At 51.6% G+C, this 119,090-nt stretch overlaps 1 protein-coding gene across 21 annotated transcripts; it reads left to right on the top strand.

The window, feature by feature from the left end:
- Nucleotides 1-25,947: 25,947 nt before the first annotated feature.
- On the top strand, nucleotides 25,948-118,697 carry MYO18A (myosin XVIIIA). Of its 21 annotated transcripts, XM_074319874.1 has the most exons (47): nucleotides 56,848-56,963; nucleotides 61,946-62,087; nucleotides 64,398-64,459; nucleotides 66,817-67,530; nucleotides 69,295-69,372; nucleotides 70,656-70,691; nucleotides 72,754-72,841; nucleotides 73,041-73,147; nucleotides 73,264-73,440; nucleotides 73,796-74,009; nucleotides 74,137-74,279; nucleotides 74,864-74,964; nucleotides 75,766-75,829; nucleotides 76,055-76,199; nucleotides 76,540-76,560; nucleotides 78,615-78,788; nucleotides 78,999-79,089; nucleotides 79,387-79,579; nucleotides 80,388-80,474; nucleotides 82,560-82,701; nucleotides 82,847-83,006; nucleotides 83,764-83,950; nucleotides 84,274-84,517; nucleotides 86,950-87,059; nucleotides 90,126-90,191; nucleotides 93,546-93,674; nucleotides 94,370-94,513; nucleotides 94,894-94,983; nucleotides 95,130-95,249; nucleotides 95,453-95,564; nucleotides 96,015-96,142; nucleotides 96,472-96,626; nucleotides 98,331-98,454; nucleotides 98,543-98,743; nucleotides 99,315-99,425; nucleotides 99,891-99,995; nucleotides 100,303-100,449; nucleotides 100,859-100,972; nucleotides 102,310-102,426; nucleotides 102,619-102,702; nucleotides 103,133-103,270; nucleotides 105,291-105,476; nucleotides 105,840-105,979; nucleotides 106,794-106,838; nucleotides 110,069-110,191; nucleotides 111,512-112,806; nucleotides 117,358-118,697. In XM_074319874.1, exons 2-46 carry the CDS (start codon nucleotides 62,051-62,053, stop codon nucleotides 112,800-112,802), a joined length of 7,245 nt encoding a protein of 2,414 aa, XP_074175975.1. In that variant the 5' UTR covers nucleotides 56,848-56,963; nucleotides 61,946-62,050; the 3' UTR covers nucleotides 112,803-112,806; nucleotides 117,358-118,697. The 21 variants fall into 21 exon arrangements, with proteins under 21 accessions (XP_074175966.1, XP_074175971.1, XP_074175980.1 ...); XM_074319875.1 differs by lacking the exon at nucleotides 76,540-76,560; XM_074319876.1 differs by lacking the exon at nucleotides 69,295-69,372.
- The last annotated feature ends 393 nt before the right edge of the window (nucleotides 118,698-119,090 follow it).

Consider the following 119,090-nt stretch of genomic DNA (forward strand, 5'->3'; position numbering starts at 1 on the left):
TAGTTCTGAGTATTCAGCTACCCCCTGGACATCTCCAGTTAGATGGCTTCCAAAAGATTCCTCAAAGATTCCAACATAGCCAAGCTGTTTAGATTACCTCCACTCTTACCCCTACCTTCGACTTGATTTTCCTCTGATTTTCCCTGTCTCAGAGATGGCACCACCATCCAATCAGTATCCAAGCCAGAAACCTGGGAATCAATCTTGACTCCTCTCTCTTTCTTAACATCATAACCAACCTGTGGTTGAATCTTGCTAATTCTGCCTCCCTAATAGTTCCATATGTGCCCACTTCTCCATCCCCATTGTATCAGTTAGTTTAAGAGTGTCTGACAGTAATAGAAAACCTAAAGCACACTGGCTGAGACAATAAGAAAATGATGTAGTTCACTTAACAGACAATGATGCAGTAAAGTAAGCCTCAGGCTGGCTTGATCCGGTGATGTTTCAATGAGCTGGGTTTTTTCCATTTCTGTTCTACTGACTTCAGTGTTGGCTTCATTCTAAGCCTGGTTGCTTTCATGATTGTTGGATGTTTTCCAGTAGCAATTTGGGCTGTGTGCTTCATTGTTCACATTCATCAGGAGAGAAAGAGAGAGCGTGGCTTCCTGTGGCTTTCTGAAGAGTAAGGAAGAACTTTCCCAGTAGCTCCCAGTATCCAAACTTCATGCCTTGCTGGCCAGAATTAACACGAGCTAACATTTTGTCATATTTGCTTTAGATCTTTTGTTTGTTTGTTTTAAATAAACCTTGCAGATAAAATGGAAGATTTCTTTGTACTTCCCACTAGTCTTATTCCCCTCTCCGGCTCCCCAGAAGACACCAGTATCCTGAAGTTGGTATATATATGCTTCCCATTTGTATTTGTATATATTTACTACATACTTACACAAACATGTGTATCGTGTTTTTGTAAAAAAGGTACATAGTTAATGTGCATGTAAATTGTATACATGTACATGACACGTATATATTGTTACTGCAAATCACTTTCTTACTTCAACATTATGTTTTCGAAATCTGTCCTTGTTGATACATGTAGATCATGTTCATTCGTTTTATGGCCTGTAGAACATAGAATATACTACAATTTACAATCTTTATGTCTTCCATTTATCATGATTTTCTGTGCTTTTCTTCCTTTACTCCTGCCTTCTGACTGAGTTTTTAAATTATATATTTTTTTTAATCCACTGGTTTGAAAAGTACACATTCTATTTTAGTTTTTAAACTTATACTTTTATCTTAAATGTATCCAGTTTCTCTACCTTCCTGAGTAAGATAAAGATCTTAATTCTGAACATTCATTCCCATCTTTTATGTTACTACTTGGTTCTTTATTATTTTATTTTACTTTTTTAGTAATCAATACTTATTTAGATTTACTAGTTCATGCATTTACTACTATTCCTTGCATTTCATGCCTTCCTTCTGGATTTGTCTTCCTTGCTACTAAAATAATCCCTTAATAGTTCTTTCAGCAAATTTCTATAAGTAATAAACTTTCTTACTCTTTGTGTGTCTGAAAACCACTTATTTCACCCTTACTTTTGTATGTAAATATAGCTGGGAATAAACTTCTTGACTGGCAGTTATTTCCCTCAGCACTTTGATAATATTATGTCATCGTCTTCTGGAAACTTCATCAATGATGAGAAATCCATTATCTGTCTGATTATTGTTCCTATATAGGTAATCTGTTCTCTTTAGTAGCCTTTAAGATTTTCTATTTATTTTTGATGCTTTGCAATTCCATAAGATGTGTTAAATATGGACTTTGTGTTTTTTTTAATTCTGTTTGGGACTTGTGCTTCTTTAGTCGGCAAATTCATGTTTTTCTTCAATTCAGGAAACTTCTCTACCATTACCTATTAGTGTACTGTCTCTCTCTTCCCCTATTATTTTTTCCCCTCTGAAGTCCTGTTTGGAGCTTCTCATTCTATACACCATGTCTTTTATTCTCTCTTTCTTGTTTTCTACCTCATTATCAATTTGTACCACATTTTAAATGATTTCCTCATATTTATCTTCCACTTCATTAATTCACTCTATAGCAGGATCTAGTTAACTGTTTAATCACTTTATTAAATTCTGTCTAAAAAATCCAAATGTCTACAAGTTTTTAATTTCCAAAATTTCTATTTGATTCTTTTACAAACCTACCTTTCTTCCCATAATATCTCACTACTCATATGGATTCTATTTCTTCCTTTATGTATTTGAACACTTTAAACATACTTATTGTAAATTAGCTTTCATGTTTCATGAATTTAAACCTTTTTTTTTTTCAGATTGTCATTTTATCTGTAAACCCTGGGGTATAAATTTTCTCATTCATTGCATCTGCCGTTTCTCTATCATGACATTTTCTTCTTTATTTGTTTGTTTGTTTAGGGGACAGAGTCATGATAATTCTCTAGGCTTTGGAGGAATTCCTATGGAGGTTATTTTGTGTTCCTCTATGCTAGTATTCTATGAGTTTCACTCTTTCCAGACCAATTTTTGCTAATTTCTTGGACTGGGGTTCTCAAACACCAAATCTAGCTCTTTGATGGGCATTGTATTAGATTTCTGATTTTTCCACCCACAGACTCCAGGCAGATATCGAACTCTCTTGCTGTGCTCCATGGCCCAATGGTACAGTTTTTCTAGAACCTGTTTTATCTACAAGACAGCCCTTTTGTTCTTGGCTTTGAGTAGGAAACCTGGTTCCAGCTCATGAGCCTGAGGTCACGTCTCCCCTCCCGAGAGAGGCATTCAATTCCTGATTCTGATACCCTACAGGACTCTGGGCTTCAGCGTGTGGTAAGTAAGCTGTGAGTGTATTCTGTGACTGGTCATGAGGGGCCTAGCAAGAGTTTTTCAGGTAAGCTTTTTGTTGAAAAAAAGTGCACAAATCTTAAGTGAACAGTCTTACGAGTGTTTATAAAGTGCACACATCTGTATAACTGCCACACAGATCAAGATATAGAATTACTGGCTGCCCCTGCAGAAGCCATCCCATACCCCCTCTAGGCACAACATTACCCTCTTCTGAAAGGTAACGACTATTCCAATTTCTAACAGCATTAGATGCATTTCAACCATGTAGTGCTTTATACACATGGAATCGTATGGTGTGTATTCTTCAGTGTCTGGCTTCTTTTTCTCATTATGTTAGTGAGATTCTCCCATGTCACTGTGTGTATTTGTCATTTGTTCATTCTCATTGCTGGATGATAGTCTCTTCTGTGAAAATACCACAGTTTTTTAGTTTATTCTAGTGCTGCTAGATACTTGGGTAGTTCCCACTTGGGCGCTATTATAAATAATATTGCTATGAACATACTTATATATGTTTTTGGTTAAGATATGCAAGCATTTCTTTTGGGGACTATAGCCAGGGGTAGAATTGCTGGGTCATAGGTACGCTCAGTTTTAGCAGACATTGTCAAACAAATTTTCTGAAGTTGTAGTAATGTACACTTCCACCAACAGTGTGGAGCACTTTTCATGTCTGTGGACACATATCAGAGGATTCAGAACCAGAACAGATCTTGTCCTTCAACTACACAAAACTGAGAATTATTCTCCTTTTCCATGAGAATAAATGAGGATTTATTCTCCTTTTCAATGAGAATAAATCAAGATTGCTGTCATATCCCCTGGTTTAGATCTTTTATGTTTTATGATTTATAACTAGAAAGCATATCAAAATCACTACAGTTTTGTTGTTTGTTTGTTTTTTTAGCTTTTACCATGTGCCAGGTGCTATACGAAGTGGACATTTCATCCTCATTACAACCCTATGAGGTAGGTATTATTATTGTTTCATGTTTCAGGTGAGGTAGCTGCAACCCAGAAAGATGAACTAGCTGGTCCAGAGCCCCAGAGCCTGCAGAGCAGCCTGACCCTGAAGCCTGGATTCTTCATGCTGCCCCTGCGTTCTCGTTCCAGAGTGTGGGCTCAGCCTTTTTACCAAACCTCTTTTGCAGCCTTCCTCAACATATGTTTGAAATATAGAGACATATGTTGCCAGATGTGACTACCTGGACCAGATGAAATTAGCTCAACTGTAGCTTGAAATTCCTGCCTTTGTATCAGTGGTTTAAAAACAAGATGAGCAAGTCACCTTGAGGAGTTCCGCTCCCAAAGTCTTGTATCTGTGGGCTATGGGTTACATCGGCTCAGTGCTGGCACATAGTGGCAACTCTGTAACATCCACTGAATAGAATTGAAGAAAATTTCGCAATTGTGCTGTTGACCTGGGTGTGTGTGTGTCGGGGGTGCTTTTGGGCTGCAGCTCCTGGCCTCTAATCTCTGACCACCAGGGGGCACACGTCTGTTCCTAGAGCACCCTCATTCCTAGTCTCCCAAAGCCAGTTCCCTGGGGACAGTTTCCTGGATCCCAAGAAAGGGAGGGGCTCTGCCAGAAAATTCTGAATTTAGAAAAATGATACAAGAGAATTGGGTTTTTCAGGGTGTGGTCTGAGGACCACCAAATCACAATCACCTACCATGCCGTAGTTAAAATGCAGGCTCCAGCTTGTTCACCCTAGACGGGTAGAATCAGACTTTCTGGGGGAAGGGCCTGGAATCGTATGCTAACCAAAGTCGCCAGGTGATTTTTTTTTTTCATGCACATGGCTCTGTATTCAGACTACCTGTGTTCAAATATTGATTTTTTTCACATGTTAACTGGGTGACCTTGACAAAGTCAATTAACCTAAGACTCAATAGAATCATAATAGGGGATCATAAAAGCACACCTAACTCTTAGAGTTACCATGAGTAATAAATGAGACAATTCATGTAGAGAGCTTGCTTAGCTGGTGCCTGGCAGTATCTTAGCACTTATAAAGCTTAAGATATTATTATTATTGAATAATCTCAGGAGTAGTGTGATGAAGGGGCAAGAACACGATGGATAAGAACTGGAAGAAGTTTGGGAAATATGATTCCAGTCTACGCTTTGCTACCCTCACCAGCTGTGTGTCCTTGGGAAAGTCACTTAACTGCTCTGAGCCTAGTTTCTACACGTAGAATAATTGGTCTGCGAGATCCCTTCCAGTGCTGATGTTGTATGAAAACTTAACAGGGTTTGAAGATCCTCCTGAACAGACACACACACACACACACACACACACACACACACACACCACCTTTACAGCCCCTGTGTGAGTCCTATGTGGTTCCTGCAGCCCCTGTGTGATTGTATTGCTAATTCTGTTTCCTGCCTCAGAGCCTGACACACTGCCTACCATGTGGTACCTGTGCAATAAATATCATTTATACTGAAGAAAGTAGAAATATAAACGTGACACCAATGTGAGGAATTAGGATACTTTTTATTCCTAGTCGATCTGTGGGATAGAGAAGAGGGTTAGACCAGGAATAGCAGGAGGAGCCTGCAGACCTAAGGTAGACATGTGGGAATATTGGGTGGGTAGAGAACTGGGTGAGAGAATAAGTGTGAGTAAATGAGTGGTCCTAATCCTGGGAGATTTTGATACCGCTTACCACCCTCTATGCACTGTATATTGTGAATATGTCTGTGTATGTATGTGTGTCTGTCCAGACTGGATTCAGCTGTGAGTGACAGATAACTGAAATAACAGGGGTTTAAACAAGCTAGAAGTTTCTGTTTTCTATGCCTTCAAGTCTGGACCACCTAAGTGGTCCTGAGCTGGTATTGTGTTTTTTTAAACAAGGTTGCAAATTTTTGACACTCCTCCCATTAATAAGTGCAGGTCTATGTCCTTTCTCCTTGAATCAGGGTAGGCTTGTGATTGCTCTGACCAATAAAGAAGGCAGAATGACATCAAGTGACTTGTGTGTCTCAGTTGTAAAAGGCCATGGAGTTGGGACACTTGCCTTTGGAGCCCTGAGCTGTGTGTGATGTAACAAGCCCAACTATCCATCATGCTAGAGAGGCCACATGTGGTTGCTCCTGTTTAGGGTCCTAGTTGATCCTTTCAGCTGTCCCTGCCAAGATGCCAGACATCTGAGTGAAGCTGTCTTGGACCCTCCAAGCCAACCCAGGCACCAGCTAAAGGTAACCACTAGGTAACCTCAGTCAGTGGCAGAAGGAGCAAACATATCACCCAGCTGAGCGCTGCCTGGAAGCTGCATGTATATTTCCACGTACATCTATTGACCAGAATGTAGTCACTTGGCCACACCTTGCTGAAAGGAAGCCTGGGAAATGAGGTCTTTATTCTGGGTGGACATTGCCCAGCTATAAGTAAAAACTTCTATCACTATAGAAGAAAAGGAATTGCACATTAAGGGAGGTTAGCAGTCTCTGTCGGTGTGTGTGTGTGTGTGTGTGTGTGTGTGTGTGTGTACACTCATCCAGGGAGCAGCTGGACTTAGAACGTGCAGCTCTGGTCCTGCCTGATGCCTCGCGTCCCAGGGCCAGACTACTGGCACCTGCTTCATCTAGCACCTACTTTCTACCTACATTCACTACTAGTTGGATGAGAGACCCTGGTTTCCCAGCCTCCCCTAGATAAGAGGAAAGACAGGCAGGAGGTGGCTACAGCCTGGAACCCTTGGCAATGCTTCAGTCTGGCCTGGGGATCCCATTGCCACGGGGGCCAAGGACCTACAGTCTGGTCTTTTGGTCCTTTTAACCAACTTCCTGCTCCTGTATTGTGGAACCAGTTCACACCAACATTCCATCACATCCTGTCCTGGGGAGGTGCCTGTCTAACTTGCTCATGAACGATATTTCTCAATGCTAGGGAAAGGGTATCCTGAGTGACACTGGACAGCCACCTAGTGAGTCTTTATGGCGCATCTGGCCAGTGTCGTCAGTGGTTGGTACATGGGTGGATAACCAAATTTGATTTGGTTGGAGTCAGAAAACTGGGCGAGAATCAGGCTTTACACCTACAGTTTGTGTGGCCTTGTACAAGGCTCTTTGAGGGTCGGTTTCCTCATATGTAAAATGGGGACAATAAGAACGGCCTCAGATGATTTTTCTTAGAATTAAATGAAATAACACTTATTATAGTGCCTGGCCCATAAAAAGCACTCAACATTTATTGCTACTACTAATACAACTACCACTACTGCTACTAAGCCCTGCCATGGCTATAACTTCTCTGCCCCCAGGGAAAGGGGAACTGGGAGAAAGAATAATAATAAGTTCGTACATGACTATTGATGCAATTTTTTTGAAATATTACCGATTTGTTTTCCTTGCTGGTATTTTAACACCTCATCCCCACCACTGCCTCCTCGTCAAGGAGCTGGGTTGTCCTGTGCTCATCGCCTCAGGGGATGGTGCCTCAGAAATAAAGTTGCTTTCTGGCTTAGCTCGCCAGACATTCTCCTAAGGGGGAATGGAGAGGCTTCTGGACATAGACTGAGTTTTTTGAAGAAAACATCACAAGTGAAAGCTGGGTGGAGTAACTTTGAGGGGAATGGGGCTCCCTCCAGAAACTATAGAAGATTCCTCCAGGCTGAGGGGAGAAGGAAAAGAGGGGAAGGGATGGCCATGAGTCCCAGCAAGAGGTACCCTGTGGTGTATTGAGGCTGGAGCCTGGGGCAGCAGATAGGGAAAGGTGACATAGGGGTGCTGGCAGATGGGAACGTGGCCCCCAGGAGTCCTGGACCCTCATGCCTGGCATAGGTGTAGTAAGGAAAGTCAGCAGACAAGAAATAAAGGACATCCAGCAGTAATAAAGGACATGGGCAGGTCAATGCCTGGATGTACAGTGAATGGCCCCTCAGGAGCAGATGACATAGAGGGATGCGTGCATGAACCCTTGCCCTGGGACAAACTCCTGGTGCTTACAGAAGGAGAGGGAACCTAAAAGGGACTGGGATTAAGCTGAGTTATATAGTTTAACACAGATATAAAGTTCGTATCTATTTCTTAGACACTGCTATAGAGGCCAGAGTCAGTCCTGCTATGCTTATGTCAAGTATTTTATAATTTACGACAGGAAGTTGTAGAGTTGGAGTCACCAGACCTAGGCTTGAATGCCAGCTGAGTGACCCCAGCTAAGTTACCTAACCTCTCTGCTCCTCAGTTTCCTCTGCTACAATGTAGGGATCCTAACATCAACCTTACAGAGTCAGACAGAGGATAGGAATGAGGCAAAAAATGTAAAGTTCCTATGTGTCTGGCATTGGAAAGCCATCCAGTATTTGTCGGTTCTATTACAGGAATGAAGACCAGAGAGGTGAAGTGAGTGGCCCAAAGTCACACAGGAAGTGATAAAGCCCTGGGCCCCTGATTTCAGGCCCAGTTGCTGAGTGAGGTCAGGAAGGCCAGACCCTCTGGGAAGGAGGCCCTCTTAAACTGCATCCCTAAGCTTCCTGGGGCTCCTCCACCAAGACATGAGAATAGGACTTCACTAGCAGGAACCTCCTCCTTGGGGAGAGAATGGCCACAGCTCCTGATTCGTTCCTGCCAGTGTTGGCAAAGCTGTCCGGGGGACCAAGAGGTTCCAAGCCAGGTCTCCTCTGCCCCTCCACGTGGGTGACTGCGTAGGACCCTCAGGGCGTTCCCCACCTGTGGAGGGAATTTCCCGAATCTGTAGGCCATGGAGAGAGCTAGGTCCTGAGTGCTGGAGGGCTGGGGGATTCTTGTGACTTCCATTGTGCCCAGCGGGCAGGATTCTGAACACAAGGGATGTGCATTGTGTTTCCCAGTTTTTATCCCAGCTTTTTCTGAGTATTCCTCCTGCAGGGCCACCAAGGCTTGGGGATAAATAGCCCCTGTTCAGCACGTTTCCTGGTCTGCGGCAGCCCAGAGCTGGCAGCAGATTTAGTTTGGCCTCCAGCTCTCAGTGACAACTATTCCCTTGCAGGTAAGAGAGTGGTGGGCCTGGCTCTGGGGGTTTCCAGAACCCAGAGCCATAATAAGGGATTTAGAATTGACTGAAGGAATATCCTGTTGATGGGAAGGAGGATAAGGCTCCGAAGAATACTTTGTCTATGGGACTAGCTCAGTGGCTTTTTTTTTTTTAACCCCTGGGATCAGAGAGATAGATGTACAGGCCTTTCTCCTGTGCCCTACCTCCTCTAAACCATGTTTGTGTCTCCTCTGGGAGGCTGCACAATACAAAGAGCACAGGCTTTGGAGGCAGCAGACCTAGCTTGAAATCCTGGCTCTGCCATTCAGTTCTCTCATCTGTAAAATGGGGATAATCATGCCTACCTCAAGGAGCTGAGGATTTCAGTAAGAACACATGTGAGGAGCCTGGCATGGTGCAGGCGGTTCCTGGAAGGAAGGTGGATTCAGAGAGATTACTGTTGGTTGAGGAATTCCTGGCTGCCCATCCTGGGACCATGTGGCACAAGGATTTGGGGAGAAGCAGAAAAGACATTTGCTGCCTTCTAAGCCCAGAAACTTAAGATTAAGAGTGCCAAACATGGGGCTGGCCCTGTGGCTCAGGCGGTTGGAGCTCCGTGCTCCTAACGCCGAAGGCTGCCGGTTCGATTCCCACATGGGCCAGTGGGCTCTCAACCACAAGGTTGCCAGTTCAATTCCTCAAGTCCCGCAAAGGATGGTGGGCTCTGCCCCCTGCAACTAAGATGGAACATGGCACCTTGAGCTGAGCTGCCACTGAGCTCCTGGATGGCTCAGTTGGTTGGAGCGTGGGCTCTCAACCACAAGATTGCCAGTTCAACTCCTGCAAGGGATGGCAGGCTGTGCCCCCTGCAACTAATCACGGCAACTAGACCTGGAGCTGAGCTGTGCGCTCCACAACTAACATTGAAAGGACAACAACTTGACTTGGAAAAAGACCTGGAAGTCCACACTGTTCCCCAATAAAGCCCTGTTTCCCTTCCCCAATAAAATCTTAAAAAAAAAAAAAAGAGTGGCAAACATGATGCCAACAGTCAATGGCATGTTGGTAAATGTTTAAAAACTGGCTCTCTGAAAAGATGTATATAAATGTATAAGTTTATTAGAACTTTTTGTTTGTATAAAGAATTGTAACACACAATTTGAAAGTAGTAACTAAATATACAATATTCTTTATTGTAAATTCCACATAACCAATTTATTTCTATAAAATCCTTTCCTTGATTTTTAAAAAAATTATAGTTGATTTTTATTGATTTTTGGGATCCACTTCTATCAGCAACAAAACCTAGTTTACAAATGAGGAACAAATGTAGTTTTGACATGAATGTTGGTTGATATTTTAGTTTAAGTTAAGGCATAAGATGAAAGTGAAACAACAATTTTTGTATGAACTTCACTCGTTAGTCAATGACTAAGCAACTTCTTTGTTGAATTGCATAGTAGTTCAGGAAGGTAGGTATTGGAAGACCATTTCCTTAAATTTTTGTGCTATTCACAATGTTAGACATGACACACTATTAAGTTTAATCTACATTATTAACGTTTCCTCCATCAATATCTTAAGTCTAGATAATCAACAAAACGAGAAATCAAGCCCTGTTTTGTAGTGTTTGTCAATTTCCGTGGTGTAAATACTCCTACTATGGCCAATTTCCTGCTACCAATGTGACATAACTGAACATGGAGTTGGGAAAAGATGTGCAATAGCATACAAATATATATTATTTCCACGATACAGATACAATAGATGTAAATAACCTCAAGAACATAGACAATAATTAAATGTGGCAAAATAATTAGTTGTTTTGAATATAATCCATTTAGTTGTAAGTTTATATAATTTAATTTTTTATAATGACTGTTCAACAACTGCCTCTGGCAATTTGACAATCAGCTCTTGTCAGCTGGTATAAGTCAACTCCAACATACCACTACACATGAGCATAAGTGGGTCTTATCAGTAGGAGAAGAGGGCTGGGTGTGGCTGAGGGAAATGGGACAGCACCCCCCACCCTAAATAAGAGGCCACTAACCAGGTCCCAACAGCTGTTGTCCATGGGATGTAGGGTTAAATCATTAACAATTGGACTAGATAACCCAAATTTTCAAAATAAGCCACAAATGTGGATTTTCATTTGAGGCTCTTGCCTTAAAAAAATTGGCCACAAATCAAGACATTTTTTAAAACACAGCGCTAGCCAAACCAAACACATTTATGCGCAGAATTCAGCCTGTGGGCTTCTGTTTGTGACCTCTGCCTTCACATGTGCCTCATGGGCTGTTGTGTGGGGCATCCCGTGAGTAGGACCAGGATGAGAGTAAGGTGAGGCACTAGCCTCAGCCACAAAATGTAAGGGATGCCAAACAACTCAATAATCAACATAAAGAATATTTTAATGCAATATTAAAAAATTTAAAACGAATGCAAGAAATCCCCCATGTTGCACAAGATAACAACATTTTCTATAAAGGCAGGATCAGTAACAGTATTTTCACAGGCCTCACTGGAGCCTGAGGCAAAAGGAAAAGTCCATTAATAACACTGATTGGGAACTAGAAGAGCTTAAGGACACTTCAATCAATTCTACTCGCTGGCCCTGTGTTCTAAGGCTTAGGGAGGTGGGGGATCCTCTAAGACTTGGAGCTAGAAATCTTTCCAGATCTTGGCTCTTCTTGCAGGCTTCTAGGACCTGTGTGGCTCCAAGGAAGGCCCAGAGAATTCTGCCCAGCAGCCTCCCCCAGCCACAGAAGGTGTGAGCTCCGAGGATGAGCAGGATCCACCAGACGTGGGCTGATTTGCATGCTAAGGCCTGTAGATGCTGACAGCCTGGTGATTCACTGCTCCTGACGCTGCAAAGTCCTTGCTATGTGGCCTTGCATGGCTGGTTGGAGCATCACAATTTCGTATGATATGGGGCCTGATTGCTAGTCAATCACAGCATCTTATTTTTACTCTTTTTGGATCCTAGAATCTAAAGGTCAGCTCTTTCACCCCCTGCCTCCAAGCAGGAAGACAAAATTGCTTAGCCTGGACCAGTGGTTCCAATGGGGGGCGATTTTGTTCCTCAGGGGACACTAGGCAATTGAGACATTTTTTATTGTTATGATTGGAGGTGGGGGTGCTACTGGAATCTAGTGAATATTGGCCAGAGATGCTGCTAAACCTTCTACAAAGCACAGGACAGTCCCCTGTCATGTAGATTATGCTGCCCAGAATGGCAGTGCGTAAGGCTGAAGCTGGGCTTGAGAAACCCTGGCCAGCACAGAGAGATCTCTGTCCCATTTTCAAAATTCTCCTGAGACACTGTGTTTTCATCCACTGCCTTAAAGCCCTGGCAACCAGAAACATCCAGCCTCATTCACTCGTATTGTTATTTCAGAACTTTTTCCCCCTTTAGCCTTCAAGGGAGATAGAAAATAAGTTTCTTAGTCCCCACATTCTCTTTGGGCTAACTGGCATTTTCCCTTCACTATTTCTAGGCCTCTCTGATTTCTTTCCACCCTTCTGCAGGGCTCAGATCAAGAGGAGGGGCTCAGTTCTGGTTTCTTGGATTTGAGAAGGAGCCCAACCCTCGGCTCTGTGGAGAGGTAGGCTAGGGAGCTGGGAGATGTGTTTTGGAGTTTCTCGGAAGCCAAGGATTGGCAAGGACGAGCAGGAGCCCACCTGATGGTTAATAAATATTTGAAGAATGGGACACAGGTAGTTTCCTCTTGCTATCGACTCCTGCTGTCTTTGCTTGGCCAGAAGAGAAGCAAGTTCCCAGAGGTCTCCCAAATGCCTCCCCCCTGACTGCGGAGGCAGACACAGAATGCCAACTCGGGGCAGCTCCTACTTCCTGGTGGAAGTTTGAAGAGCCAGGTTGAGGGTTTCCAGTATCTTCTTCCATTTATTACTGAGCACCTACTAAGTGCCAGGTACTAGGCAAGGGTTGTTTCATTTTAATCCCCTTTGGTTATCTAAATTTTTGTGTGTGTGAGGTAAAATATATAACATACAGTTTACTCTTTACTGTCAGTTTTAGGTTTACAATTCAGTGATGTTAAGTATATTCACAGTGTTGTGTAGGGATGACCACTATCCATTTCCAGAACTTTCTCTTCACCCACAACAGAAACTATGTACCCGTTAAACAATAACTCCACGTTCCTTCCTTACCCCAGCCCCTGCCTTGTAATCTCTATTTTACTTTCTGTCTCTATTAATTTTGGGCAAGGACTTTTATTATTTTTTTAGTACATTACCTGTAATCATCACTATGTCTCTAAATTCCATATGGAAACCTCTACTTCACAGATGAAAAAACAGCCCCACAAGCTAACTAATGGACCCACAGTCAGACATAACTAACAAGTGACTGTGACAGGATTTGAACCCTGGTTTGTCATCACTCATTCACCCAATAAACATGTATCAGACACCTAATTCATGTTAGGCGTAGGAGTAGTGACAAATAAGATATAGTTCCTGTCATCAACTGATTCACATCTAGTGATGGAGAAAAATTTTATGTCAATAAACGTGAGCATATGTAAATAAGTGGAAATGACAGTCATTATGTACAGCAGACCATGCACCAAGCCAAGACCATCATGAGAGTGGTCAGTCGTTTCTGGGATGGAATTAGGAAAATTTCTTAGAAAAGGTGCTGCTTACGCTGAATGTTGGGAAATAAGATAAGAATTAGCTGGAAGGACAGTGGGGCTGGAGAGGCAGAAGGGGCAGTGTGAGTGTGAGTAACTGCTCAGGAGTATGCAGCTGCCTGCATGTGTGTAGGACTTCCAGGGATTCTGAGAGCTACAGGGTAAGAAGGGCCCAGGTGGGGCTAGAGGTGTAGGCAGAGGCCAGATGGGGGAGGGTCTTATATGCCATCTTGGGGAGCTGGGCTTTGTCCTGGGGGTATGGAGTAGCCATTGGACAGTTTTATACAGGGAAATGAAATAACCAGATATGCATTTTAGCAATGCAGCCACTGAGGAAGGTAGACCAGAGGGACAAAACTAGGGCAGAGCGACTTACTAGGATTGTAGTAATCCTGGGGAGAGAAGATAAAAGACTGGATGGAGGCTATGCCATGGACTAATAAGAAACAATAAATGAGAGAGATATTAGGATGTAGCACTGAAGGGACTCCATTAGCCATTAAAAGTGGAGAGGAAGCGGCCGGCCCAGTGGCTCAGGCAGTTGGAGCTCCGTGTTCCTAATTCTGAAGGCTGCCGGTTCGATTCCCACATGGGCCAGGGGGCTCTCAACCACAAGGGTTGCCGGTTTGACTGCCACAAGGGATGGTGGGCTGTGCCCCCTGCAACTAGCAATGGCAACTGGACCTGGAGCTGAGCTGCGCCCTCTACAACTAAGACTGAAAGAACAACAACTTGACTTGGAAAAAAGTCCTGGAAGTACACACCGTTCCCCAATAAAGTCCTGTTCCCCTTCCCCAATAAAATCTTTAAAAAAAAAAAAATGGAGAGGAAGCAAAAGGGAGGATTTGGGGGTAAGACTCAGGATTTTGACTTAGATGATGGCACTATTCACCAAGACAGGAAGAAGAGTCAGTTTGGGGGAAGGTAATTACACCTAACATGAATGAAGTACTTACTATGTGCCAGATACTTTTCCAAATTCTTTACATACATTAACACATATAACCTGTACAACGCTATGAGGTAATTCCTGTTATTATTGCCATTGCACAGGTGAGAAAATGGAAGCCGAGAGAGGTTAAGCAACTTGCCCAAGGTCACACAGCTCTGGGCATCTAAGTCTAAGCCAGTGCTTGTAGCCCTGCCTTCTCAAGGGAATAGGTTTAACCTGGACATGCTAAGTTGGAGATGCTTGTGTCCATCCTAACAAACTGCATCCTCCGGGATCAGCAAGAAGTTGGAGGTATCTTGAGAAACTCTGATGTTTTACATCATGGACAGAGCAAGAACAGCACATTGGCTAAAATGGAGGCGCCAGCAAGATAAGAATCAAGAGATCTTGGCTTTTTGAAAGTTAAGGGGAGGAAGGAGTTTCCAGTGGCAGCTCCAGGATTCTGTTTAGGGGGCGATTAGGGAAGACAGTCAAGTTGGCAGGGAAAGCTGGGTCATGTCTTGACCCGGACTTTGCACAGTAAGTATACTGCTGCTATATTTAGATTGTATGTGAATTTGAGAGGGTGAAAGAGGGTGCTGGTGGAGATAATGGGTGTAAATGCCCCCCAAACTATGCCTTGGAAATGTTTTCCCAGGATCAGAAGCTATGGAAATGTAAAGTAAGATGCGATTTTTGCAATGTGAGGCCTTAAAGAGCATCCACTGAGCAAGGTCTGGGGCTGTAAGACCTATGTCTGCCAAATCCTGGCATGGTGACCAAAAGTCCTATGTTACGCTGGAACCTGGAGGAAAGACAATCTAAGTTATGAATAGTCTGCTGTGAAATCTTGGGAAAAATATGCCTAGTGCTATGTAGGTCTGCAAAAAACGCCCAGGTCCTTTGGAAGATTCAAACCCATTTAGTTAGGAACATGTCAGCGGAAGCTTAATTGCAGCATAAGTGTGCAGACTGTCTTGGTTAATTTGGTTTTGCGCTGGGGGTCTTTCTGAGAGTTTCTGCTTCCATCCTTTATTCCTCAGTGTCCTTTTCTCTGCCAGATTGTTCTTCTCGTCCTTACCAGGTAGTGAGTGGCATGCCGGCCTGGGTGTCAGGCACAGATGGAGCTCTTGCTGTGGGCCAGAAATAGTATTGCAAATATCTAGCTGCTGGGACTTTTTATATTTTCACCCCCTTCTCTTCCTACCTCCACCCCCACCCCACCTCAATTCCTTCCTTAAAGTGATTTCTGTGTCCACAGATGACTGGTCACTCCTGGGCCAACTCCTGAATGGTCCAGGTACAGAACAATTCCACCGTGGTTGGCAAGGTGTGGCTTACTGTCCTCCTGGTCTTTTGCATTCTGCTGGTCACCTTGGTGGGTGAGCAGTCCAAGTTCACCTGCAATACCTGCAGCTTGGCTGCATAAATGTCTGATATAACCACTTCTCACCAGTCTCCCAATCCCGCTTCTGGGTTTTTCAGATTGTGCTGGTGGCCACGCCCTGTATCTTCTATGTCATCTGTCTTGTACCAGATTGCAAGGGAGGAAAGAGTAGATGTGGAGAGGGAGTACCTGCTGGACACACTGCAAAAGCTGGCATCTGGGGGAGCCCTGCAGAGACCGAGGCTGGGGCTCCTGGGGTCTTCTCACTTCCTAGAGGAACAGCTCCTGGGGGAGAGAGGATTCTCCCCAAATGCCTTCGGGCTGCAGCCAGGAACCCGGGCCTATGGTCACACGAGGTTTTGGCCATCGACGTAGCCCATGTGGTGCTACAGGCCTTTATGGCGCTGGCCTTCCTGGTGGGGCAATACTATCTGTTTGGGTTGAATGTTCCACACCTGTTTCACTGCTACTCCTACCCTCGTCCCACTAGTACTGGCTGCTTTGTGTCCAGAGCCACAAAAAAGATGATTTTCCTGAACTTCACATTTGCTCCCTCCTGAACCTGATGGAGTTGCACTACCTGGGCTGGGTCTTCACCTGCCGGGCCTTCTTTGCAGCCTGCGCCAGCTGCTGCCACTTTTGGGGACGGCCTGCCTGTTCTCCCCTGCTCTACTCTGATGAGGACAGAAGTGGGCTCCAGGTGTCCTCCTGCTAGCAAGTGCCTGGGTAGTGCAGACCCCAGCAGGTGAGCTCAGGCTTCCTGTCTGTTAGTGAGAGGCAGCTGCTCTGGGTAGCAGCAGAGCCCTGAGACCTGACTGGGCAATGCCACCTGGTAAAAAAAATCCGGCCATCACCATCGCTCTCCTGCTTAACCCTTGAGGATGAGGAATGTGGAGTGGGAGTGGGGAACCCTGCTTCCTCCTGAAAGCATTACCTCAACAGAGGTAGGATAGTGAAGTAATGAAGAGGGAGGCCTCTGGAACCAGTCTGCCTAAGTTCAAATCCCAGCTCTGCCAGTTACCAACTGTATAACCTTGGACAAGTTGCTTAACCTCTCTGTGCCTTAGACCCTTTACCTGAAAATGGGAATAATAATAACAGACCCTACCTCACAAGAATGTTGTGAGGATGAGAGGAGGTTTATATATGTAAAGTGCTTGCCTATAGAAGCTGGTCGCAAAAAGCCGTTGTATTAACTTCAGCTGCCTAGAGTGTTGCTTTTGCCTTGCTGCCTGGTCCACCCAGAATCATGGAATCAATTGTCAGCTCCTCCCTCACTTGCTCCTATAGCTGTTGATAGCTCAGTCCCCACACAAACCATCCTTCATATTCTCTCCAACACCTCTCCTCCTCTTCCAATCCCCACATCATCTCCCTTGGCTCAGACTCGCGATCTCACTCCCCTGGACTGCTACTGCTCAAGCTACCAAGTACCTCCCTGCCTGCACTGTCCCTTCCTTCCATTCCAACCTGCACTTGCCTCCTGGTCAGCCCTCCTTGAGGGTCTTCAGCATGGCATACAGCATCTTCCATGAGCCAGCCCTGATCTCTCTTTCCAGCCTGATCGCCCACTCTTTCCCATTCCAGCTTCACTTGGAGCTGTGCCTGGCCTGTCACGGGCTTCCTCCCACCCTTTGCTTGTACACCCTCCCTGACAGGCTTCAGAGCCTGACTAACTGGGTTCAAATCCTGCTCAGCCACACACGGCTGTGTGACCTTGGGTTGGGCAAGCTGCCTGCTGCTTTGTGGCTCAGTTTCCTTCTGTATTTCAAAGCACTAATATAATAATACCCACTTCACAGAATTGTTGTGAGGATTAAATGAGATCATGTAAATAAAGTGCCAGTTGCGCAGTGCTCCTTAGCAAGCAGTAGGTGTGGTTATTATCATATAAATTCTACTACTACGGACTCCTATCTGACACTTTTTCTCTGAAGCCTTTCCTCACCCCTCCTCCAGTCTTTCTCTCCTCTGAGCCTCCATGATGATTCCACTTGGTACTTAGTCATCCACTGTTTTGTGACTTCCCTTTTACTGTGGCCTTGATTGGTCATTTAAATCCAACCTACTGTGTAACTTTGTACGTGTCTGACTGGTCTTTGCACCTCCGTTGCAGACAGGGTGATGACGTTGTGCTTTGCAGGAAGACACAGAGTCCTGCTCTCAGCTTAGTGCTTTGCATGGAACAGGGGCTCCACTCAGATATGCCAACTTAGTTTAGTTTTGATATCTTCATGCCAGAATTAGGAGTAGGTCCAGACAGGAGTACACCTGAGGCATATCATAAAACCAGGAGAGATGGATATTCTTCCACCTCCTTCTACAACTTGGACCGATTTTAACAATCCTTTAACAGCCAAGAAAGTTCTTTCCAAAATCTAATTGGAGTCCCACCTGCTGCAGTGGAAGCTGTTTTCTATGGGCCTCAGGCTATAGATATCTAGGGTCTGAGAAGCAAGGGGGCCGGTTGCCTTTTGGGTTGGTTATGCTAAGAAGCTTGGATTCTATTTCCTAAGCCAGGGTTCTGCGAAGTATAGTTCTCGGGCCAAATCTAGCCCCCTACCTGTTTTTCTACATAAATTTTTATTGGAACACAACCATGCCCATTTGTGTATATATTATCTATGGTTACTTTTATGCTACAGTCATAGAATTGACTAGTTCAGACAGAGGCCAGGGAGCCTGGAAAGCCTAACATATTTACTATTAGGCCACTATGGAAAAAGTTTGCTGACCTCTGTACTAGGTCATTGGGAGCCTTTGAAAAATTCCAAGTCGGGAAGTGACATGATCGTATCTGTCGTTTAGAAGGACCCGTCTGGCAGCTGCAGGGAGCAGATGTTGGAGAGGATGAAGTGGAAGCAGACGACGGGCGGAGGCGGCTGCCGTTGTCCGGCTGAGCGCCCACGAGGCGGTGGCCGTGGGGAGGAGCAAATAATGCAGGTTGCAGAGAGATTTATGGAGTAGAACCAACCGGACTCGATGCCTGAGTGGATGAGGGCTGAGGGAGAGGGAAGAGGCAGGGCGAGGGACTTCTGACTTCGTGGACTGAGGGTCAGGGTCATGCACCAAAAGGAGGAAGTCGGTGAGGAAGGTTGTACATTTGGCTTTGAACATGATTCACTTGGGGTATTTGCAAGAAATGGTGAAAGAACCAGGCTAGCCTCTAGAGTGATGTCTACCGTGGAGTTTGGGAACTTATCTATTGTGTGGGAGGTGGCTGGGAGTCCTGGGAATGAATGAGATCCCCCACGGAGGGGCTGTGGGGTCACAGCTGTAGAAGGCAGAGACAGAAATCCTGGGAAGCCCCTGGATTAGAGGTCAAACGGGGTCAATATATTCAGTGAGGAGAGCCAAAAGAAGAGGTTCTGGAGGCCACGTTGTGAAGAGTTTCTAGAAGGAAGGCAGGTCAACTAGGCAGCAGTCAGCAAGCCTAAGAGGCAGTTCCTAGAATTAGCAATTGGGAGATCACTGGGTAGGTCACCAACTTGTCCGCTTTTGCTTGGGACTTTCTGTGGAAAATCCCGCATCCCGGGAATGCCCTCAGTTGTGGGCAAACCAGAACAGTGGGTCACTCTACTGCTGACCTTGCTAAGAATGTCAAGAAAAGTTGAGCTGGTAAAGTAACTAACTTCTGGAGATATCGTTTTCCCAATGTTGATAAACCTATGTCCCAGTGTAATCCTTTTTTAATCACTCCAAGCATAATGACAAAACAAAGCCCTCTCGTTGTACAGCATCTATGATATGACCTCATTCGATCCTTACAACAACCCTGGGAGGGAGGAGGTTTGCAGCCTTAATTTTATAGGAACGGAAACGGAGAGGTTAAGTCATTTAACTCAGCTCTCATGGCAAAGACAGACTTGGCTCCAAGGCTTGTGACTCCAGAAGCTTGTGTTCTGACACCTCCACAGCCCTGTTTGTAGATATCTGTAGCCTGGAACACTGGGCTTGTGGCTGGTGGGCTTGTGGCTCGTGGGCTTGTGGCTGGTGGGTCCCTGGCTCATTGTAGAGTCAGGCAGAGGCCGTGATATTCTTGGAAGCATGGAAGGGGCACCATCGCTGTGAGGACAGAGCCCCAGAGAGCAGTTTCCAGGCTCTCGGCCTCATGTGGAAAGGTGCTGGCTCGGGTAGTAGATGGTTATCAGCTGTGACTAGTTGGCCATTAGCTGTTAACGGTTAGCCATTAGCCACTGATATAACTGCTGTGGCTAAGTTGGCAAGCACAGAGTGTGGATCACAGATTTCAGAGTGGTGGATTGCAGTTAGCAAGTGAGGTTGACTGGCAGAGAAGCTGAAGGCGGGTTGCGGATCGGGTCGTGTGGCTCCTGCTTCCTGTGTCTCCAACCCAGCTGCCAGCAAGGACATAGTAGTATGACTCCCTTACCTATGGCTCCGTGGGTGTTCCTTTTTGGCGTCACCATGTCCTGTGTTCTTATGTGGCGAGTGGGACCAGAGACCCCGCAGGACACCCTGCATGACAACCGCTATGTGTAGATCAGCACAGTAGGCTGCTGATTCAGAAAAAGGCCAACACATAAACCAAGGCCATCAAGGGTATATCAGAGGGGCTGTATTCTATGCAATAGCAGGGCTCTTTAAAAAGAAAATATTTGTGGTAGACTATACATAGCATAAAATTGACCATTTTAACCATTTTCAAGTGTAGAATTCAGTGGCATTAAGTACATTCACGATATTGTATAACCATCAAGCTGTCCTTTTCCAGAACTTTTTCATCATCTCCAACAGAAACTGTACTTACTAAATAATAACTCCCCATTCACTTCTTCCCCACCCCCCCTCCAGCTCCTGGTAACCTCGATTTTACTTTCTGTCCTTATGAATTTGCATATTCTAGGTACCTCATATAAATGGAATCATACAATGTTTGTCCTTTTGTGTCTGGCTTCTCTCACTTATCATAACACCCTCAAGTTTCGATCATGTAATGTATATCCGAATTTTCTTCCTTTTAATGGCTGAATAATATTCCATTGTATGTAAACACCACATTTTGTGTATCCATTCACCTGTTGATGGATGGATTCTTTTTATATTCTTACACTTCTAGTAAAGACAATCGTACATTTTTGATGTCTTAAAGTGTCATTTCAGAGACAACAGGACACTATGTACTTCCTGAAGAGAGAAGACTACAACACTTAGGAAGCATTCTTGCCAGAAAAATAAAACTCAAATGTCTTCAAACCTCTAGCTCTATCTACCACTTTATAGGAAATACAGCGAACAGCACATCATGTTACACACTACACCATGAGGGTGAATCAGCAAAGTCTGGACTGTGGGAAATCTATAGGGTAAATGACCTAGTTTCTTCTACAAATCAGTTGTGGGGTGGGGGTAGGGGGAGACAGAAGAGAAACCTGTAGATTAAAAAGTACTTAAAAGTCATGTCAACTGACTGCAGTGTATTGCTCTCGATTCAAACAAACAAGCAGTGCTTAAAAAGACATTTATGGAGCTAACTGGAAATTTGAACATTGATTATTTGATGATATTAGGGAATTATTCTTTAAAAATTTTAGGTGTGACAATGATATTATAGTTTTGTTTAAAAAAATAATTCTTGGGTGATCACATCGTAAGTTATATAAATGTCCAATCACTATATTGTACACCTGGAACTAATATAATATTGTATGTCAACTACAAAAACATTTAAAAAAATAATCCTTATCTTTTAGAGAGAGATACACACTGCAATATTTTCAGATGAAATGATACGATATCTGGATTTGCTTCAAAATTATACTGGTAGGAAGGGGTATAGTTAAAACAAGATTTCCATGAGTTGATAACTATTGAAGTCGTGTTGATACTTTGGGGTTTGTTATTATATTATTTTGTATACTTTTGTATGTGTTTGAGTTTTTCCAAAATAAAACTTTTTATGTCATTTCAGAAATGAGCTCCTTTTTTTTGGATTGATCTTTGGAAGGTACTCTCTTCTAAGAATTTAGCTTTAAATTCCCAGAGAGCCTTCTCCACCCACACTCCAAGCTTCTATGCAAACGAATAAAGAATCCTGAGCTAATACATTAATTTTGAGGAACAATATTCAAGTGTGCTTTTGTCATCAGAACAACACTTGCTATCAGGCAGATTTGCAATTCCATGGGCTTTTTAAAAAGCTAGCTTGCTTATTTGTGGTCCTTTTTTGGAGGAGTCATGTTGTGGTAGCTTGCCATGTGACAAGTGTCATCTTACATGCTTTCTATTTGCCATTTTTTCCAAGCCTTACTATAACTCTGACTTATATATTATTATCAGCCCCCCATTTTACAGATGAGGAAGTGGAGGGTCAGAGAAATGAATAAGGGCTAACAGCTGTTAAGCACTTACTATGTGTCAAGTACTGGGCTAATTGCTCATTTTATCCTCTCACACCCTTATGAGGTAGGCACTATTATTATCCCCATTTTATAAATGAGGACATTGAGGCTTAGAGAGGCTAAGGAATTTGCTAGCAGCTGCTAGACCAGGTGTCCTCTCAACGTGGGGCCCCAAAGCTCATGTACTTTTCACTCCTCCCAGGACACAGCCCAGAAAAGTGGTTCAGAGCAAGCTTTCTGGGCTCTGCTATTTGTTAGGCGTATGGTCTTGGGCAAATTATTTCATCTTCTTAAGCCTAGTTTCTAATCTGCAAAATGGGGATAATAACGGCACCTTCCTAATAGGGTGATTGTGAGGACTAAATGAGAGGATGGCTACCAAGGGGTTAGCATAGTGTCTGATCCATAATAAGGGCCCAGTTGATGTCAGCGATTTTTATTACCAGGTTTCTCCCTGAGGGGGCTTCTCGATTAAAGTCAGTTTGCTTTAGGAGCTTAGGAATCTTCTGGAAAAACTGGCCATTCTACGGTCATCTGGGCTCTTTTCTGTGGACACTGCTCTGACATTCTTCTATTCGGGGGAGAGAGGTGCTTTACTTTAACTTTTACTTAGACACAGGGCCGGGATTATTCTGACCATTGGGAAGTAAAAGACTGAAAACCAAGTTACCATGAGCCAGAGTTATGGTGGGTGTGGCCCCGTTTAATCTTGCCTGGTCTCTGAAGCTGGTTCCTGGTTCAGGCTAGAGGCACTTTTAGGCACACCGTGTGCTACTCCAAGAGTGTTCTAGATGTGGACCCACATAAATACAACAGAATAAATAAAAATGCCTATTCATTTACTGTCATGGTACAGGGAAAAGAATATGGGCTTTGGAATGTTGGGCACCTCAGTTTGTATCCTAACTCTGTAATCCGTAGGCTGTGTGCAAATCACAAACCTGTCTGTGCTGTAGTTTTCATAGCCGTGAGTTGGGAAAGATGTGATAATAAAGCCAACAGTTATAAAATACTTACTGTGCGCTGGCCACTGTTCTTTTTATATATTAACTCAGTTAATTTTTTAAAAAATTAATAAACTTCATTTTTTAAAGCAGTTTTAAGTTCACAGCAAAAATTAAGCTGAAAGTACAGAGTTCCTATAAACCCAAAGTCTATAGTTAACAGTAGAGTTCACTCTTGGTGTCGATTCTATGGGTTTGGGCAAATGTATAATGACATGTATGCATCACTGTAGTATCATATAGAGTAGCTTCACTGCCCTAAGTCGGTGCTCCACTGATTCGTCTCTCCATTCCCCCAACCCCTGACAACTGCTGATCTTTTTGTCTCCATAGTTTTGCCTTTTCCAAACTGTCACAGAGTTGGAATCATATAAGCCTCTTCAGACTGACTCCTTTCACTTAGGGTTATGCGTTTAAGGTTCCTCTATGTCTTTTCATGGCTTGATAGCACATTTCTTTTTAGTGCTGAATAATATTTCATTGTTTGGATGGACCACAGTTTATCCATTCAGCTACTGAAGGACCTCTTGGTGGCTTCTAAGTTTGACTGTGAACAAACCTATTATAAACATCCATGTGCAGGTTTTTTGTGTAGAGATAAGATTTCAGTTCATTTGGGTAAATAACAAGGAGTGTAATTGCTGGATCGTATGGTAAGAGTATATTTAGTTTTGTTAGAAACCACTACACTGTCTTCCAAAGTGGCTGTACCATTTTGCATTCCTACCAGCAATGAATGAGCCTTCCTGAGCCTTCCACATTCCCACCAGCACTTGGTGTTGTCAGTGTTCTGGATTTTGGCCATTCTAATAGGCATGTAGTGGTATCTCATTATTGTTTTAATTTGTTACGTCCCTATGACATATGATGTAGAGCATTTTTTCAAATGCTTATTTGCCATCTGCATATTTTTGGTGAAGTGTCTAATCAGATTTTGGCCCATTTTTAAATCAGATTGTTTTCTTATTGTTGAGTTTTAAGTGTTCTTTGTATATTTTGGATAAGTCCTTTATCAACATATCTTGTGCAAATATTTTCTCCACGTCTGTGGCTTGTCTTCTCATTCTGTTGACATTGTCTTTTGCAGAGCAGAAGTTTTTCATTTTAATGAAGTCCAGTTTATCAGTTCCTTCTTCCATGAATCACAATTTTGGCATTGTATGTAAAAAATCTCTGCCATACCCAAGATCATTTAGGTTTCTTCCTATGGTGTCTTCTAGCAGTTTTATATCATGTTTTACATTTAGGTTTATATCTAGTTTTGATTTTTGAGAAGCATATAAGGTCTGTATCTAGGTTTCTGCCTGTAGATGTCCAGTTGTTCCAGCAGTTTGTTGAAAAGACTAAACTCATTTAATTTTCAAGACAAACTTTGAGGCAGGCACTGTTATTATCCCCATTTTTCAAATAAAGAAACTAAGGCACAGAGAGTTTTTTAAATCACCAGGGTAACACAGCTAGTACTTGACGGAGCTGGGATTTGAACCCAGACCACCTGTCTCCAGAGTCCATGTACTCAATCCCTAGTTATAATAATAATGTCTCCCTTATAGGTTTGTTGTGAGGAATAGAGATAGTGTCTAGCACATAGTAGGTACTTAGGAAGCAGTAGTGATAATAATTGTCCTAACTAGCCTCCAAGATTCTACTCAAATGTCATGGGTTCAGAAAAGCTTTCTTTCCACCCCCCACCTTCCGTGTGAGCTCCCTGAAGAGAGGCTCCATGTCTGATGTCTCTGTGTCCCCCTGAAGGCCTTCTGACGCACTTGACACTTAGCAGGCTCTCGGTGAAAGTTTGTTGAATTGAGTTGGTTGCATGCTATTATTCCTTTATCCACAATGCATATCCTGGGTGTGGTCTATTCCTGGGGATCTCCCAGCTCTTACTCAGCTCTTTGCTCCTGAGCTCCCTCCCTTCAGCCTTCCCTGTTCTGTCAGGTTGGGTCACCTCTGTCTGGAGAAGTTCCTGAATGGGCTGTCTATGGAGGCTGCTGCCCTTGTCTATTATACCCTTTTTCTTGTACTGCTCTACTCAGTTTCCATCTTGTTCTGGGGTACCCCACTCCAGTATGGAAACTGCCTGTGAAAGTGTTCATCTCTCCCTCTCTCTCAACTTAAGACATAGCATCTATCTTGGAGGCCTGGTCTCTAAACACTGTTGGTCTCTCCCAGGAAGTCTAAAATTCGCTCTCACTAGGTAGAGTAGCTCACCTGATATTTACATGACATGAGAGACCAAGGGACAGTCCTCATTCCAAAGAGCTTCTGAAAGGTGTTAATCTTGGCATTTTTGGAGTCCTTTAGGGAGTGAGTGCCACTTATGGCTGTGTCCCCTGGGCCCTGGTACACCCTCAGGCAGCTCCTCCTGCGGCAGGGCTCTCTCAGACCAAGCCACCAGGAGCCTGCTTCCACCTCTGGGAGCACATTCTGCCATTCTCACCTTGGACATGCATGGCAGGCCGTGCCTGTTTTGGACTGAGCCATCTGGCACCATCCAGCAGCACCCTGTGTGTGCCTCTGCAGATGTGGCCAGTAAGACTCAGTTGCTTTCTCTGGACAGCACTGCCCTGGGCAGCACCGTCCTGGACACAGCCAGCAGTCTAGTGCCTGCCTTGGACAGAACCTGTTCTCTACTTCAGCATGACCCTGGTGCCTGCCCTGGGCATGTCCGGCAGCCTCCAGTGCCCAGGGCAGACAGGACCTCTAGGCAGGATCTCTCGGACTCGGACAGAGGTCTCCCAGGGCAGTGCCCGCATGGCCCGCTCTGGAGGCGCGCCCAGGCGCTGCCCGGAAGGCCGGGCGTTTATCCCTGGAGCCACCAGCAGGGAGCTCCCTTTCGGCTCCGCTCGCGCGACCGCGGGGGGCGGTGCTGCGCTGCGCCGAGCTGTGCTCTAGCCCGGACCCGGCCGGGGCCGCTGGATGCCGCGTCTCCGCTTCTGCTGCCTGCCGGGGCGGGCTCCGGCGGCCGGTGAGTGCGGGGCGGCGGGGACGGCCGCTCCGCTGCCGACCGGGCCCGGCCCGGTCGCGGGGCGGGCTCGGTCTGGTAAGGCGGGCGGGCGGCGGGGCCCGCCGGCTCCTCCTCCTTCCCTGTCCCCTGGAAGCAGCGGCCCGGACTCCCGGCTCCCGTCCCTGGCCGCGCCGCGGAGCTCGGCGCCCGGGAGTGGGGGCCGACCAGGAGGGGCGGGGAGGGGGAGCTCCGTCCCCTTTTGCCAGCTCCGGGGGCACGGGGAGGCAGAGCACGGTGGCCTTCAGTTTGGGGGGATTTGGGACTCCGAGGAGCCCAGGTGGCCCTGAACTGTGGGGTGGAGGCTGCAGTCTCGGGGTTAGGGGGCTTCTCGGGGCCAGGCCCAGGCCCCCCCAAACAGACCGACCCACTGAGGCTCTGGGGAAGGCAGCAGGGAAGGCGAGCACCTCCGCCGAGCCCTTTATCCCTCCCAGCGGCCTTCACCCTTTCACTGCCAGGCCGACAGCGGGCTCCTCTCAAAGGAGCAGCTGCTAGACAGCTGGCTAAACAATGGAGACCCCGCTTCCCCAAGCCCCCTCCCCTTGGGACAAGAAGATGGGGGACTGGTGATTAGTAGGCTTTGGAGATTCGGGAGTGCAGGCTGTCCCATGTGACTGGCTGCTCACCTCACCTTTCCCTGCAAAGGGGTGGGGTGTGTGTGGGAAGGTCGGACTGCCTGCCCCAGGCCTCTGAGTGAGGCGGCCCTGACGCCCCGCCCTGCTAACCTGTCATGCCAGTAGTTTCGCCAATAGGAAGGGGAGGTGGTTAGGTTTGCTACCCCCCACCCGTGTTGGGGTGCTGCTTAGTGCCAAGCCTGGTGAGGAGTGGGTCATGTTCCTGGCTGAGATAAGGCCTACAGGAACACACCACACATTGGGGCTTTGTTGTGGGGGTGGGGAGGTGGGGGTGTCACCCTGTTGCAAGGTACATGTGTCCGTCTGATTAGTTGGACAGGCTGCCAGCCAGAATGAGCCGGGGTTGGGGGGGAAGACAGCCAGTTTGTTTTTTAAGTGGTACTCCTTTTGCCTGTTTTGGCATGTGTTTGGCAGTGTCCTCATGGTTTGCATTTCTGTAAGGAGGCCTAGGATGATGCTTCCTGGGAAGAGCTCTGCTCCCTAGGACCTCCCTGCCCTCAGATGGTCCCCCAAAGGCATGAAATTGGATACCCTCGCCCATTCACCTTGCCAGTGATTCGGGCTGGTTTGCATAGGTTCATTTTGTCTTTTGAGTGCCTGGCATGTCTGTGGCTGAGGAGGCCATGTAAATGACCCCATGGAGAGGGAACTGTGCAAAGTGTGTATACCTGGGCCGGGCCGGAAGGGAGGGAAGGATGTCCAGGTGACTCAGAGCAAGATTACCTTAGCAAGATGCTGACTGTAGAGGTTCAAGCTGCCTTTCCATGTCCTTACCTGGTCTAGAGCCCTTTTCTTGGGCAGGCTCTTATCCTATTGTCATGGCAATAGGCCCACCTTTGCCTAATGTTCCCTATCCTTTTGGTTCAGGGGCTATTTTCTATTTGGGGATATTGAAAGTTGCTCTCCTGAGGTCTCTGGCTTCCTGACAGATTTTGCTGGCTCTTTGTCAATGGCGTGCCACCTCCTCTGCTTCCTCTCTGACTTTTTGTGATGAGGGCTTTCCAGGAAACATCATCCTGGTTGCTGGATATGACTGGTTATATATAGCCTTGGGTGGAGGTATGCTTGTCCATTTGGGGTTGGGGACGTTGGAGTTGGGGCTTCAATTCCAGGAAGACAGTAAGGGAAGCTATTGTGTTTAGGGTTTAGGGTAATGTGAAGGGTTGCAGGTGGGGTGTACTATGGGGATTAGGGGGGTAGCATGCTGGTGGTCACTTCCTTTGGGAGCTTTGAACTTTGAACAGTTGATGACTTGGTGCCTGGCAGCTTTGAGTATCTAGTTTGTTTACTCTTTCCCTGTCTGGCTCAGGTGCCAGGGTGTGTGCCTGAGGGCTTCCTCCCATGCCTCAGGCTCTCCTCAGCCGCCCTCACAGGGACTGTGCCCTTCCTGACTCTAGCTTGGTCTCTCAACCTCAATCCCTGGCAGTCTGGCCAGCCAGCCTGTTGCCTGAAGCCCCCTTTACTGACTCACCTGGAAGCTGCTCACTGAAGAGTGCATATGTCTTCAAAAGTTGGGCCTGAAAACTCCAGGGTCCCCCAGAGACAGGTACCTGAGGGTGGACTGGGTGGGGCAAAGCTGGGGCTTCTGTGAAAGGGAGCATCCACCCTACTTGGGTGGAGCAGGGAGTTGTTGGAACTCAGGAAGCCTTGATCCAGACTTGGTGTGTCACAGGTCTCCAGTGCAGCAGTGCTATTCTTGCTTCTTCCAGCCAGAAATTTGTCCCCAGCCAGACCTCCTTCACCTTGAGTGGACGCCACAGACTGGAACCAGAGCATCCATGTGAGCAGGGCCCTGTCAGTGGCCCTGGACCCCAGGCCTTGTCCCAGGCCTCTCCTGGGCTTGGTGGGTAAAGCTGAGGTAGTTTAAAGGTTTGATGGGATAAGAGGGTCCAGCCCACTCTGTTTTATGATTAACAGGTTCCCCCAGGACTTGGGTTGGGGGCTTGATGGAGCTTTTTAAGTTCTGCTTTGGGTCAGACCCTGGGGTCCTTTAATATCTGCTTATTGCACCTCACCCCCCATCACCATTTTCTGAGGTCGATTGAATTAGAGAGTGGGGTGGTACAGTGGTAGACCCGGAAAAGTAGTCTACCTGGAAAGCCTCCATTCCTCCCCCCACCTCACTTTCTTGCCCTTTCTCTTGAGGTAGGAATTGTGTGGCGTATAAATTATCCACATTCCTTTGACATTTCAAATAGCTGACAGTCAGGCAGCAGTTTGAATTGTGGACTGACAATTTTACAGGGCACTTTCTCGCTGCCAGGTACCTTATCATCATTTACAAAGGATTATTTTGATTATTCTCTGGTATTCAGAGATGTTGGATGATGGGCTCAAGGTCACACAGCAAGTCAGAGGCAGAAGAGGCTTAGAACCTGCAGTTTGTGGTTGAGCAGCATACCTCTCCAGCAAAGGCAAGGGCTTGGGGCCAAGTCTGAACTCTCAGGCCCATGGAGATTTTATAGTTGAAATATTAATAGCTGAGGCATAGCTAGGGAACGCGACTTGCTCAAGGTCACACCGAAGGTACCGGTGGGTGTGGGTAGTGTTAGCTGAGTTTAGTGCCCAGCAGGCTGCTGCAGGCTCTGCATGAAACCTAGGAAGTGCACCTGGAGGAGCAGCTGGGGTCCCGGCCCGGCTGCTGGCACCTCTCCCGCTCCTATTTCTCCCGGGGCTTGCGGGATCGCTGCGGGAGGCGCCTCGGAGCTGCGGCTGCGCGGGCCCCGCTGCCTGGAGATGCTGGGGGTTGCCCGTTCCCCGCGCGGCGGCCGGCAGGGAAGGGAGCCGGCGGGCAGGCGGGCTCATGTCATGTGAGAAGCGTGCAGTCTAAGTGAGGGAGCACACCTGGAGCCAGATAAGCCCCGTGTGACCTGGCAGTGAGTCACGGGGCGCCGCGGAGCTCAGCAGAACCCGCCGGGAAGAAGCTCGGCGGCGGCAGCGGCGTCAGGGACAGGCGTCACCCTGAGCCGCTCGGGCTGGGGCCGCCCGGCCGGGCCAGGTGCCGTGCAAGCCCCACCAGGCCGCTTTTGCAGTCCTTGGTGCGGGCCAGCACTGAGATAAAGGCCTCGAGGCTGTAGGAAACAGCCGCTCAGGGAGGTCAGAGGCCAAGCGAGAGAGGCCGGCTCTCTTGGGAAAGTATTTCCTTTGTATTTATTTATGAGTGTGGTCTGGGGTGGGGTGGCGGGGACTGACCCTTTTAAGTATCCACCCACAGCGCCCAAGTCTAGGAGCCCTTGTCTTGGGACTCGAACGTTATAGTTTCCATTTCCTGGGGTTTCTACTTGACCAGCTGCAGAGTGACCCATTTAAATCTGTCCCCACTTAAAGCCGCAAGACAACAGTGAGATCTATTTTAACCAAGTCCCCTAAGTTACTGAAACTTTTTTAAGGCATGAAAAGGCATTCCTTGAACTTGCCATTCCAAACCCTGTTTACAACTTTAGTGCTTAATGGATTGCTTACTACTCTGTCAAACCTTTTTTTTTTCTTTATTTAAAAAAAATCTTTACAATCACAAAAGTAACATATGCTGAAAAAAAAGGTTTAATTTGAAATGTACTAGGTGGAAAGCTAAAGTGTTACTCTTCTTTGCCCCTACTGAACAGAAAAACACCACTGATAAAATTTTTGTAATGGATCTTTCCAGACTATTTTTCAAAAGTTTGTTATGTATTTTTATATATGTTTCTAGCTTAATACATCATGTTACATAAATATAATTTTATGTAAATATTAATTTTTTTTTCTGTAGGAAATGAAGGACATGTAGAAAAGCAGAAGAAAAATTACATATAATCCCACTACCTAAAGCCCCTAGGCTTAAATACACACACGCACCCCTACCAGTTACATATTCTTATTGTAAAAAATGAAAACAATACAGATAAAACACAAGTCTGCTTTGAGCCTTCAAAAATCCCTGTCCCTTCCCCAGAGTATACATTTTTCTATGCATATACAAATATACATAATGTGTGTATATATATATATACATATATATACACACATATATACATATATAGTTTTTAAAATTTTAACAAAAATAATATACTATTTGACAACTTGCTTTTTCCACTTAATAATATAGTATAGAATCTTCCCAGGACAGTATATACAAATCTACCTCATTCTTTTTAATCACTGCCCAGTTCTATAATTTAGCTATTCCCCTAGTGATGGTCATTTATATTGACAGTATTTTGCTATTACAAACAATGCTGCAAAGATTAGCCATGTCTATTATATGAATATATCTATAGGTGTCTTTGAAGAGGAATTGCCCAAAGAATATGTACATTTAAATACTTTCATAGGTACCACCACCTTGCCCTCGTTACACCAATGTGTACTCCCACCACCATGTAGGAGACAACCTGCTTCCCATCCTGTAATTGATTGATGTTATGAACCTTGGCAGTTTTTAACTAAACTGCTAAGTGAGCAATAATATACCTCTTTTATTTCACATGTCTGTGAACATTACTGAGGCTGAATAGCTGTTCCTATTTGTTGGCCATTTATATTTCTGCATCTATGAATTGACTGTCCTTATTCTTGACCATAGCTGTATGGGGCCTTGGAATTGAGCCAGTGACCCAGCTTGGCCATGTGCTCATTGGGTTGCCTTCACTTGTTTGAGCTTTACTGTCCATATACAACAGACCTGTCCAGCATTAAGATTTTATGTCCAGACTTATTTTAGTCACAGTTGTGCTGATAATCATTTATGTACTTTACTATCCTCTCTACCATCCCATTTAGATGGCAAGAATGTGCCCATTGGGTACCATTCTTAAGGGTTTACTTTGGGCTAGGTGTTAGATGAAGGGCTTATATACATATTTCATTTAATTCTCATGCTTTATATGGTAGGTACTATTATTATCCCCATTTTACAAAGGGGGAAACAGAGGCACTGAGGACTTAAGTGACTTAACCCAAGATAGCATAAATACTAACTCAGATTTGTTCCCAGGTTTGTTACCTGACATCTGAAAGCTACTCTCTTTCATTAGTTTTATTTATCTTATACCCCTTGCATTTAATAGATGCTTGATAGATACATATTTCCCCAATATTTTGTCATACAGCTCTGCAAACATTTAGAAAAGTTAAAGAATTTTATAGTGAATAACCCTCACCTTGTAGATTCTGTAATTAACACTTTACTATTTTTGCTTTATCACATATTTATCCCTTGATCCATCCATCAAGCCATCTTACATTTTGATGCATATCAAAGTAAATTGTAGACATTAGTATACTTTGCCCCAAATACTTTAGTATGTATATCAACTAGAGCTCAATATTTATTTACAGTTCTTTTTTCCTTTTGAGTGAATATTTTACACAATGAAATACACGAATCTTATGTGCACTATTTGATGACTATTAACAAATGTATATACCAAACCCCTATCAAGATATGTAAAATGAACCTCATCCCAGAAAGTTACCTCATGTCCTTTTTCAGGCAATCCCTACCCCCACCCCCACTTCCCAGAGGTAACCACTGTTCTGATTATTATTATTATTAGTTTTACCATTGGTTAGTTTTGTCTGTATTAGAGCTTCATATAAATAGTACCATATCAGTATGTACTCTTCTGTCAACCACTTCTTTTACTGTCACTTGACATAATGTTTTTGAGATTCATCCTTGTTGTGTGTATCAGTAATTGCTTCCTGTTTATTGCTGAATAGCATTCCATTGTATGAATATGTAAATTGTTTCTCCTCTTGGTGAAATGATAGGTGCACATTTGAGTTGAATGGTCCTTGACCTCAAAATGCTTTCTGTCTTAAAGTGATAAAGCAGTTGAGTTGACTGAGTCAATTGTACTTTGCTTTGATTTTGAGGATAGCAGGATCAAAATGATTTAGGTACATACATACCCAACTTTACATACATTCCCTAATTTACACACATACCTTTCCTCCACTTTAAATTAGGAAAGGCTCTGAAATGACACTGAGACCTTGAAAAAATAAATAAATAAATAAATAAATTAGGAAAGGCCTCCTGGAGTAGGGTGAGGAGAGAAAGGCAGAGAAGATGGTCAGAAAAACTGTAAGGTTATTTTCACTGATGAGGGTAAGAGAAAAGGAGGCTGGTAGAACCTGCAGCCTGGAATGGAGAGAGGGGAGAGAGTGATGAGGTTGTTGCTGCTGGAAACTTTTGGAGCTGAGGACAGGAGGGGCTAGAAAGTCCAAAGTCAACAAAAAGGTAACAGACAGAGCCCAGGTCTCTAACGAATTGGGTGCTGAGGAGCAGCAGCAGCTGCAGCTGTAGTACAGGTCTGACCCTAGAGGAGGAGTCTGCAGGTAACTCCAGACATGTGGCACAGGACAGAACCCACGCCACAGCCAGGCCTGGCAATTGTAAGGGTGACAGTAGGGAAGGGGTACCTTGTGAGCTGTGCAGATAACAGTGGCAAAACAGGGGTGATGAGGGGAGGGCTGAAATGGACCCAGTCTTTAAAGGCCTCAGGGTTGGGATTAGAGGTGTGACTTTGGCAGAAAGTTAATAACTAACCTGTGTCCACAAGAGACTTAGATATTTGAAATTTTAGAGCTAGAGGAGACCTAGATCATCTAGTCCAACCTTGAGCAAAGTGACAGGTTCAAGGTCGCCCCGCGATTTGTTGGCAGATCCAGGCCAACATACCAGATCTCCTAACATTTCTGGCCAGCACTACCGGTGTACTGCTGCTGTGACTGGCTGTTGTTCCTGCCTGTCGCAATGGCAAGAGGCAAGCTTTTGCCGAGACAGGGATTTATATGAAATTACTTTTCAGGGACCTTTCCAGCCCAAAGATTCTAGAATTCTGGGGCCTGTTTTCCGTTGATACTGCTCAAATATCTAGCCCCCCAGCAAAGAGCCAGGATTGGGTAAGAATTGCGGTGTGAGAATTGGAGACCAAAAGGTGTGTTGATAGGACAGCATTGAAGGCATTTGGTTTCTCTGTGGTTGGGCTGACTCCTAGATAGTCGTTTGATCCCTCCCAGTCCCCAAGGTGGGTTTCTTTCTTCATTTCCTCACAGGTGCCCCTTGGAGCTGTCTTCCAAACTAGCCCTTTAAAACAGTGCAAGCAGTGGTGGGTGAGGGGTAAAATGGACAATGACCATCTGAAGATCTCATGTCCTGGCATGTGGTAGGTCTGTGCCCCACCCCCATCAATGGTGCAGTAGGAGAGACTCCCCAGGTCAAAGTAAAGCCCTGAAGAGAGTATGCTTGCTGGCAGGGACTCCCCCATCCAAAATCAGTCCAGACCTACTTGGCCAAGGTCACCCCTGACTTTGTGCCTCTTGGGCCCTATTTCCTGTCTTCCCACTCCCAGGTACTGTGTATGGAGCATTTAGAACCAAAAAGTTCAAAAGGAACTTTGTTTTACCAGGTAGAAACTGAGGTCAGAGGAAGAAAGGGGTGCCTGCTAGGTCCACAGGGAGCTAGTGACTAGACCAGATTTTCCACCCCTTTGCAACTAAAGAGTTCTCTAGCATTGTAGTGTCCAGTCAGATAGCTGCTAGCCACACAGGGCTGTTGAAATGTGGTTACTCTGCATTGGTATATGCTCTGAGGGTAAACTATGTGCTGGATTTCAAAGATAATATGGAAAAGAAAATGCAAAACTATTTCGATATATTTTATACAGATTACAGGTTGAGATGACAATATTTTGGATATATTTACTTATTTGGATATATTTATTATAAATATATTTGGATATATTTGATAAATAAAATATATCATTACAGTTAATTTCACCTGTTTCATTTTACTGTTTTTAATGTGGCTGCTAGAACATTTTAAATTACATATATGACCCAAATTATATTTCTTGTGGACAGTGCTGCTCTGGAAAGGATAGTTGATCTCTTAGGAACCACATGAATCAAGGTGTTGGGCAGAGGGGAAGCAATTAGCCAGTGTACCAGGCCCCTTGGGTGTTCTTGGCCTGGATACCTTCCTAGGCATTGTACTTGGCTTCGGGGTCCCTCTCAGTAGAATGTGGAGCCTGGAGGGCCCTGCTTGGTGGTGGGTGTTGGTTCTACAGAGAGGAAAGGCCTCTCCGGGGCCTTGCAAGAGGTCATTGTTGGAAGGAATAAGCCTGTAGTTGCTGTGCCTAGAACTCAGAGCCAGAGACCTTTATGGAGAAGGAAAAAATTACATTTAATTTCTAATTAGGTGGTATGGCCTATTTGTACTTCTTGTTCCCTGCTGGTTACAACGAGAAAGGCTCTCTCAACTCCACCCCCACTAGGTTTTCCTCAGTCCTGTCCCCAATCAGGTGTGCAGAGGGGTGGGAGGAGGTCGGCTGCCTAGACACACTTGCCCTGGAGCTGGGGGTTTGCTCTCAGGCTGCTATATTTAGGTGTTGATCTGGGCAAAAGGATGTGAGTTTTTCAGGATCCTGTTTATCCAGCAGACCCCACCCACCCCACCCCCACCTTGCAGCTGTCTCTCCTCTGTTCAGTCTGGAACTTCCCCTTACTTCCCTCTCTGCTTCACTTTGGGCACCCAGGCCCTAGGAAGAAAACAGTATTTGCCACTGAATCCCGATGTTCCCTCTTATTAGCTGTATGACAACTAACATATACTTAATTTTCTGAGCCCCGTTTTCTCACGTGTAAAGTAGAGATTATGATACCTACCTTGCAGGGATGCTGTGAGGTTCAAATGAAGTGGTAGGGGTAAAGTGCCTGGCATTATGCCTGGCAAGTGGTAGTCATTAAGTAAGTATTGGTCCTTTGAGGTCTTCTGTCAGGCGGGCGCTAAGCCTGCTGCACTAGGGATAGCGAGGCTTTAGGATGAGGCCAGCAGCATGTGATGTCTGTTGCCTTGAGGGACGTTGGCTGTGGGGACTTGATGGTACACAGAGTCCCTTTCCTTTCCCCCTTGTGTTTGAAACAAGTCAGGTCCCAAGTTGGCTTGATGGCAACCTCTTGCCAGGAGGTCAGATCTCCCAGGTGCCACCTTCATGCACACCTAAGCCTCGGGCTATCAGGGGCCACAGGAAATGAGAGACTTTGGAGTTTGGGCTTTTACAAACTGATCTAAACCTCAAGTTTCCTTATTTGTAAAATGGGGGTAATAATAGACCTCCCCATAGCAGTGTTATGAGGCTTAGCTTAACTGAGACAGTCCTATTGTGTAATGCAGAGCACCTAGCACACAGCGAGTACTCGGTGAGGGTAGCTGTGCTCAGTAGTTGGCCATGTCTGGACTGGAGATGCGAAAGAGGCTCTGCTCCAATAATCTCTCTGTCTCTCTTTCTTTCTTTGCCTGCAGCAGCAAGGTGGGGCATAAAGGCCCTGTGCTAAGCACCCATAATCCTCTGGGGGCGCCACCCCTACAAACAGCACCCGCACCATGTTTAACCTAATGAAGAAAGACAAGGACAAAGATGGCGGGCGGAAGGAGAAGAAGGAGAAAAAGGAGAAAAAGGAGCGGATGTCAGCGGCCGAGCTGCGGAGCCTGGAGGAGATGAGCCTGCGACGTGGCTTCTTCAACCTGAACCGCTCCTCCAAGCGTGAATCTAAGACGCGCCTGGAAATCTCCAACCCCATCCCCATCAAGGTCGCCAGCGGCTCCGACCTGCACCTGACTGACATTGACTCTGACAGCAACAGGGGCAGCGTCATCCTGGACTCGGGCCAGCTCAGCACAGCCAGCTCCAGCGACGACCTCAAAGGTGAGGAAGGCAGCTTCCGCGGCTCTGTGCTGCAGCGGGCCGCCAAGTTCGGCTCCCTGGCCAAGCAGAACTCACAGATGATTGTTAAGCGCTTCTCCTTCTCCCAGCGCAGCCGAGATGAGAGTGCCTCCGAGACCTCCACCCCCTCGGAGCACTCTGCTGCCCCATCTCCGCAGGTGGAGGTGAGGACTCTGGAGGGACAGCTGGTGCAGCATCCTGGCCCAGGTTTCCCTCGACCAGGACCGCGGTCCCGAATCCCTGAGCTGGTGACTAAAAGGTTTCCAGCTGACCTGCGCTTGCCTCCGGTGGTGCCTGCGCCACCCCCTGCCCTCCGGGAGCTGGAGCTGCAACGAAGGCCCACTGGAGACTTTGGCTTCTCCCTGCGGCGTACAACCATGCTGGATCGGAGCCCCGAGGGCCAGGTCTATCGGAAGGTGGTTCACTTTGCTGAGCCCGGTGCAGGCACCAAGGACCTGGGCCTGGGGCTGGTGCCAGGTGATCGTCTGGTGGAGATTAATGGGCACAATGTGGAGAGCAAGTCCAGGGATGAGATTGTAGAGATGATCCGGCAGTCTGAGGACAGCGTGCGGCTCAAGGTGCAATCCATCCCGGAGCTCAGCGAGCTGAGCCGGAGCTGGCTGCGGAGTGGCGAGGGACCCCGCAGGGAGCCAGCTGATGTGAGTGTTTCCCTGGGCAGCTGGGGTTGAGCAGGGACTGGGATTGCTGGCGTCTTCTGCGATTGCACTTAGGTGGATGTTTGGGGTACCCAAAAACTGTAGTCAAAGCCTAGCGAGTGTGTGAGTGGTGAAGCTGGGCCACTCCTTGGACTCCAGGGACCACTTACCTGGCCTGTGGGGAGGAGCGACCTCAGCTGGGGGTGATACACAGCCATACAAGCTTTATGATACAAGAGTGGATTAGGGCACCATAGTTCCCGAGCCCTAAATGGGGGTATGGAGGCTAACATGTACCATTTCCAGATATGAGAGACAGTACTACTCGTCCAGGTCGGTATGTGGACTACAATATAGGATTTCCATGTTATTTAGCTATGAGAGATGAAAAAAAGATATATTATTTCAAATGAGGGCTGTCATAAAGCATCTGGGATGTACAGCTGCTGAGGCGGTGACCTCAGATCTCCTCTTGCCCCTCGAGTGAGTGAGGAGTTGAATACCAGGTAAGGCTGCAGAGATAAGCAGGGCCCAAATCATGAAAGACCTTGTAAACCATGATAGGAGTTTAGATTTTATCCCAGTGAAATGGGACCATTGTAGGGTTTGAAGCAGGAAATGACTGGATCTGATTTATAAAGATCACTTGGGCTCCAAGAGTTTGATTACCTCTCCTGGAAGAAAGAAAAGCATGGCTCTGGAAAAGCAACAGGGATTAAGCCTACAGAGAGATAGTATGACCTGACCATCCCTGAGACCCCAACTATAGCATCCTGCCTGCACAAAACAGCAGTGGGAGGGGGTCATATAGGAACAGAAGAGATTTAGATTAGACATATCTATCAGATTTAGCAGATATCTGTTTCTTTACCAAGGACTGACCCAATTTAACTCCTGAAAAGATGGTCTCTAGGAGGATGGGGATCTCTAAGGCCAGGGGTCTTTTGATAGGGTAGCTGTGTATCAGTTTGGAATGTTCTGCCTGGAGACAGCCCATGAAGGACAAGTTGGCCTCTGGTCATCCCCCTTTCCCAGCTTTGCCTTTTAGGACTGTCCAGATCTGGTCCCTGAAGCCTGACCTGTGCACAGCCTGGCCAGGACCTTTCAGCACTAAGTGACCAGCCAGATATGTCCAAGTTAGAAGTGGGAGGAAATGCTAAGGAAGCAGGCAGAGTCCCGGTCCTAGCTTTCTCCCGGGGAAGGGAAGTCGCTGCTCAGATGGCTGCTCAGCCAACCAGCATATCAGGGCTGGAGGGCCTGGGAGCGGCAGGGTCAGACTCTGGCAGGAAGCACTGGAATTGGTTTCCAGACCTTCCTTTACCCTGGGGCTGGTGGGGTCAGGCAGCTTTTCTAGTTAGGAAGGGGTAGTGAGTGGGAGGGAGCCTGTTGTGGAATCCAGGGAAGGAGCTGGCCACATTTATTCCAGAATCACCTTGAGCACCTACTCTGTGTTAGCCACCAGGCTAGACTGAGCACGAAGAACCACAGCTTAGAGGGAGTGGTCTTTACCTCAGAACCAAAGACCAGACCATGTTGCCAAGTCGATCTGCTGTCTCCCAGGCTAACATTGCTTTCAACAGATGGAATTTTCTTCTTAAAGCATGAACCCCCAGGGGATGGTTGCCAACTCCCTGCTGAACCACAGCATAGGCCTCTGTGGGGCTCAGGACCTGGCATCGCAGATGCTGTTTCGTTGTCTCTCTATAACACAGGGATCATCCCAGCATCTCATATTTCCCAACCACTCTCTTTCCCAACTAGCTGCTGCTACCCCATCCCTGGGGGAGTGGATGCTGTAGCTTTGGAGGCCCTGGTGGATCCCACCTTACAGCTGGTATCCCGGAAATGCTGGCTGCTCTAGCCCCGTGAGGCAAGCCCAGCTGGTACTTCTTCCCCCACCTGGGGGATCTGGCAAGGGGCACAGTAGAAATCCCCATCTTTATGAGTCTCCTAGAGCCATCTGACAGGGCACGAAGAAGCACAGGGCTGAGAGAAGCCCCAGATCTCTTCTTACCTGGGTAGGTGGTGGGGAACTCATGCCACAGCTGAGAGGAGCAGAGTGAGCCAGCGTTCCAGCTTCCTGGGACAGACAACGAGCTGGTGTGGGAGTGCTGCAGCCTCTTCTGAGGCTCTCGTCCTCTATCTCCTCCTCTTCCTCCCACTCCTACTCCTGCTCCTTTTCTTGGCAGCAGTTCTAATCCCAGTTCCATGCCAAGAAAAGAGTCTTCCCGCCTCCTCCATACTCCCGAGTGGGGTACCCTGACAACTCTAGCCCCACAGGGACAGCTCTGGCAGTCACCCTGCCCATGAGGCCATCCATCAACTGTGTCCACATGTTGCCTGTCCCCAGGGAGCTCTGAAGGAGCTGGCTAACCATCTGTTCTCTTTCTTCACACAGATGGGGGCCAGGCCCCATGGCTTCTGTCCATGGCCTGTTCAGATGGCCCCAGGGAGAGACAGCCCCTTGGGTTTCCTTCTCACATGGTGTGTGTCCAGAATGCTTGGCTCACACCTTGTTCATATGTCCCTGTAGCTGTTAAACAAGGGTCCATTGGGAGTAGGCGTGAGCCATAGTAGTAGGATAGACTTGGGGCCTGACAGAAATCACTCAGCAGGCTTGAGAGAAGCAGCCCTTCTCCCACCATCTCTCCTTCCACTCACCTAGCTGTTAAACAAACATTTGTTGAGCATTTACTGTGTGCTGGGGCCTGGGATGCCGCAGTGAGCAGCACAGAATCCCAGCCCCAAGGAACTCATAATCTAGTGAGAGAGATGGTCACGTAGCAGACAACGACAGTGCCATTTGAGAAGCTCAGTGACAGGGGCCAGTATAGGTCTCTAGGGAGCACAGTAAAGGAACTTCAAGTACAGCCTTTGAAATGAGTCAGAGAAAGCTGACATCTCTGGGTGGGACATGAGTATAGGGGAGACAGGAGGAAGGAAATGACTGTATTAGACACATGTCAAGGCCTAGAGGTTGGAGAGAGAATGACACATTTGGGGAATTAGGCTGGGGGACAGTGTATAGGGACAGTATTGAGAGAAGCAAGCAGGGGCCAGTCACAAAGGCCCTCATGGGTCATCATAGGGAATGTAAACTTTAACCTAAGGGCAATGTAGGGGTTTAATAGGGACAGGTTTTAGAAAATCTCTGTCTGTTTATGGAGAATGCTTTTAGGTATAGCAAGGGTAGCTGTGGGTGGAACAGTGAGGGAGCTATTGTAATGCTAGTAGAGTGAAGGGAGGCCTGAACTTGGGTAGAGGCATTGGAGATGGAGAGAGGTATCAGGTGTGAGCAACTGAGGCAGGCTCTGGAGTGTTGGTGACCAACTGGGGTGAGGGAAGGAGGAGAGGAGGGGTCCAATGTGATTGCCAGGTTTGGGGGAAGTTGCTAAATTCTTTCCTTGGCTCCCCAGGGCAAGTGTTTTTAGATCAATTACTCTTCAGTTTTCTACAGTCAAAGAGTTCTCTGAGTCTGGTGAGACTAAGGGAGGTGTTGGTAAAGATGAGGGTCTCAAAACCCCAGTTGAGTCAAAATTCCTCTGTCCAGTTCCATGAGCCTAGGTGGGAAAGTCAATGCCCACTGAGAAGGGGTAGAGGCCGGATGGGAACTAGAGTCTGGCAGAGAGGGAGCCAGTCCCTTCCATTTGTATCCTCAGTCGGCCCGTGGTGTGGGCCAAGTAGATAGTCTGGGAATGTAGGATGTTTCTGCTGAGCTCAGAAAAGCCCACCGGGGGATGTGATTATTCTCCTGCTGCCAAGAGCCTGAAGAGCCAGCCTTCATGGGAGCCCTACCCAGAAAGCACTGCTTCCTTGAGCTTTTGAGGATGTGGTAGGAGGGGAGAAGTGAGGGTTTAAAGGAAGATCTACCCACCCCTCCCAGTCAAGTCTAGTTTCCTGAGCCCTGTTGCACTGTCAGGCATTTGCTGGAGATCTGTGATACAGTTTCTTCTCCCATTGGACCTTGGGGTTTGTCCACAAAGTGGTGTGAGGTTCCTGCAGAGGTTGTCATATCTGTCTAGACCACCTCCACACTCAGGAGAACCTAGCAGAGGGCATGTTATGGTGGAAAGAGCATGGACCAGAAGACCTTCAGTGAGTTTTAATGAAGTTACCAAACTTCTCTTAGCCTCAGTGTACGCATTCCCTTAAACATTTAATGAAGTCTGTTTAAGGACCAGGCATTACACGGGGCACTGGCGGATTAATAAAATAAAATAACATCTTTCTTTGAGAAAGCACAGACTTAAGTAAAGAAAGGCAACCAAGCACCGGAATGGCTATGGCAGAAGTCTGTACAGGTGAACGGTGGGTGGGAAGGCTCAGGTGGCCTGTTACACCTAGGGAGAAGGGGTGACAGTTAGGAGAGGCCTCTTAGAGGTCATGACCCTTGACTTAAATAAATGGGCCTTATTTTATCCACACAGAATTTGAGAAGATGAAATCAGAGAAGGATGCACACCCAACTAACTCACTGCAGTTTTCTCTGAGAAGGAAAATAAGACTGGAGCTAAAGGGAGACTTGGTTTTTATTCTGTTTACTATACTTTATGGATCTTTACTTAAGATAAACATGTTTATATATTAGGTGAGATCACTTATGTAGACTTTGGCAGGTAATAAATGCTTAGGAAGATTCGTTTCTTTCCCTTTGCCCAGCTTCTAACGCCATCCAGAGAGGGTCATTTTGCACCCTCATGATCCATCCTACTGCTTGCCTATGCTTGTTCCTGGGAAGGTTTTCTTTCCAGTGGGAACTCCTGATGCTTTTGTCCAAACTCTTTCACTGTGGCTCTGAAAGACAGCCAGCTGAAAGGAGAAATGGGACACTGGGTGTTCCCTAGCTTTTTTCAGCTTCTTAGAGCCCAGCTTCTCAGGCTTGCAGGTGTGGGCATCAGTGGTCCTGCAGGAGACCGGCCAGTCAGGGTTACCTGCATCTTGGAGAAGGGAAAGGGCCCCTTTGCGATAGGGGGAGCCCTAGACCTCTGCGTGGAAACTGTATGAGCCTCATCAACTTTGTCTCCAGGACCCTTGGGTGCTGTCGTGAGTGGGGCCTGCAAGATTCCAAGGAAACTCTTGAAATTGTACTGCTTCCAGGTCTGCCAGGCTAGCCGCTGAGCAGTGGGCTTTCCCAGGGGCATTTGGTGGTGCCAACGCAGCTGGGTGCTGCCTGGCCTCAGTGTTCTAGGAGGCTTCCGTTCCTAATGTTACTCCAAATGATCCTTGGAGAGTTTTTTGTTTTTTAAACAGGAGATTTTTACTTCATTTTGTGCCAAATCTGCAGGCACTTTTGGCCGCACAGTCTCACCATGTGAAAGCCCTGGCTTGGGAGCTCAGAGTAGGACCCAAACTGAGTACTTTTGGTAATAAGAGGCCAGTGGGTAGGTGTCAAGGGCATGAGAACTGATGGATGAAAGGTCTTTAGGAGCATTTTGGGGGGTTATCTATCCTGGATTAGCAGGATAGAGTGGTGGCCTAGGTTATTTCTATTCCGCTAGGTCTCCCTTCTCTGTCCTCAGAGGCACAATTCTGCCTTCTTCCCAACGACATGCTAGACAAACTACAGCTTCAGAGTGCCCTGACCACTCAGCCCGTGGGTGGTGGGCACAGTGCCCGGGCCACATTGAACTGGGTGTGGGTGCGTGTTATGGTCATTGGTTGTTTTTGCAGGCGCAGCTTGGAACCCTGGTGCGGGGGCAGGGCCTTGATTGAGGTAGCCTGCCCTGGCCCCTTCCAGCCCTGGCCAGAACCCCTCTGGCCCACCCCGATACCCCTGGCCACTCTGTGCTCTGTTTCCTTCTAATCTCTCTTATTTACACTGAAATGGTTCTGGAAAATACCAGATATGCAAACACCCAGACTGGGGGTGAATGAGGAGTGGGGTGAAGGGGGGTGTGTGGCGGGTGGGAACACAAGTATTTTAAAAATGCTGCAAATCTCTACAGCGTTTCCCAGAAACCACAAGCACGCGTTCTGCCTGCCAGCAGGGCTCCGCCACCCCACTACACTAAGCTGCTGGATTCTCTTCACTATAGCCTGGGGTGGAGAGCAGCGTATGTGGGGGTGGGGACCGGTGACCCAGTTGGGGAGGGGGCACCCCTGCTGCCTGGGCAAGCTGCCTGGCGCCTCCATTGTTAGTCCTAGGCAGTGGGTACGGATGTGTCCCAGGCATCCAGCAGCACTGTGGGCACCAGCCATGCCAGACAGGCATTTCCAAGGAGTAGCGTCTTCATGGCTCCCCACCTCCTGCTGAGCAGTTTGAGGGGAGGCAGTGAACCCTAGAGTCCTATGTGGTCCTTGGCAGCAGCTTCTGTTCTGTTAAGTACAGGGGACAGTGTCAACAAAGCTTAGTTTTTCAGTCGTTGGCTCTAGTTTGGTTGGGAAACAGTTTCCGTAGACCTGGGTTACCACTCTGGCTCCCTTAATCTCCCGCCATATGTTCCTCAGAACCAGGGCATGGCATTCTGCCCTGTCACGGCTCAGCCTGGCTGGCCACTTTGCACAGAAGATGCTGGGGTAGGAAAGAATGTCGGGTCTTTGTCCAGTATGGCGTCTAGTATGGTGCGTGGCACATACATGCTCCCTAAGTGTTATTTAAGTGATCTGAGAAAGATTCAGCTGAACGGAAATGCCTTGAAGGGAAGGCATGAAAAACAATAGCAAGGATGAGGACGGTGGCTAGCGTTCACTATACATTAGGCGCTGTTCTCGGTGTTTTATATATACGAACTCATCTAATCTTCCCAACAACCCTCTGAAGTAGGTATTATAATCATCTCTACTTCCGCGATGAGGTACTGGATTACAGAGAGGTTAAGGTTAAGTAAGTTGCCTAAGGTTGCAAGGCTATCAAATGACTTGTCAGGGTTTCACCTCAGGGCATCGGCTCCTTGCTCTTCACCCGTGTACCCTACAGTAAGTCCTCACTTAATTTCATCAATAGGTTCTCAGAACCGTGACAAGACAGCGTATAACGAAACCAATTTTACAATAGGCTAATAAGCAAGAGTGAAGTTCCTACGGCATCTCATCAACATCATAGTGAAATGATGTTGAACGAAATGACGTTATTTGTTATTGGAGGAACTGCTGTATAGGGTGGGGGAAGGCAACGTCTGGATGTCCTTATACATCCGCTGGCCAGCCCAGGCCTGGGCCCTTCTGATTCCTGCTGCCCTAGAAGCCTCTTCTCCAGAAGGGATGGGGAAGCCAGAGCGACTGGCCACCCTTGCTCTTTGGACTGTGAACCACGGAAGGCGTGACCCTTACTCTCAGACTAGCCAGAGGAAGTGAGCCCCAGGGGCAGCAGGCGGGATTTAATCTTGTGGGAGCTGGGAGAGGTGCTGGAAAGCGTGGCTGGGGGAAGCTTTAGGAAGAGAAGCAGCATCTGTCTTGGCAGTGATGGGTGTGGTCCCCCAGCGGGGGGGGGGGTGTGGAGTGCACTTTTGCCCCTTACACATCTCCCAGGTGAGATCCTAGAGGGCAAGGATGTTGCCCCCATCACCTTTTTGGCCCTTTACTGACATGCTAGTGCTGACCTCCGCAGCATTTGGGGTGGCAGGATCCCCGATTGTCACCTCTGACCAAGAACAGGTCCTCTTCTGTAGCACAGGGGCAAGCACTGTTATTTCGTTGTGTACACGCGGGGTGGGAGGTGAGAAGCATGGCCTGGCAAAGTGCCTAGCAGGTAGTGGGTGTGCAATGCAGAGTTCTCCTTTGCTTCTACCATTGAGTGCCTGCTGTTCCTTTAGTCTGTAATGCTTTTCCCTGCCCACCCTCAGGCACTCATACTCATATCACTTCCTCAGCGAAGCCTTCCCTGATGCTCTCAGACCATGTCAGGTCTGCACCCTGGCAGCGCCCCATCGTTCACCTTCATAGCACAGGTTGTAATTAATTAGTTATCTTCTTGTTTCTCCAGTGTTGGAGAGCTTCCGGAGACCAGGGGATATTTGTTGAAGGACTGGTTTCCCATTCTCTGTCCGGTTTTCCTTGTTTAGATGAGTTTGGGTTCCTAGAACCTTCCCATTCCTGCCTCCACACCCTGACTCTGTTTCTTGTGTCCCTGGTCAACTCAGCATCTCCCACAGGAGTGGAGGAGAGATGGGCTCTAGGCAGCCAGAAGTCGGAGCCAGGGGAAGGAGCCCTGGGAGGACGGTACTGGGAATGGCCTCCCTCTGCACGGGAGCCCCAGGAAGGCACCAGGTTTGGGTGAGAAGCAGATTCAGGGTTACGTCAGGTCACACGGTGTCCGGCCCTGGAGAACTGGATTACAGAAAGGTTAAGGTTAAGTAAGTTGCCTGAGGTTTGTTGCCTGAGATCCCCCAGGGGACCTTGGAAGAATGTGCCTGTCTTACTGGCTGCAGGTCTCTGAGGGGGTGGAATGTGTCCCAGCAGGGTTCAAAGCTTCCTCTTCCCTTCTGCTGCTTTCCCTGGGTTGCCTGCATGCTGGAATGTCGGCAGGCTGGGAATTTTCACAGCAAGGATTTTCCCCAGTCAGAGCAACAGATTCCAGCTGGAGCCTGGGGACAGCTCCTGGCTGAACTCAGTTCCTACCCTCTGGGAGACGCAAACGTCTGTCTCCCCATTGGGCCAGGCCAGGGGTAACCTGGGCTTCTGGAGCTGTGGGGCTCAGGAGAGGCAGTGAGAGGCCTTGGGGACCAGAGACACCACCTCAGTGAGCAGAGAATGTGGCTGTGACCATATCCCACAGGACTTACTTCCTCCAGCCATTCGTGAGTCATGGAGGGGAACAGCCTCAGATTCCATCCTCAGGTGGGGCTGTGCCTGCCAGGTTCTCTGGCCTTTGGGGGCCACCCAGCCTTGGTGGGATCCGCACTGCTGAGTTTGTCACCTATATCTGTCCTCCACTCTGTGGGCCCCACAACACCTCTAGGGCCTGGTTCCTTTTCTTAGTGACCTTTCCGGCCCCTGTGCCCTTTGCCTCCTGATCTCAATTCTGCTGGCTCCTCCCTCCCATTCCCATTTCTGCAAGGACCTGACTCACTTCCTTTCTCCCTCCCCAGCTTCTCTTGCTGCCAGGCCCTGTGGCAGGCAGGGTACACACAGGGAGGGAGATGTCTCACAGGGCACTTCCTGGGCTCTTTTCCCTGGTAGCAGGACTGAGACTGCCCCTGGCTCTGGGCAAAAGAGGGCGGGGGTAGGTTGGCGTGGGGAGGGGATATGGTCTGGGCTGTAGGGAAGGCCAGGTGCAGATGGCCCCGGCATCTTGGCACAATCAAGGCGGGATGTCAGGGGACCTTGAAGAGCACCTGTCATACTGTGGGATTGGTTCCGTGGAGGAGAAAGGCTGAAGATGTCATTCCTGTGATCAGGAAGCCTGTGCTTTCTCTAGAACAGAAGACATCTGCCAAAAGATAGATCTCAGCTCAGGGTGGCATGGGCGAGAAGCCAAGCAGTGATGGCACTGTCAGGCAGCACGAGACAGGCATGGCTCTGTGACACCCAGTTTCATGCCCAGCCCCATCACATCCAGGGGAAAGTGTCTGGTGCCTTCCAGGGAGGTGGTGAGGGCAAGGGTCTGATAATATCTCCTTGCGTTGGTTCTTCCTGCTGGGGGCCTGCATCCTGCATCCGGCCCCTCCCAACCCTGCCTCCCTCATCTGTGGACTGGTTTGGTGGTGGAGCTGATTGCAGAAGTGCTGGCTTCAGACAGTGAAAGGTTTCCTCCCCAAGTGGGCTGGCACCTTTTACCTCGCCCTTCCCAGAGCTGTCCAGACTGAAGGAGCCTGTAGGCCTGGCTTTTCAGGCACTGGGGATCCAGCCTGTACTGGGCTTGGCACAGCCTTGCATCCTCTGCTGCAGGTAGCCTAGGTTACCTAAAGGACACACAGGCACAGGGTGAGGTCCCCCCTCCCTTGGGAAGGCATCAGGATGAATAGAGGCAAGAGGGAAAGTGGGCCAACTGCCTGAGAAGTCCTGGGGACGAATGTGTGCTGTCTTCCCAGAATCAAGTGACCAGCAAACATGCCTGTTGCCCTTAGCACTTGGCTTTTCTGGGCAGAGTCTCCACTGCATGGGAAGTCTGCAGTGATCCTGATTCTGGCCTTAGGAATCCTGGACGATGTCAGGAGTTTCTCGTTTAGGTGAGATTGGGGGCAGCAGGCAGGCATGAGGCCTAGGTTTGGGGAAGGTGAGGGGTCTCAGCCTGACCACCCCGCCCTGCCTGGTAGGATGTGAACCTCCACCCCCAGAAGGCCTGTCCGTCTGTCTGCGTTCCTCCTCCAGGGCGGCTTGGCAGTCCCTGCCCCCACCCATCATTACTTGGCCCTGACCTCGATAGCAGAACCAGGCTCTGTGATGGGACACCCAGCTTGGAAATGACTTGCGTCACTCACACACACACACACACACACACACACACACACACACACACAGCAGAACTTAGCCTGGGTTGTCCTTTTCTCCCAGACCTTTCCAAAGCATTTCTGCCATCAGCTTCCAATCCTAACCAGCCCTCACGTTCTCTGTCCAGAGGAAGGCTCACCTCAGACTAGAGGACCTCGTCTCTGGGTTGGGGAAGGCAGAATTTTCTGGCTTTTATCAGGGACCCCCAGCTCTTGTGTCTTCCTTAGACCCCTGCTTTTGAGGTCTCTCTTCTGTGCCTCTGAAAGAGGGACTCCTGCTGTGAAGAGTCCCCTACCCTCCCTCTCCACTCATTCTCTTCAAAATCCCAAAATTGCAGCTTTTATTGTTGCTGTAGAAACAGAAGTTTGGCAAATATGAAGTTGAGTAGAAGGGCTGGTTTGGGCTGTAGGAACTGCTTTCAGCTCATTTTGGGGAGGGAAGAAGGAGGAAGGCAACCTGGGCAGAAGGGCCCACACATCGGGAATTCATATGATTCTGTATGTATGATTAATATATTGGGTACATACAGCATAGACTCTGGAGCTAGACTGCTTGGGTTCAAATCCCGGCTCTGCTGCTTACTAGCCAGTGGCCTTGGGCATATTATTCAATTTCTCTGTGCCTCACTTTCCTCATCTGTAAAACAAGAATAATAATAGTACTTTCCTTGTAAAGTGGTTTTGAGGATTAAATGAATCAATACATATAAATCACTTAGAATAGCATTGTCATAATCATGGGCATTAATCTCTCTCTGACTGTGGGGCAGCAGCGCTTGGTACCTGCGAGCTTGATGGGTCATTCGCCCACAGGAATGCCACAGGCCCGTTCATGACTCAGCTCTGCCCAGGGCTTTACTCTTGGCCCCCGTGTGGTGCTTTGGGCCTACGGGCCTTCTAGGTGGAGACAGGGAAATAAGGCCCAGGATGGGTCCCCACGCTTACTCAGGGTCACAGGGTAACCTCAGAGTGGGATTGTTTTGCCCTGGGCTCAGTCTAGTCTGTAGTTTGATGCCAGTTTTTAAAATTGTGCTACTTTTCCTGTGACTTCCTCCAGTCAAATCCTTGGCTGATGCCAAGTAACCTTTGGAATACCAGGCTTCTTTCTACCTATTTGTGTTCTTGTTGAACAAACAAACTCTACATTTGGGTGGTCTTTCTACTATTAATTTTGTTTCTTCATGCCTATCTTACCTCTGATAGCCCATCTGGATTCAGGCTAGGCAGGAATGGAGGCACAGAACGCAGAGGCAGCCCCAACCTGCCAGTTGCCCAGGTCTGTTCTCCGCTCCTTCTATCACACGTATGAGCTTGCCCAGACTCTCCCACTGGATTTTCCAATCACTGTAGCAAAACATTTTAAATTAAGTGCCTGTGATAGAATGTGATAGTGGTCAGATCTATACCCTGTTCCCTAGTGGATCCAGGGCTGCGGGAGCTTGTATGAACCTCTCTAGCATGAGAAGCATGCCCCAAAGTCCTTTCTCCATTGTATCCTCTGGCCCCTCTTCCTCATTTGGTTCATCCAGCTGGCGACACAGTGGGGTGTCCAGTGATGGCCCCCAGTGCCCCATGGCAGAACTGCTGGGCATACTACTCAGGACAAGGCTTCATTGGCCTTATTTGCCCTTGAACGTTCAGGGTTCTGCTGGGACTTCTCTCTCTGGTAGCACTAACATCAGATGAATCCAGCAGCGGTGATGTGGGGAAGCCCTCAGGCCACTACATTCCAGATGTCTAACCCATGCATGGTCCAGACGCTGCAGAAACAAGGAACGATTGTGTGGCACTGAGGGGCTTTCTCCCAAGCCTGGGATGCCTTGGGGTGGGGGCTGGCTTCCATTCAGCCTTGCCTTTTCAGCCCCTCTGCGTCCCAGGCTTCTGTTCTCAGGCTGGGTGTTAACTTGTGGTGACTGTCCCCTCTCCCACTTCTTTCTGAGGCCTAGGGGTCAAGGCCAGGCACATGGGGACAGGAGACTGTGGGATGGGGGTGAGAGAAAACAACAGGTAGTCAGGGGCAACAGCTGAAGGCGTCTCTGGCAAGGATGACCAGCCCAAGCTAAAAGGGGCATCTTCTAGGCCAGATGGAATTCTGCAACAATGGAAATGTTCTACAGTCTGTGCTTTCTAACTTAGTAGCCATTAGCCACGTGTGGCTATTGAGCCCTTGAAATGTGGCCAGTGTGACTGAGGCACTGAATTTTGAATGTTATTTGAGTTTAATTTAATCAGAAGTGCTCCATTGTTTCTATTTACCTTCAGTTTCAATACCCACACATGGCTACTGGCTACCATGTTGAACAGTGTAGCTCTCTCTACACAGCGCTCAGACACGATGAGGTGCTCTTGGAAGCTTGTCTCCTTGTGCAGTCCCCCTGGTGAGGCTGGGGATGGTGGCATTTTCCCTTCCTTTCACGAAGGAAGCCTTGTCCTCTTTGGCAACTTCTGTACTTTACCAGTTCTGGAATCCTGATGCCCCAGAGCCAACAGGTCCGTGGCTGTGTGCCATCACAACTGGGGCAGTGCTTCCCCACTCGCCAAGCATGTTTTCTGCCCAGTTTTGTAACACAGGTGCTCACATGCCCCAGTGGATTTGGCCAGGGCTGTTCATGCGGAGGTGGTGGGTTGGTAGGAAAAGTAGAAGCTTTTGCTGCTTCCTTCCTGCTTCTATGGAGATTGGGTTTGTGCTGTATTTTTACTTCAAAGATTTCTAAAAACAGGCCCAATAGGGGCCTCCAGAGGTGAACACACACAGATCTTCAAACACTTATTGAATGTCCCATGTTTGGAGAAAACTGAGGCTTATCTCAAGGAGCCTCCGACTTTGAGAATAAGCACGATGGGACTCCCAATTCTCACACCCTGGAAGACCTTACTGATATTTTATATAAATTGGTGTGGCTGACCCTTCAGCTGGGTTTCCTTTTTTTCTTCTGTGGAAATAGAAAAGAGTTGTCTTTATGTGAAAAAGAGAACAATACTTCATTATGCTTAGTCCCTCATGTCTGCCAGCGGGGGTGGGGATAGGAATATCATGTCTGTGGTGCATTTAGTAGACTCAGAAGTGACCCAAGTCTTGGTGGGATTTTGGCCAAGGATATGGAGAATTTGGGGAAAACATCTTCAAGGCTGGCCCTTGGCTTTGGGCCTTGTGGGCGCTTGAGGAAGCAGAGGCAGTTTGGAAATCCCCAAGGGCCATGAGGAAATCCCCAGGAGCTGAAGTGTCCTCAGGGAGCAGCCGCCGGACTGGAGCCACCGGTCAGGTGGTCCCTGAAGGCAGCCAGGACCTAACTGTGAGGGGACAGACGCCTGGTCTCAGCAGAGCTGACAAGCCCAGATATCCCTGCTTGGGCTCTGTGCCCATGGGATGGTGTGGTGTCACTAGACTCTGAGCAGACCTTTGAGTGTTCCAGGGCAGGGGCTGGGGGATTGCAGAGCCCTAAGTCTCAGTGACCACCTCTGGGGCAGTGATCTGGGGCCCTCCCGGATTGCTTGTCCCAGACCTCTGCCCACCACACAGGTTCAAGGCGTCCCGGGAGTCTTCTGTTTATTCATGTAGGCATCCACTCATCCATTTTATTTCACCCATAAGCACTTGAGTGCCTTGTACCTGAAGGGACTGTTTTGGGCTTTGGGGATGGAGCAGTGATAAAAGCAAAGTCTTTGCCGAGCTCATCCTTGCCTCTTCTTGCCCTGTCACTCCAGGGTAAGGCGAGAGGCCATCTTGCCGCCACAGCCCCCTCAGCCTCGAGCTCTCGGGGGACGCCTCTTGGGGGCGGGACTGGGAGGCCAGCTCTTCGGAGGTAAAATCCTGCGGCCTCTGCGCCGGGGGACCTGTGAGAAGGGGGCGGCCGCCCTCTGCTGGGCTTCAGTGGCGCTGCAGGGCGGGTGCATCGCGGGGTTCCGGCGCATGTGCCGGGCCTGGCCCCGCCCCCGGCCCCGCCCCTGTGCCAGCCGTTGGGCGGGACCGGGAAGCACTGGCAGCAGTGTGGGCCTGGAGCAGAGTGGGCTCCCGCCAGTGCCGATCAGTGCCCAGGGCCGGAGCGTCGGGGCCCAGCCCTGGACTGCCCAGTCCTGGGCGTTCACCTTTCACCGAGGCAGGTTTCCTCTTACTTAGCCTTTCATCCCCTTCCTGCCGCCATCCCTAGGCTTCTTCAAGGGGGTCGTCTGTCCTCTCACACTTTGGTACCCACTGCTCATCAATGCCCAGTAAAATTTCAAAAATAAATTTGGTACCTCAAAGGGTGCCAGTCACTGTCGTCTAAAATTGGCACTTCATAAAAGATAAGACATTTGTTGCACACCAATAAATAAACAAATAAGGAATACAGGATAATCCTTCCCAAGAGAGGGAAAGAAGGCACTGGTGCTGAGAAAAAGCATCTGTCACCATAGTAGTGGGGAGCCCTCCTACCCTAGGAAGTGTGAGTGCTCCAGGCCCTCCCCAGCCCTGAGAGCTGAGTGCTTAAAACAGGACACCCCGCCCCCAACTTCCCTAAACATTCTGTTAGAGACATTTTATACATTGCAAATTAGTAATAATACAAGCCCCATACAATTAGTATACATTTAGGGAAACAGTGTTTATAGGCTTTTTTAAAAAAGAAAAAAGGACTTTTGATTTAATGGGGAATTAGTGAAATAAATAGGGTCAGAGGAGTATTCTTTTGTTAAGATGTTAATTAGAACTGCAATCTCATGTTTTCCAAACTGTCTCCCTCTAAACCAGCCTCTTGAAGCTCCCAGTCTCCTGGTGAGGAGACTAAAAAAGAAGCAGGCATTGTGCTTCCCCACAGTGTTCACCTTGAGGTACTACACACCACTGCTAGTTGAATAAGTGAAAGACTTCTTTCACTCCTCAGGGCCCTGTCTAGCCTGCCCCCAGCTCTCCTTAGCCACTCTGCCTGACTCAGTGCCCCAACCAGAGCCAAGGACCTTTCACCATCAACATGGGAGAGCAGAGTAGTTGTTGTTACTCTATCTGGATATCCCTTTGTTCTCCATTCTATTCCACCCTGCTTATCGTCTGTATCTTTCAGATCAGTTAGTTAAATCCAATGGATTTGAACACCTACTATGTGCCTGGTGTTGGGGAGTGGGATGGGATCTAAAAGAAGCAGGAAATCGTCCTTTCTGTCCAGGGAAAGAAGGCTTAAACATAGGACACAAATAGATTACTATCAAAACATTAGTTTATGCTGTGTAGTCGTGGCATATGCACATTAAACTATTACAAATTCAACTATATGGTTGTGTAAGAAACTATATTACTGTAGCCTAAAACAGTAAGCCTTGTATTTTGTTTATTTTAGTCAAGCTGTTCTTGAATGTATACATTATGCTTGTATGTGGATATATTATATATAATAGTACATACAAAACCATGTGTTCTATACTTTGTGAACAATTTAAGGGACTTTTAAGAGTAATTTTGATTATATTTTATTTTTGCCTTCCATGCCGACTTTAGACTCTAATCCCATGTAGTATGTGACTCCACTGTATTTAATAGACATGATCAAGAACCACCCACCATGTGTATGTGGTGATATTTAGATATAGACAGGGAGTGCTGTGGGGTTTTTTAATCTTTATTACTTTTATTGGGGTGACATTTGTTAGTAAAATTATATAGGTTTCAAGTGTACATTTCTATAATATTGCTTTGTGTGATTTTTAATTATAATTTAATCACTACCTACAGTTTGCCTGGTGCTTTATATGTACTTTCTTTTAAAATTCTCAAAACCCTACCCTCCAAAAGTGGAAACTTGAAGAAGTTGAGTAACTTTCCCTTAGGTCAGACAGCAAGAAAGGCCGAGCTGGGGTTCAGACCCAGGTGACTCCGTGCTTTTGCACTACATTACCACGCAGGCCTTGGAGTTCAAGGAAGGCTTCATAAAGGAGATGGGACTCCAGATAGACCTCAAGAGATGGGAAAGGTTGGGAAGGTAGAGGGGGACTGGTGAAGAGGCATTCATAAGTCAAGGCTCTGGGAACTGGGAAGATCTGCCTGAGAGAGTGAGAGCCAGGTGGTCTGGGAAGAAGGAGATAGAAAAATAAAAGTGAAGTGCAAGGAGGGGCCAAGTTATGGCCGTCCTGGAGGCAGGCCAGAGGGCCTGCGGGTGGTCTGGCTGGCTGTGGGTGTGACTTCATGGCCCCCCAGAAGCATCGGTTAAGCTTATTGAAGACCTGGACCAGGCCCTGAGACAGCACTGACTTTGAGCACAGAGGGACTGGTTGTGGTTGTTTGTGAAGCTGAGACGGTTGCCAGAGCCTCTAGTTTCCCCTTTGAAGGCCCGCCCTTTTTACTAAGGAAAGTGAAACTGACTTGAGATGCTCTCCATCAGTGACGCCAATCTTCTCAGAGAAAGAATTGACAGGATCTAGTCATCCGGAAGAGAAAAGAGGAGTGGATGAACACATGGTTACTAGTAGTTTAGAGCAAGACTGCAGATACAGTGACACCTCAGTCACCCAGAAGTCATCTTCTAGAGAACTGCTGAATGGCAGGTGTGCCTAAGAAGGCCCTTGAGCAGCCAAAATAGAGGCCAAGTCTGCATGTGGAAACCCAGGCCTTTCACTTATAGCAGAGTCTGCCCACTTGTTCTGCTCTGGACTCTGTTCTCAGGCTTGGTTATCTGCTTTTCTAACCTTTGGCAGAAAGAGCATATTAGAAGGAAGTGAGACTGCCGGAGATAGGCATGCTGACAGGCCGAGCGACAGCTGACGGCCTGATGGGGTAGGGGACAAAAGAACTAAGAAGCAGATATACACACACCATGGGTGTTTGGCCTTCCTAACATGGGCACATAGCGAGGCTTCATGTTGCCTGTGGCGCCTAGATGGGGCTGGTGCACTTTGGGAGTGGCTGGGGTGTCAGGGGGTCGGGGCAGAAGCCAGGCTAGGAAGTGAGGAGTCATTACAGTCATTCAGTACAGGAAGGAGTAGAAACAATTGGGCTCAAGAGGGAAAGCTCAGAGTTTGAGACGTTTGAGAGGAGTTCAGAGTGTTTTCCTTAAGAGAGTCAATGAAATGTTTGTTATTTTTATGATTGTAAATAGCAATACAATTTAGAAAAATACTTAACAGAGAAAAGATATTGTCCCTAAAAGGGGTCGGCTTCAGTTACCTGTGATTTTGCTTATTGATGCCTCATTTGCCTGTCTAATGATCACAGATAGATACTAATCAGTTAAAACTTCCTGAAAACTTACCTGCTGGATACGGTTCTTAGAGCTTTGCAAGTACTAATCCATTTAACCCCTGCAATGACCCTACTTGGCAGACACAATATTATTTCCCCCATTGTACAGGTGAAGAAATTGAGGTACAGGGTTAAGCTGTATAGTTTACTGGATGGAAGAGCCAAGGTTGAACCAGGCAGTGGTACTCCATGAATGAGTCCTTTAAAGCAGTGGTTCTCAGAATCACCTAGACGCCTGGTTAAAACAAAGATGCTGGCCCCGTGTCCAGAGTTTCTGATTCAGTGGGTCTGGAGAGGGGCCCTAGAATTTTCATTTCTGGTAAGTTCCTGGGTGACGCTGACACTGCAGGTGTGGGGACCCCACTTTGAGAACCAAAGCCCATTCACTCACTGAGCTTTCACCAATGTCAAATTAACTGTGTAAGAGTCAGTGCAGCATAACCCTCATTTTACAGATGAGGGACATTTCAGTCATCTGCCCACGGCCACACAGCTAAGTTATTCATTCATTCATTCATTCATTCATTCACGGACTCACTCATTGATGGAACAGATGGGCACCTCAGCACTAGGCCTTATGCTGGCCTTCTAGTCGAGCCTTGGCTGTATGTAAGAATCACCTTAGGAGGCTTCAAAATATCCCAGGGCCCAGACCACCCTCCCAGACCAATTAAATCAGTAAGGGGTGGGGGACCTAGGCATCAGTATTTTTAAAGTCCAGGGGACTTTAAATTTTCAGTGTGCAGCCGAGGTTGGCACCATTGTGTCAAGAAAGCACCCGTAACACAGAATGGACCCCAGAAGGGGCAGAGCATCTCTCCGGGAAGACACACCACTCCCTAGAAAGCAGAGATGCGAGCCCAGTATCCGAATGGCCGTGTGTAGCTGTGCTTGTAGTGAGTGGTAGGTGGGAGGCAGAGCTGGGCTTTTATCCTCTCAGGCAGCGTTTAACAACCTTTTCACAGGACCCCTGTTTACAGGACTCACTGGACTCGCAGGACTGGCCTGGGTAAGAGGCCTGGGGTCTCTAGTCACCCTGGTTAGGAGACAGCTCTGCTCCAGGGCTTCCTAGCACTACCCCCACGCCACCCTTTAAAATTTTTTTTTTTTTTCCTGTAGAGGAAGAGGCAGGCAGTGATTGTTTCTTTTTTTCTGCAGAGCTGACAGCTTCAAAAGGCCTGTCTTTTGGCTCCTCACCTGCTCCCACCTCCCATTTCAGCCTCTCGGGCATCCCCAGCCCAGCTCTGGGCATCCTGTGGTGCTAACTGGACAGCTGTGCCATGGTGTCTCTTCATGAGGAGCCCTGGCTTTTTACAGACAGCCCTTCCTCATTGGCCTGACACCCACAATTTCCTGTGTCTTCAAAGCCAAGGCCCACCCTCCCCCCCCCACCTACCCCACCCTCCTCTGTGCCTGCGCAGTCACTGGCTGTGTGGGGAGAGGACTGTATACACGGAGTACAGCTGATTCCATGCATGTGCCCAGTGTGTGTGTTACCGCGAGGCAGCAACAGTGGGCCTCAGACGGACAGTGCGGGTCTCCCCTCCTGCTGTGGGGCTGTTTCTCGGCACCGTGGGCTCTGCATGTTGTATTGGATGTGACGCTAGTGGTTGTCTTGGCCTCTGCCGCAGTAATTAGATGGCTGGGGTGACCCTGTGGTTTGTGTGTTCTCAAGAACACTGTGCTGTGATTGAGTGTTCGTGTGTGTGAGAGAGAAAGAGAGAGAGAGAGAGAGAGAGAGAGAGAGAGAGAGAGAGAGAGAGAGAGAGAGAGAGAAAATGCCTACGTGAACGTATTGTGCTTGTCTCAATCCTGGCCTGTGGGGCCGGGGGCTGCAGGTCTCAAATTCCTCTGCTATTTTTAGGGGCCATATCAGCTCAGCTGTCGGAGCTTGGGTGTGTGTCAGTAGGAAAGTGCCACCCTCCCTGTCCCTTGCCCCTAACCCTCCAACCCCGCCTGCCTCACTCCCATGCCCTTACTCTGAGAGCCTTCTCTTCCCCTTCCCAGCTGTAACCCCCTCTCGGTATCACCCTTTTTCTCCTGGCACCATACCTGGTACCCGCAGTTCTCCAGGCCACTCACTCTCTCCAACTGGCTCAGGCCCGGGCTGGGCAGCTCCCGACGGGAGGGGCCTGAGGAGAGGGAGGGGAACAGGGGCGGGGCTGCAGCCGGTGCTATTTTGAGCTGCTAGCGGAGCAGCATCGGAGAAGCGACTCCTTGCTCTGGGCTGCTCCCGGCCAGGCCATGCGGGTGAGTGTCCCTCTGACTCCCACCCTGGAAGTCCCAGGCTCCTCGTGCTGTTTCCTCATTTAAGAAAGGAGGAGCCTATTTGTTGTTAACCCAGATGTGGCTGAAGTAGGTGGCGAGGGGGGGGGGGAAGAGGGAGGGCAGGCCTGGGGCTCTTCTCTGAGCCTCTTGGTGGGGAGGGAAATACCCAGCTCTGGCAGCCTCCCAACTCCTCTGAAATGAGGGGCCAGGCCTCCTGGGGCTGACTCAGGACTTCGGGAGCTTCCAAGTGGGCACCCTCTCCTAAACCTCAGTGTCCTAGGACTGCATCAACCTCCCCACAGGCTGTTACACACCTTCCCCACGCACCATTAGTGCTTAAGGCCTTCATTCCTTGGAATGCTATTTTCTTCCAGAACCCAGAACCCCAGCACTTCCCAGGCCTTTGGAAGTCTTGTCCATGCTTTGTGTGGCCAGGATAGCCCTCTATCCCCTCTTCCTCCTGGTAGACGAGAGAGGGTTTTGAGAGGGGTGGTCCTTGGAGGTATCAGGGACTCCTCTTTCACTGTCCCCAAGAGTGGACTCAGCACCATTTCCTCCATTTCTGTGGCTCAGACACTTGGAAGGGGCACAAGATGGCATTTCGGGGATGCCCCGACTGACTTCTGTAGTCTGTCTCTTTTTTAGCAGAGATTACTCCAGAGGAGTAAGTTCCTTAAAAAAGCAAGTGAGGAGAGACATAGCTGCCTCCCAGTCTGTTCCGTTTCCCCCAATGCCACCCTCCTGGCCACCAAGGGTAAGCTTTTCACTTGTGTCAGCAGCTGGCAGAGTGGATGGGCTGGCCTGGTGTGGAGGTGTATCAAGAGACTGAGATGGGCTCGGGAGCATTTGTATCTCTCTGTGCCCAAGGACTGCCCCCACCCCACCCACAAAGCTGGCACCAGGGTCAAGGTTTGTGGGCACGCTGGGGGTGGGGCCAGAGAGATTTCTCACCCTGAGAAGTGCAAGCTTCCTGGTCTGGCTGACTCCCCACCCCGCCGCACCCTGGGGCCCTAGGCCGCCAGCACCAGGTTGCACATTCAGGGCCATGATGGCCGGGCAGATGGCAAAGTACCCTGTAGAGGGACAGTGAGTGTGTCCCCAGGGTAGGGAGGCCTCCAGCAGGTCTGGCCGTTAGAGGAGGAAGCCGGAGCCCTTTGCAACTGTGACAGCAGCAGGAAGCCATTCCAGTGTACCTGCTTCCTCTGCGCTGGCAGGGCTGGTGGCAGTGGCAGTGACTGCAGACTCTGGGCTGTTTTCTGTTCCACCTTGGGGTGGGGGAGGGTGTTCCCTGGAGGCTGGACCAAAGGGGCCAGGGTATCCCTGCCAGGCTCCTGTCGCCTTCCTCTGCCTGGCAGCGTGGCCTTCAGGCCACTCCCTGCAGAGCCGCTGCTCCTCTCAAGCAGCTCCGTGTGAAGCTTGTTTGGGGTATAGGTGGAGGGGCAGGTCATCTATAGAAACCGTCCTTTCTACCCAAGCTGTCGTTCTGGCAGGTGATGTCATGGAAGGGCAACAGTGCAAGTGAACCGGAAGGTGGGGGCAGGGCCTGCTTCATCCCTTAAAGTGAGCCTTGGAGCTTCTTGCTGGAGGGCAGACCTGGGTGTGAGTCCCAAAGTGCCACTTGCTGCTGTGAGGCCTTGGGCAAGTCATTACTGAGCCTCTTTTTGTTCATGTGTAAAGTAAGAATCATACTAGTATCTACTCCAGAGGGATGTTGTGGGGATGAAATGAGATGATACATGTAACAGGCTAAGCACTTAGTACATGCTCAATACGGGTGACTGTTATTCCTTTTGTTACTGCTATTTCTTCCCTGCACCTTCCTCCTCCCCTCACCCCAATCCTTACATAAGTTGGTGCTAGGTTAGGACTGGCAGGGAGAGGGTCTCCTGGGGCTCACCCTGCACCTCGGAATGGGAAAGGAGACAGAAGAGAATGCCAGGCCTCTTTCTCCTCCAAATGAGAGAAGCCCCGAGTGTTGGCAGAGGGGAGATGTGCCGTGACCCTTGGGCACAGGCAACGGGATCTTTTCTAGGCACTCTCTGTCTCAGGGCACCTGCTGCCCTTGGGAGCTCACAGTCTGTGGGCCTTGACGCCTTTGTCCAGGCTGGGCATTCCATGCCTGAGGAGTGCCTGGTGGGTGGGATGATTCTCCTGGGAGCATTTGTGCCCCCAATCCTTCCTGTGAGGGGCTCAGAGGATTGTAAATTAAGGGTGGGTGGTCCTTGCTGGTGATGCAAAGGGTAAAACCCAGCTTGGCCCAGCCCCCTGAGTGTTGGAAGCCTTCTGAGGCTGAGTGTAGATGGGTCCCTCAGCACGTTTCTTAGATTTCTTCTCTTCAAGAAACAAATGCTTTTAGCTGTTATCTCCTCTGCATTTTCTTTTTTTATTGACTATTTAGCCATCTTTACAATAGAAATAAACAGTAAGTAGCAAATATATAACAATATAAATTCCAAGTGTCTCTATTATATCCAATTCACACAGTTTACAGGACTATTAATGATCAGTTTGTGTACGATTTAGATTCTAGTTTTTTTGATTGATGTTATTTTAGGTGGAGTTTTCCATTTGGTTACACTGTCCACATATTTGTTAGTTTAAATGGCAACATGACAGTGCATTATATCGAAATACCATAATTCTAGGCATTTGGGTTGCTTCCAATTTGGGGCTGTTATATAGAGTGTATCTTTAAAAGTCTTTGCAGGGGTTTGTAGGTTTGTTTGTTTTTTTCTTTCTCTTTTTTCCTTTAAGTCAGCTCATTGCATATACATTCCTGAGGACGGGATGGCCAGGCCAGAAGATGATGCATTTTGTGGCTATTGTGTCTCCACAAAGAGCTACTAAGCAATTACAGAGTGACCCTGCCCTCCCCTCAACCCCATGGCACTGAGTTTACTATCTATTTATTGTTACCAAATTTAGAGATATACCTCCCTTGTTTTTCCCACATCCCTGGGAATCGGGATGGGCAAGTGTTATTCTCCATAGTTCAGAGCTGAAGGAAGAGACCAGACGGGAATAAGAGGTTTGCACAAAGAACCCCCATTGCAGCAATACCATGCAACAAGCATTTATTAAGTGCCCACGGTCTGATGAGTAAATGAGAGTCCTGCCTGTGAGGAAATCAGAGTCGAGGGAATGTTATAGACACAAAAACAGCTCACCACGATCCATCCTGGTTGTGTATCCCAGTGCGGCCACTTACCAGCTGGGGGGCCCCTCGGTAAGCTACCTCACCCTCTCCATGTCCTTAGCTAGAAAGTGAGTTGCTGTGAGGATTCACTAGAGACAGTAGGAAGTGCCTACCACTGTGCCTGGCTCAGAGTAAGTGTTCCGTGAGCATTCGTTTCTCTTCCCTTCTTCCTCAAGGGAAGAGGCCAGAGTGCCAGATAGGGAGGAGGTGGCCAGAGCCTCCGCAAGTGGCGGGATCATGGTGGGGTCTCCCACTGCAAGTCTATAAACTCAGTTGGGGCATGTTGGACCCTAGTAAATACCCCACTATCAATCTGTGCTTTGACTTGACCTAGAGCTCCTGAACCTTGACACTGATGCAGAATATTAGTCAGAGTTCCCAACTAAGAGATGACTCCGCCCCTCTGACCCTGCCCTTAAGGGAGCAGCAGCACAGGCTTTGCCATCAGAGCGACCTGCGTTCAAATCCCAGCTCCACCACTTAGCAGCTTTGTGACTTAATCTCTTTCTAAGTCTTTTTCCTCATCAGTCCAATGGGAATAACAATAATTCCCATGTCATGAGGCCATTGTAAGATTTATACTCGAAAATGAATGCTAAACACTTTTACAGGGCCCATATTATTGACGGTGTTCCCTAGTCAGTAATTAATATTGTTGGAAATGGCTGAACTACCTAGAGAGGGTACAGGTCTGCAAGAGAGGTCTTGGCTCCCAAGCACCCTTGCTCCGGAAAAAATCATGCGTCCCCAGCTCTGGGGCTGACTGCAGTGGAGACATGGCCACCATCTTTGAGACTGAGTCCCTTACCTATTCTATACTGGATAAAGATGGGTTATTCTTAATCCTAAACAAATCTTAGTTAAAATCCAGTGATATGGAAGAGAGAAGAACTCTCCAGGCAATTCTGCACAAAAGCCACAGATAGAATTTCCTCTGGGGAGAGCCCCACATTTGTGTTCAGAAGGAACAGCTGATGCAGGGAAACGGCCCGCGTGTGAGTGGTGTCCTTTCAGCCTGGGGCGGATGGGCTCCTCCCTGGACAGCAGGAAAACCGGAGCAGGAGATCAAGGGACCAATGAATTCATTAAACAAACACACTTCAAGTCTGCAGCATATGAACAGGATCATAAAATAGAAAAGTCAACAAAGGAAATTAAAAATAACTCATTAAAAACAAAAGAAAATTCTTTGCATTTTTCGCTGTTAATTCATTGTAAGCAATCATAAGAATGAACCAGTTCTTACACGCCACTGAATTAATTGAACGGCTTCTTTGGATGAAGTCTCTCCTTGGGCTGCGGTACCTTCTGCCTGTTGATTTTCTACAGGCTCAGCTCTGGTTTCTAACCCAGAGATGGGGTGGCTTTAAGTTCTCCAAGCCTCTGGCCTCTGGTAGGTAATGATGTGTTGCAGGTAGAAGGCAGTTGTTGGGGTCCTGGAGCTTCTTCCTTAGTCCCATCCCAGGTCACAGGCCCAGAACTTTGATTCCCAGAATTAAGGGCTGGAGTACCTCTTCCCCACCCAGACTCCAAGGGTGCCAGTTTTAGAAAGGACGTCAGCCATTGTCTCGACTCGAGTCCTTCAGAGGCACACAGAGGTGGAGGGGCTTATTCAAGGGCACACAGCTTTCCAAGGGCAGGAAGTTCTACGTCCTGTACCCCACCTTGCCTTCTCTTTCCTCTGATGTTTTATTCCTTACCTCTTTTCTGACCTTTTGAGCTTTGTAACCCCCTCTGCTCCATCCCTTCTTTCCCCTGTTGCCCACAGTGTTGGTCCCGGCAGGTCCTGGCCTTTAGGAAGACTCCGAGTCCCCGAGAGACCTACCCGTCCCCGTTTCTTCTCTGACCCAAGGTGCAGGCTACTTTCGGCGCCATGGCCTTTTCATCAAGGTTCGCCTTCTGGGAGCAAAAGGAAAGTTGGATTTCAAAATCTTCATGCTTTTCCTATGTGCTTGGCATGGTGTGTGCAGGCAGGAGACTGGCTTGTCAGACAGGGAGCTTTGGAAGCTAGAGATGGACTGGGGCATGTGTGTGTGTGTCTTTGGGGGCTGGGGAGAATGACCAGGGGGCCAGTGATGTCACTCTTCTGTCTGGCAGGGCCCCTGTGCCCAGTCATGCTCCTCCCCTGAGCTCCACCTCCAGTAAGCTGAGCTGCCTTTTGTCCCACTGGTACCCCTCTACGTTAACCCTTGCCACCCTTCTGCTGCTCTGACTCACCCCTGGGAATGTGGGCTGCTGTGGAGGGGCTGCTGGGAATGGCTTAATCTGAGGCTTCAGGACTGAGTCTGGGGGCTGTGGAGGGTAGAAGAAGGAACCAGGCCTTCTGGCTGTCTGGGTCCAGAGGGTGATTCAGGCTGCAGACCTGGGCGTGCCTTTGTGCTGTGCACAGTTCCCAGCTGGGCGATGACCTACAACAGCCTGGGCCCTTTGGGTGGGGGAGGGGGTAGTGAGTCAGCCTCAGGCTAAATCCAGAGCTGAGCTCAGAGCTGGGCCTAGTATCCCAGACATTTGTGGGGACAGCCAGTGTTTCCCTAATGCCTCACCACTTGGATAAGACGCTTGGGGTCCCAAGCTCGAACCACTGGAGGGGGTACAGATTTGGAACTGGTGACGGACGCGGAGTGGACTTGGAATCTGGGACTTCCCTGTGCCTGAGCTAACAGCACTGCGTGCAGTAATGAGTGTGTCTGTGTGGTTTGTGAGCACTTGCCACCCCTCTAACCTGTGTGCCCGGGAGCTAATGCATGGTGTGGTCCCTGGGGGTGGGGTGGGTGAGGGATGGGCATCGGTGGGAGGCAGCAGGCGTTGACCTAGACTCGGCCACTCTTCTTCATTCCCTCTCCTCCAGCCCCTCCCTTCCCTTTCTCTGCTCCAATCCCAATTTCTAAAGTAGTAGAGTCCACTCTGATCAAGAATGGCTATTTTCCTACTGTTTGTGGCAGTGTGAACTAACTTTGAAGCTTGAACCCGTTGAAAATAGTTCTGTGGGCATGATGCAGCTTAAACACTGCAGCGGCCATCATACTGGTCAGTGACCCAAACCCTGCTAATTAGAGCTCCAAATTCCCCGTGGACGCTGGTTACAAATGGAGAGTCCCCCCAGGTGGATAATTAACATGACTCTAAGGATCTTTTCCCTCAGGAATCAAGGACTGCTTGCTGCGCTCCTACCGAATTGTGCCTGGAAAGAAATGCAGGCTGAGGGTGAGGGTGGTTTTCTACAGTCCTAAGTGACTGAGTAAAGAAGTGAAATGAAATCCAGTAGGACTGCCTGAGCTTTTGGAGAGAGATATGCTAGTGAAGAGGAGAGGAGAAGGCCCTCCCGGACCTGAGGCCTGGCCCCTCTGGGTCTGTTCTGAGCCAGTCTCTGAACTGAAAGAACCTTCAGAGCGTCCATATTATCTGTCCTTTTTTCAGATGCATTATATCTGCCTTTGGCCCCTGACTCTGCTCTTCCCCTCTGACTCAGGCCAGCAGCTCCTGGGCTGAGCACAAACCCCTGGCCAGAGCAGCCAGAGCTCAGGCCCTTTCCTCCATAGCCCGCCCCTAACCTTGGGGTTCCCTCCCTCAGATGCATGGTTGGCAGTTTTGTGGGTCTGAGGTTGGGAAGATATCTGGCCTCCTGAATCCCTGTCTCTGCCCCACTTCCTGCTTCCAGCCAGAGCTAAGCCATCTGGTTGGGAAGGCACTTGGGCTCTGTGCTGGGGAAAATCTTACAGAGACTTGGAAGCAAGCCAGAACCAGCCTGAGGGGGCCACCTACACCGAGTTCTGCTGGCCCCCACATTGGGGTTATTCCCTCTCCTCAGCCACTAGGCAGGGGGCTCTTGTTCAGAGCACTTCTTGTCTGAGCTAGGAATGGCTCTTGGAGTTTAGCCTGAGGTGAATTAGCTGACTCTTTCCATGCACCCTGTCACCAAGGCATGAGGTCACTCTCATGGGTGGACCTCGTTAGACAGCCCCAGTGGGCCACGTGGCTGGTCACTGAGGCCAAGGATACATGGCTTTTGTCCCCCACAGAGGCTTTTCATTCTTGAAGTTGTCACTGGACAGTTGTGACCCCAGAATAGTATCTCTGTTTCCCAGGATAGCCCCAGTACTTCTGAACACTCAGTAGCTCTGCCCCTCAGGGAGAGAGCCCTCTTGGATGCTTGCCTGCTGCACTTTTAGTGCTGGGTCCCCCAACCCTGTCCTGCCAGTGACTTCTTTGTCTGCTCCCTCAGGTGAAAGAGGAGGTCAAAACTGCACTGAAGCCTGGCCCTCCTGGCAAGGAGGAAGGGGTTGTAAGTGCTTCTCTGAGACCCCTGTGTGTGGGTGTGCTTGCCACAGCCTAGCCTGGGAGGCAGCTCCTCGGAGCAGGCTGGCACCGCAGGGTGGCTGGAGGGAATGGCAGTAAAGGGGCAGGAAGTGCGGCCTGCGTGATGCTAATCTGGGGTGTATGAAAGAGATGGAAAAGCCAAGGCACTTGGGGGACCTCCCCCTGAGCTCCCCCACCCCCTTTAGTTCCTACCTTTAGTTCTGGTTTCCTGAACTTTTAGGGCTGGAGAGGCTTGGGTGGGCAGACACTTAGATGGGGAGCACCAATTGAGAGCTCAGCTGTTGGGACTTTTCGTCCTCCTCTGGGTGGCACCAGACAACGGCAGAGAGGAATTTCACTGCAGCTGCTGCTGTCTCTTCCCAGGACCCTGTCAGCTGCTTGGTACGGGTGACCTGGGGGCAGGGTCCAGCTGCCCAGTGCCCCTAGGTACCCCCGACCCAAGTCATCCTGCCTTGGGATAGAGACCCAGAATAAAGCTGGACTCTTTCAAGGCAAGAGAAAGGAGATAGTTCCAGAAGAGGCAGGTCTAGAGATGTGTAGTTAGGAGAGGGCTGCTGTTGGCACAGGGGGTGGGAGTGCCCTGGGCCCTGGGCCCTGGAGCAGAGCTGGATCACAAAACAGATTCATACTTCATTACCCCAGATGGTGCCTGTCCCAGCCCTCCACCCCCACTTCCTTGGGTAGAGATTTGATTAGCCAGGCATTGTGGCTTCCACCTGACCTGTAAACAGTCCTACAAGGCTGGCCTGTGATTTCAAAAGGATACGTTTGAGATATGGGCCGGAGGGGCCTCGGAGTTTTGTGAAAATGACGTGTAAGGTGCTTAGAAGACTGCCTGGCATGTCATCAGCACTGTGTAAGTGTAGCAGTTAGCCATCATCCTCGTCATTGCCACTGCCACTGCCATTGTCATCATCATCTGCGGTTAGAGGAGCAGGAGGAAAGCCAGAAGAGGGAGGGCGGGGAGGAGGACCCAGCAGCCAGGGCCATCAGCCAGTTCCGCAGTGCCCTGGCGTGCCGTTGAGCACGCTTGGCCCAAGAAGTTGAAGAAGAGCACCTTAAAGCCCTCCCCTCCCCACCCCTGCAGCAGGTCTTCCATGTAGCTGGGGCCTGAGCTGAGGCCGTTTGGCTCAGCTTGGCTCAGGACGTGGGGCAAGCTCTCCACGTGGCAGCCAGAGGTCAGCCTTCTCTGTGAGCATCTTCCTGCATCCAAGCAGAGATAACAGCCGGCCCCTCACAGTACCCAGGTGTACCCTAGAACCAAGGTCATTGTTTTGAGGAACGAGGGCTCAAGCACAGCTCGTTGGAGACGGGGCTTCGCCTGACCAGCAAGGAGCCACTAGGTTGACCTTTCTCCTCCCCCAGGCAATGTGGCTGGCTTTGCAGGAAGCTCTGCCCCACCACTAGCCAGACTGGCCCTCCCAGTGGCTCCCTTGGGGTCACAGACAGTTATCGCCAGTGTTGGGGGAAAGGTAGGTATACCAGGCTGAGAGGCTGGCTGAGCTAAGGCCCTAGCTCTAGGGCAGAGTGGAGCTATGGTTGCTTGAGTACTTAACCCTTTGTGGGCCACAGCTGCCTCCTCTTCCTCCCATCATTCCACACACACACGCTCTGGGAGCTCGGAGGTCTCCAGCCCTTGAGAGTTTTGAAGGAGGAAAACTGTAAAGAGACTGGCAGAAAGCAGGCTGAGGTGGAAGTTTCCTGGGCCAGCACTGGGTTCCTACAGTCCTTGAGAATGTGGGTGGAGAGTAGACAGTGGCCGCAGAGCAGAGGAGCAGAGAGGGAGGAGACTTGGCATATCTCAGGGCCAGGAATTGTTCCCTAACCATCATTCTCATCAGGATGAGCAGGCTCTGGGTCTGACTGCCCAGAAAATCGGGTGATAGAAGGGACCACAAAGGCAGGAAACCCTGGAGTGAGGCCTAGGATGGAGGATAGGAATTGGTTTTGTGACCTCTCCATGCTCCATCTCTGCTATGTTTGGGCTGTGAGGGCCTGGACTGGGGCTTGCTTGCTGCCCTGATGGAAAGCCAGTACCTCTGGGCACTGCTGGCATCTCACAGCTCCATGCTAAGCCTGGGGATAGACAGCAGGTGACAGCAGAACGTGCTGGTGCTTTGTGGGAGAGAGAAGCCACGCTCTAAGATGCAGTCGTCCTGTCTGGATGATGGAAAGCCTCTCGGAGCTACGTGTTGTTTGGTGCATGAATGGAAGGCCTGTTCCAGGGCTAGGCGTGAGGTCGCAGCTGTTACTTCCCCTGCATGGGGTGGGCCTGGATGCAGGGGCTGATGCTAATGTCTACCTGTATCTGTGTGACTGTAGCTAGAGGGCAGCTCAAAGGACGGCAGTGGCCCATCTAGGAGTCCTCAGCCTCCCACCAGCCCTGTACCCACAGACACTTCTCAGAGAACCAAGAGCCCTGCACCCACACTCGCCATGAATGGCCTGGAGGCTGCCTCAGCAGAAGGCCCGAGCGAGGAGGCCCCTGGCCTGTCCCGGAAGAGAGTGGCGAACGCAGTGAGGAAGGTGGTGAGCAGGGTGCTGCCTGGAGAGGAGCCTGGGAGCTCCAAGGAGACTCTGAGCCGAGGGGTCAAATCCTCTGAGCACCCAGCTCGAGGCAAGAAGGTAGAAAAAGCAGCCCCCGGTCCCAAGCCACCCCCTCCTCCGCCTCCTCCTCCCCCTGCTCCACCGAAGCCTGAAGCAAAGAAGGAGGCCACCAAGGATGAGCTCTCCATGGGCCTGAGGAGCCTGATGTCTCGGGGCAGGGGCAAGGACCACAAGCCCCGCAGCAGGCAGTCTCCTGGGAAGGGGGAGAAGGCCTCCAGCCAGGAGCCAGGCTCCTCAGGGAAGCCAGGCTCCCCAGAGGCGGTGAACTCCACAGGCAAGCCAGGCTCCCCCGCCAAGCCTGGAAGCCCAGAGAAGCAGTGTCCCCCGGCCCCACCGGAAGAGCTGGCTGACCCAGGCTCCGCTGGCCCGAAGGCAAACCTCACTGGATTACAGCAATCCACGTCACCAGCCCCTGACATGCAGCAGGAGGTACCCGAGTGTGTCACTAACCTCCCAGGCCCCTCGCCACCCTCACTTGAGGGCCAGGCCCCCTCACAACCGTCTTCCCCAAGTCTCCTTTACAGCCCCGCATGACTGAGAGGCTAGGCCCAGGCCACTGCCGATGGCAGGATTGCATGGCTCTCCCAGACTGAATGCCTGAGCCCGTGGTGGCCTGGGCTTGGGGATGAGACCTGCTAACCAGCATGCTGCTGTTCTGTGGGGTCGGGGCCTGGTCCCCAGCTACGTGAGGTCAGCTTGAGGCTCCAGACCCCAAGTCAAGGACCAGAGTCTTAGCAGATCCATGCGAGGGTGGAAAGACAAAACGTGTGAAGGCGAGCAGCATCCATATCCCAGCCACTCACCCCCTGTGCCATCTCAGCAAGGTTCCATCTCTGAGCCTTCCTCTGTCAAGGGGGGACAACACAGGTCTATCGTCCCTTCTCTAAAGCCCTTGGGGCCAGAAATATTTTGGAAATGAGTCATTGCTGTATTTGGGGATACCATACAGTGTGTACATCATGAGCAGCAACCCATAACCAAATGCATTCGTATTTCCACAACGAAACCTATAGAATGTTCATGCTGCAGAGAGATAGACTATAAATGGGTCTTGCCACCAGAATAGTTAAGAATCTTTTGTTCTAGGGGGGCTTTTTGGATTTTGGAATTGTAAATAAGGGAGACACCTGCTGTGAAGGATAGCAGTGATTCTGGCGGGATCCCCCACCCCTACAGTCCCTGGTGTGGTGGGCTCGGTACCTTCTTCAGGCCTGGCCAGTGGTCCCCTCCGGCTGTAGGACTCTTGCGGAGCCCTGTGCCTGGGTGACTAATGGGCACAGTGGTCCCCCTTTGGATCTGGGGCCTGTCTATCCACAAAGTGCCCTCTGGATGGGACAGGAGGCCGAGAGGCAGAGGGGAGGACCAAGGATGACCAGTCCGGCCCCTTCCCTTAGAAGGTGATGCCTGCTTGCCTGGTCCTTGAGTTGGGGACAATTCTCTTCAAGCTTTCCCATTTCATAGACCCTTCTGAGGCCTCATAGGGTGTGTGTAGGGCGGGGGTGCGTCGAGTTTCACCACTGCTTCTCTGTGCTCTTGCATGTTTCTTCTGGCTGGAAGGTGAGGGGCAGGGCACAGCCTAAAGGCCTGTCCTGTCTCCTAGCCCTAGAGACCCTCCTGGGATTCCTAAGGCCCAGCGTCCGCCTTGCTCCCATGCCATTCTTCTTGGGCTTTACAGAACCTAAAGAGGAGAAGGCCGCAGCTTTCCCTGCCCCTCCTGGCCCACTCTGAATCAGGGAAGTGACCTTCTGGCACACAGGACTTGGCAGGGCCATTTTGGCCTCAGGGGCAGGGCATAAGGCAAACCATCAGTCCCTGAGAGAACCTCCAAGGGAGAGGCCAGCCACCGTCCCGCTAGCTCCTTGTCCCTCCATCTCTCACCAGGGTGGAGTTGGGGGGCCGAGAAGAGACACCTGTCACCTGCGCTGATGGCAGGGGCCAAGAGTGTGTTGGAGAACCAGGGTCATCATGGTGCTGACGTGGTTAGGACAGTGGGGAGAAATCACCCCAGAACTCCCAGGCACCTCCTCTTTCTTTTCTTATCTGATAGTTTGAAAACTCAAATTGGTGCCTGGCTTGCCTCCTTGACCCCACTGCACTTACCCGTGGGTCCTAGCGGCTTCCTGGGCTAGAAGCTTGGTGTGCTGTGCCCCCACTGCTTCCTGGGACCAGGACTAACAGTGGTTTAACCTCTAGGCAGGAGCTGCCTCTGAGGTCCGGCTGACCCCCGCGGAGGAGGCCCAGCAACGCCTTGAGAGGATCTTCACAGCTTCTGTAATGTTCCCTCTTGTGTGTGGTTCCCCATCCCTGGCGCTCCTCTTTCCTGAGGCGGGCAGTCCGCCTGTGTGTGTGTCTGTGTGGATAGGAGCACCTGCCTGTGAAAGAATGCTCCTTGGTGGCCTGGGTGCCCTTACAATGGTCTTCCCACTTCAAGAAAGGAAAGAAGGGCTCTGTGAAGGATCTCAGTGCAGTGAGACCTGCTTCTACAGGGAGCCCAGAGCTCTGTGCCTGTGGGAGGGTCCCCTCTTGGCTGGGTGCCAGCCCCCTTCTCTGGCCTGTTCTCTTGCCCTAGAGGATATGTCTTGGTGCCAGGGTCTGGTGGGTGTTGAGCCAGGGAGCTGACACTGCCCTTTTCGACGCCCTGGCTCTCCAGACGCAGGTGGGGCCTGGTAACAACTTGTCCATTTCTAACAGCAAGGTTCAAGGCCTGGGTGACTCCCCTTTCTTTCCAGAACTGCCTTGAAGTGACCTGACAGACACAGAGAGATCAGGGCTAACCGTAGGGTCTGCCCACTGAGCGTTGGTACTTGGGCAGTTGGCATGTGGTCCCGGATGTAGTGATGCCCCCCCCCCGCCATGGGGTAGTGTGCCTGCCTGGGAGTGGGGCAGGACTGCCGTGGGGGTTTGAGGAAGGCGTCCTAGACTCGGGACTGCTGGTGGTCTTATTCTGTGAGAGGTTTAGGGATGACATAACTGAAGGGCAGCCCTTGGCGGGGGGCGTGGTACCCTTGGGTGTGTGTTTAGAGGCCAGGCACAGCCCTGGCTGGGGTCTGATGGCTGCAGGGGAGCTAGGCTGGAAAATATCCTGGAGATAAGGCAAAGGGCTCGGGGGGCCGGGGGGGGGGGCAGGTGTTTGGTGTGGTGAGGTGGCCTGGCCTGGTAGCCCACAGAAGAGGAGGCTAATTCCGAATGGCCAGCCCAGGAGAGAGTGTGGCCAGGAAGAGTGGCCCACTCCTGCCCAGGCCACAGGGAATGACTTACCAGAGCAACTTCTCTCTCTCTCTCTCTCTGAGAAGTGTGATGGTAACAAGTGTCCCTTCACCAAGCTAGGCCTCTCCTTCCTGGTCTGGCCTGTCCTTGACTGGGTACAATTCACCCGCCCAGGCCAGCAACCCCCCCTCCTGGTTGCTAAGTGACCCCCACCTCCATCCTGTACCTCAGGCAGCCTGAGCCTGCCCCCCTACTTGGCCCAGGGTGCTTGCTGACGGGGACATGCCCGTCGTCTACTTGTGTTCATGCCTCTTCTTTTCTCTCTCTTATTTGCTTGCTGCTGGTAGCTGGACCCTGAGGCCGCCTCTCCTGCCCACAGCCAGGTAGGGTGCTCCTGCCCGCCTCAGGAGCCCTCCACTTCTCCTGGTGACAACCTGCCCCCCCTGGCCTGTACCTGGGCTGGCGTCTGTGCTCGGGCCTCGTGTTGGAGTGTAAGGCCTCTTTCGCCATCCGGCCCCCGCCCAGTATCTGGGGAGGTCCTCTGGGGAGTCAGTGCCAGGAGTCTGAGATGGGACAGCTCTGTGTCAGGCCCTTGGGGAATGTCTAGACTGAGTGTCACCACTGGAGCTCAGTCTCTGTGGCACATGGTTCTTAGCTACTGGAGCCCAAGGGCCTGGCCAGAGTTTTAGTTTCTAGGTATTTCAATTCTGCTCACTCTGGGTAGAGAAAGCTGAAAAGGCTGAATTCCTACCACCCCACTCCTACCACCCTTCCGGCTCAAGCATGAAGATGCGGCGTTCTCTGTCTCCACCTGCTGGCCAATGTGGGAAACCCACCTTCGGATTAGTTCTGAAGGAGTTATATAGTCCATGACTTCATGCATCAGTCTCCAAATACCTGATCCATAGACTGTGCCCATTTAAGAGGAAGGTTTCATCTGTTTTGCGTGATTTTTTAAAAAAGAAAAACACATAATTTTGTTTTATAAAGTTACATTTCTTCAAATATAAAGAACTAACCTTTTTAAAAAAATGTTTTCACTTAACAATTTAAAATATTGATGTCCCCCCCATAGCGATCCTCCTATTTGAAGGGTAATTTCATTGGTCATGATTGCCAGAGTCTGGGGGCCGCTGGTGTAGTCCAGTCGTCTCACTGTGTAGCTGGGGAGGGCAATCAGCAAGAGGGAGACAGTTCTCTACAAGCGGAGTCCAACTTGGAAGTAGAACCCTGAGCTCTCTTTCAGCTCTAAGAAATGTGGCAAAGAAAACGCTTCCTCTTCTTGTATTTTCTTGTCCTTTGTGATCCCTCACCGGGGGTCAGTATCCCAAAGCAGTGTATACGCCCCAGGTCTCCTGAGGGTGGGGGACTCTAGGAGACTAACTGTATCCTCAGAAAGTGGGGGTGGGTAGGGCCAGCCTAATGGCTGCTCCATGCTGTGGGTGGGTGCCCTTCCCCCCACCGGGGCCACTGGGTGAGCCTGCTGCCCTTTCATTTACACACAAGAAAAGGAGCTCGATGGGCCTGTCTCCTGTTTGCCCAGCTCCCTCGGGCACCATTTCTGCTCAGCTCAAATCTTCTCAGGGGACGCCAGGTTTGGCACCCTCACATGCGGACAGCCTATGAATGCTGACCGGTGACTCCTAACCCCTCTGTACTCATTCCGGTGCCCATCTGTGTGGCGTGCAAGTCTCTTCCTGTGTTTGGCAGAGCAGTGCTGCCCTCCCCACGCCCCTCATACCTTCGGCCATGCTCCTTCTTGTCCTTATATGGCCTTAGCATGTCCACAGAGGTCTGTGCACCTGCCACCTTCCGAGGAGGCGTGGAGGAGGAGCAGGGAGGCTGGCCCGTGCCTCTGGGCACCGCCTCCCCCTACCCCAGTAGACCATCCTCTGGAGAGGAAGGCCAGGCCGGGGCTAGGACTCAGGCCCCACTTTGCATTTTGCCCTGCAAAGTCCTCGGTAGACAGTCTGTCCTTGGGTATTAAGGAAACGCCCTTCCCCAGCTTGATGACGGAGGGCCTGTCAGGATGGGGGAGAAGCTGGGCCTTAAAGGTCGCAGTAGCTGTGGCCCAGGGTGAGAGGTGTGGGCTCAGGATACTAATACAGGCTTCGCAGGGAGGTGGGGGAGAGGGCAGCAGAAAGTAGAATCTGCTGATGTGCTTTTCCTGGGCACATGCTCTCCGTGTCCCTTTCCTTCCAGACGCTCAAGGTTGGCATGGTCTTGTGCTCAGGGCTCCTCGGGGCTACCACTACCTCCTGGCCTCCCCACCTGTTTTGTCTGAAACCTCAGATGTCCCCTGTTCTGTGTCTGCCACCCACTGTCCCCCTTGCCCAGTGGCTCATCTGGAAGCTCTTCCCCTCACGCGTCCCCTCCCTCCTGCTGTCCTCGTCTCTGTGTTCCAGAACAGGGTCTGACTATTGATTCTTCCCCTCCCTCTGATAGGTGAAGACGGAAGAGCAGATTGCAGCCGAGGAGGCCTGGCATGAGACAGAAAAGGTGTGGCTGGTCCATAGGGACGGCTTCTCACTGGGTGAGTCTGGGGAGGCCCCAGGGCAGATGCCTGGGCCTCCCAGGTTTCAGGGCTGCTGTGCCTTCTGGGTCTGCTGAGGGCTGGGTGGTGAGCTAGGAGAGGCTGGTGACACAGTGGGGAGGAGGCAGGACATGATGGGCCCAAAGGTGGTGGCAAAGCCTTCCCAGGCCCATGTCTGACTGCCTGCCCCACTCTGCAGCCAGTCAGCTCAAATCCCAGGAGCTCAGCTTGCCCGAGGGGAAGGTGCGCGTGAAGCTAGACCATGACGGAACCATCCTGGATGTGGACGAGGATGACATAGAGAAGGTTGGCAGAAGGCTGGTAGAGGGCACTGGAGGTGGGCTGGGCAGGGCAGGCCTGTCCCCTGGCAGTGCAGACAGGTTCTGCTTCTTCAGTGCCCTCCTGTCTGTCCTGTCACACAGGCGAATGCTCCCTCCTGCGACCGCCTAGAAGATCTGGCCTCGCTGGTGTACCTCAGTGAGTCCAGCGTCCTGCACACGCTGCGCCAGCGCTATGGTGCTAGCCTGCCGCACACGTATGCTGGCCCCAGTCTGCTCATCGTCAGCCCCCGCGGGGCTCCTGCCGTGTACTCCGAGAAGGTGTGATGTCCCTTAGGCTACCATGTTGCCTCATGGACCCACCCACCAATGACCTACCCCACCTTTTCGGGCTCTGCCCCTTCCCCTTGGCATCCCACTTGGCCCCTGTCCACTCTCACAGTTGGTCTTGGGAAGTGGAGTCATTTCAAGGGGTGAGGACAAAAGGCCCTTCCCAACCTCTACCAGAGGCTGGGACTTGGCTGGTATCTGCATTTCCATGCATGGCCTTAGTCTCAGAATCCCTCTGCTACCCCGGAGTGAAAGGCCCAGAAACATGTGGCGCTTGGGGGTGAAGGGTATCTGAGTGGGACCAGCTAAGAGCCTACCCCTTCCTCCCATCCCTCTCCTGCCCAAGGTGATGCACATGTTCAAGGGGTGTCGGCGGGAAGACATGGCACCCCACATCTACGCTGTGGCCCAGACCGCATACAGGGCAATGCTGATGAGCCGTCAGGACCAGTCCATCGTCCTCCTGGGCAGTAGTGGCAGTGGCAAGACCACCAGCTGCCAGCATCTGGTGCAATACCTGGCCACCATCGCAGGCACCAGCGGGAACAAGGTGTTTTCTGGTGAGGCAGAGACAACTGAGAAACTGAGAATGGGCTTGGGAGGGTGGAGTGGGGGTGGAGGCCCCTCCGAGGTGCCTGCTTTTTTCTCCCTGGCTTTCCTGATGGCCCCTGGGCCTGTCTTCTGCAGTGGAGAAGTGGCAGGCCCTGTACACCCTCCTGGAAGCCTTTGGGAACAGCCCCACCGTCATGAACAGCAGTGCCACCCGCTTCTCCCAGATCCTCTCCCTAGACTTTGACCAAGCTGGCCAGGTGGCCTCAGCGTCCATTCAGGTGAGGGGACACTCAGGGTAGAAGGAGATTGACCACCTGATTTCATGCCCTAAAAATCAGGCTTTCTCTTGGGCCTAATTTACCTGGGATTCTGCCCCAACCAAAAGGACCTGGCACTGGCTGCTCTGCCTGAGTCTTTACCAGTCTGCCCCCATGCCTCCTGCCCTGGGGAGAGTGTGGCTCAGCTTCCTGCCCACCAAGCTCCGGCCCTGGGCTCGGGCTCCTTTCAGGCAGTTATCACCAAGGGAGGACTGGGCTGGTCAGTAGAGTAAGGCCCAGCTGAGGCCGACTCCCTTCCTTGCTAAACGAAACCTGTCCTCACCACACGTGTCCAGCTTCTCCCGAAGGCTGTGCCTGGGGACTAGGCAGGGCGGCAGGGTCCCTCTAGGAGCTGGGCCTGTCTTCTTCCCCGTGGCTCTGCTTTCTGCCTGGGTTTACCCCTGAGGTGATCTGGCCTCTGGTTGAGCACCTGGAGAATAACAGGCAGCTGCTTGTTCCCGTGGGCCCGGTTTTTTCTGGTGAGGGCGGGAGACGCTTGACCTGGCACGACCTTCTTTTGCCCATATCCTCCATGCTGTGCACAGACGATGCTTCTGGAGAAGCTGCGCGTGGCTCGACGCCCAGCCAGTGAGGCCACATTCAATGTCTTCTACTACCTGCTAGCCTGTGGGGATGGCACCCTCAGGTGAGATGGGGACAGAGGGAACAGGGAGGGTGCTTTGAACTCCCGCCTCTTGAAAGCCACTTGATTGCATCCTGTACTGTTTGTTTATTGTGTGCCCGCTCCATGCTGGGCTCTGAGCTGGGTGCTGAGGATGGCGAGATGAAGGAGCCCCGAGCACAGGGCTCTGGCTATGTGTGAGGGGCACAGTTGATGCTTCCGTGTTCCCAGGGCCTAGCTAGGATCTCTGCTACCCACAAAGGCAGGGCTGGAGAAGAAAGCACACTGAGATACAGGTGGTCAGGGACTTGCCCGCAATTGCACAGTCAGTATGGGGCTGAGATGGTGTTTGAGCCCACACTGGGGCCAAAAGCCCAGCCAGTTTTCAGTGCCCTCCAAGCTGCCTTCCCTGCCCCTATGTTAGCTCTTCTGCCAGGCTCTTCCCTTTAGACCTGCTGTCTGTGTTCACTGAGAAAAGGATAAATGAGCGAGCAGCCCCAGGGCATTATCCTCTTTAGCTCTTTTTATAACTGAGGGCACGGTCGCCGTCCTGGCTGGACTCACCCTTCAGGCAGATTCTCTGCTCCAGGGGTCTGACTGGGCACTCACCAGGGCATCTCTGGTGACCTCTCTTAGGGAGGCTGATGCTCTGACCATGCATCCCGGCCAATTAAGAAAGGCAGTAGCAGCTGGCCTGACAGTAGGGCGTGATGGGCAGACAGAACTCAGAGTCTGGAAGCTGAGTTTGTCTGCCTCCACCCTGAGAGGGAGATGGCCTTGGCATAGGAACCAAGCACTGTGCTGATGCCTCATTTGTACCCCTAGGACAGAGCTCCACCTGAACCACTTGGCAGAGAACAATGTGTTCGGCATTGTGCCATTGGCCAAGGTGAGGGCCCTATGGGGACTGGGTTGGCAGCCCTGGGCCTTGGGGGTAGGAGAAGCCTCAAATGCCTGGAGTGCCCGAATGGGAATAGCAGGCGCCCCGCTCCAGCTGGGCAGCTCTACCCTAGCCTTTGCCCTCCCTGAGGGTCCAGCAGCATGGGGGTATGCCAGGGGTGGGGGAGATACCCCCTCTGAGATCCGATGCCAATGTGCCCGTCTGACCCTGCAGCCTGAGGAGAAGCAGAAGGCAACTCAGCAGTTCAGTAAGCTACAGACAGCCATGAAGGTGCTGGGCATCTCTCCCGATGAACAGAAAGCCTGCTGGTTCATCCTGGCCGCCATCTACCACCTGGGGGCTGCAGGAGCCACCAAAGGTAACCTGCAGTGAGTCCCAACAGCCTGGCTTGTTGCCCGGGAGACCTTGTGGGGACCTTCCCACTCCCAGTTTGTCCTCACCAAGCACAGACTCATCTGTTATCAGACACCCCTCTTTTGCTGTGCCGCTTCCCAGGCCCCCACATCAGAGCAGAAGGCTCCCAACACTCAGAGAAGCATCTCTGCCAATGATGGCCTGTGGCCTGGTCTTAAATGTCAGTGACTGGGAGCACTGTGGAAGCAGGGGTTTGGGGGCTTGGAGGGTGAGGGGAAAGAGAAGGGCCCCAACTCAGAGCAGTCCGCCTGGAATAACTCTCCTTCTTGTTCCCTTCCTGACAGAGGCCCCCGAGGAGCAAGCCGGTAACTGACCTTGGCTCCTCCCTGGGGTGTAGGGGCCACCTGGCCCCGTCTTGGTGCTTGCCCTGGGCTCTTTCTGTGGGTTGGGCTTGTTCTATCATAGAGGACTGGCCTGGGAGAAGCCCCAGGGTTGAGGGTGGAGAGGGCACCTGGAGATGTGGGGCTTCTCGGAGTCCCCCAAATAGCTGCTTCTACCTGTTTTGCATCCAGATCTGGGAATCTCTCAGAATGCCCTCCGTGGGGCTTAGGTAGGATAGGGTGGGCTTACTTCCTGGGGCTTCCTGAGGCCAGTTTTCCCCGAGTGTTCCCTTCTCTCCACTGGTTTGGTAGCAGGTGTCTCTTCCTCTTGCACGTCAGGGTGGAGGCCACTAGGGGGCAGCAGGCACCGTGGTAACGAATGGGCTGCAGCTTGGGCACTTGTGCTTGCTTGGAGGCTTGTGAATGGCTAGGGCTTAGTCTGCCTTGAAAGAGCTCTGCTGCCTTCCTCTGAGAGTACATTGATGGGTGGGGGCTCTGAGCACCTCTTCACCCCTTTCTCCTCAGTTTAGAGAAAGCGGTGCTGTCTCTGAACGGCACCTGGGGCTTTGAGGGGATGTGAAGGGCCCCAGGCTGCTCAGCAGGAGTGAGGGGGGAGCGCATGGAGGAAGGGGGGGGGAGCATGGAGGAACAGGCATCTGGGTGTTAGCTTCTTATGATCCCAGCAGGTGGCATACCTACCAGAAAGGAAGCAGGCTCTGAGTTGTCGCCAGACTGTGTGGGCAGGCACGTGTGTGGGCGTGTGGCTATGTCTTGAGGAAGTGCTTTCATTCTGAGGAGATGACAATCCCAGGTTTCTTATACAGTGGCACCTCGGTTTTCGAACATCTCCGTTGATGAACATTTCGGTTTACGAACGCCGTAAATTTTGTGGATCTATGGTATCATTAGATAGCAAAATTCATGCTAAATTTGCAGTTTTAGGGGTTGGTTTTAAAGGTCTGGAATGGATTAATCCATTTCGCATTACTTTCTATGGGGAAACCGCCCCTCGGTTTTCGAACGTTTCAGAACTCGAGCGGTCTTCCGGAACAGATGAAGTTAGAAAACCGATGTACCACTGTAACCCTACTCAGTGCTGACTTCAGGTGGAGAGCTCTGGATATGTCAGCACTTGGACCTTGTTGAGTAGGGTCTGTTACCTCCTCAGAGCTTCCAGTATTTTCCAGGGTGTGTGTGTGTTAGAGCGTCTTTGTAGGTCTTTCTGTGTGTACGTGTCAGTGTGATTACATTCATAAACATACTCCTTTGAGATTATAAGTGTGTGTGTTTGTGTTTCTGAATCTGAATATGGTTGTGTTTTCCCGCCTGCTCATTCTCACAAACCCCCACCCTCCACGGTCCCTTCCCGTGGGCCTGGCGGGCTCAGTTGATGACTATTTGCTAACATGCTGTTTTTCTTTGCATGCTGCATGCTGGTCCTTTGCCTTACAGAAGCTGCTGAAGGTAAAACCTTGTTCCTTGTTAGCTTTCCCTAATTACTGTGATTAGACACATGTCGGCTGAGGCCCGTCTGCCTGCGTGGGCTGCTCCCTTTCCTCTGAGGCTTTTTCATATCCCCACTGTTGGGCCACGGGTGGGTGTTTGTGTCCTCCCCTGGCACATGCCTAGAGGTAAAGGGAGGGTCCTAATGCGTTCATGGAAGAGGAAGGCACCGTACTCTCTCATGGTACGTCCCCCACGGCACAGGTGGTTCTCATGCTCATCACAGGTGGGCTGGCTCATCCTCTCACTGTATTTCCCCAAGTCGGATGTTCACAGCTCACTGGCTGCCCCCTGGTGGTGGCAGTGTGGAGTTATCTCCTCTTCTAGGATCTGCTCATTCTCTCTACCCCCGAGGGACACAGCTGCTGGCTGCCCTTGTTTTGCCTGAAGCCCTCTGGTGTCATCATGGCTGGTTTTTCCTCTGGAAGATGCCAACTCCCCAGTCCTATGGGAACGGGGAGCCAAAGGGCACAGTGGTCATCAAATGGCCTAAAGAGGAAGACCCAAGATGCCAGATCCTTTTTTCTACCCCATAGCTGGGCGCAAGCAGTTTGCTCGCCACGAGTGGGCCCAGAAAGCCGCATATCTGTTGGGATGCAGCCTGGAGGAGCTCTCCTCAGCCATCTTCAAGCACCAACACAAGGGTGGTACCCTGCAGCGTTCTACCTCTTTTCGCCAGGGCCCCGAGGAGAGCCTGGGAGATGGCACAGGTACCCTGAGCCCCTTGGCTGGCAGGTGTGATTGGGAGGCCTCATCCAGGGCTCTCTGCTGCCTCTGCCATGGGGAGACTGCTGGGGTGGATAGAGCTTCCATCAGGGGGAAAGGCCCGGCCCCCAGCCCCCTGCTGACTTGGCCCTGGGAGTATACCCAGGTGGGAATCCCAGGGAGCAGGAGCTAGAGCTGATCCTCTTGCCCCATAGGCCTCAAACTGAGTGCACTGGAGTGTTTAGAGGGCATGGCGTCTGGCCTCTACAGCGAGCTCTTCACCCTTCTCGTCTCTCTGGTGAATAGGTGAGTGCCAGGCAAGAAGGCCTAGGAGCTCTCTGGTTTCTGCCTTGACAGAGGTGGAGTTGATGATGCCTTTGTGCTTGTGGGATTGCTGAGGCAGAGCCATCCTCCACCACCAGAGGGCTCTCTGTCCTTTAGGCCAAGAGAGGCACCTCCTCCCCACCAGGGTCCTGGGCTCCCGCACAGGGATGGATGCTTGGCTTGGGCAGGATGGGGCTGCTTGGGCACGAGGGGCAGACCAGTGGGGCCTGTTCGGTGGAATTGCCCTGGCCAGCTCTGACCCAGCCTCTCTCTGTGAAGGGCTCTCAAGTCCAGCCAGCACTCGCTCTGCTCTATGATGATTGTGGACACTCCGGGCTTCCAGAACCCCGAGCAGGGTGGGGCGGCCCGTGGGGCCTCCTTTGAGGAGCTGTGCCACAACTACGCCCAGGACCGGCTGCAGAGGCTCTTCCATGAGCGTACCTTTGTGCAGGAGCTGGAAAGATACAAGGAGGTAGCACTTGACCTTGTCTCTGCCTGCCACCCCCAACCCCCTCTGGCCTTGGCCCCCTCAGGGAGGGCATCTGTAGATGCGGAAAGGAAAGCAGCCCTGCTGGCTGCCCCTTCCCTGCTTTTACTCTCTTGTCATGTCTGTTGGCTTTCTAGACTAGTTGACTTTTCTTGCCCAGGCTGCAGTCTTACTTTGTGGAGAGTTTGCTCCCCAAGAAGCTATTCATTCAGGGTCCCTGGGTGCCCCTCCTTGCCCACCTTCAGAGCACCACCTAGGCCCTGTGAATTGCCGCCATGCAGTTGCTGCCTCCACGTGTGGCGGGCCTGGCCTTCCCTGTCTCCTTATCTGTTAAGGTGGTGATTGATGATTAAGGACCCCTTCATAAAAGGGTGTCCCAAATGGGACGAGATCTGGAAATCCTATCTCATGTGGAGGTGAGGGATATTGATCCAAGGGAGGGTATTTATCAGGGTTGAGAGAAGATTCAGGAGGAAAATGACAGTTGCCTTCGAGTGTTTCAAAGATGTGTGTGAAATCGAAAGCAGGCTTACTCCGAGTAGCCTAATCAATGGGTATGAATAACAGGCATGTGTGACTTTAGCTCAGTATAAAAGGAGGTTAGAAGAAGCTTGACTGTCCAGAGATACAGTGCGGTGCCTTGGGAGGTGGTGAGCATTTGTCAGTCGGACTACTGGAGGGCTCTTGCGTGGGACGGGAGGTCATCCTTGCTGACCCTAGCTTGCTCATAGAGCTGTGCCACGCACATGGCCCTGTGCCCCCGTGCTCACTACCCCTCTGCCCTCTTTCTTAGGAAAACATCGAGCTGGCGTTTGATGACTTGGAGCCAGCCACAAATGATTCTGTAGCTGCTGTGGACCAAGCCTCCCATCAGACCCTGGTAGGAATTCCAGTGAGGCCCTGAGCTGGCCTTCTCTCTCCTTTCTCAGTCCTCTACCTCAGTAGAGCCCGCCACCCCATAAAAGCTGCTGCCAGTGGTGCCACTGGAAGCTGAGGGGGGCCTAGTAATCAGGCCTAGACACCAGGCACTTTAGAGCTATTGGTCCTAGCCCTCAGCCTGTCTGCCAGGAAGGTGGCACTTCCTTCTGTTGTGCAATGGGGAGCCTCGGCCCCTGAGTGTCTGGCTCAGAGCCAGACAGGAAGTTGTACCTCCTCTCTTACCAGCTGGGACACAGGCCCCATTCTGTGTCTGACTGAGCCTCAGGTATGTCTGCCAGCAGCCCTGGTATCTCCTCGTAGGTGGTGAGGAGCTGGTTGGGCCCAGAGGACATAGTTATTCCCTCCCATTGTCCCCAAGAAGAGGACTGATGCAACCTAGCATTGTGCCCAAGCAGGGAAACTGCCCAGCTATAGACTCCCACTGGGGACCACGTGGGTCTGACCCCTCGCCCCTCACCCTTGGGGATGGGCTTTGTCACCCTTTGGGCTAGTGTCTTGGGCACCTTGCTGCCTGGGGACTGACTGGCCCAATGAGCATTTGGCGTGTGGTGATTACCTTCAATTAGGGAAGTTGCCTACGGTGCTTTATTGGAGAACTGGCATCTTTGCTAGGCTGCTGCTCTTCCTCCTCTGCTTTGAGTCCTGCCCCCTCTCCCTGTTCCTTGTGGTAAGGTTCTGCTGGGCCAGCAAGGGCGTGGGGCCCTGGGGAGAGTGTGCACCCCCCTGGAACAAATGCCCAAGCTCCACATCTCCCCAGGGAAGCTGTTTTTTCCCCTGACACCTGAGCTCCTGCGTTAGCCTCCCTAGAGCACCTTCGCCATTGCCAGGAGGGATGGGGAAGTCAGTCCTGTGGCTTAGGAGCAGTAGTGGTTCAGACAGTGGGTTTGGGAGGGGCTTGGCCATCCTTCCCTTTTTTGCTCTCCCTATCTGATGGGCCTTGGCATTGGGCAGCTGCACTTTGGGGACCGGGCTCCTCAGTGCCCAGCCTGTCACTCACTGTCCAGTGGCTTTGTTGCTCATTCCTGCTGGCAGCTCCAGCCCATCAGTCCTTGACCACCCTCTACTTCCTTCTGGTAATTACTCCACCTCCCTTGGACAGCTGTGGGCAGGAGATACAGGCAGCTGAGATCCAAAAGAGGGAAAATGGCACTTCTCTTAATTCTCCTGTCCCCCAGTCCCTAAAGTCCAGGCCAGAATGGAGTGCAGGGAACAGAATGGAGTCCTTCTTGCTCGAGGACAACTTGGGAATTCCATAGAAAAGTCACCTTCAGATCAGACGTGGCCACAAGCTTAGTTTGTTTGGACTGCATGGGGTATTAGAAATCAGAATTCAGTATTTCCACCTTCTCCTGAAAAACTGGTGGATTTATCAACACTAGGCCATTCTTCCAGGACAGAAGTTGGCTGCAACTGAGTGGTGGCTGTTTCCTTTCGATGGGGAGAGCTGTTCTCCACTCACCCCAGCTCCGACCATTGGGGCTTTCGTATCCATGAAGTCACCCGTCTTATGCTTTATGCACTTGAGTTTATGACTCTGCAGTGACCCACCTTCCAGGGTTCACCCCCACCCCATACCGCTGTCACTGACTGACAGCTTCCTTTGGGCCATGCAGACACTCAGGGCCTCACAGCCTTTATCTGGTTTATTCTGCCTGGGAGGTGATGCCTCCCAGGCAGTGTGGGGCTCACGCTAGCCCCTGTGACCTGCAAGAGGATGAGAACAGAGAAGAGCCTCGGGGTTGTGGGCTTGGCTTGAGAAGGCTTCAGTCTGTGGTGACTTCGGACACAAGTCCTAGGAAGCATTTTGCAGTGGGCTTCTGTCTCTGATCTTTCTGGCCCTCTCTCCCTCCTTGCTGCCCACCTTCTCCACAAGGTGTCAGCAGTGAGTGGCAGGCGCTGCAGTGTGTGTGTGCCGTGTGTGCGTGTATGTGTACAGCGTGTTTCGAGTGTGTGGTTGGGGACGGGGGCACTAGCTCCTTTCTCACAGCTCCGTGTGACCCAGTGGGATTTCTTTGCTTCGCCACAGGTCCGCTCACTGGCCCGCACGGATGAGGCAAGGGGCTTGCTGTGGCTATTGGAAGAGGAGGCTCTGGTACCAGAGGCTACCGAGGATGCCCTCTTGGAACGCCTTTTCTCCTACTATGGCCCCCAGGAAGGTGACAAAAAAGGTAGGTGGCACCCCGGGAGGGCAGGTCTTCTGCTGCTTCTCCGGAGGACCCTCGTATCTGGGTCCAGGTAGCACTGCCTGGGGACCCACCGAGTCCCTGGGCTTTTGGGCTTAGGCCCTGATGATCTTGCTTCTCCCACGCTCAGGCCAAAGCCCCCTCCTGCGCAGCAGCAAACCACGCCATTTTCTCCTGGGCCACAGCCATGGCACTAACTGGGTAGAGTACAACGTGGCTGGCTGGCTGAACTACACCAAGCAGAACCCAGCCACCCAGAATGCCCCCCGGCTCCTGCAGGACTCCCAGAAGTAAGAACACTACTCACTCTGCCCTTGTCCCCTCCCCAGGGCTGTTTGGGGCTCCCTGGTTTCAGAGGCCCCCTCACCAGCAGGGTAGATAACCCCCACTTCCAAAGAAGCAACAGCCAAGGCTCGTTGGCCTTGAGGGCACGGGGGTGACCTCCTGGAGAGGAGGTGGGGACAGACATGGTTGGAGGAACCTATAGTTTTAAATTTAACTACCCCCCCTGCATTCTTCACAGAAGATAGGAGTAGCCTTAGAAACCCCTCAGTCATAGAAGCCCTGTCATCCATTCAATTATTCAACAGACCATTATTCGGCACCTACTCTGTGCCAATGAATAAAACACAAATCCTGCCTGTGTGGAGTTTACGTTCTAGCAGGGGGAGATGGGTAATGACCAGTAGATGAAATAGTAGATTCTATCTTCTGTCAGATGTTAAGTTCTTCTACTGTCTCCTGCAAGATGGGCACCCCTTTCCCTCCTCTACCCTCCCTGGTGATGGGGAACAGATCGCCCACTCTGTTCAATCCCTCCCTACCCCTCGGCTTCTACCCACCCTGGTTTTCTCTTCTCACTATGTGGAGATTTCTCTCGAGTTTCTCCGTAGGGTGTGGAACATGCAGCCCCAGCCCAGCGAGCCCAGGCCCCTGGCCACAGGGGTGCAGGGGTTGTTTGGCTTCCTAGGAGCTTGGAGAAGGAACGGCCTCTACTGCTCCATGAAAGTGACTTCTTTCCTTCCTTTGCTCTCCCGCCTCTGGCAGAAAAATCATCAGCAACCTGTTTGTGGGCCGAGCGGGCAGCGCCACGGTGCTCTCGGGCTCCATTGCGGGCCTGGAGGGCGGCTCACAGCTGGCACTGCGCCGGGCCGCCAGCATGCGGAAGACATTCACCACGGGCATGGCGGCTGTGAAGAAGAAGTCGCTGTGCATCCAGGTTAAGCTGCAGGTGGTGAGTGTGCCAGCCCAGGCCCCAGCGTCCTTTCTCACCCCTGCAGGTAGCCTGCGCATTCTGCACACACTCAGGTCACCCAGGGCCTGCTTGGTGTCCTACTCTGGCCTGATGGCTGTTGGTGGGGTCCCCTTTGCAGTGCTGCTGCCTGAGTGGCCACTCAGGCCTGCTGAGGGCAGAGTTGTCCAGGCTCAGTATGTCTTGGCCAGTGGTGGGACACCTGCCATCTGCAAGGAGTGGCAGTGCTGGCACTAGTCCCTGTTCTTCTGGGCACGGGCTGGGCCATCAGAGTCCACTGAGGGCTGTCCCTTCCCCTTTGGCAGGATGCCCTCATTGACACCATCAAGAAGTCGAAGCTGCATTTCGTGCACTGCTTCCTGCCTGTGGCGGAGGGCTGGGCTGGGGAGTCCCGTTCTGCCTCCTGCCGCCGAGTCAGCAGCAGCAGCGAGCTGGATCTGCCTTCAGGAGACCACTGCGAGGCTGGGCTCCTGCAGTTGGATGTGCCCCTGCTCCGGGCCCAGCTCCGTGGCTCTCGCCTGCTGGATGCCATGCGCATGTACCGCCAAGGTGGGGCCTCCTTCCCTCTCAACTCCTGCTTCTCTTTTCTGGAGCTGCCCCGCCCCTCCCCCTCCCAAATGGGGCCTATGGGGCTAGGGGAGGGCTGTTCCCCTCCTGTCTCTGGACTGGCCCTCGATCGCTTTTCTGCTCCGGTACCTCCTCTGTGGGGTCTCTCTTCTTGTCACTCCAGCCCAGTCTGTTTTTTCTTTTTCGCTCTACCTTGCTGACTTCCCTCTGCCTCCTCTCCCTTCCGTATTCCAGTCCTCTGTATCCCCCTGCCCTCCCCGCTCCACGTGCCCTGTTTCCACAGCTCCCCAGCATCCCCTTCCCTCGTTCGGACGGGTCAGCTCTGCCCACAGCAGCAGACTCAGTGCCCTCGTGGAGCCATATGCTCAGTGGCGGTAACGACCTCCAAGAGCAGGCAGATGGCTGGGCCAGCGCCCCAATGAGAAATGAGGTGCTAAGTCTTTCTGAAGTACTTAAAATTCCCTCAGAAAGGTCGGACGAACTCTTTTTATGGATCCATCCGGAGGAGAGAACAGAGAGGGTGATATAATAGTAGTTAACGTCCTTAGAGTATTTGTGGTATACTAGACGCTATACTAAACTCATCACATACATTAGCTCATTTAATCTCACAGCAGCCTCATGAGATGTAAGTACGATTATCATTCCCAGATGAGGAGACCGAGGCTCAGAGAGATTAAGTAGCTTGCCCAAGGTCACACAGCTCATGAGTGGCAGGGTGAGATTTGACCCAAGCAGACCAGCTTCCCAGTTCATGCCTCCCAAGCAGGGTTTCATTTTCCTGAGAAGTTGTGAGTTGCCAGGTTTCTGCCCTTTTTTCCTTAGCTAGGAGAGCAGGCAGGGTCCCTCCCACCCAGTTCCCTATGGGCACCGTCACTTTTCCTCAGCAGCAAAGCCAGGAAACGGGCTCCCTGCCCTGCTCTAAATAAATCATCGATCTGTCCCCACGTCTTGATATGGAGTTGGTGTTTATTATTTCAAAACCAGATTGTTACCGCTCTGAACCAAAATCAATGTGCTTTACTCAAACAAGCAGATCGATGAGACCAGCAGCAGCAGGGCCCCCCCCTCTCCGCCTCACTCAGCCCCCAGCCACCATCGATAGCACTGATGATTAATTAAGATGCCAGGCGTCCGGACCTGCTATCCTGGCCCATCAATTTAATTGCAATTCAGATACAATCAATAGCTCACTTTGTCTTGGCCCCTCAGCGGCCCCCGCCTCCTGTTTCAATTATCAGGCACATGCATCAGCCTCGTCTCCCCGTTGGAGGGTTTCCCAGAGCTAGCTAGGCGGGTATAGTGGAGGGAGCCCCCGACTGGCTGTCGGGAGCCCGAGTCTGAAGTCCAGTTCTGCCTCCAGCCACAGCCTTTGTGACCTTGAGCAAGGCAGTCTCAGGCCTCAGTTTCCAGTCTGGAAGATGAGCTGTATCTAGTCTCAGACCCTTGTCGGTTTGAAATTCTGTGATTCTGTAGGAGTGGGTCTCTTGGTCCTCTACTGTGAGCGCAGGTATTCTCAGGGTGACATGGAGTAACCTCCTGCTGGCCGCCATCCTGACCTTGCTGCTACCCAGAAGCCATCACATTCTTGCCCCGACCTCAAGCCCAGACAGTAGGGGTTCTCTGTTAGAGGCGATACTCTAGGGAAAGAGAATCTACAAGTCTTTTTTGTCACCTGGCCTAGGACTCAAGGTCAGGATGGGGGCAGGAAGAGAGCCCTTTCTGATGTCCTGCTTCAATGGATTAAGAAAAGGAAGGGAACATTTTATTGAACACCCACCAAGGGAGCCAAGCTGTGCTTTCTACATATTTTCTCATTTAAGAGAAATGAGAGCTAAGCGATAGGGCCCCCATTTGAAGATGAGAAAACCAAGACTCAGAGAGGTTCAGTGACTTGTTCAAGGTCACATACTAGAAGCCAGGGCCAGGATTCTACCCCTAAGCCTATGCACTTTTCTTCTCAGCTATTCTCTAATGCCCTATTTTTGTTTTCTTCTTATAAAGTCCTCAAGACATTGTTCTCTCTGGGTTATAACAGAGTCGTAGACTTGGAGGGTTAGAAAGCATCTTAGAGGCCATCCAGGCTTTGATTTCCATAGCATTCCTTCCAGATGGTCAGCCATTCCCCGTTGGCATGCCTCACTGATGGGGAACTTGCTTCCCTCTAAAAGAACCTGTTCCCCTTTCAAACCCTGCAACCCCCTGTGGGGCCGCCCAATGTCTTGTCGGCCTCCAGTCCCTCGCCCCAGCCTCCTTCCTCTCTGCTCTCCTTTCCTGGGCTGTCCTCCACCTCAGGCTCTCCTCCTGCAGCCGTTTCTTCCCCTTCAGGTGACTCTCCCCTCCGGCTGCCCGGGCACCCCACTGGGAGCAGGCAAGCCACTGACAGACCTGGCCCTGACCTGCTGTCTCTCTAGGTTACCCTGACCACATGGTGTTTTCCGAGTTCCGCCGCCGCTTTGACGTCCTGGCCCCACACCTGACCAAGAAACACGGACGCAACTACATCGTGGTGGATGAAAAACGGGTAGGTCTGGGCCTCAGAGCCCCCCCAGACTCCCCTCCCTCTGCTCAGGCTCCTGACCTTCCTTGCCTAGAGGGAGCCGGGCTGGCCCTTGCTCAGGCTTCTGGTTTTGGAAGCAGGGCAGGGGCACATGGCAGCCAAGCTGTGGCAGTGGGAGAAGGCAGCCGGGGGTATGGACTACAGGAATCAAAGTCTTCCAGCTCTTGAGGCCTAAGGTGGGGGTGTCTGCTGTCTGGTGAGCCACTCCGTCCTCCCAGAGCCTCCCAGGTGGCAGATAGGAACTGGATTTTTGGTGTGCCTACAGAGGAGGCTGTGCCGCAGTCAGCCTGAGGCTCCGGGCTCCTTGTCAGCCTGGGTTGGTGAATTCCTGGCTGTAGGAGGGGATGTCTCCCTGCCATTCTAGGCTGTCACCTTGACCCCCGGAAGTGCCCCTTGAGCAGACAAACCCTCCTTTACTGTGCTTGGCCTCAGGCACCCATCCTGACTCTGAAAGCATCTCAGCGCTTAGGATGGCTTCCCTAAAAGGGAGAGTACTTGCAGAACAGAGCACAAACCCCGTCCCCTTGCCCCGAGTCACAGACCCACATTCATGGTGGCCTCAGAGACCTCCCCACCCTTGCCATCCAGGACCTGCCAGTGTCCAGGGCGATCTCGGTATGAATGTGGGTGACCTGCCCCACACTCCCTTCTCTCTGACCCTTGACCTCCATTCCAGCCGCCCACTCATGGCTACACCCAGCACCTTGTCATCCCTGGAAATGCTCCGCCTCTCAAGTCTTAAATTCCAGTGCAGCCTTCTCTGACCTCAGACTCCTACCTGTGCATCTCACTCCCCTCTTCCTCTCGGGACACCTGCTCTTTGACTCCATCAAGACCTCTCCTTTCTGACTCCACTCCATCTTCTTTACTCTGTCCATTCCTTTCTGACTTTACTTCCCCTCCCACTCAACCACAACGCTGTGGTCCAGCCCTCCAGTCACTTGGCCTTCCATCGCCCTCAGCCGTCCTGAGCACCTGCCTTGCCTAACCCCACCCTGAACGGCCAGCTTTGGGCATCTGCCCTACTAAGCTTGGGGCTCCCAAGTTGCTGTGGGAGAAACGATATAACCATGTAGACTCGAATTCCTACAGCTTCGTGGTCTCCAGCCTCACCTGGGCCCGTGGAGTCGCCTGGCAAGCTTTCCATGTGCTCCATCCTTACCTGGTCCCCCTTCTAAGCTCCTTCCCTGATATTCCATTCTCCACCTTTCTCCTCAAACCCTCCCCAACCTCACCGTTCTGGGTCATCTTCCCAGCAGTTGACCTTGCCTCTAAACGCTAATATAATCGAGGCTCCAACTTCCTTCTCTGTCTTTTGTGCACTGTTCTTCATCTTCCCCAGCCCTCCTGTCTGGGTGGGAGAAGCGTCCCTCTCCTCGTGCAGTCCCTTCTGCCTGTGCTCTGGAACCCATTCCCTTTAGTCTCCCTGGAGACCTGCTCCGTTGGTGGTAACTCTTCTCTCCTGTCCCTCAGCCTCTCCTTCTCTGCTGGCTCTTTTCTTAGTGGAGAAACATTCCATAGACGTTGCTCTCAAACAGGAGCCTTCTGTCAACCCTCTCTCATGCCGGACTATTACCTGTCTCCCACCTGCCCATGCCATCAACACTTACTCTGCTCCGGCTGTTCCCCACCCCGCTGCCATTCATTCCTCCGCCCACAGCTGCCTGGTTCCCGTCCCTGACACCCTGGGACTGGTCTTCTTGTCTCCACACGCCCTTCACGTTGCCAGAGCTAGTGGACACTTTTCTGTGCTTCTTGGCAATATGTGAATGTAGACAACTCTGTTCTTTTTGAAACATTCTCTGCTCAGCTGCTTTGCTGCCGCTCCTGCTTTTCCCCTTGTCTCTCTATTCTTTCTTTTTCAGTCTGTCTGAGCTGCCCTTCTTCGACTGGTTCCTGAAATAGAGATCTCTCTCTTCTCTAAGACACTTTCCTTGGCTATATGTGTTTTCTGTTCTACAACCCTCTTCCGAAGCAACCTCATTCACACTCGTCACTTCAATTACCACATGTATATTGATGACTTTCAAATCAATACCTCTAGCCCAGGCCTCTCTCCTGAACTCCAGACGTGCATTCCTAGCTGACTGCGTTCTGGACTTCTCTGCCTGTATGCCTTATAGCACCTCAAACTCAGCATGGTCAAACCAAACTGACTACAACTCCTCTCAAACAAACTTATTCTTTCTCTTGTATTCTCTACCTTGAAGAATGGCACCATTATTTAATTAGTTCCATAAGTCAGAAACCTCAGTATGTTCCTAGCTTCCTTCCTCTCATCTGCCCCTCCCCCACACCTGCCAAAGCTCTGTCTCCTTCACATCTCCTCGTTTTTCCCCTCCTTTCTTCCCTTCCGGTCAAGCTCTGGCCTTCTCGTCTGTGGATTACTTCAGTAGCTGCCTAAGGAGATCTCCGTCCATCCGCCCTTGTGCCACTAGGATCTTTGTAGAATGAAAATCTGATCATGTCCCTCCCTGAGCAAACCCTTCAGGGGCTCTCAGCATACTGGCTCCACATACTTTGGCAACTGTCTACCTCTCTGGTTGTACATTAACTGCACCCCCTTCACTCCAAGTTGTGCCAACTATGAACACTTTTCTCGGTTCATTCTGTGTCTTGTGCTTCCATGCCTTTGCTCGTGCTAGTCCCTCTGCCTGAAATGCCCGCTCCCTGAAATGGCATCTCCCTGCAATGCCTTCTCCTGACTTTGGCTAATTTTTACTTGTATGTAAGGGCTCAGCGCAGGCAACACCTCCTTTGGGATGCCTTCCACCTTCCCCCTGTCTGACTTAGATGCTTCCTCCTCTACGTACCTCAGTAATTCACTTGTCTCGCTCCCAGAAAAGATCGCTCGTCCTGTGGGCATCCTGACAGCCCCAGAATCTAGCACAGTGCCTGACCCTCCTTTCAGTGGAAGCCTGCTGAAAGTGCTTGTCGAATACATAAGGGACTCTGAATGGAGGCCGCGAAGCCCTGCATGGAGACGGGGAGTCCCTGGGTGGGCCCCCTGACAGAGGCTTCTCTCTGCAGGCGGTGGAGGAGCTGCTGGAGTCCTTGGACCTGGAGAAGAGCAGCTGCTGCATGGGCCTGAGCCGGGTGAGTTATTCCTACGGGAAGGCAGTCAGGCCCTTACTCTCTGGTCCCCCTGTCCACATGGGTGACCCTCCCCCTCCTGCCCTCCCTGCTCCGTCCAACATCAGGAGTGTCCTGGGGTCCCTTCGGAGTCTTGCCCCCCCAGCCACTCTGGGGCTGCTCTTCCTCTCAAGCGCCCCATTCGGGGCTGGAGGCCGGGAAGTTAGATATTCCAGCTGCAGCAAACTTCACTTTCCCTCCCTCTGAATAACTGGCTTGTTCAGTGTTGTGAACACCTCTGTGATGTCAGGAGGGAGTGGGTTGGAAGGTGGCCCTGAACTTGACCTGGGTCCTGGTATGGGAAGTGGGGAAGACAGAAGAGAAGGGAGTTTGGAGAAGCAGGAAGCCAATAGGCAGAGTGCTCCAGAGGGCAGAGCCCCCTTTGGCAAGTTGTCCAGGGCTGCCAGCGTCCCAGGACAAGCAGGACATGGCAAGGCTGTGCCGCCACCACCCTCCCACGGGGCACATTCCTCATCGGAATGGAACGTGGTGCATAAAAGGCAGGCACGCCTGGCCCTAGGTGCCAGTCTGCCACATCACTCCACACCAAAGGGTCAGCCGAGCGTCCCTCCCACGGCGCAGGGAACCCCTCATACCCCTCTCTCCTGAGACTGGGAGTTTTGACCAGCGGCATCCACGTATGTGCTCCAAGGGCTGTGGTGGGAGGGAGAGCAGTTGGGAACGCCGGGGGGTGGGCGGTGGGGTGTAGACCTGTTCATCTGTCAGCAGACAGGGAAGGAACCCCAGGTCGCGGGGCCGTGTAGGGAGCGTGAGCTGGAAGGGGAGACTTACAAAAAAGGCTCAACTCTTGCTGGTCCACTGTCTTCTCTCTGTGCTGCACTGAGTCAGTTTTTGGTTTCTCGCGCCCCCTCCCTCACTGGGAATCCCTTTCCTGTCCCCTCACCCTATCTTTGTTTTTGTTGTGCCTAGTGTTCCCTTGTCCTTTTGGCACTGGCGGTCCCTGCTGGTTTCTAGCCCTCAGTTTCTGGTTCTACTCTTCTGTTTCTTTTCTTGGTGTCTGTGTCTTCTGCGTCCCACTCTCTTTCTATGTCATTTTTCTGGTTTTGGTTTCTGCTGTCTGGCTTACCTCCTCTGTCTCCCCCTCCCCAAATGTCTCTCAGCCCTGTGTGGAGATGGGGAGTCTCCAGGCTGCTAGTTGAGTTTCTTCCCTGGGAAGCCTGCAGTCAAAGTTTTCACTTCAGCCGCTTGGTGTCTGCCTGCGTGGGCTCCTGCCCCTCTGGCAAGCTGAGCTGCTGCTGGCTGGCATTGCGAGTGGCACCTCCTCTAAGGCATGTCTTGGGCAGGAGAGGGCCTGTACAGGCTGGTCCTCTTCCCGGCTGTCATTTTAGTCCCTCTGCATCATCCCAGTGCCTGGCTGAGGCAGTCGAGTCCCAGGGTTCACTCCTGCTCTGGGCAAAATTAGGGGTAGGGGTGGATGTTTGCTCACATCTGGTTTGGGAAAGAAGTTTCAGGACTTCTAAGCTATGATCAACACTGGCTGGTGGTCACTGTTTGTCACACTGCGTCAGACAAGGGAGGAGCTCAATCTGAGCCCACAGGACCTTGGTCGAGGCAAAGGCATTGGGGGTCTGGGAGCCTCCTGTTGTTTGTAAGATTTGTATGGATGGGTGTGTTGGAGACGAGATGGCCGCGAGCCTTCCCCTAACACTCAGAAGGACTCCTAGCCTCACAAACGTATCGCTGTTCAAGAGAGGTTTGAGGCAGCACTAGCCTCTAGAACATCCTTTCTCTTTGCATTGTGTTTCCGAGCCATTCTCTGCCCCCCACCTGGCACCTTACTTCCGCTCTAGTCAGACAACCATGTGTGCTGACCCCTGGCAAGATTTTCCCCCTCTGGGAGAATCGTGGCCCCTGGGGGGATCTCAGGCTCACACATTGTGGAAAATCAAGGCTCAGGTGGGACTCAGGACCCATGGGAGATCTCAGACGCTCAGCCCTGCCGGTGGGATGTGGGGAAGTGTCTTAGAGAACTGAGCTGGCTTTCTCCCAGGCCAGCCTTAGGGGACTAGGTTTCCACAGAGTCGCCAGAGGCAAAGCTTTCTCAGCAGAGAGTATAGGCCCTCTCCCCATTTTTCCCCTGAGGGGAGGCCTGGGGATACTCTACCTAATGGTTCTGAGTGTTTCCCATGGAGTTCAATTCACATCTTCACTTTGCCCCACAAAAGGGAATTTTCTGTGTGCCGGGCAAGGTGGAGGTGGGTATATACCTAGGTATCCTTTTGCCCTCTCTAAGGAAACTAGAGCCTTCTTTTCACCTGACCATTTTCCCCGCTCTTCTTCCTCTCTTAGCAGTGAAACTTTTATCCAGCCCCAGCTCAGGCCACCAAAGAGGGAGAGGAAAAGCTGGGTGTGGGGGTTTCCAGCTGGTTCTTCTCACATCTGCCCTCCAGCCCCCAAACCTGTATGACAGGTCCCTTGACTGGGCCAACTTGCACCCACCACACTGGCTTCTTCAAGAGATGAAACCTGGGTGTGTGGGTGGGGGTGGGGTGTTGGCACTTGAAAGAGGAGATGTCTGAAATGAAACTGAGCAGAGAGGGTACAGAGAAGGGGCCTCTACTCATTCCCCACTCCCCTTTCTCTGCATACTGCTTCCTGGACCTTTTTCTTCTCTCTCTCTCTCTCTTTTTTTTAAACTTTCATTTATTTTAAGCGTGTTTTTCCAGGCCCCATCAGCTCCAACTCAAGTAGTTGTTTTAACCTAGTTGTGGAGGGCACAGCTCACAGTGACCCATGTGGGGATCGAACCGGCGACCTTGTTGTTAAGAGCACTGCACTCTAACCGACTGAGCTAACCGGCCGCCCCAGGACCTTTTCCTTCTTACACACATACACCACCATCCGCTTTACCTGATCCCAAGCAGCTGGATGCCAGAGGCAGTTGGGCCCTGTGGTGGGCAGTGGGCACAGGGGCATGGACAGTGTCGCTGGCAGTCCTGGGGGAAGAAGAAGCCACCGTGGATGTTGCTGAGGGCTGTCCTCTCCCCATTTGACCAGTGGCTGCTTCATTTACTTCTTTCCTAATACCTTCCCTTGGCTTTCCTCTGCTTTCATCTCTCTTTGAAGCTAGATTTCCCTTCTTACTCCTCCCCTTCCCAAACCTCCCCACCCCCCAGCTTGGCCCTCCTCCTTCAGCCTTCCTGGCTGGGGCCTCTTCTTGCTCCTTCCCTATTCTCTTGGACACTTGGATTTTCAGGCTCTTCCCAGGCCAAGGGCCACACTTCTGGGCCTGCTGGTTTCCTCGGCGGGGCTGCCCTGTCCCGGTCTCCTGCCTTCACCCGGCCTGCTTCTCCACAGGTGTTCTTCCGGGCGGGCACATTGGCACGGCTGGAGGAGCAACGGGATGAGCAAACCAGCAGGAACCTAACCCTGTTCCAGGCAGCTTGCAGGGGCTACCTGGCCCGCCAGCACTTCAAGAAAAAAAAGGTGCTGCTCCAGGGACATCCTCGTCCCCCAGCCCAGCCTAGCTGGGCAGAGCTGAGTTCCTGGGTTGGGGTGGAGAACTGGAGGGAACATGCAGGGGCAGGAAGCTAGTCTTGGAGCTATGGGTTATTGTTATCTGGGGGAGAAGAGGCAGAGACCTCCCAGGGCGGCCATGCCCTGGGCCAGGATGGAGAATGGGCAGCTCCCTGGTGCCAGTGAGAGTGCTGGTATGCCCAGTGATGGGGCCATGTGGCCTGGTCCAAGGGTTAGGGTGGGGTGGGGGAGCAGGGCCCAGGCAAAGGTGGGCTCTGGATCATAGGCTGCTCCATGAAGATTAAGGAGCTGTGTCAGCGACTCCTTTTCTTATTAGCAAGTCCATAAAACAGCCGGCACCGCCGCCTCTTGTGTTTCAGCAAGATTAGGTTTTATAGCACATCCAGGCCAGGGTGGTGGAAATAATAAGGCAGCAAATAAAGCAGATGAAGTTATTCCTAACGATGGCGGAGCGGTTAGTGCCCAATGCAGTGCTCCCAGGGCCTGGCTCTCTGTCACCCAACCTCGGAGAGATGGAGGGAGGCTGGGTGCAGAGGGAGCGTTTGCCTCCAGGTCAGAGGGCCAGAGAAGCAGCCCAGCGGGGAGGATCCTGGCCAGGCCTGGGACTGAGAGCCCCACTGTGTGCCGCTCCCACCCCACCTTAGATCCAGGACCTGGCTATTCGCTGTGTGCAGAAGAACATCAAGAAGAACAAAGGCGTGAAGGACTGGCCCTGGTGGAAGCTCTTTACCACTGTACGACCCCTCATTGAGGTGCAGCTGTCCGAGGAGCAGATCCGGAACAAAGACGTATGTCAAAGCCCAGGGAGGGCCTGGTCACTGAGAGGAAAAGGACTGGAGTTCATCCATGGGGGCGAGAGTCTTGTCCGCTCCCAAGTGCTCCTTTGTTTAGTCCCTAAAGCTGATGACCTTGAACTATGCCCATCAAACAGAAGTCATCCGCCGGGATGCTGGCTGAGCCCCTGGGTAGCCTCTTAGGTATAAAATCTTGGGCAGCCTCGGCATATGGGGAAGGGTCTAGGGAAGGAGCCCCTGGGAGGCAGTGGCTTCCTGTTCCCTTGTGTACTAGCCCGAGCTTCACCAGCTTCATTCACCCCAAGGGTGCAGATCGTGGGCCCCAACCTCTTGTAGAGCCTCTGGCTCACTTTGCCCTCCTTACTGCACCCTAGGAAGAGATCCAGCAGCTGCGGAGCAAGCTTGAGAAGGTGGAGAAGGAGCGGAATGAGCTGCGGCTCAACAGTGACCGGCTGGAGAGCCGGGTGAGTGACTCCTCACACCAGACAGACTGGCCCACCTCCGCGGGGAGGCTGGCTGGGCCCAGGAGGTCCCCCCCCCCCCGCCCCCCGCGTTCCAGCTGAGTGAGGCAGGCATTTCAACTGGTGGCATCTCCCTCCCCCCACCCCAGATCTCGGAGCTGACATCGGAGCTGACGGATGAACGTAACACGGGAGAGTCCGCCTCCCAGCTGCTGGACGCGGAGACCGCGGAGAGGCTCCGAGCTGAGAAGGAGATGAAGGAGCTGCAGGTGAGGACAGGGCCAGGGTGAAGACAGCGGCGGCCACACTCTAGTGCCCATCTGCTTCCCCCAAAGACAGGTGGCAGCTTTGCCACTAACCCAGCACCCCTGTCTGCCCTGGGTAAGCACGTGACCACGATCTGTGGTTCAGGGGTGCGGGGGTACTGAGTGAGGGGGTGGAATGGCACACCTCCTCCCCTCCTCTCCTGCAGACCCAGTACGATGCACTGAAGAAGCAAATGGAGGTGATGGAAATGGAGGTGATGGAGGCCCGTCTCATCCGGGCAGCGGAGATCAACGGGGAAGTGGATGATGACGACGCAGGTGGGTCTGAGGCTGGAAGAGCTCGGCAGTGGCCTAAGTGGCAAGCGCTGATGCCCATGCCTGGGTTACCACACCCCTTGTCCAGCCTGTCTCCCGGGTAGAGTCTGTTATAAGGCTAAAGTGCAATAAGTAGATAGAAAGTAGACGTGCCAATAAATGCAGGGGATTATCTTAGAGGACTGTAACAACCATGGTAATGATAACATCTGAGGGCCAAGGTCTGGCAGTCCCTGGGGAGACAGTAGCACACATAGCCACCTCACCCTCTCTAGTCTTCTCTCAGCTAGTGGCTCCTGCCATCTTGGGTGGAAGCCATCATTCCAGAGACTTTTTGCATCCCTCTGGCTGACTCCACCTGCTGGCCCTCCCTGCCCCATCCTTCTTCCCCTCGGCCCTTTCTCGGGGACTCTCAGAAGCTCAGTCTTCCCTTGTCTGCCGCCAACCCCACAGGTGGTGAGTGGCGCCTGAAGTATGAGCGAGCTGTGCGGGAGGTGGACTTCACCAAGAAGCGGCTCCAGCAGGAGTTCGAGGACAGGCTAGAGGTAGAGCAGCAGAACAAGCGGCAGCTGGAGAGGCGGGTGAGTCTGCTGGAAGCCATGGAGGCCTGTGCCGGGGAGGAACTGGGAGGGGCTTGGCGCCACATGTCGGCCAGTGAATGGCCAGTAAATGGCCAGCGCAGGCAGGCCCTGGGGGCAGTAGGGGAGGGTTGGCATGTTTGCCTCTGGGTGCAGGGGACAGCCAAGGCCACACTGTTCTTCAAGTGTCTTAGTTCCCCGGATGTCCCTGAACTTCATCCCTCGTCTCTGAGTCTCCCCCTCACTCACCCACTTCCTTCGTCTTACCTGCTCCCCCAATACTCCCCGGCCTCTCAATGGCCACTGACCCTGTATCCCATTTCGGCCCCTAGCTCGGGGACCTGCAGGCAGATAGTGAGGAGAGCCAGAGGGCTCTGCAGCAACTCAAGAAGAAGTGCCAGCGGCTGACGGCTGAGCTGCAGGACACCAAGCTGCACCTGGAGGGCCAGCAGGGCCGCAACCATGAGCTGGAGAAGAAGCAGAGGAGGTGGGTGGGTCCCCTGCCCTGGGCGCAGAGGACTTCCTAGGACAACCCCAGACAGGGCCCCCTGCCTCCCCCTCCAGGGAAGCAAGGAGGGAGGGAGGGCCTGAACTTGGCCAGGGTCCTTGCCTTCCAGTCAGTCGATCTGGAATGTGAACGGGTCTCACTCCTGACCTCTGAGGAGGACTCAGGCCACATCCCCACTGAGGGCCCGCTCAGCCCTCTGCTCCCCGATGTGCTGAGAACAGGAAGGATGGGCGCCAGCCAAGCCCTGTGCAGGGCCTCCTCCACCACGGCCCTGCCCCTCGTTCCCACCCAGCGCCCCATCTCTCCCTTGCCTCAGCTACTCCAACACACTCTCCTGACTAATGTCATTAGACTACCGTGCCACTTCCATCTCATTATGTTAATGGCACAAAGGAGGGGGGCAGCCCGCACAGGAGAAAATCCAATCTAAATTAATTTCCCTGGCTGGGGATGGGAATGGGACGCCTTTATTAGCAACACCGAGGAACCCACACACCCTGGGAACAGCAGGGTGCCCCAGGGAGTGGGAACAGCGCCTGGCTCCCCTCTGCAGGGGAGGGGTGCTCAGCAGAGGCACTAGTTGCCTTTGCAAAGGGGCAGCCCCACACTCACGACCCTGGGGGTGAGAACTGCAGAGCTGAGTCCTCCCAGTGACCCGGGATTACCCTCTGCCTCCTGGGTGAGCCTGCTTTGCAGAGTGAGAGGAAATAAGAAGGTCTTATATTCCTCCCTCTGTGACTCCCTGCTTCCCTAGTTCTTATCTTTACCCCCACTTTCCCTTTACCTAGAGACAGGCACACTGAGCAGGGACCTCCCCTTCTGAGCACCCCAATGACAGTGCCAGTGCAGCCTAGTTACCGTCTTGCCGTACTCCCTACGGGGCAGCTCATTAGGTTTCAGCTGCCCAGAGTTTTCTTAACTTTTTTTTTTTTATATGGAGTTGGGGTAGGGTGGAGCTATTCAGTTTTCTGCAGGAACCTGATTAGCTGTGCAGGGAAGGTGTTAAGAGGAATTTCAGCAACCTGCTCCTTACTTAAAGTCACTGGGCAGGAAATAGAAGGCTGAGAAGTGAAGGAGTGAAGAAAGAGGCGCCCAGCCGTGGACTGCGTGCCCCATTAAAGCACGCTGCCAGCTGGGTACAGTGGGACTGCTGGCGTCCAGCTCTGTGTGGGGGCTCCTGGTGGTGACATGGGTATTACTCAGGCAGGCTGGCCTGGCCAAATGCTGGTGCTGAGACTGGGGGCAGGCACAGGCTGCTCCATCTAGAGTTTCTGAATTGAACTGTAGAAAGTGAGTTGACGAGGGACTTCTATACATCCTGAGGCCCTCTCTGCCCTCACCCTGGGCCCTCATTCCTGATCTGTTGAAATTGAAAAGGTTGAGACAACGCCTGACGAGACTATGTCCACCTCTTCCATGGCAGCAGTCTGTGGGTTCTCTTAGGCCCACCTCGTAAAAAGGCTTCTTGGACCCATTCAGTGAAATGCACCCCCATCCTAGACTAGGTTGCTGAGTAGGGCCTCGGTGGCCTGACCTGTAACCCCTGAATGTTTAGGCTGCAAGTCTCCCTTCTGCTTGCGTCCTGTCCATATCTGTGGCACCACATCCTGGCAGCCTGTGGGTGCTGGAGACCCGGATTCTTCCTTTGTCTGATGGAGCCCCCATGGCCATGCTCCCTCACAGGTTTGACAGCGAGCTCTCACAGGCGCACGAGGAGGCGCAGAGGGAGAAGCTACAGCGGGAGAAGCTGCAGCGAGAGAAGGACATGCTCCTTGCTGAGGCTTTCAGCCTGAAACAGCAACTAGAGGTGCGTGGGGCTGCCCACCCTCCATGCGCCGTCTCACTCACAGGCCAGGGCCAGCCCAGGGCCAGCATCATCTTCCCTTTTGCTCCAGGAAAAAGACATGGACATTGCGGGATTCACCCAGAAGGTCGTCTCACTGGAGGCTGAGCTCCAGGACATTTCTTCCCAAGAGTCCAAGGATGAAGCCTCTCTGGCCAAGGTCAAGAAACAGCTCCGGGACCTGGAGGCCAAGGTCAAGGATCAGGAAGAGGAGCTAGACGAGCAGGCAGGGACCATCCAGATGCTGGAACAGGTACTGGAGGGCTTGGCGAAGGGAGGCACCACCGTCCCCAGAGCTACCCTGGGGTGTGGGCCAGAGGAAGGCAAGACCCCAAATTCAGTCATTTGTTTGCTCGTTCATTCCCTTATTCACAAAATGTTAAGTGAGTACCTAATCTATACCAGCCACAATGTGAAGATAATTAAGCTTTCGTGGTACTTTCCGCAAGAGCAAATCCCGACTGAGCTGTAGTGGTGAGGGGCTCTGGATGCACAGCAGCCAGAAGGCCCTGAGCCCACCTGGCCTGCCAGTGAGCCATCATGTTAGTTCAAGGAGCTCGAGCATGGAGACCAAATGGAAAAGCTGCAGGGTTGCCCCACCCCGGCAGCCTTCCCTGGGCCTGTCCTAGACACCTACACAGTAAGGGAGTTCCGCTTCTCTGGAGAAGCCCTCTGCCACAGGAGCAAGGTGGGAGCCAAGGGAACTGCTTGCAGAGATGGTCCCCGCTCCGGAGCCTGGGGAGAGCTGCCCACCAGGGTGCAGTGGGCAGGGGTCAGAGCACCACTGGGAAATGAACCTAGTCCCTCTTCCCACCTACTTCCAGGCTAAGCTGCGACTTGAGATGGAGATGGAGCGGATGAGACAGACTCATTCCAAGGAGATGGAGAGTCGGGATGAGGAGGTGGAGGAGGCCCGGCAGTCGTGTCAAAAGAAGGTAAGACAGTGGGCACTTACCTGTCCAGTATAAACACCGCTTCCCCCATCACTGCTTTAAAGTAAGGGGATTTCTGTTTCCTGGTCTTAGCCAATGGCACTCTCCCATTGCCGTTCTGCACCAGGAATCTCTCCTCTTGACATTAGCTGGGATGTGTGTTCTCAGGGTTTGTAGAGAAGCTCAGACCTTGAGGAACTCACGCTCCCTGCTTTCTGTGCAATCAACTAGCTTGTCTCAGTGGGACTTGCCCACTCTGGCTCAGGGCCACTGTGCGTGGCCTTCCATCCCCCCTCTCCCCTCCAAGCTGCTTTCAAACCCTTACAATTTCAAATTCAAGGTCTGACCCCTCTGGGGTCATCCATGCTCAGCCCTGCCCCACTGTTTTCACTGGGTGGGGGAATCCAGAAGGAAAGGGGACTGGCTGGCACCAGACGCTGATGGACCTCTGTCCCCACGCTATTCCAGTTAAAACAAATGGAAGTGCAGCTGGAGGAAGAGTATGAGGACAAGCAGAAGGTGCTGCGAGAGAAGCGGGAGCTGGAGGGCAAGCTCACCACGCTCAGTGACCAGGTGAGGAGAGACCACTGTCTGGGGCGTGGCCAGCTGGCTGCCCCATCCGGTCTTAGGGATGGGAATCTTAGGCATAGAAAGCTGGGAACGGGGAAGGGGATGCTGTCATCACCTCTGGAATGGAGGCGATAACCATGCATTGCACACCCAGGCTTTTCTCATTGGCTGGCGTGATCCTAGCACTTCCACTGTCATTGCTCATTAGGGGAACTCTGAGAATATGAGCAAGGGTGATGCATGGGCTTGGGGAAGACAGGAGGAGGCCTCTCGGTGGAGCCCAGAGCCCCAACTTCTGGTGTCCACCCAGGTGAACCAGCGGGACTTTGAGTCAGAGAAGCGGCTCCGGAAAGACCTGAAGCGCACCAAGGCGCTGCTGGCAGATGCCCAGATCATGCTGGACCACCTGAAGAACAACGCACCCAGCAAGAGGGAGATCGCCCAGCTGAAGAACCAGGTACCTGCAGAGAGAATATCGTCAGCTCCAGGAGCGACTGAGCTCGTTTTTTGTTCTCTTTCTCTTCCTCTTGTCCTTCTCAGTGGTTCTTGAGTCTTTAGGAAGGAAGGTGGCAGGGAAGCAGGGAGACGCCGCTTATAGCATCCAGACTCCAGAGGGTCTGTGCATTGCTATACAGCATGAGCGCCAAGCCCCAGGATGCTGTGGGTGGGGCCTGGCACCCACCCTTGTCACAGGACAAGGTGCCTGTGCAGGCCTCACAATACCCCCCAGCCTGGGGGTCTCAAGTGAACAGAGCAGGAGAAAGGGCAGCAGGGTTCCCTTTCCCCTGTGAACACCCTGCTCAGCCCTCGTGCCCCCAGGGAATGGCTGACGTCTCTCCCTGGGGTGGGGGTGGCTCTGTGTCCAGCTGGAGGAGTCAGAATTCACCTGTGCAGCAGCCGTGAAAGCGCGCAAAGCGATGGAGGTGGAGATTGAAGACCTGCACCTACAGATTGATGACATCTCCAAGGCCAAGACAGCGGTGAGGACCTGGGGCGTGCAGGGCTGGACTGAGGGAGACTAGGGCTGTGACGGTGGCTCCCTTCCCCCCAAACAGGGACCCTTCCTCAGCCAGATCCCTTCACACCAGGGCTTTCTGCAGTGAGCAAGGCCTCCCTCCTCTGTCTCTCGCTAACAGCTGAGGCCCGGGAGGGAGCGAGGTGGAAGAGGGAGCCAGCAAGGGCCCATCTCCCCGTTTAACAACCTGCCTGTGGGAGCTTGGCCTCAGGCCCCAACACCATAAATAAAGGCAGCTAATATGGCTGAGGGATGTAAGCAGGTGCCTAGAGATTAGTGGAAGCACCGATAAGAGGATGGGATGGCTCGTTTCCCTCCCCTTCCCCTGGCCAGCCCACTGACAAGCCCAAGCGGCAGCTAATTAGAGCTCTTATTTAATGCCTCCCTTTTAATTCCCCACCTCTCCCACGGCCCATCTATCGGCCGAGAATTCATGGCTGGGATGTGGCCACTGGTACCATCTCGGGCAGGGAATGGGGCAAGGGGAGGGGCTGGGCTTGGCTCTGGGCTCCACAGCCCCCTACTAGCCACCTGGCTGCTGATGCCAGTCTCCCAGGCCCCGTGACATTTGTGCTCCTCAGCAGTTTTCAGGTGAGTAATTCAAATTCCTTAATTGTGTTAAAAAAGGCTGTTATAAAATTACCATTTTATTTAAATCCGAGTTAATAAACTTCTTGGCAGAGGCTTCCCCAGCTCCCTACAGCCCGGTAACAAGATGGATGGGGCAGAGAAGGAGCCAACACAGTCATTTTGGTTTGGAATTACAGGCTAATAGATTCATTCATTTCCTGAAGCTGCTGTTGGCTGTCTCTTCCCCTCCCCCCAGGAGTGGACGGGCAGTGGGGGCTGGACAGCTAGGGCGCAGACAGTCCCAGGGGAAACCAGAATCCATACCAAAAGAGCTTCGCAGAGTTGAGGTGTCCCTCCCTGGGGCCTGAAGGGGGCAGAGGGCATGAAGATTAGGACCTAGACTGCTAGTGCCAGGATGATGGGTCACTTGTTCTGGGAAGACCTTTTCTGCCTTCTCATTAGCCTCCAAAGAGCTGCCAGAAATCAGCTGTCATTTAGCCCAGGGTCTGCCTGTGCTGCGAAGACAGCCCTTTCCCTCAGCTCCCTGACACAGAGCAGGACAGGCGACTCCCTGGTCATCACTAGTCCTGGGTCCCACTCCCGCAGGTAGACACAGCCTCATCCTTACCTCCCGCCCACTGGAGGTGACATGTGGAAGGCTCGGACTTGCCACCTGGGGCCATCGGGCACACCAGGCCTGAGGCCCTCCCATCTGTCTTTGTTTCTGTCCAGCTGGAGGAGCAGCTGAGCCGCCTTCAGCGTGAGAAGAACGAGATCCAGAACCGGCTGGAGGAGGATCAGGAGGACATGAATGAATTGATGAAGAAGCACAAGGCGGCCGTGGCCCAGGTACCCGCCCAGGAGTGCCCACCGCACCCTGTGCCACACACCCTGTCCTCTGGTCCTCCTCAGAGGTTCCCGGCACAGCCACTTCTTTGGGAAGGTTGCAATGCCTGTGATCCATGGCACTCAGGGTTGGGTGGAGTGGGCTGGATTGGGGGTTTATGAGAGATCCTGCCTCAGCACTCACTCCTTTCCCAGGCCTCCCGGGACATGGCTCAGATGAATGACCTTCAAGCTCAGCTGGAAGAAGCCAACAAGGAGAAGCAGGAGCTCCAGGAGAAGGTGGGAACCAGGGTCCCCCTTGGTGGAAAGAGGGTGCCGGGGTCAGCATCTGTGGGGATGAATCCCCAAGCTCACAGGATAGCACGCACTTCTCTCTGCCATCAGTAATCCACAGAGCAGTATCCAGTGCAAAGAGCTAGGCTTGAAGCCATATCGCCATAGCAGACATTTTGACTTCAGCTGCCTCATTTCACATTTCTATTCCCTCTCCGGCCCTTAGCTGTCTCCTTTCTCTCCAATGGGCCAAATCTGTGCCAGCGCTGGGCCAGGTGGGGAATGCCTCTGGCTCGGGGCCGTCCTCCCACCTCCCCTGTGCATCCCTCCCTCCCTCAGCCTTCTGGTCACCATGGTGATCTTGCCAGCCCCAGACTCTGCCCACCCCCCCTTTCTGGGCTCAGTTCTTTCTTCTCTTCCTGTTCCCCACCCCCAGCTACAAGCCCTCCAGAGCCAAGTAGAGTTCCTAGAGCAGTCCATGGTGGACAAGTCCCTGGTGAGCAGACAGGAAGCTAAGATCCGGGAGCTGGAGACGCGCCTGGAGTTTGAAAGGACCCAAGTGAAGCGGCTGGAGGTGGGTGCACACTTCTGGTCTGTAGCTACCAGGGCAGGAGCCACGCATGCTGAGCAGGGCTGGGCAGGCCCATGGATGCTCCTCAGAGGCCTCTGCTAAGCTGCCAGGCCAGCTGACGGGGCGGTGCCTTCTCCCCTGCCTGCCCGGCCTGCTCTCTGGGCACCGCAGAGCCTGCCTGCTTTACATTCTGTTTCCGTGCTTGCTTTCTGCCAAGGGACCAGAGCAGCTTAGCTTTTCGTCTTCATATTTTCCTCCACCATGAGCTCCCCCCGCAGGTCCCCCTCACTCGCTCTCTGGCAGGGTCATAAATATGCAGCAAATGGCGCCACTTCTGTGAGGCTGAAATCTGTTCTCTCATCTCACTGCTCTCTCTCTCCCTTCCCTTTCATATTCCCCTTTTTCCTCTCTTCTTCCCACCCATCTCATCTCCGATTTGTCTCCTTCTCATCATTTTTCTCCATTTCCCCCCCACCCCATTCTTTCTTCTCTTTGTATTTTTCCTCTCCCCAATCTTATTCCCGTCTTACCCTCTCCCTGTTCCTTCCCTTCTCCCCCTCCCATTCCTCCTCACCCTCTACTTTTCATTCTTTCCCCTTCGACCCCTCTTTTCTCTCTGTTGACCTCTTTTCTCCTCTTTTTATCCCTCCTTCCTCTCAACTATAATCTCCATACTCCAAATTCAGACTTTTCTGTTCAGTCTCCCGAAGCCAGCAGGTCAGGTAGGAGGAAAGAGGCAGGCAGGATTCTGCCTCTGGGTTTACAACCCTCTCACCCTGTTTTTAAGTTGTTGTTCTTCTTGAGCTTGTAGACGTGTCGAAGCACTGATAGTTCTCCACAAGCACTATGTTCATGGGTGTGGGTGCTGAGAAGCATACCTGCCCCCCATTAACTCCTCATCTGTGGAGCAGACACGAGGGTAGAGATGGAAATAGGCAGCTGTGGGGCTGGCAATGGGCTTCCAGAGGGCATGAATACCCTTGACCTCGGAAGAGCATATGGCTGAAACTCCCGACACGGGATCACAGTCCTCAGGAGAGCTAGAGAGGGAGGAGATTTAATAATTTCACGTTCTACCTTGGTAATAGTTTGATCCCCATTTTACATGCCGGAAGGGTTAAGTAGGTTGCCTAGGGTCACAAAGCTCTCAAGGGGCAGAAGAGGCCATTTGTCTGCTGGCTGTAGGGCAGATCGGCTACACATACCTTCTTTTCTCACAGGCGCCAGTCCCTTTCCTCAGGTCTAGCTCTCCTTTTCCCTTCTGTTTACAAAGGCGGTATTGTGGTTTAGATGCACAGAATATTAAACACAAGTGGCCCTTGAGATCATGTAGCCTGGTGCTGTTATTTTAGAGACCCAGAGACTGGGGGGCTGAGAGGTGGTGGAACCACGGGCAGTTAGTGGTAGAACCAGGATCAGAACCTGAAGCAGGGTCCTACCCTCACACTCTGCCCCCATCTCCAGGTCATTGGCTCAACATCCTATAGCCCAGCTGGGGAAAATGTTTTCACGTGTCTGGGGGGAGAGACATTCATCAAGCGTAGAGAGATGGCTTGGTGCTAGGAATCTGATGACTGTTGAGTCTCCCCCTGATCCGGGAACTCTCAGTAAAGCCATTTACCTCTGAGCTTAACATCTAGCTTTTGGAGCTTCTGGGTTCGGCGTCTCTGAGGGGAAGCCCTGCTGCCCGTGGAGGCCCCACATGAGGTACCCCTATGGACAGGTCCAGGCTGTAGCCAGAGCACTCCTCCAACCTTGGTAATGATAATGATAATACTAGCACCTTTCAGCTTCCAGACTATCTCCACATTCTTTACCTTATTCAGTCCTTAACAGACCCCTGGTATTATTCTCCCATTTTACAGAAAGGCAAAGGAAGCCACCTCAGAGAGCTTTAGTTGCTTGCCCACCTACCAGTGAGTGGTGGGGCTGGAGCAGGACCCCAGGCCTCCTGACTCCAGAGCTCCTCCATACCTCTCTCTCTTCCTTGCTGATGGGCCCTTCTTCCCACCTCCCTGTCCAGAGCCTGGCCAGCCGGCTCAAGGAGAACATGGAGAAGGTGACTGAGGAGCGGGATCAGCGTACAGCAGCTGAGAACCGGGAGAAGGAGCAGAACAAGAGGCTACAGCGGCAGCTCCGGGACACCAAGGAGGAGATGGGCGAGCTGGCCAGGAAGGAGGCCGAGGCAAGCCGCAAGAAACATGAACTGGTAATACACCGCACCCCTGGGGCCCCAAGCTGGTAGCTGCTAAGTACATACCCCACCCCTGGGCTAGGGTGCAGGGTGGGCTTCAAAGAAACTGTGGTTTAGAGAATTGGAGAGAAGAGGACATGTCAAGAGGACAACGCAGGAAGCCCTAAGGACAGGCCAGGGGCCACGGGTGGTGCTGGAGTCTCCATCAGGACAGGCTAGGCCCAAAGGCCCAGTAACACCCAAGTATAAAAAAGCTCGGCAGGCTTGCGCTCATGTAGATCCTGTCTGGTTGGGAGGGCCTTGAAGCAGGATTTTTCTGGGGCAGTTGGCGGAGAGACTAGCCCTCATGTGAATTGGACTGCCCACTCTCCCTTTTAGGAGATGGATCTGGAGAGTCTGGAAGCTGCTAACCAGAGCCTGCAGGCCGATCTAAAACTGGCGTTCAAGCGCATCGGGGACCTGCAGGCTGCCATTGAAGATGAGATGGAAAGCGATGAGAATGAGGACCTCATCAACAGGTGAGGGGACCTCTAGGGCAGCTGCAGCTGGCACAGAGGCTCTCTTGACTGCCTCTGGAACAGGCTACCAGGTAGAACAGATGCAATCTCTGTCTCCCCATCACTGAGCCACCAGCCTCCCCTTGTTGCCAGACCCTGGCATGGACCTGTCCTGTAGCAGCTGAGAGCAGGACAGGTGCTGGCTGGGTGAGACTCCTCCCCTCTTCCTCCCTGTCCTCCCGCCCCAGGTCTCCCCGGGACCTGGCTCTCCAGCTCTGCCTGTTGAAGATGAGTTATTCCCCCATTTAGCTGCATTTCCGATGGCGCCTGCCCCACTCTGGGGAGAGCAGAGATTTAAGGGCCATGGTGCCTTGTTACCATACCAGAGATTTTCTCTCATAAAACCTATCCAGGGAATGGTTTAGGAGAGAGAGACAGATTTGTAGTCTTAGGCTGAGGAGAAGCCATGACGCACGCAGACCAATAGTCGGAGGTGTGTGTAGTGTGGGGGTGGTCAGGCCCTGGAGAAACTCCCAAGGCTGCCCTGGGCAGACCCCACCAGACCTGCCTGCTTCTGCCATGAGGGCCAGGGCCCCATCCTGCAGGCAGATCCCAGGAAGCCTGCTCTGTGGGGGCAAGGGAAAGGTGCCTGGGGTGGCCCGGACCTCCCCTGAGGACAGTACTGTCACATCCCGCCACCTGGTCCCAGTCCGCCAGAGCCATCGCTTGCTGAGGATAGAGGAGGCCTCAGCTGAGAGGTCCACCTTGGTGTGCCCGCTGATTTTGTTATCCTCTGTCTGGCCCCCTTGCCCACCATTTTCTTTCTGTTTTCCAGTTTGCAGGACATGGTGACAAAGTATCAGAAAAAAAAGAATAAACCGTGAGGACTAGAGCGCACGCGCTCTCTGCCCCGCCTAGCGTGGTGTCTAACCACCCCTAACACTGGCCTACCACCCTGCCCGCTGCATGCCGCATGGCAACACAGAGCCTCTCGCATCTCACACTAGGCTCTCACACTAACACCGTTGCCTCTGTCCTAAGGAAAGGCAGGATGACAGGCTGGGTACTGCATCAGAGGGAGAGGGCAGGCAACGTGGTGCGCTCCCCTAAGAAGGCTCGGGCTGGCCCTCGGGCCCTTGGTGGGCAGGATGGGGGCTCCTTCTTAGAGGAGAGCTCAGCCACAGTCGGTGGTACCCACAGTCGCCTTCCTGAGCTCCAGCCCGCTCCTCCCTCAGAAACCAAGTGTAGCTGCCTCCCTGGCCTATTTCTCTGGGGGAAAAGTCTGTTTGGGATGGATGTAGCCACATCCTTCAGCCGCTGGGGAACTTGAGTTGCCTGAAGAAGCAGGTATGTTTCATTTTGAAAGGTCTGCCACCTTTTGGCCGACAAAGGTAGAAGGTGAGGGGCATCTAGCCCTCCCTTGTTTGGAGAAAGCATTCAGGCAGCTAGTCACTGGCTTCTCTGCTGTGGCAGGGGAAAGGAACACAGCCAGATGTGTTTACTTTACTCCCCGTGGGCACCTTGGACAGAGGGAGGCCCTTGGGCGTTGAGCTAGTGCTATCTGTCACATGGCAGGCAGCCTAGTAAATCCACCCCTCTCATCGTTTCCTTCTTTCTGGGTGGGAGCTGGACAGCTGGTGCTGATGTGCAAGGCCTTCAGGCAGATCAGGGTGATCCTCCGTCAACTTCGACAGGACTGTTTGGGGGAGATTGTTTTTTTAGCATGACGTTCAGTTTCCTTCCCCCCACTCTCTCTTGCCTGGCAGGCCTCCTCTCCTGGCCAGGATGGGCTGGCGGCAACACAAAGGACTCTGTGAGAGCTAATGATAAATGTAATAGTGTGTAACAGTGATAGAGGGCCGCTGGAGCCTGGTTGTCACACACAATTAATATCCCCCGCCATTCTGTCTCCGTTTGTTTGTTCCCCCGCGATTCGGCTCCCAGTTAACTAATAGCACATGAGCCTGGACATAAATTGTATTTGACGCGAGGTTTAATACCAACCATTTAAAATTTCAACTGCCCCCTGAGCCTCCCTGCCCCTGGAGTTTGTTTACGGGCCTGATTATTTAAGGAAAAGAACCCAAACATCATCTATATGCTTGAAACTAAAGGGAAGGCGAGGGCAGGCAGGCAGGCCAGCTTCTCAACCCATTCGTTGCTCTGAATGTAAGGAGGAAAATTCGTATTCTGGGCCCATGACTGTCTGTCCCATGTGTGTTCCAGCCCTGCCATTCTTGGGCGGTAGGAGCTTCAAGGACTGATAAAATGTGCATTTAAGATCATATTCTAAATCATTGCCAGGCATAGCACATGGGTGCACACACACATACACACACACACACACACACACACACACACCAGCGTGTGCTCACGCAGGCGCACTAGGTGTGCAATCCAAGCCAGGTTCCCGCTGAGGGCAGAGAGGAGATGTGGGTGACGTGGCTCCTTCCTCAGCAGCTCTGGGCCCCAGCTCCAAGTTATTGAGCGAGCATGCTAAGGCGGGCAGAAAAATAATGTTTCGATTTACTTAGAGATACAGTTGTTATTGCCATAACCTTAATGAAAGCAGTAAACAGCGCGGTATTAAGGGAGATTTATACAGAAACGCTTTTAACATGTAGACATAGATTTTGTGATGCATACAGCACCTCCTTTCTAAAGGCAATCAATATGGTTATGAACGGCAGTGATAAATTACAGGCTCTAAAGCTAGAGGAGGAGGTTTTTTGCACGGATGTATAAATCAGGTGGTATTGGCATTCCATGGGGCCCGGGCACCATAGTAAATCTGCTGGGCTTGGATGGGCATGGGGCTTGCATTAGCTGTTTTGGGACTATCTGCTAAACTCCTGTTCACCTGGGGCATCAGCCAGCCTCATCTTTGTTATAATTCCGTGTTTGACAGAAGCCGATAAAATGTGCCTTTTTATTCCCCTCCCCATGAATTGTGCTCTCTCACAGTTCCCAGAACAGAGTCTGGTGATTTCTTCTGTGGGTGTGTGTGTGTGCGTGTGTGTGTGTGTGTACATGCATGCATGCACACACACACACACGCTTGTGTGGCTATTTATTCAGGAACATAATTCAGGAACAGGGCTGCTCCCGTTGACACAGATGAAAGGAAATTTATATCAAGGAGAAATCCTAGCATATCCGTAGCAGGGGAACGTGGTGAGCAGACATTTTGCAGAATTCTAGAAGCGTGCTCACTCAGAAGCGTTTCCAAGCCCCTGATGTTTGTGAGTGTGTCATCATGACTCCAGACTCAGAATTGGACTCCTTTGGGCTTTCCTACAAGTTGAGAGGGCTCAGGCCAGTTTGGCCACAAGAAGTACTGGGGAGCTGGAGGCTGTCTGAGGGAAGGAAGAGGAGTCTTGGAGAGACAAAGCCCTTTGTCTGGGACTTTCTGGGCCCGATGGGGTCTCCAAGGTGCAATTTGAATCCTGAAGCTGTTGCCAGCCCCCTGGGAAATGCTGCTGCCCCTTCCTTTTCCTTTCTCTGTTTCTTAAAGGCCAGAGCAGTCGCAGGATGGGTCTGGGATATGGACTGTAGTGCCCAGTTTGGCATTGCTGTTAGCTAAGGAGACTCCAGTTTTAAAGTCATAATGAAGCCCTTCTCTTTTCTGCGCCATAGCCAGGAGCCCAGCTCTTGCAATGGAGGCATGGGAAATGGCAGCAGCTGTAGCCACATTTTGGGGATTGAGCAAAGAAACAGCAAAATAGGCTTCAGGGAGTAGCTGGAGGGCCCAGGACTCTTTGTAACCAAGAGCCATTTAGGTATAATTGATGAATGGGTGGTCTCCTTGTCATTCTCATTTGTGTTGGTTGGCTGAACAGCAGCTTGTCATACCAAGTGGAATGGGAGGTACCTCTGTTCCTCAGGGTCGTCTTGGTGGCTGTCACCATGGCCTCCTGAGTGGGGACAGGGTCCTTGTGAACAGTGTACCCCGTCTAACTTCTCTTGTTCTCCTTCCTGACTCACTGATGTGCATGCCACCCCGCATCCCGCCCCTGCCTAAGACCTGCTGCCAATTCAGCACTGCCGACTGGGCAGCAGGTGAGCACCTCTTCCCCAGCCTCGCCTACCCTTCTGCTCCTCATCCCACAGCGAGGGGGACTCGGATGTGGACTCAGAGCTGGAGGACCGGGTCGACGGGGTCAAGTCGTGGTTGTCCAAAAACAAGGGGCCTTCCAAGGCGGCTTCCGATGATGGCAGCTTGAAGAGTTCCAGGTGAGCATGTGTCCTTGAGCTAGGAGGAAAAGCCACCTCCTGCCCCAGGGATGGATGAGCAGAGCCTTCATCCCAAGCGGACAGGCCTCACGCCACCTGTGTCTCTGGTATGGTATGTGAGGAAGGGGCCCTGGTGAGCCCCCAGCAGGTAGAATGAGCCCAGTAGGCTTGGTTTCTTCTTAGCCAGGGTCTGCAGTGCCCTTATCCTTCCCAGATAATATGGTCTTACCAGGCTCAGCGCTTTGGTTTGATGTAGATTTAACTTCATCCCCACTTATTCCTTCAATGAATGTGCACTGAACTACCTTGTAGTTTGGAATCAAGACGAGGATGGGGCACGAGGGACCTCTGGATCCCACAGCCCTGGATGGAGCCGGTGCAAGCCAGCTGTGCTTCTCTGAGGGCTTCACAGGAATAGCTGCAGAAAAGGCACCGCTTCCCATGACTCCCATCACAGCTACAGACACATTTCCAGCTTTCTTTGCCAAGTCTCTCCTTCCTCTAATCTTTTCACTGCCCTCCCATGCTTCCTGCTCGTACCCATGGCAGGGCTGCTTGCTCCCATATTTTGCAGCCCAGTCAGTCTTCTGGTCACACAGACAGCTACCCCTGGAATCCAGAGCTCCACCTTCCCCATCCCTCACCTACCAGCCAGCATGGCAGCAGGAAGGGAGAGCAGTTCTCTGCTCCCACCCCTCCTGTGGCCGCTTCCCTGCTGGCTCCAGGTTTCTCCCCAGCTCAGAGCCATCCTCATCCGCCAGGGCACACCCTTCCTCACCCCTTCCCAGAGACAGCAGGTAGGCTAGGTGGAAAAAGTAATCCCTCTTCTTCTCCAACTCCCCTGAGGTCCCTTCCCAAGTCCAGCCCCACACCACAAACACCCAGCAGCCCCCTCTAATTGGTTTAATTTATTCGGCCGAACCACATTTTGTTACTGAAGATAATGCCACCTTCCCCGCCCCACTGCCGTTCACCACGGCGTGGCACGAGGCTCCAGGTAGTTGACAATGAAATAAATTGAACTAAACGTTTTAGAGGGGGAAAAGTGATGAAATAGAACAATAGTCTAATTTACATGACATTCTCCATGAAGCTATTTTCACTGACGCAAATTATTTTGCTTCATTTCCTCCGACGCTCTCACCGCCACTTTGCCAGGGCCACTGCCGATTTCTCCACCTCCTCTTCCTTTCTCCTCCCTCCCCCTGTGTCGTTATTCTCTAGGTTTAATGCTTGTTCCTCTCTTTCTCTCTCATTCTCTCTTTGCTACCCCTAATCCACCACTGGTTCTGTCCTCCCTGGCCTCACCTCCTCCCTCAGAACGGCCCTCAGCACCCTCGGGAAGGAGGGGAAAGAGGGCAAGGTTGTGGAGGAGAGGCCAGCCTCCACACTGAGCTCCCTGAGCTACCGGAAGAGGCTCATCCTGAAGGACTCCATCGGGGGCACAGGGGACACGGATTCGCTCTTCACCACCCTAAGTGAGCGGGCAGCCTCCCCAGAGAGGCCCCCCCGCAAAGCCCGCCTGAGCCCCAGGGGGGAGCCAGGCCAAGGCAAGAAGTCCGAGGAGACAGAGGAACGTGGCTCCATCTTCTCCGAGGTTGGGAGCCGTGTTGGCCGGGGGCTGGAGAAGCGGTGGGGCTCAGATTTTGACCGGGCCTCAGCTGTCTCTGCACCTGTCAGCCGGGCCTCCTCTGCCACACGGCATGGCTCAGGTGAAGATGGGGCCCGTTCTTTCATGAGCTTCTCGCTGTCGGGCTCACCCAGTTCTCGTCGCAGCACCTCCCAGCTCGACAGCCTTTCGAGGACCCTCAGCCCTTCCTTGAGCCGGGCCTCTGGCTTAGGCCGGGAGAGCCCTGACTCCCGCCTGTCCCTGGGCCGGGGCTGCCTGGATGAGTGGGATGATGGAGCCAGTGTGGCTTTGAGTGAGGCCCATTCTCAGTATAGTCACCCATCGCTGGCCCGCAGTCTGTCAGTGCCACCCCAGCCACGCGTCTCAGCCTCTGCCACGGATGAGCCTCTTGGCTCCAGTGTCCGCCCTGTCAGCCGTCACTCTTACCTGGACCCGGACCTGGAGGCTGCCATCAATGAGGTCTTGAGCTACAAGCCTGTCCCGTTTCAGCGGAGCAGCCTGGAGCCCGACTCCGAGGAGGATGACCGGACGAGCACCCAGAGTGCCCGCAGTGCCCAACTGGACCCCCCAGAGCGGGGCACCAGCATCCGCCGTTCAGCCTCTGCTGCTGATGTCTCTCGGTCCCGGTCCCGCAGCCATCGGAAGAGCCGGAGCAAGAGGAGAAGCAGCTCCAGCTCCAGTTCCAGCTCCAGCTCAGAAGATTCCTCAGAGCACAAGCGGCGGAAGAAGGGGCGCTCTCGGAAGGGCAAGAAGAAGTCCAAATCGAGAAGAAAGAGAACAGAGACAGAGTCCGAATCCTCATCAACATCCAGTGGCTCTACTGTCTCAGGCCATAGCCGCTCCAGCGTGAAGAAGGGCCCGGCTGCAGAAAATGAGGAGGCTGGGCAGGCACGCCGGCCATCTCGGAAGGAGGAGAAGAAGCGTAAGAAAGAGGTGGACAGCCTGGTGATGCGGTACCTGTACCGGCCTGAGAGCGACTAGTGCAGTAGGTGGCACCTGGTGTGGAGTGCAGCATGGTGTGCCACTCAGTGTGAACTAACATGCTCTTGCCCCCCCTGCCACCACCTAGGCCCCTCCTGCATTCCTCTTGGGCAGGCCTGGCCTCCGAGAGTCTCCTGGCACCTCAGAGAGCAGGGGCCAGCCAAGCTGGTTGGTTATTCGGAGCCCTGAGGCCAGTCAGCTGAATTCGCTGATGCTGTCACTCACAGCTCCCGCTAATCAAGTCCTTACTCTGAACCAAGGACCCCCTGGATACTTGCCACACTTCATTCACTTAATCCTCACACTCACCCCCAACAAAGGTCAGATTAGCTCCATTTTATAGATGAGGAAGCTGAGGCTCAGGGAGGTTAAGTCACTTGCCAAGGTAACACAGTTGGAAAGTGACATTGCCAGGATCTGAATGGAGTCTATTCAGCTCGCCCTTAACCGCTCCTCCATATAGCCCAAGGCAGAGCACATGGGCAAAATGTTTACTGTGTGCACCTGGCAGCACCCAAATGGGCGCTCTTTTCCATCACCCCAACAGGCGGCGCCTGTGCAGGGCTCTCGCTGACCCCCTGGTGTACAGTGGCCACCAACTGTTATAGGTCCTTTTGCTCAGCTCTCCTCCTGCCCTGCAATGCCACCTTCCTCCCTGGCATGGATCTCAAGCCTAAGAGTGCAAGGCTCACAGGCATGCCACCCCCACAGCTCTGCACCCTACAGCAGACCCAGAGATGCCCGACTCCCTCCCCACCCCTCCCACCTGAAGCCCACACATGGGCGTCACCTCATCTCCGCTCATCTTGTAAAGTTTTAATGAATAGAAATTAGCAGTGCTGAGTGACAGCCCCCTCCTGGCTTTCCAGCCACCCCCGGCTTTTTCCCTGTAGGGAGGGAGATCTAGCAGTTAGGCCTGAAAGGGTGCCCACATCCCTACCTCGGAAGAAAGGCAGAGACTGACTCATTGGAACCCCAGTCTTGCCAGTTTCCCTGGCGGGTGGTGACATTTGGATTACCCTGGTTATGTGAAGCTGTTTCCAGCGTGGTACCCTCCCAAGGTAGGCTTGCTGCTTCCCAGGAGGGAGGACCCCAGAGCAAGCCCCCTGGGGCACAGGCCTTTTTCCCTAGATGCATGAACTAACACGAACCTGTCTCATGCTTGTGGGCTTTTTGTGCAGTGGAGCAGCCAGACAAGTACACTGACTTTGTCTCTTTTATACCAAAGGGACCAGTTATGTTTTACAGAATGGAGCAAGTGGAAGTGAATGGTACCCAAAGTTATTTGGAGATGGGTGGGGGGATGGGATTGGGGGGATGGGATGGGGAAAATGGAACTTTAACCCAGACCGGGCTCGTGGCCAACTCATTCGTTGGGCTTGAGCTGCTCTGAAATCAGGCCCTTGCGCTCAACTCTGGTCCGTCTCTTCCCCCACGTCGCAGATGGTTGCAGGTGTTCTGGGGAGAGCAGGAAGCATCTCAATTGCACTCAGGAGCCATCGTCAGCTCCATAGTGAGAAAAGACAGGGATCATAGTATGTGTCTACCACCTCAGCACCCCCTCAGCAGCCCTGCTGAGTAACCTGCTGTCCCAGTGTAGGGAACCAATCAGGTGATGGACCATGAGGGGAGGCGTGGAAAGCAGAGAGGGCCAGGTCCTTCTGAGCACTGCACCCCTACCTGCAGAGGGAGACATGGGCCTAGCCAGGCCATCCCACACTGATTGGCAGCTGGTGGATTGCAGACCCCAGTGCCCTTAGCCCATCGTCACTCTTGACCCCACAACCAGCAAGAACAAAAACACATAAAGCCTGTTTCTTCCCTTAGCCAGCAGCACGTTCCTCTTGTCCATCAGGAAAACAGGAATAGCCCTGAAACCCTACACACCACCACCTCCAAGGAGGATTGGATTCACTGCAAGGAGAGTGGGCATCGAACCAGAAACTAGTCAACCAATAAGGAGCCGGCGAGACAAGGGCCAGGGGAGGGCGGACCTAGTTGGACTCGGCGTGGACAGGCTTTGGGTGGATAAACTGCCAAGAGTGGGAGCGGGGGTGGGGTGGTGTCTTAGCTTCCCATCTGGTGATGGGGACCAATGAGAATTCAGAACACGAACCCATCCGTAGCTAAGGAGGGGAGGGGGCTGCCACCCTTGGCTCGCCCAGTGGGAATTAGCTTGTGTACCAAATTGTTTGTGACAGCGTTGAACAGGAGACACTAGCTTATGGGGAGGAAAGCTTTTTAAACAATTTGGTTAAAACGTTCAAATTGCCAGCCCTGACTCTTGCCCTGGGGAGGGGGCTAGCTGCCTGCTGTTGGCTCTCTGACAGCTGTGGCGGTAGAACCCTCGAAGGAGACGTGCTAAAGAGCACCCAAAGTAGAAGCAAGGGGATCTTGGGGCTTCACAGAGCAGGGGAGAGAGGCATGGAGTTACCCCTCCCCACTGCCTCTGCCACTGCTCAGCCTCCAGATGGAACAGTGTGGAAACCCGGCTGTCATTTATCCAAATGTCTGTCTGGCTAGCACAGGAATGTGGGAGCGGGGCCTGAAGCCCCATTCTAAGAGGTGCAAGAGGAAAGGAGCGCCCCAGGCATTCCAGTAGTGCCCCATTTGTATTAGGGTCCGGCCCTAGCATCTACCTCACCGTCCTCAGCCCACAAAATAACTCCACTGTCTTTCCACAAAGCCAGTTCCTTCCTTTGCCTAACAGCAGACCTTACTACTGGATACCCAGAAATTCTGTCTAAAAAAATAAAACCAAGCTCCCACTAATTTAAAATTCAAACAACCCAAAAGCCAAAATAACCCCAATTTTTTCTATGTTGAATAGTCATCGTTGAGTTTTATAATTTTGTCCCTGAGACACCCCGGAATCCTTAAGTGCCTTTGGCCCATCAAAGTAAGACTCATTTATGTTTAGTCTAGTTTGTATTAGATGTGTTTGGTGCTATTCTGATTCCTTTAAAAATGGTAATTCATTCATGAGAAATACGATAACTATTAACCAGACTGCCCCATTCCTGAACCATTTTGCATAATTGAACATGTATTTTATCAGGCTGTTCCTTCTCCCCAGGGAGAGAGAGAAAGAGACCTATCTTTTCACACCTGCTGGGCTCTCACCCAGGCTAGCAGGGAGAATTCAGGTTCGGTCTTGTTTTCTCCTTGGGTCACCCAATCTAGCGGCCAGGTGGAGTCATCAAGAGGCTGTGAGATCTAAGAGTCCCAGGTTCGAATGTACACACTGGCTGTGTGACCTTGGGGCAAGATGCTCCGTCTTTTGAACCAGCTTCCTCATGACATTTCATAGGGTTATTGTGAAGAATAGGAGAGAACACCCAGCGTGCCTAGGAGAGCCTCACACACAAGAAGCACACAATGTCAGAATCCTTTCTTCAACATAGTTGGAAAAGCTAAGGATGTGATTCTTGCAGAACCCTGTTTCCTCTGCTTTGGGGCTTGGGGATAAAAGAACTTTGAATGGGCTAGTAAACAAGGGCCCTTCCTCCTCAGATGCTTAAATCAGAATTGTAGGCAGTGGTATCACAGAATTGCTGTGGAATTCTGTTATCCCAGTGGAAGCTCTTTGGGACCTGGAAGTAGGGCTGTGTCCCTGGAAGCACTGGTTAGGAACCCACGGAGTACAGGGCACTGGTAGCGGTGAAGCCATTCTGGGCTGCATTTTCTCCAAGGGTGTTGAAATTATAGTGCACTTGAACTGGCAGAGGCGGTGGAGGTGGAGGAGGAGGAAGGGATGGGAGCAGGTGAAAAGAGGTGACTGGAGCTGGAAGAGGAGGTCCCATCCTTGCTCGATGCCGTGAGCCTGCCCCATCCAGGCGGAATAGTGCTCCATGTCTTGGTGGGGGCATAGCTGGAGGCTCTCCATGGCCTGATGAAAACTCGGGCGTTAGGTTATGGTACCAAGAAAGGGATCACTATGCCCCCCTAAAACTGCTCCTACATGCTGAGTCTCCATCCCTTGTGGTGAGTAGATGACGTCATGGTCAAGGGCCGAAATTCTCACAGGCCTTAGGAAAACCTGATGAGAAAGGATTCAGATCTGGGCGTCTTCAATGGGGAAAGGCCCTCCTTCTCAGAAGGACTCTTTAGGAATAACTTTACCTTAGACAAGTTGTTGTCATGTAATCACCAGACCTCCAGTCTCTGTATCAGTGTGGTCTGTGGATTGCCTGCATCAGAATCTTCTGGGAAGGGAGTTTAAAATGCAGAGTTCTTAGGTTCCACCCAAGAGCTAGCAAATCAGGATTTCTCAGGGGAAGGACCCAGGAATCTGCAACTGGTTCTAATGCACGTTCAAGTCTGAGACCCACAATATACATCACTTTCCTCAGAGGTTTGCAAGTTTTCAGTCAAAAAAAAACACCAAAAAAAACTTACTACTCTGAGTATCTTCTGAGGAAGCTAAGGAAGGTTTTTACTTCTCAATTTGTGGCTTTTGGGGAACGCTATGACCGGGCTTTGGGGGCCTCCCAGGCTTCGATGCTGAAAGTGAGGAATGTCATTCCTCTGTGACCTCATTCCTCTCTCCCTGCAGCCCCACCAGCTACTGGAAGTCCCTTGCCCCTGACCGGTCAGATGAGGAGCACGACCCTCTGGACAGCACCTCCAAGCCCCAACACTCCCACAACTATCTGAGTGACAGCGACGCAGAGGCCAAGCCAGCGGAGACCAACGCGTAGCCCTCCCACCCTATGGGCTACTGCTGCCACAGCGCCTCTCCCAGGAAGCGGCGGGCTACAGCTCTCCCCACCTGACTGCTGATCTGCCAGGGAAACACCTGACCCTCTTGGGTCAGGGGGCTTTCCAAGCTGTGGGGTCTGATGTCTCCACACGGAAGAGGTGGGGGGAGAGGAGTTTCTGAAAAGAGAACTTTTTGCTCCCGCCTCCAAAATGCCACGGTCTTGGCTTCAACCTTGGGCCATTGTGGGCAGTGGCAGGTGGCTTGGCACTGCATGGAGCCAGCAGGTTGACCTCCATCTCAGCCCTCTGCTCAGGGACAGTGGACAGATTGCCTACTGGGACATTCTAGGTTGCTGGGTCCATAGGGAGGAGGTGGGGGTGGGAACAGCAATTCCTTCCCCTTGGCTTGGGGTGAGGGCTTTCCCTTCTCAGTGCCTGCTGTCTTTTTACTTTTTAATTTAAATACCCAACCTCTCCATCGCAGCTGCATCCCTGAGAGTGGGAGGGGCTGTGGTGGCAGCTGGGGCCCCCGAATGACGAGGGGAATTTCATCTCCATGTTCACTTTTTCTGTGCAGCTGGAGACATGGGTGAGCAGAGCTGGGTCCAGGTGCTTCTGGGTTTGGGTTGAGCAAGCCCTACACAGACGGGGTTGCACATGTACTAACTGGAACATTCAGCCCCCCACCCCTCTTCGGCTCATCAGCGTGTTAAGTGCAATGACCTATTTAAGAGTAAACTCATTCCACCTACACCAATGCCGGGTCTATCCAAGCACTGCCTCCCTCCCCCTCTGTCCGAGTTGCCCGGACCATAAGCTCAACTTGAGAGGGAAGGTCTTGGGTTAAGGGCTTGTGATCAGAAAAACTGAAGACAGACATTTTGGTCAGTACTAATGTGTATTAGACACAAGTCCTCACCCTGTGTCCTGAGCCTGAGTCATTTTTGTTCTTCCAATTGCCCTGCCCCCACACAGACACTTATCTCAGATGTGACAACAGTCAGCCTGACAGCCCCAGCCCACACCCTAAAGGTCATCCCGCCATCACCACCAGACTTGGGGGCCCAAGGGCAGTGCCTGGTGCTGCTCCCATCTGCTGTCCCCTCCTCTCCTGCAATTGGTTTGTACTCATTGGGCTGTGCTCTCTCTTCCCTGATTACCTGATGTATGGAAATAAATGTTTTTTTCCTCCTGGTTCTGCCAATTTTCCTGCCTGTTCCTTCAAGCTCAAATAAAGTCCAGGGTGGTCACTGGGGAGCAGAATCAGGATTCTGGTGGGGACCTGGGGGACTTGCCCTGGTCTGTTCCCACATCAGACCATTGCCACTCAGCATTGACAGGTCATTTGAGGCAGGCAGAGGTAGTGAGTGGGATGAGAGGATTGGTCAAGAGAAACAAACCCCGCCTTTACTTTAAGAGCCTATGGATTGTAATTCAGGTTGGTGCAGCTGCCACGTCTTGTCCTCCACGGGCCTCCACTTGGAAATGTTGGGGTCCCTCTGTTTAATCTCACCCATTACAGAGATCCTATCTGCTTTTTCTTTTTTTTTTTTTTTTGAGAGAGAGAGATACAAGCCCCTCTGTATC

The sequence above is a fragment of the Rhinolophus sinicus genome, linkage group LG15, assembly GCF_036562045.2.
Source record: "Rhinolophus sinicus isolate RSC01 linkage group LG15, ASM3656204v1, whole genome shotgun sequence".
Classification (NCBI taxonomy): Eukaryota; Metazoa; Chordata; class Mammalia; order Chiroptera; family Rhinolophidae; genus Rhinolophus; species Rhinolophus sinicus.

Coding starts and splice junctions, on each gene's coding strand:
- MYO18A (XM_074319865.1), top strand. CDS start 36,144: ATGTTTAACCTAATGAAGAAAGACAAGGACAAAGATGGCGGGCGGAAG. Junction 79,090..79,386: donor CTCGTCTCTCTGGTGAATAG/GTGAGTGCCAGG, acceptor CTCTCTGTGAAG/GGCTCTCAAGTCCAGCCAGC. Junction 82,702..82,846: donor CCAGGAAGGTGACAAAAAAG/GTAGGTGGCACC, acceptor TCCCACGCTCAG/GCCAAAGCCCCCTCCTGCGC.